Here is a 141,074-nt window from a genome sequence, read left to right on the forward strand (position 1 = left end):
TCAAAAGACCCAATGCAAGGTTCAAAGACTGACTGGCAAAGAGCATTTTTGATAAAACATAATGTAACACTATTACCATCGCAGACCGAGCCACAATTCATAAACATTACTAAATATTCTGGAAAGCTGGCAAGTGTGCATTTAGAAGGAGTTCGGGGCTAATGCACATGAAGTTATACCAAGGTCGATCCAAATAGCTTGCGAAGCTTCGGGCGAAAAGCAGCTCAGAACAAATTTCACCAACATCAGCAAGGGTGGTTATGGGAGGAGCCGCGACTGAAGAGTGACTATGTGAGGAGGAAACAAACACTGGGAAAGAAAAAAACATTTTAAATCAAAACGAGACACAGTTCGATTCATTCAACGAAAATAATATGCCTAATTAATTTTATATACACATGTCAAGAAAAGACAAATCTGTTTTACTTTATTATTATCAATAAATAGGCTTTTTTTCAGCACCCACCATAGAAGGGGGCGATGATGCCGCTATCAACTTGCAATGCAATGCAGCTGTTGAAGTGTGCAGAAAGGAGCACTCGTAAAGTTTACCTGTTACAATAAGCGCCCCCTAACACGTTGCATTGTTTTACTTGTTGACGTTTGTTTAAAATTGGTGGCGTGGGTAGTTTCATTGTTCTTTAACTTGTTCAGTAAAAATAGCGAGTTATAACGGCCAGATAATTGTTTACTTTAGCTATTTTCATGCAGCTGCGCTGGCCGACAGGCTTGGCGTCAGACGATGGGACCAGCACTCTATACCCAAAGCTTTCGTCAGCCTCCAAAGAAAGTATGTTCTGTGCAGGGGTGCGATTTTGACAACCGTATGGCTGACCTTCTGCTGCATCACTTTCAGCGCAGAAAGCTTGAAACGTCCATCAAGTGGAATGGTGGGCATTTGAATATACAGTCATTACTTTTTATTCTGCCGCAAGTGTTCCCTTGTCACACAGATGATGCTAAGCCCCATGAAACGCCGAAGAACTGCCATGTTTTGAACGAATAGGCTTCTATGGAAGCTTCGCTACCAGGTAAATTTACCTTGGTGATACTCTTAATGCCACATCAATCTTGCGGCTAAAAGAATAGCTATGCGAGCTGAATGAACTGCAAATGGCATAAAATATGTAATGTCCATAGGAAATATGCTATTTCAGATATATTCAGAAATTAAAGGCATTACATTTCGATTTTTATATGCTTCCTATTGATTCTTCTGACACTTCTTAGTCCATACCAGACTCAGCACAGCTTCTTGTGCTTCTTGAAAGTTGACCACACTGTCTTCATTTCACTGGGTGAAAGCTCAGCCCTGTTGTACGGACGATTGACGCCATCAGGGCAGCTATAGCTGCACGACCAGTTCCGGGGTTCATGAATGCGCTTTGGTGAAAGCGCAGCCAACCAGATGCCCATGGACACGTCTTCGCCCTGGTAGCTGTACAAGTAGTCCTTATTCCTGGCGAGCCAGAGGACTATGTCTCTCGACAGAGCATACGCAGCTCCACATGCGAAGGCAGGGTACACAGGCGCACTGCAAGGCAAAGTACTAACTAAAACATTATTCAGAGGCAAGGCAGGATTACAATCAAATACACTAACTGGCTGGTTAATACACCTTTCTAACCTAAAGTTTAATTAATGCATTTTATTTGAACCGCTGCACAGATGAGACCTACGACAACTGCTTACAGAAGCCATGTAAATATTCGAAATGACAATGCAATAATGTCATTATTTAACCTAAAATATGGCACAGTGCACAATTAACATTGCTGCATGGCTTACACCATGCTTTACAGCATCACCACTGGCATGTGAAACAGTTCAGAGAGGGCATACATGGCATCATTTCTTGTGTGGCTCACAGTGGCATTGAAGTTGTACTTGAGTGCCAGTGGTTTCGTGTTGCTGCTTGGACATTCACCAGCCATGCAGGTTCTCTCGCAGACAATTTTCTGTGGGAATGAATGGAAAGCTACGTGTGTGCTTTTAGTGCGCTGGAACAGATACTGAATCGGTGCAACTTCCACATTTTGCGTTCGCCCAAATACGGACAAGAAAAGCAGAGAAAGACTGGGCTGCAATCCACGTTGTGAAGGTGGTTGGCCAACAAAGCCGTGGTATCACCTGATCCGATAGACCAATGTGACGTAGCCTTGAATGCTGTTGTTCCCTTTGTCGCTCATTGTATTTGTACTGCTCCTCAGGCGTCCCAACTGTGCATGGCTTGCGTTGGGCAGGGACCACTGCATCCTGTCTAGCCTGAGCACGATGCCATTGTGCATATTGACATTGCTGTTTCCATCGCCGCTCATCGTATTCACGCTGCTCTTCAAGAGTCGCAATTATGCGTGGCCTTTCCACAGCAGTATCACAATACAAGTGAAAGTGCAGTGATGCTACACTCTGCTTCGTATCCTGCAGTGGCCTCTCCCAAGAAACTGCGGCTTATGCAACTGTAATCTTTACCAAGAAATGCATGCGGCGAATGCTAAATGCTTTGTATCGTTCAAATGGGCCTTATCATCTATCGTGTGGCTTTGACACTTGTTTCCTGCTTCTTTTATTGAAATGAATACTGGGGTGTGTCTTGCATGTGTAATTTCAATGGAGATAGGCACTTTTCACTTTAATCAGTGAAATGGTTTTCTGTTGACAAAAAAATCCCAGGATTCAAGTCATACACAGCTTCGCTGTGAAACAAGTCAAATTCAACACTCAGTGGTGATTACTTTGCAGTCGGAGATAAAGTGTTCGTTTTCTCTTCCCCAGCTCAAACTAACATGGCTGAAAATCTGGGACTGGAGCACACTTTTTTGTGAGTGTTTTGCCTCTTCTTCATTGCCATAGAAAGCTGTCCATAAGTACAGATCAGATTTATTACTTTGCTTTATTCAACATTTAAAGTATGTACTTGGTGTATATGTTTGCTTAAAAGCATAAAGAAATGTCACTACCTGCACTCCCCCGCAGGTTATCTGTAAATCTAATATGTACTGTGCACAAGGAGAGAAGCATATGCTTCTGCAAAACGCGTGGCTTCTAACCATACAGATACTCCTGGATATATGTCCCAAGCCCTAAGGCTTCAGCCACGCAGAGCCAAGCTTACCTGTATGTGCTTTCACCCCACTTTCCATAGCGAATGACTGGCCAGTTCTCCCTGAATGTGCTCCACCAAATTTTTTGGTGCTTCCCCTGTGGCACACTGTTTCGTAGACCTTCCAGGTCGACAAGAGAGTCGTCATCAGCCTTGACAAGGAAGTCGAACTCCATTGAGTGCTGCAGCAGGAAGTCAAAGAAATGCAGCAGCTTGTGTGGCAGATTACGGTACACATCTGTGATGGGCATCAGGGCAATGTCTCGATACCTGCAACCAAAGAGACAGCACTTAATTATTGGGACACCTAGGTCCATTGTGTCATCTTAAGATACATTTCCAAGCAAAGACAAATTTTGATGAGCCTAATAAGATTCTTGTTATGGGCAGTTTATTGTTTCACAGTTACTGCAAAAATTGATTACATTTAGGTGGGTGACTGCTATAAATGACACAGCTAACTTTCTTTGATTTGACTCAGGTGGGACATTCAGAACTATCATCAAGTATTTAAAATAACACTACTGCATCAGTACTATTGAGATTATGTTAGTGAGCTGAGAATGACAAAAAGCAAGGGATGACATCAAAAGTACATGCCCCTTAATCATTGCATAAAGTGTTCTCTTAAAAAAGCATGAACTTAACGTGGTTGAATTTAATGAGATTTATTACCTAGTGTCAATGTAATGAAAGTTAATAGTGTTCTATGGAGACTGCACTGTATTATTTCACTTTTGGATATGACAATTTCAGTTAAATGAAAATAGTAGACACAATTCATTACTCAGTGTCAGTATAATGGAGGTTAATATTGTTATGATAAAATCAAACGAGACACAGACCTCAAAAGATGTAGTTAATATTGTATACTTATTATTATGTGGTAAATGCACTGTATTTCACTATCAGATGTTATTAGGCACAATCTGAACTAAATGTAAAACGGGGTACTACAAGTAAACAACATTTACCCGGAAAAACTTGTTTCAAAAGTTAGCGATCAGGGCATGTTAAATGAAAAGGAACATTTATGACCAGACCTGATTTCAGTATAGTTAATTTGTATTGTTGTAGTGCTGGCCAAGGTTGCCCATGACACTCCATGGAGGGAAAGTTGTTATTTATGAGGAAGCTTTAGAAAGGTTGGGTTATCTTCGCCAATTCATTTCTCCACATAAAGGCGCTAAGCTGTTGTTATATCAGTCTGCCCAATTCCAGAATATGCTTATGTGGCTTGGAACCCTTATAAGGGCCTAGAAATGAATATGCTAGAAGACTTACAAGGAAAAGCTTAATTTCATTTCCAGTAGGTACGACCACGACTTTTCACCAACCTGTGCTTTCCACTCCTGCAAATTTAAATTGCTTTCTTGTCACTGTTATGGCAATTAACTTAAGAGTTCATCTACTTGTTAAGATACTTGTCAAAATTAAGAGTTCATCTACTTGTTGTCATGACTTTAATACCACAACTTTATATCCTCACACAAACATCTTGAAATGAAGTTTTTTTTTCCCTCACTCTGTTGACATGTGAAACTCGTTACCTGGAACTTTTTTACCTGTGAACAAGGCTCCTGTGTGGGAGCCAGAACATCATTTTCTATTAACTCTATACTTTGGTCGGCATAGTACCCCGGGTTTTTGCTACTCTTCACGAAGTTTCATTCCAACCAGATGGTTTTCCATCAAACCTTAAATTTCATTCGAAAACTATTGAAAAAGTGTTCGATATATGATTTGCTTTTGGCACTATTCAATTTATGTATACGATTCGGCTTCAAACATTACTATTTGCACATCCCTATCTGTTTGTACTTGAGCTATATTGTTTCATATGTTGCACTCATAAACATTTTTTTAAGTTTGTTTCCAAGCACAGTAACTTTCCCAACATCTGCTTCCCTTCCCAGTACGGCTATGACCCAATAGGTCAAAATTAGTAAATTTAAATGTAATAACAGTGCTAACAATGCCATTTTCTCTTTGCGTGGTTTATCACAGTGTGGGATTAAAATTCCAAGGTGCCCAAGAATGGCATATAGGCACTGTAAGAGTCACATTATTGTGCAATCAGGGGTGTTCTTGCAGGGTTAAAACCTGTTAGAGAACCTAGTTAAGTGACCACTACATGCTCAAGACGCAAGTAACTTCGGACAGGCTAAGGCGTCAGCTGGGATCGGCAAAAATTACGGACTGGAGCGCTTTTCGAGAGGCATGCGATAGGAATCTCGCCGAGAACGGGATCCAATCAATACAAGAGTGGGGGAAAATTCTCATTGAAAAACAGCGCAAGTACACCAAAGAAATCACGCGAACGATGCAGACGCCCGAGGTAGACGCCAGACTGCTCAAGCTGTGGGAAGCTAGACGCGGGCTCACCAAGAGGTGGAAGAAAGAAAAATACAACAGGAAGCTAAAGATAAAGATCGCAGAAGTCACAGCGAAAGCAGAGGAGTACGCAGCGCAATTGGCAAGGCAAAATTGGCAGCAATTCAGCGACTCCCTCAACGGAACTTTGAACACAGCGAGGACGTAGCATATCCTCAAGGCTCTCATAGATCCGACCAAGACCAAGGCAGAAAACAACAAAACCATCTACCGGTTCATCTACCAGTTCGAGGGACCAGATTCGGAGCTCCTGGAGAAGGTACGCGTTAAATGCTTTGGGGACACAAACCCAGCAGCTTACGCAGAGCGCTACCGACGAAGAGAAAACGTTAACCTGGACAGACCCATCACGCGAGAAGAGGTCTACGCAGAGATTCGAAACACAACCAGAAACACGGCCGCGGGTGCACACAAGATAAATAACGCACTCATCCGCAACCTCAGTGAAGAGTTAGTCGCAGAATTAACCGACTTTCTCAACGAACACTGGGAAGCTGAGACCATCCCCGAGGAGTGGAAGCATGCGGAGTTAGTCATGATTCCTAAACCGAGCAAGTAACTGCAAATTGAGAACCTCAGACCGATCTCGCTCACATCGTGCCTGGGAAAACTGTACGAACGAGTGGTGACGCTGAGACTACAACAGTACATGGAGGACAACGAACTGTATCCCCACAACATGTTTGGATTCAGAGCAAAATTATCGACCCAAGACGTACTGCTTCAAATCAAAGACGCAGTACTCGGGAACATCCCCAGGAGCGGGGAGAATATAATAATGGCATTGGATATCAAGGGGGCTTTTGACAATGTAAGCCACGAAGCTATCCTCACGGGCATGAACGACCTGAACTGCGGGAGGAGAGTCTACGGCTACGTAAAAGCCTTCCTTTCAAACAGAACGGCAACGATTGGCCTCGGAGGGCTCTGATCAGAGAAGTTCCTTACTCCAAACAAAGGGATGCCTCAAGGGTCGGCCATCTCCCCCACTCTTTTCAACATAGCAATGATTGGCTTGGCAAAACAGTTAAAAGAAATCGACGGCATACACCATGCCATGTATGCCGACGACATCACCATCTGGGTTAACATAGGCTCGCTCAGACAGAAAGAAGAGAAGTTACAAGAGGCAGGTACCTGCATAGAGCACTACGTCAGAGCAAGAGGGCTAGCCTACTCCACTGAGAAGTCCAAGCTCCTGAGAGTTTGGAGAGGAAAGCAGAACCGCACAGTCCCCACCAGCGACGAGTTAAAGCTCAACGTCTACCTTGAGGGGAAGCCGATACCAGAAAAGACGCTCATCAGAATCTTGGGGATGTGGATACAGTCAAACCAACGCTGCTCCCACACCCTCGCCCTACTCAAGGCATCCACCCTACAAGTGGCCCACATGATCACGCGCATCTCACACAGACGCCACGGCATGCGAGAGGAGGACACACTCAAGCCGGTCAGAAGCTTGGTCGTCAGCCGAGTGGCATACAGCCTCCTATACTACAATCCCATCAAGAGTGAGGTACAACAGGCGGACGCGATTCTACGCAAAGCCTACAAAACCGCACTCCACCTTCCCCACAACACCTCAACCGAAAAGCTCCTAGCCTTAGGACTACACAACACCTTCGACGAATTGAAAGAGGCGCAACTAGTCTCCCATCAACGCAGACTACAGCAGACCCCATCTGGCAGGGAGCTCCTGAAGAAACTAGGCTGCGCCGATCAACTTCAAGAGATACAGAGGACCGAAACAATCCCGGACGAGTATCGCAACACACTAAAGGTAGCACCCATACCCCGGAACGTGGATCCCAACCTACACAAAGCACGCAGAGAAGCGAGGGCTGAATACCTACAAAAGACACTAGCACCCCAAGAAACGACGGTATGTGTGGACGCAGCCACATACGCCAGAGCAGCGGGGCAGAGCACCAGCAACACGGTAGTAATGGTGATTGATTCGAACCTATGCTAGATCACCAGCGCATCACTACAAGGCTGTACGAGGCTGAAGAAGCGGCCGTCGCTCTAGCGGCAGCGGAGGGACATCGTTCTAAACGGTCTCTAACAATCCTTACAGACTCGGAAACAGCGTGCCGCAACTACCTACGCGGCAGAATAGGGCACGGAGGGCTCCACATACTCCGCTCCGGAGACCACATAACACAACGACAAACAAAAGAAGAACCAATTAGGCATACGATAGTATGGACGCCGGGACACACGGGAGTGGCAGGGAACCAAGAGGTGGACAGGATAGCTCGAGGATCCACTTATTACCGAGCATCCAACGTAGGCGACCTCGAGGAGACCAAACCTGTACCCCAAGACTATTTGGCGATACTAAATTACTACAAGGGCTGCAGAAAGCGGTATCCACCATCACACAACTCCCTTAGCAGAGAGGACTCTGTTGCGTGGAAGCAGCTACAAACGAGCTCTTACCCGAACCTAAACGTACTCAGCAAAATTTATCCCACACAATACAATGACAAATGCCCCTGGTGCCACGAAACACCCACACTGTATCACATAACGTGGGCATGCCAGAAGATAGACATGGTACCCATTATACCAAACCCGAGTGCGGAGCAATGGGAGGGAGTGCTCTCCAGCGATCGCCAGGTCAACCAAGAAGGTCTGATTCAGCGAGCACAACTGGCAGCAGCACCCAGCGGAGCCCTGGACTAAGGGCAACCGACCATTGTGCTAGAAGATGGATGATTCCATCTGAAGACCGCAGAAGACCAGTGAATCTAGAGCTGATAAAGTTTTTCAATCACTCACACTCTTGCAGGGTAATGGCTGCAGTGGTGCATTGAGTATGAAGACAAGTTTTCAGATTCTGGTAGGTAGAGATAAAGGCAAAAACATTTATGTCAAAATACAGTCAACAAGGAGTTCATGGTATCCTGTGGTGACAGCTCTGCTGTGTAAATTTGGATACGTGCTGAACTCAGGTGCATTCTATGCCCAATATTCTATTGCCACCATGGCATGACGCGAGGCAGCCACTGTGGCACCGGATGGGGTTAAGCGAGTGCATTGCCACAACTGGCAACCAGATCAGTTCTTGCAATCCTGGTAATTGTGCAATCATACTGAAACATGACAGCATTACAGTCCAAATCAGCACTTCATGCACTCCGTGCATTTAGCAAGTCAATGCAAGTGGTGTTAATCACCTAAACCTTCAATAAAGGGAAAGTGAGACAGCCACCCGAAGGTAGCTAAGTGCTACAAAGGAAACCCATGCGGGTTCCCCGAAAGAAAAGCTTCGCAGTTGAAGAATAATTCGTCCTGGCCTGGGACTCGAACCCGGGACCACCGCCTTTCCGGGATAGCTGCTCTACCATCTGAGCTAACCAGGCGGATAGCAGATGGCAGGTGAAGTCGAGTTGTTATTAATATAGATATATGTTATGAGATAGCACTTTGAAATGCGCAATCTGAATTTTTCTTCTATCCATCGGTCAAGCTGGTGCAGGTCAAAACCAGTATGCACCACGTAGCACAGCCAGACTGAGCACAAGCACATACTCCAGCCGGGCCATGCACAGTTGCATGTAGTTGTGTCTGGCTTTAACGATTGTAACTGTGCACCCCTGCAATCTTGAAAGCCATACTGATGCATAGTGTAGATACCGTTGGCACTGCAGGGTACCAAGACATTTATAAAAAGTTTTGCCAAAGTGAAATTTTGTTGCAGTTGGCCTTTAAGGCAAAGTTCCCTGCCATCCAATGTTTCATTAGCTCCTAGGTAATCCCACTCCTGTACATTGAAGCTCATCTGTCCTCTTTTTCATGGTCACCCACTTCTTGTCTTTTCGGGTCATTAGTTTTCATTTAGTTGTTAACGAATAGTGCACGTGGTGGGGGCATTAGGAATCACGATGAGCTGCACTCGACAACAGTCCTTCAGAGTACAGCAGCAGCTGTCGCAAAAAGATGGGGGACAGAGTCATTGGCTCGAGATACGATGTGCAAGAGACGTGAATGCATCCGTGAATGGAGACTGTTTTTACAAAGATTTGTGCGTTGTGTGCAGTTAACTTCGCAGGTTAAATGGGCGGAGTTTTTCCCCCGTGCTGTTGTACTAATTGGGGGTGCAGGGTATCTTGAAAAAATACAGGATCAGATAATTAGTTAAATTTGTGTTTGCTACATTGAGATTTCAAAGTATGTTTTAACCAAGGAGGTTTAAATTAAATTTCTGGAGTGGAGACAATGTCTCAAGGCGAAGCCAGCTGCCACCATCTTACTAGAGGAATTGAATAAAGTTAGCCCATGGCGGAAAACAGATGGCATTTTCTTCTCACATGCAGCAACTTCGACATGGTCAATTTTGCCGTATAGATGCTTTTCAGTGTGTCTGTTTGCATCACTGGTTTTAGGATAAAACTTGAATGCCTTGGGAACCTCCATGGGGGATCATGATGTCACTACTCACCAATGGCAATATTTTAACATGAAATGTATGGATGACATGACATCAATGACAAGTATTTCATGACATGTCGTGTGTCATGACATAAATGGTAAGAATGACATGGTTCTGTCAGGGTCATTTCTTTCACGCAATATATATCTGGATATGAATTACATGACAAGCGTGCATAGCCCGACATGGATTACATAAATGCCATCACTTGAATGGATTGTGTGTCATGCCATGACATAACATTGAGCTGACATGCATGACCAAGCCATTCAATTTCATTTTCTGCATGCATGTCTCGCCACGCATATCCTGATACACATCCAGTTAAAGAAATGACCATGATGCCATCACCTCATGTCATTCAAGACAATCATGTCATTGACTTGCATATCTTGCCATACATGTGATGCATGTCATTTCATGCAAGTCATGGATATCCTAATATATGATGTGTTAGAAAATAGAAGTGATATGAATGACTCATCATAATCATCATCAGCCTGGTTACGCTCACTGCAGGGCAAAGGCCTCTCCCATACTTCTCCAACTACCCCGGTCATGTACTAATTGTGGCCATGTTGTCCCTGCAAACTTCTTAATCTCATCCGCCCACCTAACTTTCTGCCACCACCTGCTACGCTTCCCTTCCCTTGGAATCCAGTCCGTAACCCTTAATGACCATCGGTTCTCTTCCCTCCTCATTACATGTCCTGCCCATGCCAATTTCTTTTTCTTGATTTCAACTAAGATGTCATTAACCCGCGTTTGTCCCCTCACCCAATCTGCTGTTTTCTTATCCCTTAACGTTACACCCACCATTCTTCTTTCCATAGCTCAATGAATGACTATCATGTCATAAATGAGATGACTACAACTGACTGATTGACATGACATGCATTTCCTTACCTGTCTATATTCTGGATATGTGTGTATGACATGCATGTCATATCATGAGAAGCCAACAAACAAAGACACGAAGGAAAACATAGGGGAAATTACTTGTACTTACTAATTGAATTAAAGATATGATACATTAATGGCAGTGAAAGTGGATGAAAAAGCAACTTGCCAACAAAAGCAACATGATACGATTAATAAAAAATCGGGTCCCTTAGTTAAACGCCTTTTTTCTCATTCTTACATAACGAGGGTCTCGAATCCGGCAACACTGATGCCTTCACGTAGCATCTGTGGGTTCATTGACCAGTTGCCTTCACCAAGAAAGACCACGTACTCGTGACGCCTGCGGCAGAAAGGATGTTCCACATCTGCTGCCAAGGTTTGTGAGTGGTGGCACTGGCTAACACTGCCAAGCTTAGTTCTAATAGTAACACATAAATACCGAAGAAAGTAGATGGGAAAACCATGCCTCGGTAGCTCAATTTATCAGAGCATTGTACGTGTAATGCAAAGATGTGGGATCTTTCCCTACCTGCGGCAAGTTGTTTTTTCGTCCACTTTCATTGCCATTAATTTATCATTTCTTTATTTCAATTAGTAAGTACAAGTAATTTCCTCTATGCTTTCCTTGGTGCCTTTGTTTGTTGGCTTCTCATTACATTATTAATAATTAAATCGGGCCCCTCGGTTAAACCCATTTCTTCTTGTTATGACATGCACGTGTGAGATTAATGACATGTCATGCCATGCATGTCATAAAATTATTGGCAGAAACGTCGTGGTCTGTATGTCAAACCATGAAATGATTCCCATGGATATCATGACATGCATGCCAAGAATGAGATAAATTCATGACATGGATGCATGCATGACATTACCATGACAAGACCAAGTCAACCAAGTTGTCTATTAACTAGGGCAGATGACTATATGCTCCTGTTTGTGATGCCATTATGATCATTGCATCGTCATTCCAGCTTTGTAATCTGTCTCGGCTTCTATTTTTGTGTGCCATTTGCACTCAAGCCAGGTGGCACACGTTAGAAGATACCGGCATCTTGGTAGCAGACCCACCGTGGTGGCATAGTGGCTATGGCGTTGCACTGCTAAGCACGAGGTCATGGAATCAAATCCTGGCCGCAGCATCCATGTTTTGATGAGGGCGAAATGCAAAAACGCCCGTGTCCTGTACTAAAAAAATATCCTACTGATGGCACAAAAGCGAAATGTCATTTTCTTTGCCTTCCAATCATACATCAAGAAAAACTCTGCAGCTCCTACAATCTTTCCTCTTCGAATAATGAAGAACTATGGAAGAAACCTCTGTACAACAGCAGGAAGCACAAGTACACATGGCATCTGTGTAAGCATGCATCTGATTGTGAAAAAAGCAACTGCTTTCTGGACCAGTGGAACCGAACCACTTCACACAATAAGTTTTTTCACTTCCTCTTCCCTGCCAACACTTCTCGCGACAGGAGGCGCACGAGCTGCGGCCAGCTCTGTATTTTCCAGATATCAGTGTACAATACCTGGCAGCTTGGAGGAGGCGAGGGCAAGTTGTCTGTGCACTTCAAAATCACCTCCACAGTCCCCTGTGAACAAAAGTGCGCATCCAGAAAATTTCTGGAATCTTACTTTTCACAATAGCTCCTAGGAAAAAACTCACAACAGCTTATCCTGCTGGTTAGCTGGCATGCACTGGCTAGCTGGCATACACTCATGGTGTACCCTGCACAGGAAGCGAAATGTCTTGAGAATATAGCACTGTTAGTCATTGTAGTGAACACCGTGAGTAGACCTAACAGCCCCTCTTCTTTTCTTCTGCCCATAGTTTACGTTTCCCTGTCCTTCCCCTTTGGCTGCACCCTACATTTAGCAGTTGCTAAGGTGTCAGCTGCGCCGATGGTTCCTTCCTTTCTTTCAGCAGCTACCGTAGGACTTCATTAAGGCATGGTTGCTGACAAGTGTACTTGAAGAAATGCCAGGAAGGCACGGCAACTGGAGTGAGCCAAACATGCAAATTTGGAGAAAGAATCCATCTGCATCTTGCGCACTTTGTAATGTTTAATGGCATATTTGACAAATGCTGGAACTGATGCGAAACAGCTTGATATTTTTTGCACAGATGGCGTCACAGCCCCCCCCCCCTCCCCCCCCCAATAAATACGGCTGAGATTTGTTATTCATGGGAAATATTTCGTGTGAAGCACTGCCTAATGAAAGTTGTGAGTGATAGTAATAACAGGACACTGTATGGCTCCACTATTCAGCAGGATTTGTAGTGGACTAGCATTTACACAAAAACGGCTGTAAATTTGCACAGACCTGACCAGCAGAAAATTTGCTAGGTTTATTGCTCTCATATAGATTGCATAATAATAAAGGTGAGACAATTTTCTTTTTACTGAATTGGAGATAAGGGCTTGCCTGATTGGTTATTGAAAATTTCAGTTTCAGCTTGAATGGTTACTTCAAGCTGAAATGTCCTACTTCTGAATTACATGACCAAGTGAAACCGTAAGCTGCCGTTTTAAAGTGAATAATAACTCGCACTAATTAACAGAACACAAAAGAACTTCACAAACATGATAAGTAGAATGTAGCCTGGAAAATCACCAAAAATTTATCATTTCTAAGCATTTATTGTTCTGGCCATTTTTATCGGAGTCTGCCAAATTTTCTAATTGCTTTCTAATCACTCCATAGGAATGTTGTATGACATTTCATCTAAGGGCATGGCAAACCACGTTTTGTTATGAAGAATAGTTTTTGCTGTCATTGCTGAAGTTCAGAGGCTAGTAAAGCAAGAACGCCGCTTCTTGCTCCTAATGTTTTGATTGCCATGAGGCAATGCTTCATGCTAGGCAATACTATGAGGTGTCATTCAAAAGCACAGAAAGTACACCTTCAAATGCAATATGGCTCGCATCTGCATAGTGCGTGCAGAAATCAAAGTGCGTCTGGGAACATTGCTTAAAATCTAGGAGGTACATATTAGCATGACATGGAAACAAAAACTTAGTAGGAGGGAGTAGGAAAGAACAGAGCGAGCGCTAAACTGTTTATTCGTAGAGCAAATTCACAAGAATACAACTGCACATGCTTGCAGCAGTCACATTACAAAAGTCACAGCATTGTGTCAGACAGTTGGACCTAATTTCCGAAGGGTTAAACTGACATATCCCTAACGCAGTTCGTGTCTCTTTTCTGAATATGGAAAGCCTCCAACAGTTCTTGTGCCAACATACAACTGCTTAAAATGCGGAGCGCATGTTGCTGCAGTAGAACTGCCACCTCAACAGAGTAAGAGCTGTGGAACTGTGACCAGTCTCCAGCTACTGCAGCATACTTTCAAGGGTAAGTATAAGGCAAGCGCTGGCTTCATTTTTACTGGTAAAAACCTGCAAGCACTGCCACCTCAGAAATTTTTTTAAAAGCCTCCTTGGTTTTAACAGTGTTTGGTACTAGAAAAGAAAACAACAAGTTGCATGTATGCTAAGCTAATGAAGACGAGTGCATGGTTTTTGTGAAATATTTCATAAACTGTTGCTTCTTTCTTGACATATGATCAACCATAGCTGGGTAGAACTTTAGAAGGCAGCGGCATTTGCCCCTCAAAGGCGGACGCACAAAAGCCCCCACAAATGGGTGTGAACTAAAGACCGACGTCATGACCTGGACTCTGCCAACGGAGAACATGACAGCCTGCGCTTCGAGCTGGGCTGAGTTGCGCCAGCAGGACTATTTCTTTAGTCGTGGAGGCAATCAGCTGCCGTGCTTCGGTCATCCGGGTGGGGCTTGTCCTGCTTTCTTAAGTTGAACCTGACTATGCAAACATGAGGAAGACACGAGAAGTTGTTGCATTGAGAAACAAGAACCAATAACTTTATTCTTCGTGGCTCAGTCCACTCGCGCTGCCTTGCTGCTCTTTGTCATCATCGGTGCATCGGTGTCACCACAGAACTGTGGTTCCTAGTCTGACAACTGGGTGAACACACTGTATACATGTGACGATGATTTATTGGCACCATCCTTTGAAACGAGGTGACAAATCATCACCTAGCATGCTTGAGTTACTCGGGTATGCTATAGCCGCCTTTCATTCCATCATTTTTGTATACATCGCTTTAGACTTCTTTCTCTTCCTCAAAACTTCTCTATCTACCTTGTTCCGCTACCTATGCCTGTAATGGATCCGGCCGTCTTAATCTATTCCCTGCTTTTTTTCACCAATACTCTAAAGGTCTCTAGTTTATCTCGACTACTGACCACTTGATGCTTCCGTCCACTTTAAATCTAAGCGCTTCTGGAATGTGTATCTGGCCCTTGCACCAATAAAAACCCCACATTCATCCCCTTCTCATTCCATCAGGATGAGCTGAGTGGTTTCTGGATATTTGCTGCAGCGTACACATGCCTCATCTTGTTGCGAATATTTGCTCCAGTATGTTTCCTTCTTTAGAAAACCAGCTTGAGCCTCAAATAACAAGGCATTTCCTTTTGTGTTATCCTACAGATTTTCCTTTCCGATTTCTTTCTTCTCATTCTTGTAAATATTCAGGGTCTTTTTGTTTCCATTCATTGCATCCAATTCACTGTCCATGTTTCTCTCACTTTCTGATGACTCCTGATAGTCTATTTTTACTTTCAGTTATTCTGTACTTGGTTGCCAACTTTCTTGACCTCTTCCTCCATTCTGTGTCTACGCTTTTCAGATAAAGATACTTGGGCACTTTAGCCACCCATTTATCTTGATCCATGTTCCTGATTCTTCAAAACTAAGTTTGCTCTGCGCATCTCTGACTTCAAACAAGGCACAACCCATGTTGCGGTTTTGCCATGGGCTCCCAAAGCCAACTGGCCTACCGATCATTGATTAAGTTCACCCCAACAAGATATTTGATTTTAAGCACAGTATGGCATTTGCAAACATTAGCACTGGAACAATTACTCCTTTCCATACTGCAAGCACCACCTCATACTTATTGTGGCCCCAAAGTGCTCAACGTTTCAATATTGATGAATTCCGCTTCCCATTCATTTTCAGATTATCTTGGTGGGCACTTGAGTAAGTATTTCTTTCGTTTATACATATGCCGAGGTATTTATATTGCTTTCATCTTCCTATAACTTTAACTAAAACATTAACAACATTGGAGACAGAGGACATCCTTGCTTCAGTCCTTGGTGAATTTCCATCACTTCATTACATTTTCTACCTTTCCATACAATTTGTACTCTGTTGTTTCTATATATCTCCTTCAGCAGCTTCATGAAATCATACTTTATGCCTTCGTGCTTGAGAACATCCTATAACAATTCCCTGGCTAGGTTGTCGTAGGCTCCCTTAATATCTAGAAATGCTATCCATAAAGGTCTATCCTGAGCTAGTGAAACATCTGTACTGAGCTGTGAAAATTGTTGCAATTAGTATGGGGCTATAAATACCAGCAGGCCAGTCCTTCCAATTATCTCATACTGTGATGCAATTTGCCTTCTTTCACCAATCACTTTTGGGTTCATTTCTGTAAAAAGTCAAAGGCCAGTGATAAACATCAGGTGCACTTCTTTTGTACTCTCTGTTGCAAGTGTGTGCATGGGTGCATGCTGTGTTTGCGTAGTGCTTACTCACGATTTAATGATCTGTGTAGAACCTTACGCTGTGTTGTGTGGTGCATCTTAATAAGCATTATGATTTGATGATGTATAAGAGAAGTTCTGTAACTGTCTAGCAGAGCATTCAGCTTTCCTTACTTTCTGTCCTGGAAATAACAGCAACATACTGTACCGCACCTTGAACTTAAGCTTATCCAGTGCAACTGGGGAAAGCTTACTTATCTAGTAAACTTTCCCGCAGCCGCCATTGTATAGTAGCAGGGTTTGCTTGCCTTTTCACGTCACCCCGCTCCCCTGTATGGGAACTGCCTCTTCTCCTCCCTCCAGTTCTCTCTATGTCCCCTCTGGACTTGCAGGTTAGTAGAAAGGGAAGTGCTGCAGTTTCTGCAATGCTTCTGAGGGTAGTCACGGATAATTACAGCTGTCCAGAGGCTAATGTAGTGACGGCCAGGGAGCTCCAGAGGGCATTGTGCACATTCGACGCGGTGGGGTGAAAACGAGTTTCTAGCATTGCCTTTCCTCTCTAACTCGCCTCTGTCATGTATACACACGCTCTGAACCACCCCCTCCCCACTCCGACGTGGTGTGCCTGACAGCAGCAGCCACAGCGGCAGTAGCCGCGTTTACATGAATGCGACAGTGTCGCATCGCATCGCATTTCTAGAGCATCACATTCATGTAAACAGCAGTAATGCGCTAGGAAGGCGCATCGCATTAATGCGCCAGGCGAGGGTAGATTTACGGGCGCCAGTCGACTCTCGCGGAGCATGTAAACGCAGGATCGTCGCATTAGGAATGATGGGAAGGAATTAGCCACCAACATGGCGGCGGCTCCGGCTGCCCGCTTCGAATTGAATTTGGCGTTGCTTTTATAAAATGCACTTCGTTCGCAGCAAATGATTGTGTAAACGGCTTTCGCTTAGTCTCAGGCCGCTTCGACGACAGAGTATTATAGATACCCTTGTGGTGTTTTCGAGATTGCTTCTCGTTTCAAACGAGTCGAAGCCTAACGAAAGTAACATTCGAGATGTCAGCGCTACCTATCGCTAGAGTCGGTAAATAGCCGCGACGATGGCATATGGCCTCTGAGATCCGAGGATCTGGCTGGCCAACTAAAGTTGCAAAAAACGTGCGCGGCTTCGCGCCCGCTACACTATAGCGTATAGCGTACGCCGTAAGTTGCGTACGCTAAACTAAAACTGTCTATTTCTCGGCACTCAACCACCAACGTGCACTCGGCCTACTACCGGAAACCAGTCACATCGGAAGTTGGTTGCACTTCCCTTGTACGACACCATGTGGCGCTACGTTCTCGCGAGAGTTAAGGCGCTACATGTAAACGGCGTCGCATCGCCTTTCCCAAATGCGCTCGGAAATGCGATGCGCCACTTTCGCATTCATGTAAACGGGGCTAGTGGGAAAGTCGAAGGAAGAGGCAAAGAAAGCTTCGCTTTAAAAATGATCATGGAGACGAGGACAGAGAAAGGTGGCTGCTGATTTCCTCCGCGTGCGTCAGCCTGGAGGCCAAAGAGGTGTGTTGCCTCTGCCGGGCAACCCCGGCCTATACACAGGCCTTAAGGGCCTGTACTCCTGACATCAGCTCAACCTCCAGGATCCCCCTTTCCCTAGACATGGTTAAGCCACGCACGGCTATATGCGGGAGGGTCCAACCCCCATGTGCTCGTATATGTGGCGCTTGTCGCAACACACCAAATACCTACTCACGCAGACGCCTCTGCAGGAGAGTTGAGAGAAGACCTTTTTTGGAGAATGGTCATGATGTGTGCTGCAGTGCTCTAAAATCCTTCCTGTGCACCCGGCAGACTGCACATCCACCCACTTTCACTGCAATATCCTCGTCAATATCTGGACATCAACTTCATTTTCTCAACCTTGGGGTGACTTTTATGCAGGAGATCTAACAGTACTGTATAGAATGACACAGACACGACCACACGGCTGCCCTGCAGCAAACAGCCCTCAATCATCGTAAGCGCGTACAACCAGTTTGCCTCTGAATCACTCAGCTCTGGGTGACAGATGCCTTCCAGACCACAGCGCACCATGCAACGGGGCCAGTACAGGATCTCTGGCCATTGCAGTCTCAAGCACCTCAGTTGACAATACACCTGGGTAGGCATTCTGAAGCATGAAGGTATATTGCATTTATGGTTCCTCGGGGGGGAGTGATTCGGAGTGGTGATGTACTAAGAGCATCGGGATTACCCGGACTAGCTCCAGACCTGTAGGTCAACCTGTAGTTGTACACACTTAAGGTCAATGCAGCGCATGTTGCGAGCTCTGTGTGGGTATGTGCCGCTTGTGTCCATGCGGCTTGTGGTCCATGAATATTTCAAACTGCCTTCCCCCAGATGAACTGGTGAAACTTAGTTATGCTATACACTCTCTGTCAAAGCTTCCTTGTCCAACTGGCTGTAGTTCGTGGCTGCAGGTAAGTGCCCAGGTGCAAATGCCACAGGCTTTTTCACTCCCTAGTCCATCTGATACGCCAGAACTCCTCCTACATCAAAGGAGATGCATCACAGTGAGGAAATAGAAGTAAACTGTGATCGTAATACTCAAGGACATCTGCAGAAGTTAGCAACCTCTTTAATTTCTGAAATGCGGCTTGTCACTACAATTCCCACTGCCAAAATGTTCCCTTTGTTTAACAATTCGTGCAAAATATGTAGCACACACACACAAAAAAAAAAGCACTTGGAAAGCATTTTTGGTACAAACTGAACAGTCCCAGTATGCATTGCAGCTCACATACAATCTGTGGCTTTGAAAACTGCCTCCACTCGCTCAGGTGACAGACACATACTGTTCTTATCAATCATGTAATGCAGGTACTTTGCACTTTTCGCTATATACTGCAATTTAAGCTTCAAGCGTGCTGACTTATGTCAGAGGTATAGCTTTCAAAACCAAACACCTCCCACCAATTCGCCCAACTTTCATTGATGCATGATACTGGGTATGCTGGGTATTCAGAGACCTGGATTGGGTAGAATTGGGGATAAGAGTTAATGGAGAATACCTTAGTAACTTGCGATTCGCTGATGATATTGCCTTGCTTAGTAACTCAGGGGACCAACTGCAATGCATGCTCACTGACCTGGAGAGGCAAAGCCGAAGGGTGGGTCTAAAAATTAATCTGCAGAAAACTGAAGTAATGTTTAACAGTCTCGGAAGAGAACAGCAGTTTATGATAGGTAGCGAGGCACTGGAAGAGGTAAGGGAATAAATACATCTACTTAGGACAGGTAGGGACCGCGGATCCGGATCATGAGACCGAAATAATCAGAAGAATAAGAATGGGCTGGGGTGCGTCTGGCAGGCATTATCAGATCATGAACAGCAGGTTGCCATTATCCCTCAAGAGAAAAGTATATAATAGCTGTGTCTTACCAGTACTCACCTACGGGGCAGAAACCTGGAGGCTTACGAAAAGAGTTCTACTCAAATTGAGGACGACGCAACGAGCTATGGAAAGAAGAATGATAGGTGTAACGTTAAGGGATAAGAAAAGAGCAGATTGGGTGAGGGAATTAATGTGGGTTAATGACATCTTAGTTGAAATCAAGAAAAAGAAATGGGCATGGGCAGGACGTGTAATGAGGAGGGAAGATAACCGATGGTCATTAAGGGTTACGGACTGGATTCCAAGGGAAGGGAACCGTAGCAGGGGGCGGCAGAAAGTTAGGTGGGCGGATGAGATTAAGAAGTTTGCAGGGACAACAAGGCCATAATTAGTACATGACCGGGGTCGTTGCAGAAGTATGGGAGACGCCTTTGCCCTGCAGTGGGCGTAACCAGGCTGATGATGATGACTGGGTATGCTTCAATGTATGCCAAGTTGTTTGAAGTCCGCTTGAAGCCTCCACAAAGTCAAATCTTCCCATCCCTTTTCAGCACTGGCACTAGTGGTGCTGCCCATTCCAATATCCACATGGGGTTCAAAATGCCTTTCCTTTGAAGACTGAATTTCCTGGTCGTGAAGGAGTACTAGTCCTAGGCCAGAAAAATTGCAGCTATGTGATCTAGGGCACTCTCATCTTGGCCTTGATACCACGCAGTGCTCATCTGAAAGCAATTAGAAAGACCTGCCTACCAAATCTGTTGCTTCATTGAGGCTATGCAGTAGCATACCAAAACCTTTGCTCAATTTCTTCTAAGTAGGGTTCATTCATTCATTCTCGGAACTGCATCTGAGAATGAATGGCACATTGGCCAGCCTTCGCTGGAACTTAGCAAGTACCTCAGCTTTAAAGGGACACTAAAGGCAAATGTTAAGTAAAGCTAAAGTGATAGATTAGTGCTCGAGATTGTCTAAGGTGCCAATATTATCACAAACAGAGCTTTTACTAATCGAGGAAAATGCAGGAAACGGTTCAAGATTCCCCCAGGACATTCAAGTACTGATCTGATGATGAAGGCACTGATCAATATAATTCTGTTGCTAGTACTCCACCACTCGTAATAAAACAATCATTGCATTTCGTTATAAGATGACCGAAAGTGCTACTTCTGCAGTCTTATTTGATTTCTTGAAAGAACACACTGATGTTTCCCTCGACAACGACGCGGGCATCACAAGGTTTTGTTTTGTCCACTCTGTGCCGCCTCCTCTTTTGCATTTCAGTAGTATCATTATTGCGTAGCACTACACTGGTTTTGCTGACTCGCAAATCTGCAAGTAGCACAGAATGCCACGTTCATATGATGTGGAATTCGTGAGCAGTCCACGCCACTTGACCAAGGACAGCTGCAGCGGCGAATCCAACGCTCTGCCTTGGCTCGGTTGCTCCATGGCTGCACATTTGCATCTCGTGCACGAAACCACAGCGCTGTTTCACTGACGTATGCAATGTCACCGCTCCCCACTCAGGGGGTGGGCGATATGCATTGCACTAAAGGCATGTGTACCTTCATGATGCAATTTTATCATAAACTAAGTATTTTATTGACACGAAATAAGCACTGCGAGGTTTCTGGAATTGCTTTTTAACAGTACACGTTGACTTGGTATTTGCCTTTAGTGTCCATTTAACAATGATGGTTAACTGGTGCCCAAAGCATCCCCTTAGCTCAACGTTGTACCCTCACAATTCCGATCTCAGCTCTAGAACCAACAAGCTGTCAATGTCCAGCGGTTCTGTTGCGCCATAAATGCCTTCATCTTGCACTTGGTCCTCGACCAACACAGCGCATTCAGCCTGTGCACTAGGCAGGCGTGCAATAGGCTTACGGAACTTGACACCAGCCCCATGTCATCTGCTTGAACTCTACCTTCTTTCAGGAGCATTATAATTTATTGCTACCTCCCGTGTAGCCGGGAATCTCTCTAGTGTGTGACCTTTCCTTTCCACACAATTCACTGCATTGCCTGCTGCCCTGGTGACAGGGGCCAATAGGCTCCGTACAGTCGAGTTTGCGCCTACTCTGGCACCATCTGCCGCAGCAAGCGACAGTACTGGGAAGGTGGCTCTGTGGCTAGGTCAACTCGACGCGTATTGCTTCAGTCGCACTGCACCTCCTGTTAGCCACGGTTGGGGCCGTTTTGCTTTGTTAATTAGCCCTCCCCGTTTTTTGTTGTTGTTGTTGTTGTTTTACGTTTTGCGATGGTGCAAGGGCATGTGCTTCATGGACAAGCGTTGAAATTATGGAGGTGCGAAAAAGAACAAATGGAACTGGCGATACTGCTGCTTAAAACTCACATCCACAGGATAAATTGGTTCATGTTTCCTGGCAGGCCTTACAAACTAGAATGGCGAAAGAAATTACATAAATTTCATTACACAAATTAAACTAGACCTACCGTTGCCGCTATTAGACATCCGCCGCAACATCGCTCTTCTATGCTTATTCCACAAATATATTTACACTAATAAACGAACCTGGTTACAACTACAAATACCCCACTCTTTTTCATGCAGATTACATAATCAGTTCATTTTCATGCGCATATACTGTAAAACAAATGCATTTAATTCATCTGCACTACCACGTGCCATTCGTCTCTGGAATGACCTCCCTGATAACATAGCTTCCATATCTAATCCCGACACGTTCCGCTCCCAGTTACTCATGCTTTTCCCATTTAATACCGTTCACGAGTGACCAATCTAGTGTATGTTATCGTGCATTTTTGCCATGTTGTATATCATTTTCATAAACGGTATTCCGTTGCTCTGTTAACAGTAACAAGTGTTCGTGTGCCTTCAGATTTTGCTTTGTATTCCTAGTGCCTTCAATATTGTGTAACACCGTAATCTTTTTATAACACTGCTCCTGTTGGAAATTTGTACTTTTATACCTTTACTGTTTAATATGCCCCTCTTACTTTACACCCTGCCATAGGGCCTGTAAGGTTCTTTTGAATAAATAAATAAATAAATGGATCGCAGCTGTGAGGGGAGTTAAGTAAGTCAGCTTCTGTCATGATATTTGTGAAAAGGGCTTGTTTTGTAAATTGTGCAACAAGTGCACGTTTCGCAGCTTGTGCGACGCCAGTGGTCATGGTCAGGTCAGCTGTTCAACATTTAAAATACATTTGTCATGACTGTGCTGATTTGACGACTGCTTAGTGTGGCCTTAGCATGTGGTATAATCAGGACAACACTGGCATGTGTGATGAGGAATATTTTATGCCGAGGAAGCTTATTTTATGCTGGCGAGCGCTAAGTCGTAGATGATACTCATTTTGGCTGCTGACGTCAGAGACGCAGTTTCACATGGTGCGATTTTTCTTGCGACTTTATATTTGTAAAATTGCTTTGCAAACACAAAGCGCATATGCAAACAAACGAATTCACAAGCGAAATCAGACCTTGTGAAAAGGGCGTAATGAACCTCGATCGTTGTACATGATGAAAAACGAACATTTGCATCATATAGATTCTGATCTTGTGGTTAACAAATCTAATTTTTCAGCTGCAGATGGCTCCAAATGGGTGCCAAACAAATCAACTAGGATATACTCTAAACATTTCATCAATGGAGAAAGTCATCCTGAAAACAGCCCGATGCTTTTTCCAGACGTTTACAAAGTGCGGCAAGCTGATGAGAATAATTTGACAAATAAAAATACCTGATAAATAAGGGCTCCTTTATCTCACTAGCCACATGAGGCAACATGTAGTTGCGCCGATTATGTCAACAAGTAGGTACCGGTTCTGTGTTCAGCAGTGAGCCACAACAGACCGCTTACAACTGCTTCAAAACCGCAAATGCTTTAGTTTGGCGCCGTGCCAGACGAGCAAGCACAGAGAACATTAGAGTACTGTAGTGTCACACAGTCACTTTCAATCAATGTTTTGCCCGACTGGATCACGGTTCTCAATTTTGATCAAGCATGATTCCTCCGACATGGTCCAACAATATGAATGGAGTTAGTTAAGCTCACTCAGCATGACGGTGCTGCCAACAGCCTACGATTGCGATCATGACACTCGAACTCGATGCGCAGATCGCACTGACTGAATGTATATCGAGCAAAATCGTGATCCAATGTGCAGCTGTACCTGGTCCAGATCAAGCTGTATGGTGATCTAAAGTAACAGTGTGACATGGGCATCAAATGATAAGCCGCGGTTTACAATGCGCTTACTAATAGTTGACCGTTTACCAATTGGTCAACCTAATAATAGGTTTACCGTTCACAAATCGGTCAACCTATTAGAAGCACAATCTTTTCAAAGTGCCAGCTTAGTGACTTCAATGTTAGTGTCACAGTAGGCTTTACTTGCGTGCAGGATAACCTCATACAGTTGCTTTCGCTGCTGCGAACAGCACTTGGCGTGAATGTCCAGACCGGCCACTTCTTTCGTTGAGAGAACATGTGAAGTAGCATACAGCTTACCTCTGCTGGTTAATGCTGATGTATGAAATTCCTTTAATATGTCTAAATCCGCAAAAAGTATTTCCGACATAGGTGAGGACCACGCTTGCATCTTCACGTACATAACAAACGGCAAATCACGGAAATACGTGTGGCTTTCGGCGACACGTGCATGTAGTTTAAATTTCACACTCTTTACACCTTCCCAGTGTCGCACCGCTCAGCAGCACAGCACCACTGCTACTCAATGGCGCCGCCTGTTCACTAGATGGAGCCTATAGACACTTGGTCTCCTGACAGTCAGTGCATGTCCGCCGCCTATGTGTGGACAGCCAGCTGTTGTGTGCCCTTGGTGGTGGCCTCTACACCGGTAATTATTCTTACAGCCCACTCTAGAGTGGCATTGTTGTTCAAACGTCCAACACTTTTCGCAATCTGCCCTCTCTTTGCACCCAGCAGCAGAACTAGTAGCGCAGAACTGAAGTCTTCAATGTCACGTTGGCCATCCACAGGAGCTCTATAACATCACTCATTTCTTGTGGTCAAAAGTCTGTTGGTGATGAAGTCCAAGTTTTCAACACAATCCATCCTCCCACTCTTAGGCTTCACCAAAACAAGCTTTCAACTTCATGATAGCAAGTCAGCATGGGCAGTTGACAAATACTAAGAAACAAAAAAATTGCTATTGCAATTTGCAATATTGCAATTGCTATTGCAAAAACAGTTATTGCAAGTGTTCCATTTTCATCACCAGTTGTTATGAGTTAGAAGAAACACATTTACTAGCCAAGTCAAACTGTCAGTTTGGTTGGTTGGATGGATGTTATGAGCGTCCCCTTTGGAATGGGCCAATGGGTTGCACCACCAAGCTCTTGTTATTTTATTGCCTAATGTCCCAACTACGTCAATGAAAGAAAAAAAAATGATGAATTCTCATAACCAAACTTTCTGAACCCCTATTGTGAACTTTGCTTTTGCACGTCTCCGTTGTTTCCCTACTTTTCTTCCACCAAACCTCCGATCGCCCCTTAATCCCTATTGCAGACATGTTTACTTTTCCCCTTGCTCTCGCTGAACCCAAGGGCTTCAAGAAGGCCAATGATTCCTAAATTGACCAGGTATCTCCACATTCTAATAAAACATGCTCCATTGTTTCCCTAGCTTTACTGCAGCCAAGCACATGCTTCTTCTTCCTTCTTATATCTCACTTTATAAGTGCGTGTTCTAAAAGATCTCGATCTCGCTTCGAAAAGTAATGAGCTTCCCTTTGAGTTATAACAAATTGTTTCTTTTCTGATTGTGTTTTTTCCTCTTAAGTAGCTACTCATGGCAGGTTTCTTTTCCACTGCCGCCACCCATGAGATTATTTCAGCCTCTCTGACTTTCCGCTTGACATTCTTTGTTGCTGTGTTGTTCACCTTGCAGGCCGCATACTAGCTGGCAAGCTTCCTAGTTGTTTTCCTCCACTGCAAATCAATGTTTTTCCTGCACAGATACATCAACACTGTCCCAGCCCATTTACATTCTTCCATGTTCCTCAGTCGTTCTCCATAATCAATTTTACTGTGAGCTTCCCTCACTTCAAAACTAGTCCAGCCCATATCACCCTGCACAGCTTCATTTGTAGTCTTCCCATGAGCGCCAAATGTGAGGCGTCCCACTGACCTATGGTTCCCATGGAGTCCTGCCTGTACCCCTGATTTAAAGCAAACAATGTCATTTCCACATACCCCAGAGCACCTCATACCTATTGTATCCCCATAGCGCTCTGTGCTTCATTATGGCTGCATTTTCCTTCCCCTTTCCTGTTATTGTTTTTTCCTGTGTTTTCATATATCTAGTGCCTGCAAACGGTATTTTCTAGGTAAATCTCTCTCAAAAGCTTAGGCAATTGTCGCCCAAGCCTTCCCTTTCCAGAATATCTCACAAAATGTTGCGGTCTACATTGTCATACGCTCCTGTAATGTCTAAAAAGGCCACATATAACAGTCTCCTTTCTACTCTTGATATTTCAATACACTGAGTAAGGACAAATAAGTTATCATCCAAACGCCTACCTATTCTGAAGCCATTCTGAAGTTCTCCCAAAATGCCAATATTCTCTGCCCAAGTTTGAAGCTTTAATTTGATTGCCTGCATTGCTAGCCTGTATATTACTGATGTAATGGTCAACAGTCTATACGAGTAAATTCTATCTTTCTCCCCCTTGCCTTTATAAGTTAAATTCATTCTACTTTGTCGCCAACTGTATGGTATTCGTCTGTCTTTTAGGCTTTATTCTACTACTTTCAAAGGAGTTTTCTTACTTTTCGTTCCCAGTTCATTAATCAGCCTAACGGGAACCTCGCCTTGCCCTCTGGCTGCCCATTTCGGAATTTTCGGCTTTCTTCCAGTTGAAATTTGTCAGCACCAGCTCCTCTGCCATCTGGTTCTCTTCCATGCCCTTTCTTTCCTCAGCTTTAACCTCGTCACTGCCTTGGAAAGATTCAGCTGTCACTTTTCAGATGTAATTTAATGCCGCGTCCCCTTCCAGTTTGTTTCCATCTTCGTCTAGGTTATGTTGTATTGTTCCAGACTTCCTGCCTAATAATTCTATGTGGTTCAAAAATATTCTAGATGCAGCCTTCTCTTTCTCACATATTTCTGACAACCAATGTTCACTTTCACCTTTTATTTTTGCTTGCACCAGTATTTGAAAGATTTATTCTCCTTGGATATTTTCCATTTTCTGGCTACTTCATCCTGTAGCAACTGCGCTTTCTTTGCCTGCCTGTGCTCTCAGGATGCTCTCTGTCATTCGGTGATGGCTTCTTGTATCTCCCTGTTCCACCAGCTTTTTGGTTTCTTTTTTTCTTTTCAACGATATGTTGTTTCTCTTTCCGTATTTATGTCGTTATTGCACTTATAAGCTCACTATATTCCTACTCTTTATTTGGCCACTTGCGAAGTTCTTCCTCGACTTTAGTGACTATATTTGTTATTTGTTCAGCGTTCAAATTTGGACTGGCCATTTTGCTCTCCTTGCTCTCTTTCCCAACTACATATCCCATTTTCAAAATGATGCATTCATGGTCACTCCCTATGCTGCTATACCCTTCCTCATCAATGACCATTTCTCTCAACTTATTATGAATTACTTCTGTCATCAGACAGTAATCAATGGTTGATTGCTGGTTTCCCACTTACCACGTGATCTGCCTTTCACACTTAGGCCCTGTATTCACGATAACGAGGTTATGTTGCACAAAGGTCTAGCATTGACTTTCCGTTGTTGTCAGTGTAGCCATCTAGATCTCATATTCATATCACCCAATAGGATAATTTCGGCATCATTCCCGAAACCCTTAATATCAGCGCTTAGGCATTCCACTAACTCTTGATTCTTCTCTGTGCAATTATTTCTGGTCCACAAATATGTTACGCCCAGCAAAGTTTTCTTTACATTCACAGTATCTGATAACCAAAGATGCTCTTGACATTTTGAATTTACTCTTTCGCATTTGGCTCCCTGATGGATGGGCATTCTGACTCCCCTTCCCTTTTTTTCCCGATTTAGTTCTGTTGCACCCTTTCCAAACATAATTCTCAATCACTGGCAGCGCTTTAGAGTCTCTAAGGTGCGTTTCTTTAACCGCATTCACCCCTATTTGTTCTCTATTTAAGTGTTCCTCAATCTCTACCCACTTTTCCTTTCTTCTGCCGCCCTGCATGTTTATGTAGCTTATTGCTTGGCAGGCTCTCTTTCTTGTTTTCCTCCTTCTTCAGTTAGTGATGGTGATGCTGTTCCGAGATTCCCCTAGGGGACCTCCTTCATTACTACCTAGACTGGCCTTCTGAGAGCCTGTGGGCTGCCTAAAGAGCAACCGCGCGACCAGCAAGTCGCCAGTCCACTTCTTGTCCAAGCCTGTAATTGAAGTGGATCCCGTATCGCTCAAAACCACCACACCTTCTTACTTTCCTGTTTACTTCGACAACCTTGATACCTTTCTCTTGGCTCGTTATCCCTATAGGCCCATTAGCAGCCACTACAGCTCTTTGTACGTTACTGTCACGTACAGGCACTTCCGGCACCGTCCACACTATGATCTGCACCTGAGGGGACAGCTCAAGCAAGTCGTCTATCCCCTTTGCCAAGCACTGGGCTGGTCCTGTCCCTTTTTTGTTTAGGATGTTATTTAGCCCACTTGCTACTACGACAAGGTTGCGTCCATGGGCATTCAGCCGCACACCCCCTGATGGCACTGGAGGTGCAGTTTCATCTATGATCACAACACCCAGTGGCAGAAAAGAACCAGAAAATTGGGCAGTAAGTATGCTGGCCAAATGTAGGCAGTGAGGTAAAAAAACGGTATCATTTATCGTAATCTACCATGCTAACCATATAGCTCTAGTGGGACGTTTGGAAAACACGAATAATATTGGGGCATATATTTAACAAGTGATTTCTTGTATTTGTAGTGTCGCTACTGGAATAATTGATACCTTCAATTCACTGAGTGATGAAAGGCAGAGAGGATGACCGAGTTTCTTGATAGGAATTAGCAGACTGCTGTTTTAGCGCAATAATCCTAGCAAGCAAATAGCAGTTACCTTCGAGCCTCAGCGTCAAGCTTGCGTTGTTCTTCCTCCACAAGCTCGTCCCACACGGCTTGGCGCATTTCGGCATCGTCCATATGATCCAAGAGGCTGGGCAGTGCGTCTGACACAACAAAGTGGATACCCACACCAGACACTGCCGCGGATGTCCAGACCACGCTGTTCCTGTCCTCGTGGTCCACATAAAGCCTTTCATACGTCAGCAGGTTCGAGCCGTTGTTCCAAGTCAACGGTGTTGAACACGTCTCGCTCACGATTTCGCCGGAGAGGCTGACTACCCCTTCAAAGTACCTGTAAAAAAAAAGTGCCTTCAGTCTGAAGACGACCTAAAGCGACGCGAGGAATTTCGAAGCCTCACGGGAGGTAAACGCACTTGCCGAGGATGACCCGGTCAATGCTGCGGTAATAGTAGCCGCCGTCTTCGGTGCCCGTCTCGGTGCTGATGACTGCCTTGCGCAGTATCTCCCGCGTGTGCGCGTCGATGAGCGCGACCGTGACGCCGGTGCTGCCGCTCAGAATGTCCCCGAGTACGCCCAGTCGTGACACCGACAGCGGGTGGTGCACCTCGAAGCTGAAGCCCGTGTACAGCGGTCGCTTGCGGGGAAAACAGTCGCGCGTCTTGGCCGTGGTGGCGTAGAACTCAAGGTTCTCGTTGATCTCCGTAATGTTCGGCTCCCAGCGCTGGCAGACATAAGGATCGACGCGGTCTTCGGGCGGAACTCTGCACGCGTCGCGGCCGATGATGAAGAAGGACTTGACGCGAGACGCGCCGCTCAGCCACGTCTCGCGCGCTGCTGCGCGCCGATCGAAGTTCTCCCGAGCCGAGAGGACACCGACGAGAAGTATGGTGCGCCGCGTGAAGTACAAGTACAGCAACGCCTGAACGACGAGAGCGAGGCATACCCAGCCGACCGTGCGCGGATTCATGGGCATCGGCCCGGCATACCTTCAGAGCATCGCGTAACCACACAGCAGACTATCTACCACGACTGAAATGGCCGCCATAAGAAAAGCTGCACCGCAGAAATAAAACTAATGCAATAAACAAAGGTTATATTAACAAAACAATGATTTTGCGGAAAATTATTTAATTAAAATTTATTTGATAAATAGTTTACCTATTAATTATATCTTAACAAATATTAGGTCCGCAGCACAAAAAGATGGCCGCCCTAAGGATTTGTCTGCTAACGAGACTTCCAAGTAATATTTTTAGGAAATGCTTCGTTACTTCGCATATGCTCATAATGGCAGTCAGTTTGTTTAATTACTCATCACAGTGCTGCAGAGAGCTGTGCTGAGCTCATTTTTGTTTTCATTTTTAGAGTTGCTAAAATTTTGCGCCGATGTTATTGGCAGCGTCTTTGCTTCATTTCTAGTCAGCCTCAAGTCCTGTAGAAATTAGCTTTTAATTTGCACACATTAGTACCTTTTATTATTGCCGTGATCATATTAGTTGAACTATTTTAACGTTGATCAGTGCTTGAACATGGCTGTGTCTGTACGTTGCTACGATTATCAGAGCTCCCGGCTCGGGACGACCTTCCAAAGGGCACAGTTATGTCATAACCCGGACATCGTATATTTGCGATGGAATAGTTAGTCGTTCACGCGTGAAGAAAACTTTTGGACAAGTAACAAGATGTTAGCTCTCCCCGCACACCCCTGAGAGCGTTCAGTTCGCCGGTCATACCTATACTGTGTGCTGAATCCGCGTTCGCCGGGATGTCGTTGTCACTGTATTGCGTAAAAACTTGTTTGCTCTCTCTATGTGTCCTGACTTGCAGCTTTACTTATAGAATTGTGCCTCTCCGTCACAAGAACACATTTCACCGTTGAAGTTGCTGCGAATGCACGCACCTTTTAGAATGCCGTTATGTTCGCTCGCAGAGCAAGTCTTGTCCAGGAGGCAATGTTCAAGCAAGCCAGCCATCGGTGGCACAGGCACAAAGCTTGCGTCGCTCAAGCGAGGCACTGGGGGAAGAAGCTCGTTCAGCGGAGTCGTGTGCACCGTCTTTGGAGCGTCGGGATGCCTGGGTCGTTTCCTGGTCAACAAGCTGGGTAAGCTGTTAGATACGATTTCGAGGGCTGCTTGCCTTGCATCTACTACAGACGTGTGTCTATAGTAATCGCCGTGTCACCCTGAGCCCCCATACTATTAAGGCATAGTAATAAAGACACAAGCAGTCAGAGTCTTGACCCCCTTACTGTGCCGCAGATGGGACCAAAGCTCAGTCACTTTTGAAATCATTGGGTCATGCAATGACCTAAGGATTAAACTTTTCCGTATAACAAGATCACAGAAACAGGGCTCCATAAAAGTACTTTCATTGAAATAATCTCTAACCCCTTCAGAAATGCCTTGGTCATGTATTCCACAAAGGTAAGTGGTTGAATGACAAATCAGTCTTCCACATTGTCAACTGTAAACGCTACAGACATCGCTCCAAAGGTCTGACCTGTGTAATGGCTCCACTATTCGATCTCTGGACAAACTAGCTGGGCTGACCAACCACAATGAATAGATCTCATAAAAGGAACATACAAAGAAGACATTGTGACTACTGTGAGGCATCTGCAGACCTGAGGAGGTGCATGTTCTTGAAAAATCTAACATGTTGCTTTAATGGCATATAAACACTTTAACACAATAAGAAAATATGCCTTATTTGTAGACAACGCTGCTGTGAGCATGCAAGCCAAATATTAATATACTGCATACTGCAGGGAAACCTTAAGGGGCCCTGAACCACCCTTCCGGCTTGGTGAAAAAATGCATTCCACGAATAGCATACTCTTTTATGAACATCTCAGGCACATTTTGCTCTCATGCATGGCACATGAGGCTCACGAGCAAATTGCAGTCACCTTTTTCTCAAACACTCTTTCTTGGACAGAGGCCTTCTCAGCTGTTTCGGGGCTTCTGGTGGCTGCCCCTTGACGTCAGTGGGCACATTCGCATAAAACACTATCATTGTTAATAGCTGTCATCAGTCAAGCGAAAATGTACATGTTGAAATTTGATAAAAAATTAGGTATTTTCAGGAGAAGCCGACTTTCATCTGTGTGGCCGCCTGCATAGAAATGAAGCGTTGCCTGCACTGCTTATCCAATGTCATAGCCTTTTATTATCTTTGAACCCCGCAAAACTTAAAGTGAGACCATACATACGCTTGCCAGAGCATGCTCACTCCTGCCTAGATGCCTTGGCAGAAAACATTTCATATTGAGCGTATGGTAGCCATTAAAAATGTGCAATTTGGATGTGGCTACTATCTGTCGGTCAAGCTGGTGCAGGACAAAGCCAGTCTTCACCACGTAGCAGAGCCAGACTGAAGCCCATGTATAGCACATGAGCCTGAGCGCACACTCCGGCCCTGTCGTGCTCATGTAGCTGCAGCTGCTGCGTAGTGTAAATACTGCATCCATCGCGGGGTACCACGACAAGGTCATTGAGGATAACCGCATGCTCCGATTAATCTCTTTGAATCATGTGGCTCCAGGTGCTCGGCGAGCTATCCCGAGCGCTAAAATATCACTGGAACAGGTTGCCTGCTTGCGGAGTTACACACCTTTGAGGTGTGTCGCCATCATGATCGAAGCTCATAACGTTAGGAATCCTTTGAATGTGAGTCTGCAGTGCAACATCCATCGCTTAGACGATGTGTGCTCTGCTGACCTACTCACACGAGCAAACATTAAGAGAATGCTTTGGTCGACTCTCGGAAATTGTACAATTCCCATAGAGATAAGTGTAAAAAGACATGTGCTACTCATTCTACTTGTTGCAAGAAAACAGGCTGCATGTAGTGATCTAGTACACTGTAGTTCAGCAAAGGGATTAGACATCCTTGGAGACGCTGTGAATTCAACTGTAAGTTGAGGGATAGTCTACGAGTTTGGAGTGTTGTAGGCACCAAAATCGGAGGTAGTGGTGTCTACGTGAACATCCATGAACATCAGTGGCATTCAGTAGGTGGGGCGTTTCGGGCACTGCCCCACTCTGCCATATCCTTTGCTGTGCAAGGCCTTAAAGAAGGAGTGGAAGCACTGCAATGGGAATCAGAGGCAATCTTCGACTGCCGATAGCTCTTCTTCTGTTGCATGCATTAAAGTACTTTTTGCTTGTAAGTATTTCCAAAATAGTGTACACTTGAATCTCGTTATAACAAAACAGGATATAACGAAATAGTGGATGTAATGAAGCAAATGAAATCCCTATAGAGGGCCCAGTTTTTATTAGTCATATAAGAAACCAACAAACAAAAGTGCCAACGACAGCATAGGAGAAATTGCATTTACCTATTATTTGAATTAAAGAGATGCTAAATTATAGAAATGAAAATGGAGGAAAAGACAACTGGCTGCAAGGTGGGGCATGAGCCCGTCTTCGCATTACATGTGCAATGCTCTTACCTATTGAGCTACTGTGGTGCTGTTTTAAGCATGAAATGCTTTTAGCTCCTGTTGTTGGCAACCTTTGAGTGACCTGGAACCAAAAACAAGAGCCATTATCCAGGCACTCGTACAAGAACATCAGGGCAGCCAGTCAATACGTGCAGTCTCTGGACCCCAACCCTTTGTACAGGACTGCATTACATAAGCTAGTTACAGCCCAAACAAGTTGCAGAATATATTGCGAAATCTTTGTTCGCAATAACACTCAAGCTGTAACTTCTAGTTTGGTGAAGTTTTATTTGTCATTTCTAATTGAGACGTTCAAAAGTTGGATACAAGGCACTTCATTGTCAACTTATGGCGTTGAGCGGTGACTGCCAGCGGTCTGCGAGTTCCGTGGCGCAGCTTTTGTGTCGCCTCAAGAGATGGCGCCACACTGTGTGGTGCCTCTTTCAGGCTTTTCTACCCACCATGGTGGCTTAGCGGTTATGGTGTTGCACTGCTAAGCACGAGGTCATGGGATCAAATCCCAACCGCTGTGACCGCATTTCGATGCCCATGTCCTGTGCATTGGGGGCATGTTAAAGATCCCCTGGTGGTCAAAATTAATTTGTAGTTCCCCCACTACGGCACGCCTCATAATCAAATCGTGGCTTTGGCATTTAAAACACGCGAATTCCTATCATTCTTCTAGCTGGGCGGTGTGCTCTGTCTCCCTGGCATCTTTCGCTGCCTGTCATGCGGCCTTCAGCTGGTTTTCTTCTTCTAGCTGGGCAGCATCTATATGGAAAAGTGCACAGTATGGCATGGTGCAGTGTGGTGTGGTGTGTTGGGGTGTGCCGTTGCAAACATGCATTACACCCATTTTAAGATTGTGGCTAGTATCATCTCCTACCATTCTGCTTTGCCGGTTGCCATTTCATGCTTACATCTACTCTTCATTGTGGGAGAGCCAGCAATCTTTTCCATCCACCTTCTTGGGTATTTATGTTTATCTATTAGAACTAAACCTAGGAGTGTTAACCAGTGCCACACCTCACGGCCTTGACGGCTGATGCGGAACATCCTTTTTTTGTCACAAGTGTCACGTGTACATGATCTTTTTGGGTGAAGACAACTGGTTAATAAACCCACACATGCTACGTGAAGGCATCAGGGCCGCCAGATTCGCGGCTTTGCTATGTAATGAACGAGAAGAAAGGCAAACGAGGGCCCGATTTTTATGAGTCTTATCATAAGAAACCAACAAAGATACCAACGACAGCATAGGGGAAATTACAAGTACTTATTTATTATATTTATTGAAAGAAATGATAAATAATGGAAATGAAAGGGAATGAAAAAACAACTGGCCGCAGGTGGGGCACGAACCCTCGTCTTCACGTTATGTGTATGATGCTCTTACCAATTGAGCTATCGCAGTGCCGTTTTTAAATTCACTTTTTGGGGGTATTTATGTTTATCTATTAAAACTGAACCTGGGAGTGTTAACCACTTTTTTACCATAGAGATCCACATATTTAAAGCCTCGTTTTAACGATGTGAAATAGTCCTGCCAATGGATATAAGTCATAATCATCATCATCAGCCTCGCTATGCCCACTGCAAGGCAAAGGCCTCTCCCATACTTCTTCAACTACCCCGGTCATTTACTAATTGTGGCCATGTTGTCCCTGCAAACTTCTTAATCTAATCCATCCACCTAACTTTCTGCCACCCCCTGCTCTGCTTCCCTTCTCTTGGAATCCAGTCCGTAACCCTTAATGACCATCAGTTATCTTCCCTCCTCATTACATGCCCTCACCATGCCCATTTCTCTTTCTTGATTTCAACTACGTCCCGTTTGTTCCCTCACCCAATCTGCTCTCTTCTTATCCCTTAACGTTACACCCATCATTCTTCTTTCCATAGCTCGTTTGGTCGTCCTCAATTTAGGTAGAACCCTTTTCGTAAGCCTCCAGGTTTCTGCCCCGTAGGTGAGTACCTCCTATTTCACATCACTGCCACTCTTCATGGAATTCAACCCACTGGCCCTACCTCCCATCCCACCGCTCGCCTCATGCTGCTTCTTGCTTCCCACCACAAATGCAACCAGTGAATCCTGGCGACACTTCTCTGCCCACCCGTTCTAGCCGTTCTCCTTCGCCACATCGCCGCTTCTCCCGATTGCCCCCATATCGTTGATCACCATCCCCTAGCTCCTTCTGGCGCACACTTTTGGAAAACTAATAGGTGCAGCACCTGTATATGTTGCTGCCAAAACGGCCTGATGCCAAAATCCTCTTCTGAACATGCCCACACATTGGAACCTCATCAAAGTGAACATGGATGGTGTACCTGTTATGGCTCTGATTGACACTGGTGCGCACATATCTTGCGATGAATGCTAAGCCTCAGAATCGCCTCAAAAAGTCGTCGCTCCTGCCCTGTTGCCTGTGGTCCGAATCGCTGACGGTGAACACCAGCTGTTATTGGTATGTGTCCAGCTCATGTGAGTGTCACTAGACATCATACTTCTGTTTGATGTTCTAGAACACTCCCCTCACGACCTAATCCTGGGACTTGACTTTCTGTCGGCACACTCCGTCTTAATAGACTGTTCTGCTGATGTGCAACTCGCTCTACCTGTTGCTATTGACCCTCCCGATAGTGCTCCAATAGGGCTATGTTCCACAGAGCACATTCGCCCCCTCTCACATTGCTGTTTCCTACATAAGTGTTTCACCCTTCCCACCTGTACCAGATGGTGACTACATCATATCCCACAATCCGGATGTCCTGCTCTCGCATAACGTTGCATTTCCTGACACCTTCATTACCGTTACGGACGGGAAGTTTGTGAAGCTTGTCAAATTTTGATGTTGTACGCAAGTTCTCCCACGTGGCATATCGGTGGCCCGAATCACGCCAGCTTGACACTACCACATTTCGGCTTTAACTTGTGACAGCTCCTCATGTGCAACTCTTGCTTCACCTCCTGCCTTTCAGACTTTAGTGCCCTAACGAAAATGATTGCTGCTAACCTTCCGCCCCAGTGTGCTCATAAACTACGTTGCCTCCTTGCCTTGTACTGGAACATATCCAACCGTGGAAACCACCCTCTAGGACAAAAATCTGTTGTCCAGCATTAAAACAGGTGATGTGAGCCCGATCCATCGGCGACCCTACTGCGTCTCGCCTACTGAGCAACACATCATCCAACATGAGGTTGACAAGATGCTTTCTCATTACATCATTGAACCTTCTTGCAGCCCATGGGCATCCCCTGTTGTACTAGTTAAAAAGAAGTACAATAGTTGTTGATTTTGCGTGGTTATCGGCACCTCAACAAAGTAACAAAGAGGGATGCCTATCCACTATCATGCATTGACGATGCCCTGGACTGCCTGTATGGAGCACAATATTTTTCGTCAATAGACCTTCGCTGTGGCTACTGTCAGATTGCCGTCGATGTCATGGACTGTGTGAACACAGCTTTTATTACTCCCGATGGCCTTTATCAGTTCAAAGTGATGCCTTTCAGTTTATGTAATGCCCCAGCCACATTTGAACGAATGATGGACGCTTTCGTCACGGTTTCAGGTGGTCCATCTGCCTCTGCTTCCTGGACGACGTGATCGTTTTTATTGCAAAAGTAATACTGCTCGAGGTTTCCGCTTTTGGCCGTTGCCCGGAGAATCCACCATTGACATTTAGCGTGACCTATGTGTGATGTCATACCAGCTGTGGAAAAGCGGTGCCCCAACTTGGCTCGTCGCGATCGTCCCAGTGAATCCTCCATGCTGCAGCTGCGCGCCGCTGCCACGAGGGGCGCTCGCTGTACGTGACGTCATGCCAGCTGTGTAAAAGCGCTTCTCTTATTGCTATACCATATATAACGATATATTGGTTGTATTGATGAGCTGACCTAAGAGCATCGACTTATACATTAAGGCTAGGAGAAAAAAACTCATATATAAGGATACATTATTCACCGCATATTGGATATAATCAAAATTTTGCCTTCTGGATGGCATTTTCCATGCTGAATGATTGGTAAATTTGCATTCCTACGTGATTTCTTATGTGAGCTTGTATCTGCCGCTATTAGCCACACAGCGCATCCCACCCACGCGCCTATTGCGAAAGCCACGTAGAGCATCGCTAGTTGGCACAGCGCGCACAAAATGGCGCGAGCTGCCTCACGTCGCCTAAAGTCCCTAGATTGGCTTTTGCTGATCTAGGGACCTTAGGGCTTTAGGAACTTTAGGCTTTTACAGATCCTTATGAGCTTTTAAAGCTCATAAAGGGACTTTAGCGTAGCCCACGATTGAGATATGCATGACGAGAGGGGAAAATAATGAGAGAAGCGAAACAGCGCCCGCACTTTGCCCCCTTCACGGCAAGCATGGAAATGCTCCGTGGAAGCAGCCGCGAACAGCTCGGTTGTTAAAAGACGACACCGACAAAGCGCAATGTTGTTTTGCTTGAGATGAAGCTGCAAATTTTGCAAGGCTTAAAGAAGTACAAGCTTGTGCAGGGGAGCCGTGATCATGATGGCTGCAACCAAGGGCCATGCCAATCAACGGAAAAGGCGGGCTTTGTGCGCCAGAATGAAGCCACCCCATAATAGCGAAACCAATACTGTGGAATGTGTGGGGATGCGCGACCCTCGCGCCTCCCCTGATGTTTTTCCCGCATAGCGCGTCTCCTGTGGTCCCGCTTCGCCGCGTAGCCTGCGTGACGTCAGCGCGGTCGATGTGGTTGAAGCGCAGTCCGAGAGATGGCGCGAGCGTCGCGCCGCTGCGCGGTTACTTGGGTTCGGGAAAGACAAGGCGCGCTCTCTTGGGTTCGAGGCAGCCAGCGGGACAGACGTGCTGCACGTGCAGCAACCCTCTTCCCCGGTGGGTCGCCGAACAGCACGGACATTCCGCGCGCGCGGCGACCGATGCATCTGCGAGACCGCCTCGCGTGGCCGCCTTCGAACGCGCCACGATTCGCGTGACTATACACGCGAACGACCAGGCGTTGGGGTCCAGCATGGAGCGAACATATTCGCTCGCGAGGACGCGGTGAGTCAGACTTCTAGATTTGTCGCGCGCCCATCGGCATGTTTTGTGGATAGCAACTCGGCTAGCGGGCATTGATCTATGAAAGGTGCAATAAATGCCCTTGTGATTGTTTGCACTACTGTGTTGTCGTTCCTTTGTCCCAAGAGTACGGTGTGAGATATCCCACATTAGACCCCACATCTGGCTGCCCAACGTGGGACTCTTGGGGCATCGGACGATAATTTTAAGTGTTGCTTCGTTCGAGACCTTTGTTTGAACCGCAGCGTAGGCCTAGCGTGAATTTTGATCGCTAGCGTCGGCGGCATGCTTTCTTGAGCGAGGTGACGGTGGCTGTAGCGTGTTTGAAGATGTCAACATGCTAAGCCTTTTCGCAAGTGTTTTTTTTAATGACATTCGTCGGGACGAGAGCCACGTGGTCTGCATCCTGGGAGAGCGAGGCACAGCGCCCGCGGAGCAGTGGCAAGCCTGAAGCGAGTGAGTACGGAAGCCTCGTGGGTGGTCCGAATTTCTTATGTAAATAGCTTCTCCCATCTCTTTGACTGATGAAGTCGCGGCTCTGGGAGCCGGGTGGCCGCGGGCCACGGGTGCCACTACGGGCTGACTGGTATTGTGGCCTGGCACCGGGCGCTCCGACACCGTCTGGGACGGTGGGCGCCGTCAACTCGGATGCTGTGTGCACCGAGCGGAGTAGGACCACCTCACAGAGCTGACGACTCCTCGCGGCTGCCTGTTTTGCGCTCATTTTGGGTGTTTTTGGATGCCGGTTGTTGTCAGGGTAGCGACGCTTCAGGCCTAAGGCTTTACGAAGCTGCCTGTCGCACGTGGAGGGACACAACCTGGTGGACCGTGGCGTTGAGGTGTTGCAAGTTGCTTCCCTCATTCTGTTTAGCCTCGCACGAATTGAAATTACTCGTTCAACTCAAGAAAGCGAGCTTCGTTCACGTGAACTTAGCATCTGAGTAGCTGCCCGATCTTTTGCTAGCCGAGTTGAACATCGTACCACGTGGGCGATGCGCATGCAGACTTCCTCTCCCTTGCACTACTTTAGTGTTTGCCAAGTGTGTTGAGTTTACGCAGTGTGATTGGAGTCACCCCTGGTTTGCCGTCACCTGCACATCGTCTGCGCTGCTGCCCCGGACTACGATCGAGCCACCCCGGGCGATGGTGATGCTGTGGCCAGTTCGGCGCGGCGACTTCGGCGGCCTCCTGTATCCAGCTCACAACCCTCGGCGGCGGACAAAAGAGCCGGCGGTCACCGACAGCTACTGCAGGTCCCGCCCGCAGGGCGAGTCGGCGCGAGCGACGCTTGCTCGTACCGACTACTGCGTCGTCGTCTCCGGAGTCCTGGCCTGGGATCGTGCCGTCGAGGCTGCAAAGCCGCTGCTGTGACCGGCGGACGCCAGCGGTGTTCCCAAGGACAATGTCGGCTCGCATGCTATGGACAGCGTGTGGACATTTCCTCAGCGCGACCACTGTTGCATGTACCACCCTGTTCGTGAAGCACGGGACAATGTTAGACCGTGTCACATGTTTCGCCGGAATAAGAAGCGATTTAAGGTTGGGGGGATGTGGGGATGCGCGACCCTCGCGCCTCCCCTGATGTTTTTCCCGCATAGCGCGTCTCCTGTGGTCCCGCTTCGCCGCGTGGCCTGCGTGACGTCAGCGCGGTCGATGTGGTTGAAGCGCAGTCCAAAAGATGGCGCAAGCGTCGCGCCGCTGCGCGGTTACTTGGGTTCGGGAAAGACAAGGCGCGCTTCTCTTGGGTTCGAGGCAGCCAGCGGGACAGACGTGCTGCACGTGCAGCAACCCTCTTCCCCGGCAGGTCGCCGAACAGCGCGGACATTCCGCGCGCGCGGCGACTGATGCATCTGCGAGACCGCCTCGCGTGGCCGCCTTCGAACGCGCCACGATTCGCGTGACTATACACACGAACGACCAGGCGTTGGGATCCAGCATGGAGCGAACATATTCGCTCGCGAGGACGCGGTGAGTCGGACTTCTAGATTTGTCGCGCGCCCATCGGCATGTTTTGTGGATAGCAACTCGGCTAGCGGGCATTGATCTATGAAAGGTGCAATAAATGCCCTTGTGATTGTTTGCACTACTGTGTTGTCATTCCTTTGTCCCAAGAGTACGGTGTGAGATATCCCACATTAGACCCCACAAATGTGAAGAGATCTCCGACGTCACGATCATTGTCGCAAGAGGCGGCAACATTGTGCAGCGAGAGCGATGAGATTGACAATCACCCGTCTTTGTCACCGATCCTGATGTTCATGCGAAGTGCTAGTGTCTAGTGTTTGTACTAGTGTTTGTACAAAATCTGGGCACAGCAGTTCTGAACCTGAAACTCCCGTGAAAGCAAGTCTGGATTTCTGACTGTCATCGTGCCTAACACTTGATACGTTGTTTAGAGGTGTTAAATAAACATTTCATTTTTCAAAGTCTTTTTTGTAGAATGCCTATTTTAGTGTAAATGGCAAATTTGGTGTTGGTGCTACAAGGGTATATGTTCGGCAGCTTTTTTTTTACGCCAGTCCAGATATAGTGATGATCACTTATAACAATCGGATTTTTCATTCTTCTTGATATTGTTGTAAGTGGACTAACTTACTTACTTTCTCGAGTTGTTAATGACACTCTACACTCGTGCGCGACCAAACACAAACTTGCTGCTGCTTACCATCCACAAATGAACGGTCGAACTGAGCGTCTCTACCTAACCCTTACTGACATGCTGTCCATGTATGTCTCTGCTGAACATCGCAACTGGGACGTTGCATTTTCGTTCATTACTTTCGCCTATAATTTTTGCCATGATAACGCAGGCTTCAACGCAGGCCTCTCTCCATTCTTCCTCTTGTTTGGCTGTGATCCTACACTACCTTTCGACACTCTTCTGCCTGCTAGTCTGCATTTCACATCCAAGTACACCCGTGAAGCCATACTCAAACCACAAGAAGCTCGCCATATTGCCCTACATCGACTTGTGGAGTTCCAGGAAAATCAGCGGCGCTTATATGACGTCCGCCATCATGACATCCATTACACACCGGGCGCCCTGGTTCTCCTTTGGTCACCGTCGCAACGCGTTGGCCTCTCGGAGAAGTTACTTTTACGCTACTCTGGTCCTTACCATGTCTTGTGTCAAGTAAATGACATCACGTACGAAATTGCCCCTCTTGACCCAATCGTGGCCATTGGCAACGCCTCGACATAGTTCGCATTGAGCGTCTTAAGTTGTATCATTCGACTGCCTCCTAACCAACACCAGGTCAGTGCTTCAGCCGCTGGGGGTCATGTTAAAGGTTGACGAAGAAGACGGCACTCTTAAAATTGCGGGCTGTCTGCCATCTTGTCAGCTGGTACAGTTATTATAAATATCCTGTAAATATATTTCTGGCTTATTTTACCCCCATAACACTATCTTTGGTCACCAATTCTCAAATTCAGCAAAATGAAATTTTTGTTTGGCATTAAAATTCGTTTTTTTTTTTCGATTGCCCAATAACCCAGAAATTTTTTTGGCCCCTTCTCTGTACCGACCTTTCATAAAAATAAGTACATTTACTGACCAAGAATAATTGTTCAGTGACTGTACTTCATTTCATAAAAGGTCGAATTTCAAAATCACGAAATTTTGATATAATGAAGTAAAGTGCCAATTTTACCGATTTTGTTATATCGAGGTTCAAATATACAGCAGGGGTTTCTGCATGCTAACATGCAGTTTCCTGTTTAAGATGATGTCTTGTAATCTTGATGAAAGCATAGATACGCCCTTTGCAAAGATCCTGCATCTCAGCATAAATAAAAAAAGATGTGACTGTTTTATTTTGAATAAAACACATCCATAAATACCACTAGCTAATAAATACCAAGTGCCACGTTTGAGCGAGTGAGTTTTTCTAAGCAAAGTGGCACATTGTACCATGTAATATCGCCTGTTTACGGCTGCCAGGATTCCATTTTTACTTCTTTTATGTGTGAGTGTATACAAGTATTAAAAAAATATTCTGATTTGTAAAATGTGACTATGTATTTGATTCCAGGACCAAATTGAACAGAATCTAATGTTGTCTTATTCAAGGGCCAAATCAAGAAAGATAGTATCTGATTAATTATTTGAAAGCTTCAAATATTCACACACCTCGTAAAAATTGGGGCTCAGAGCAAAGAACTGCTTCAGTGAACATTTAAAGGTTTACTGCAAATAAATTTTGGCCACGTAAAAATTCAGTTTTCTCGTAATTTAGATATGCAGTAGCCTATGTGCAAAATTTCATGTGTGATATACTGGGCCTCTTTGATTTTCACTTTTGGCTCCCCGAGGGCTGCCAGAGCCAGCCAGAGTGCCTTTGTTTTTCTCGAGTTGGTCCACTGACTGTGCCATGCACTTCTGCCAGGCATTCGTTTTACCTGGGCTGGACAGTTCTGGCTGCCCGCAGGCTGCCAGAACCAGCAAAGATGATTTTGGTCTAGCTGCTCTCTGGAAATTCTCTGGCTAGCAGATGACTAAAGGAGGCGGTTTGCACTCACCACCATCTTTGTGGGGGCTTGATGGATTGCAACGCAGGCGCCTGAGGACTTTATTTCGTTCAGCCAACTTTGGCTATGGTCATCTTCGGATTTCCTTACTTCTCGCGTTCTCTTTTTAGATTCTATGCACCATGACAGCACAGCACCCCTTAGGAAACTCCCATAGACGGTGGCGCCAGATTTTCCTCTAGGCGTTATAGTGAGAAACTCTATGGTTGACGGAGTGCGTGTCTTGTGCCGAGTCGTGCAAAATCTCACGAAAGTGATCGTATCTTTGAATGAAACTATAGATCTTTACAAGCTGACTACGGATAAATGGGCCAACTACGCTGAACGCACACTGGCCTTGCCGGGCGCTGCCATGCTGGTAACATATTTATCCCATCATGTTCATATCAGTAGCATATTTATCCGTTCGATTTTGCAAACTTCGGGCACCTTTGGATCCCAGCCCACGTGACTTCCTATCAATACTGGAACTAGCTGGCTACCAGAACTCCAAAAATCGAAGAGCCCACTAGTGGATGTGTCAAAAAACGCTAGAAAAAAATGGGTTTTTCATACCAAAACTGAAAAAAAAAATTCCACCATTGCCACTCACCAGAGGAGACATATGACTTAGATCATAGAGAACCAGTGCCCATGTCATTTTCCTCCCTTCCTTGTACCATTCCCGTGTATTGGCAGAAAAGTCCTGCACATCTGCTAGCTATTGCTAGCAGCTTCGTGTGCTGTGCCGACACTGTTGTGTGCCGTGATGTTCCTTTTAAGGCGAAGCATTCTTCTCTGAGTCAAGCTGGTTTTCTGTATCATGTTGTATACGTTCAATGAGCAGAGCCTCGATACGTTCCGTCTCTACTCGGAGACGAGGAGCACATTGAGGTGACTAAGTTGAGGGACCCTACCGCTATCCGTAGCCAAGGCTCAGTGCAAAGTGCACCGCTCGTTAAGTTTCACTCGTTTTGCTCTGGCAATATCACATTCCCACATCATTTGGTAAGCAGATCTTGCAGGGGTAAGTGATTGTGCTCGCAAAATGTAGCCTTTGCAGCCTCATAAGTGCAGTTTACATGCTTTGTGTGCATTGGCTAGTCTGCGTTGCACTTGCCTGTTATGGTGTGGTGCATGCTTGAGCCCTGAAAGCTGGGACAGGAAAAATGCGTTTGGCCTTCCTCTATGTAGCATTATATGCTAGACAGCCATAGCTCGTGTTTGAGTACATACTTGGGCACCGGACAACCATGCAACGTGTCGGCATTCTTGCAACAGCTCAAACCACATGCACAGAAATGAGAAAGCACGCCATGAGAGGCAGCCATCAACCAGTAAACGTTGAGCGAGCGGTGCGCCCGTGCGCAACTGAGAGATCAGCAGGCCGTTCTGAGACCATATCTGCACCACTACCGCTCACCACCAGGTAGTCGCGACATCTGCCTAGACGCTGTTTAAAGGGTGCTAATAAGAAAACTAGGCAATCCCATAATGCCGCACAGGTGCGCGATGCACTGTGGGGAAACTGTAGGTCGAGCAAGCAGGCTTGCCCAGGCACCCGCCATTTGTTGCCGCATTGGCACTGTGGGAGTACGGAAAAAAAAAAGGAAGTAGGAAAAGAGAAATTTCACTTATATATTCCTGTCTTTTTCATGGGAAAGCTTTGTATTAGGATTGAATATATGGCCAGGGCCCTCTCAATATTGTGTTTGTGTGCTGCAGTCCACCGAAAGCAGGTAGTAGCTCGCAATACTGTTTTCATTTGAGCGCATTGGTCACACATTAAGAAGGAAGCTGCTTTGTGGTGACAATCTCTTCGACAGCCATTCTAATCAGCTGCACTACATAAGAAGCTAGTAGGCCCTTTTCCTTATGTTTTTTGGGCACATGCTCTATGCAGCATGGTTCAGACATTAAACCACCAATCGCAGCTAAGCGATATGCTTCATTAGAGCTCAACAATGTGGAGCACATAAATACATTTTTACATTACTGCACAACAAACAAAGCTAAATCGTCATTATTAAGCTTGAAAAAAATTCTGCGAGAAACTGAAGTGAACTTCTCTCCCTCCATCTCACATCACTTGTAAAAACCTGTGAATTGTGCAAACGAGGCAGACTACAGACCAAGTCTGCCTGACAGTTACCGCTGCAGGTGTAGTACATGCTGCTGCTGTGTTTAGTTTTCAACATACCTGCCAACTTTTGTGATTTTATCGTAATATGCCCGATTTTTAGAACTCTTTCATGACTTCATATTGGCACTAATAAATTTAAAATTTTTCATTTGTGTCTAGTTTAGGTTAAAGCTTATTTTAAACAAAACAAAACAGTCCCCGGCCAATTTCTCAGCCCGATTTTTCAGACCTAGTTGTGCCAGCAACATCCAGTGTGGGGATGCGCGACTCTCGCGCGTCCCCTGATGTTTTTCCCGCATAGCGCGTCTCCTGTGATCCGGCTTCGCCGCGTGGCCTGCGTGATGCCCGTGGCGGTCGATGTGGTTGAAGTCCAGTGCGGGAGAGGGCGCGAGTGTTGCGCTGCTAACGCCGCCGACAGGCGGGGTTACTTGGGCGCCTGGAGACAAGGCGCTGGCCTTTTGGTTCGGGACAGCAAGCAGTGTGGACGTCCCGCGTGCGCGCCGACCCATGCTTCTGCGAGACCACTTTGCGTGGCCGGCTTCGAACGCGCCACCGTTGGCGTAACCGTACGCGCGAACGACCAGGCGTTGGGATCTAGCGCGGTGAGTCGGACTTGTAGATTTGTAGCGGGCCCATCGGCATGTTTTGTGGATAGCAACTCGGCTAGCAGGCATTGATCTATGAAAGGTGCAATAAATGCCCTTGTGATTGTTTGCCCTACTGTGGTGTCGTTCCTTTGTCCCAAGAGTACGGGAGAATCCTACATTAGAAACCCACACCAGTTACTGATATATTGTGGGAACCAAGATATTGTCATGTGGTAGTGACGATTGAGGACATAGCGATAAAACTGAATGGCGAAAATAAGCTTATTGGGTGAACCTGTGCCCAGAAAAAACAGGTTCACTCAATGCTCAACAAAAGCAGTGAACACAGTTGGCGATCCTCGAAAATCTGATCAGTGGGTCAAGCGTGTCGGCTTTTATACATCAGTCGTCGAATGTTCCAGTGTAATCACTGGGACCCATGTGTCTTCCACAAAGTTCTACACTATTCGCGTCGTGCATACATTTAATCAGATTACACAAGGTTTGGTGACAGACATCGGATGGAACCATCGATAACATTCCAGAAACTTACGATACATGCAGGCGCGTCCTGAGCTGTGCGATAACATTTGTTAGGTGGTGAAACGTGTCGCCCGATAAAGACAAACAACTACACATGTCAATATCATCCACTGTTACGTGAATGCTTTATAAACATGCAAACATTTCCGTTCGTCTGTGGGGCAGATAGTGCTTGCCACAACTATATGGAGCAGAGTGCTTGTTCACAGCTTCTTTACAGAACACACTTTCAGAATTTCTTAAATAGACAGTCTATATCTTGAGTACTAGAACAATTTTAATATTTTTCACTAAATATGAGTATTTTCTGACTTGGACTGTACGATTGTTAACTGCTAATGTTGGCAGGTCTGGTTCAATGTACACATTGTTTATTATGCCTAATATTCAGTTTTCACAGGATAATTCAGAGTCTAAGGATATGTGCACTAAATAGATGAAGATTCCCAGCTCAGCTGAAAAACAAGGACAAAGCAGTGGCACACGAGAACAATAGGTGAGCTGGCATTGCAGCTAAACAACAAACAAGATGTTCGCCTTTGAATTGTGCTTTGAATATGTGCCACCTTGCCACATGTGCCTGTATGGCACAGGAAGAAAGTGTGGCACCCACCTCTGCAACATACCATAAAAGTGCACAGCCATTGGTGACGCCTGTGTCCCAGAAAAGGTTTATTACCAGCCCTGTGGCTTTGCCAAGATTACCTTGATAATATGTGCTAGTATAGTATGTGGATAGTATAGCCAATTTAGCCCAAGTGAACTTTCGTTGCAGTTGGCCTTTAATATAAGAATGCTGATATTACTATGTTATGTTATTACTACATTATATTATCTAAAGATAGGTTTTGTTGGATGGTTGATGTTGCTCATTTCCCCTATGGTGTGACGTGAAAGTGGCTTTTACTCTATTTTAAGCTGTCTTTCTTCGCATCACGAGAAATGTGTCTTATGATCTACGGCATGTGCACTTTCTTGTGGTAAAGATGTCTAGTGTTGCAGACATTTTCTTTCTGAGAATTGCTCTTACTGTGTGGATGTATGATGTAATAGTTCTGCGGAAGCCCACAAGGTGGAGAGAAGTAATTAATAAAAAGAAAATCAGACATCCATCCATTCGTAGCAATTGCTACAAAGGAAACCCATATGGGTTCCTCGAAAGAAAAGCCTCACAGTTGAAGAAAAATTTGTCCTGGTCCGGGACTCGAACCCGGGACCACCGCCTTTCCGCGGCAGCCCTACCATCTAAGCTAACCAGGCAGCCAGCAGATGGTAGGGCGAAGTCGAATTTGTCACCTACTCGAAGCACAGGCAAGAGCTTTGACGTAATAGTTCTGCAGAAACCCGCAAGGTGGAGAGAAGTAATTAATAAAGAGAAAATCATACATACACCCGTTTGCAGCAATTGCTACAAAGGAAACCTATACGGGTTCCTTAATAGAAAAGCCTCACAGTTGAAGAATTTGTCAACAACTCGAAGCACAGGCAAGAGTTTTGACGTAATAGTTCTGCGGAAACCCGCAAGGTGCAGAGAAGTAATTAATAAAGAGAAAATCAGACATCCACCCGTTCGTAGCAATTGCTACAAAGGAAACCCATACGGGTTCCTCGAAAGAAAAGCCTCGCAGTTGAAGAAAAATTCGTCCTGGTCCGGGACTCGAACCCGGGACCACCGCCTTTTCGGGACAGCCGCTCTACCATCTGAGCTAACCAGGTGGCCACCAAATGGTAGGGCGAAGTCGAATTTGTCAACAACTCGAAGCACAGGCGCATTACGTTTTGACGTAATAGTTCTCAGGCAACTCGCAAGGTGGAGGGGTAATCTGAAACAAGTTTGTATTTGCTGATGCATTTGAGTATTGTGATGGTTTGTGTAATTTATGCTGGCCGTTATTGAAGGGATAGGCAAAAGGATTGTCAGGCATTACATCAGGCATTGCATGTTTTTTGTTGCAGGCAAGATTGGCACCCAGCTTGTCTTACCATCGAGGTCGCACCTTTACTATATGCAACGATTGAAGCTTTGTGGCGACCTAGGCCAGGTCCTCTTTACGGTGAGCATGCAGGGCCTGCCATACAAGCTCATTTTACTCCTTTTATTTAGTACCATCTCATTTTATGAGACTTTGCAAGGCAAACTCACTTCGCTGTGTTGAAGTTTGCAGCCTTGATAGCAGTGCTTCAAGAATATATAAATAAATGTTCACAGCAGAGTTGGCACTAATTCTAAAACCAGTTTTTCCTGATTTCAGATGTTATGAGTGTCTTTGTGACAGTGCAGACAAAACAAGCTTGAAACGTTCATTTTCAGCAGATTCCGTTATTTTGACTCTGTGGATATTGGATGTGTTGCTTACTTGTATTGGCCTAAAACAAATAGATATGTAATGGGATTAGGGTATTTTTATTTTTGATGGCGAAGTTACTTTTAAATGACCATTTTTTTCTTAATAAGACAGTAACCCTTTCTAAAACTCAAAATGCTGAGAATCATATCAACCCCTATGGCTTCATGGATCGTCATTGTCATCAATGCCAAATGATACCTAATTTTGCCGTCTAGCATCACACGACCGAAGTTACATTTAATGAGACGAAGTGCACTCGATCGAAGTGTCACTAAATTTGCTCATCTGACTGGGGCATTGTCTTGTTGAATTCATTGAGAGATAGTTTATGACAGGCCTTTGAGCGGACTATCTCGATGTGTCTGTGTCATAATAGGCTAGGTGCATGCTGAGGCACCTGAATTCATTAGTGCACTCCAGGTTTTGTTCATGGTATCTGTAAGGTAAGGTTCCTGTTTGTTTCTAGAATCAAGCTTATGTGTATTTTTTTAGTTTTATCTGCAAGATATCGCTCTGTTTACGAAACCTTGTAAATACATTAAGTAGTAGCTGATCCTGGGGTATGTTATAATCACTGCCGTAAAGCGCACAATCAGCATACAAACTTAGCTTCACTGGAGTGTCCTCGATAACTTTAGCAGCATCATTAATATGGACACTAGTATAAGTATGGTCCCAAAACTGGGCGCTGGGGTAAACCAGATGTTGCCTCTGCTAAGGATGACTGCTTGTTACCAAACTAAACAAATTGGGACTTCAATCGTTTATATAGTAAACTTTTCTTAATTCAGTTTCAACTAATTACATTTTTTTTGGTTAATGACAGAAGGTCTTGACTAGTGTCCATATATTTCTGGGGGCCAAAATTTACTTTGATCATGAAATTGGTACTCATTAGTTAATTTGAACATGACTGGTCAGCACTGATGCGCCTGACCAAAATGGAGACCCCAGTGGTGATTGCAATGGCTGCTACGTACAGCTTGGCAATGCCATATAGACATGTTGCCTCCTCCTGACAACACCTATTTTCACCCTGCCCTAGGAAGATCAAGCAAAATGACAGCTGACAATGAATGTTTGTCGTGTTCACAACATTTATTGTCAAAACCAGCGTCATCACGACTGCCATCGCAATATGGTGATAGAACAAATTCTTGCATAGGATGGTGAGGGCGGCATGCTGCTTTCAGTCTTTGATTACAAAAGCTAATTCAAGAGATATGTCTTTTATATGTCAAGCTACGGCTCATGCAAGGTGGTGCATTTTTGTGTGTTCTCCACACATTCAAACATAAGAAATGTCGAGTCACAAATGCTCAGATGCAATTATGTCTTTTGGTTTCACCTGTGAAGTGTTACGAACTTTGTACCGCTGCACCACGATTACGGCTTTGTGGTCCCGTAGCGCTCGTCACCCGTTTCGTGACAGAGCGTTGGTAGCGAAGACTCCGAGCCTGGCGTCGATGAGAATAACAAAAGGGACTTTATACATTATATACAGGTTATCATACAGGACATGAACGGGTCGGCACTGGGGCCGAGTGCTCACAACAAACGCGACTGTTCTCGCACGACGACGTCCGGCGAAAACGCGTGACACATCTCACCCCAGTCGGGAGCGACACTGTCTCCCGGTGGGTCGGCGGATCCTGTTTTCGAGGCGGCCTCCTCGCCGCTTTATAATCCCCGAGAACCATTGTCACTCAAACGGCCCAATACAAAGTCAGCACACGACGGTCGTCCGAGGGGTCCAACCAGTGACCGCGCTGGCCACCCGGTTCAAAGTTCGCGCGCGCGGAGACCTCCAGGCAAAGGGAGGTGCGGCGCCGGGCTGTCTGGCACACGCGGACACGTCCGAACACGCTGCTCGCCGAGGCTTCTCCTGCAGGACACCACTGCCTGACGGCTCAGCATCTTGCCTTTTCAAGGGAGAATTTGGGCGCTCGCAGGATAGATTCTGCATCTTGCAGATTCGGAATCCGGGCTTGTGGTAATGGCACAACAGCATCCCCGCCCTCAGATAAGGCGCCGGGAAGACGAGCTGCCTCCACGTGGCTCGGATGCCGGGCGCGCACGTTCGTCAGGCTCGTCCAAGTTCACGTTCAGTGTCGGGACGCCAGGTAACTTCACGTGCCCAGGTCCGACTCGCCAGGACAGGAGCTCTGCTCACCGCGTCGTCGCCAAGGCACCTTGACCAGCTCCGCTCGGGTCGTTCCTAAGACCTTGCTTCTCGCCACTGGTCCCGCTTGGTCGTTCTGCAGCTTGCAAAACCGACCGGCAAAAGGCAACACCCAACACGAACAAGTGCCCTCTGTCTCCCGTCAAACACCAGACAAGGCCATAATCCAAATCAACCTAACTAAATAGCTATCCCCCTTTTGCTCCCGCTGCAACAGGAGGCAGGTGTACGATCCAGTACACAAGGCTCAAACAACCAGTTTTCAAATTAACAACGCAACAAAATAGAAACAATTATTAATCAGCAATAATAATTACAAATAGAATGGTCCCCTTGAAATCGCTTTGGACCAAAAACATACTTCTGAGGAAGCAAATGAGGTCATTCATTTTTCCCGGCGATATTTTCGCGGAATCCGAAGCTGCTTATATTTGTGACCCTGCTTATCCGTGTAGCGGCGGTACAATAAGCCAGATTCCTTGCCAAATGAAACCCCTTTTTTTTTCACTCCCCGTTTGATGCTCTTCCTCAGATCGGCTAGTGAACAATCTTCCTGTTGCTCGCGAATCAGACTTTCTCTTTCAACTGCAGCCTGCTCCTGCCGGCTGGCGGAAACCGGAGCGAGTGTGGAGCCCGCGTCGCCTAATTGCGGCGTCGCGTCTCTATCGCGGCTAGCACTGCACGCGTCACTCCCACTCACCTCCAGGACCCGCTCGCCTAGGCCAGCCTCCGAGCTCTGCCTCTCCCGTGACTGCTCGCCACTCAAGTTACCCTGATCGGTCCCTATACCGCACAGCTGTTCGCTCACCGACGCTAAGTCAAGTTCCCTCGACAGCGGGCGCGCTTTGGATCGCGTGGGGGCCATGTACGCCACGTCGGCAAAGAATGATTTGCCGTGATCCCTCAGCAGCTGCTCCGAGTTATTTGAGAAGAGGTAGGAAAATTGCTCCGGGAGGGCGGCTGACACAGCGGCTTCGGTGTTAAGTTTCCCAAACTCTCCTTCAATGATAACCGTTGCGATCGGTAAACAGACACTCTCCTTCTCGGCCACTTGCCGTATCCTAACGCACTCTCCCGTAAAATCACTCGAGGAGACGAAAGACGGGTGAACAACGTCCATAGTTGCTGCAGAGTCCCGCAGTGCTCGGCACTTCTTGCCGTTTACCTTAATTTCCTGCACATAGGGCTCCAATAGACGTATGTTTTTGTGAGTTTCCTGTATCGTTGCAAAAGCAATTCTCTCTGGGCAGCTTGCAGCGATGTGCCCTTGCTTTTTGCAATTGTAGCAGGTTAACGGTTTCCGTTTTTCAAAAGAACGCGTCATTTCGTTTCGCTGTTTCGGACCATCGTCATCATTCTGAGATGCATTCTGTCCTTCCCTTACAGTTTCTTTGGTAAGGGATTCGTCGTCCCGAAACTCGCGACGCGTGATTTCCTTCCGTTCGTCGGGCTTCCCGTAAAACCCATCTCTTCTATCTGCTTTTTCTACACGCACTGCCTTGCTGTGTAAGCTGCGGCGGGTGTAATACTCTTCCGCTAACTCTGCTGCCTTTTTAGCTTAACCTCCTTTAGCCTATCTTGCAGCCAGAGCCGGACATCCTCATCAATGCAACGGTAGAACTGCTCCAACGCGATGCATTCGACAATTTTGTCGCGGTCGTCGTAAACCTCTTCGCCCTTCAGCCATTCCACCAGGTCGGCTTTTAGACGAAACGCGAAGTCAACATTCGACTCCTTACCCTTTTTTGCATACCGGAACCTCTGCCGGAAAGCTTCGGGCGACAATTTGTACTTCCGCAGTAGCGCTTCCTTCACATCACTGTAGCTCTCAAACGCCTCTTTCGATAAGCAAGTTATTACGTCTGATGCCTCCCCAGGAAGCAACGCTAACAGATTCTGTGCCCAAAGGGATCGCTCAATGCTATTCCGTTCACACACGTGCTCAAATTTCACGAGGTATTTGGCCATATCCTCTCCGACGACAAAGGGTGGAAGTTGATCGCGTATTCTTGGAACATTAGAAGTGAGACTAGGCGCTGGCGAGTTATTTCGGATCTCTAACTCTTTCATTTTAAGCTCGTGCTCACGAATCTCTCTCCTTTCCTCCTTTTCCTCCTCGCGACGTTGCTGTTCTCTCCTTTCCTCCTTTTCCTCTTCGCGACGTTCCTGTTCTCTCCTTTCCTCCTCGCGACGTTGCTGTTCTCTCCTTTCCTCCTTTTCCTCTTCGCGACGTTCCTGTTCTCTCCTTTCCTGCTCGCAACGTTCCTTCTCCCTTTCCTCCCTTTCCCGACGTTCATTGATACCCGCCAAGGCCTCTGCGGCTTCCTCAGCCGTTACGTCCCCAGTCCTCATGACCTCAAGGATCGCATTCTTTCTTTTGGTTGAGCCCAACTCAATGCCCAACTCCTCACAAATTTCGAGAAGTTCCTTCACCTTGTACTTCTCCATCGTTCACACTGTCCTCCTGCTGTTTACCCTTTTTGAATATACCTGCCGTACGCTACTATAACACTACTAGTAAGACATATGCAAGTATTTCACACGCTGCCCTGTCTACCCCCTCAGCATCCCCTGGTTTTCAAAACACTCTTACTAGGCTTGAAACACACAAGGTTATCACAATGCAACACCAAATCCTTCCCTAAGCTACTATAACCTGTGTCAGAGAAAGTCTGGTGTTTGAGGTAAACTTCAGGCACTCACCGCGCCGAGGTAGCTAATGCCGGTCAATCCCGTAGCTGCCATCCAGTGTTACGGACTTGCACCGCTGCACCACGATTACGGCTTTGTGGTCCCGTAGCGCTCGTCACCCGTTTCGTGACAGAGCGTTGGTAGCGAAGACTCCGAGCCTGGCGTCGATGAGAATAACAAAAGGGACTTTATACATTATATACAGGTTATCATACAGGACATGAACGGGTCGGCACTGGGGCCGAGTGCTCACAACAAACGCGACTGTTCTCGCACGACGACGTCCGGCGAAAACGCGTGACACATCTCACCCCAGTCGGGAGCGACACTGTCTCCCGGTGGGTCGGCGGATCCTGTTTTCGAGGCGGCCTCCTCGCCGCTTTATAATCCCCGAGAACCATTGTCACTCAAACGGCCCAATACAAAGTCAGCACACGACGGTCGTCCGAGGGGTCCAACCAGCGACCGCGCTGGCCACCCGGTTCAAAGTTCGCGCGCGCGGAGACCTCCAGGCAAAGGGAGGTGCGGCGCCGGGCTGTCTGGCACACGCGGACACGTCCGAACACGCTGCTCGCCGAGGCTTCTCCCGCAGGACACCACTGCCTGACGGCTCAGCATCTTGCCTTTTCAAGGGAGAATTTGGGCGCTCGCAGGATAGATTCTGCATCTTGCAGATTCGGAATCCGGGCTTGTGGTAATGGCACAACAGAAGCCACCAGCCTGAACAGTGCACCAAACCACTGTGGTGCACAACATTCAAAATGCCAGGCCAGCTAGTTAAAGTTTTTATCATAGGTCAACGAAACTTTAGGCCTTGGCCTCCTGGCTTATCTTCGCCCTCCAATCACAGTGGGTTGCGGTGACTCTGAAACTGTGAATGTCTCATCCAGTGACAGGTTCGTTGTTACTGGTGGCTCCTGCCTTTCAGTTATGGGCTCGCTTACTTAGCCTTCAAGAGAGCTCTGTTTTGGTCCATAGTGATTTGCATCGGCGAATGCTGGTTGGTACTGCATCTTGGTTAGAAGCAGGCACTGCCTGTTACTGTGCAGCTGGTTCAATATTATTGTGTAAGACCTCCATGCTGCCTGCTGCTGGACTTGTGCCTTGATTTCCCACCAACTATCATCATGAACTTGTACCACATCGTTTTTTGTTAAGCCAGGGAGTGGATTTTCTCGCATTGGCTGCTTTCACTTCCATGTGGCTTGACGGCCCACTGCCGCGAAGTCCGGCAGCCGAAGTGTGTAAGCTCACTCGGGCACCTTCCATTCTCCAGCAGTGGTGCTCTGTAGTTTAGAAGGGCCACCCAAAAGTTTCTCTAGCACTACAGGTCCTTCGCAGTAGACAGTTTCTCTGAATTCTGTTTCCTGCTTTCATGCCTCGACACAGGGCATTAAACGCGGCTTAGCCTCAATACGTAGTGTACGTTTCTCTTGCGAATTTGTTGTCATCGTCTATTTATGCAAAACCTCCAGCCATAGTGCTTGAGTGCACAACGAGAAGGTAGTTTGCGTGAAACTGTAGAGAAATTCTTCTTTGCAGGGACGTAGTGTTGTGACAAAAATGAAACCAAGCCGCATTTAAATACCCTATATACTAGGTCGGCCTTGCCTCCAAAGTGCTCACTAAAGCTCTTCAGTAGCGGGTCTGCTCACTGATGTTCAGTGAATTCGTCTGCACTTGTTGTTCCCGGAAGGCGTCATCGTCCTGTTTGTCTTGCAGCAGCAGGCACTTGGCATCAGAGTGCTTCCATCCGGACTTGTAGATCATGGTGATGTTGAATTCCTGGAGCCTGAGACTCCACCATGCAAGGCAGCCTCAAGGGTCTTTTAAAGGGACACTAAAGGCAAACACTAAGTCAATGTGCACTGTTTAAATACCATTCCAGAAACCTCGCAATGCTTGTTTCGTGCCAAGAACAGACTTAGTTTATGAGAAAATTGCATCTGAAGGGTCTGAGTACCTTTTTAGAAATTCAAATCCCCACCACCCAACCAGGGGAGTGGTGACATTGTACACGTCATCACCACCCTTTGCTGCCATTGGTCAGTAAAACGGCACCCGACAGGCAGCTATACCGAGCCAAGACAGAACGATGGATTTGCCGCTGCAGCTGGTTTTTGGTCAAGTGGCGCAGACCGTTCAGACATCTCACGACATCACATGGAAGTTGAATTCTCTGCTACTTGCAGTCTGTGCCAGTTTCGCGAGCGAGCAAAACCAGCACAGCACTACGTGATAACGAAGCTACTGAAACTCGAATGCCTGGGCGGCGCAGAGTCGAGCAAAAATGAAACCTTTCAACTGCCCATGTTATTGTCAAGGGTTATTTCAATTAGTTTGTTTTTCTAAAATGAAATAGACCTTGACAAGTAGCATTTTATTTCATCTTTTAATACTGTAGATGGATGTTTTTGCAACGGGTGGGTGAGTACTAGTGACAGAATTTAACTGAGGAGTGCTTTCATCATCGAACAACTACTTCAATGTCCCGGGGAGTCTCTAATCATGTCCTGCATTTACCTCAATTTCTCGATTAATAAGGTTCTGTTTGCAATAATATTGGCACTTTAGAGATTCTCGAGCACTAACCTATCACTTTAGCTTTACTAAATATTTGCCTTTAGTGTCCCTTTAACATGTTCATAGTATAATGGGTTGCAGGTGGGTCATGGCAGTTATTCCCCCTGTGTGGTTGTACAGATCTTTTTCTACAGCGCACAAGAGACATCTTTTCTAGAAATCAACTGAGAGGAAACATTCTTGTTTGCTTCTGATCTGACATGTCGTGGTACCACCTCTATGCACCTTGAAGAAGCTTCAAAGAAGCGCAGCTTTCTGCTAGGTCAGCAGTGGGTCACAATGCGCAGGAATTGAAACTTAAAGAAGTGCTGCCCCAGTGAATGTCATAAATTTGCCAGCTAACACGCGGTGTGTTGGTTATTTAAGACTTTTAAAGGCTTGTCATATCGGTGAAAGCATGCACAGAGTGAATTGTCTTTGTTTTGTCCAAAGACTGATTGCTTTCTATGCCCCATCAGAAATACTTAAAAAATAAGAGTGATCCAAGTCCAGCATTAAGAGGATGGACACCCACACAGCTTTATCTATTGATGGTCTTGGTTGCTGTTAAACTAACTTTTAAATCTGTGATGTTTTGCATTGGGTAGTAGCAAACAGCAGTTTCAGTGAGACAAAACTGGCTGGACTTGGGAGGCTGTATTTAGCAGAGCATTCTCTGCAGCATCCAACGGTATTACATGCTGTGGTCAGTGATTATCTACAGAAACTTCTAGTATAGTCTGCTACCGGGGTTTGAGGACAGTTGCACGATGTGTTTGCGACCAAAATCTGTGGTGCAAGGTGAAAGGCAAGGCTACTTGGCATCTCTTATGTTGCACTGTTTCATCTTGCTGGCCTTCACTAACTATGTTTGTTTTTTACATTGCAGCCATTCAACCTCAAAGATGAACTGAGCATTGCCAAGGCAATGAAGTACTCCAACGTAGTCATCAACTTGATTGGGAAAGATGTAGAGACTAGGTCTGTAAGCAAATTTTTGTACTTGGGTGGATTGCAGAAAGGATTGCATCATTGCAGAAAGCTCTTTCAGCATTGGCTTTGTTTTTCTCGAAAATGTGCACAGCCTCTTGGAGCATCAGTTGGCATAATTAAAAAAATTAAAAGTGCTAAAAACACTACTTGAGCTGCACTACACTTGTGGTGAAATGGGCTTGTTTGTACATCTTGAATGGCAACAGTTGAGCGCTTAGCAAAGACGAGGGTGTCTCCTTTTTTTTGTGTCCTCGTCTTTGCTAAGCGCTCAACCACTGCTATTACACTCCCTTTTCGTAAGTTGCAGTGCTCTGCTATAAAAAACCTAAATTAAATTTCAATTGGGGATGCATGTCATGCACACCATATGTAGAATGTAATGCCATGGCGGTTTCGTTGAGGCACCGAGTGCAGTAGAACCTCATTGATACGATCCTGTTTCATGTTGTAACGTAGATTGAAGACGGAGTCTTACAAAATATATGCTTCTCTTTAATGGCGGGCCAGAAGAAGAGCGTGCAGCTTACAGGCTTCATCAATCTCATGGCGCCGGCCTTCGCGCGCGCCGTCCTGTGGTGTGGGAGCCCCACATCATTGTGTCAACTGCCCCCCTTGCGAAAAGCGACTGTCTTGGTCGCACGAAAAAGTTCTTTCAGTGACGACAAGAAATGGAGCTCCTCAGGTGCATCTCGGCGTTCACGTACGCGCATAGTATGGTTTCATGCGCACTACACGAACAACTTCAGCGCGAGGACGACGACGGGGCGAACCGGGGTCAGAACTGCAGGGGACGACTTTGTAGGTCACGTCACTGAGGCGGCATGTAACCCTGTAGGGACCAAAATACCGGCAGAGCAACTTTTCCAAGAGTCCATGGCGACGGATGGGCGTCCAGACCCACACGAAGGCGCCGGTATTGTAATGGACGTCGCATTGACCCTGATTGTATCGAAGGGTGTCGGTATGCTGTTGACTCTGGATACGATGCTGAGCAAGCTGGCATGCTTCTTCGGCTCTTTGTAGGAACTGTTCTACGTGTTTGCTGGTCGGGCTATTATCAGGCAGAGGTAGCATGGCGTCAAGTGTGGACGTGACGTGGCGCCCGTATACAAGTTCGAACGGCGTAAACTGTGTCGTCTCCTGTACAGCAGTGTTATACGCAAAGGTCACATAGGGTAAAATCTCATCCCACGTCTTGTGCTCTACGTTGACATACATGGAGAGCATGAAGTAGTAAAGGCACGGCGCAGAAGACCAGGACTCAGGAAGAAGAACACAAACGACAGGACCGGCATCATTTGTGTTCTTCTTCCTGAGTCCTGGTCTTCTGCGCCTTGCCTTTACTACTTCAAGCATGAACCAACTAGCCCAAGCAAGAGTTTTAATGGAGAGCATATCAGCCAGCGTTCTGTTCAGACGTTCTGTTAATCCATTGGTTTGAGGGTGATACGCAATGCTCTTGCGGTGAGAGCAATGCGTCAGCTGGAGAACGTCCTGTTTAAGTTCGGCTGTAAATGCTGTACCGCGGTCTGTGATGACAACGGACAGTGCACCATGTCGTAGGACGATGTGGCGTACAAAGAACTTGGCCAATTCATGAGTTTGCTTGCGGAATAGCTTCGGTTTCAGCGTACCGGATTAAGTAGTCGGTAGCGACGACTATCCATTTGTTGTGCGAAGAGGTCACTGGGAATGGCCCAAGTAGATCCATTCCTATTTGTTGGAACGGTGCTTGAGGAGGGTCCACAGGGTGGAGAAAGCCAGCCGGTTTAACTGGTGGTTTCTTGCGGCGCTGACAATCGCGGCAGGTCTTCACATATCGTTGCACAGAAGAATAAAGCCGGGGCCAGTAATACTTCTGTAGTATCCTTGCTAATGTCTTAGCGAATCCCAGGTGTCCCGCTCATGGCTCATCATGGCAGGCTTGCAAAATGTCTTGGCGCATCGCCAACGGCACGACAAGGAGGTACGTATTGGGACTGCTCTGCAGTTTTTCCTGTAAAGGACGTTGTGCAAGTGGTACGATGATAAGCCGCGCATGGGCGGGCAGGGTAAAACACCTTCAACTCTTTGAAGGTGCTCAATCAGTGGCAGCAGCTCAGGGTCAGTGCACTGGTGCTCAGCCATCTTTTTGGCATCGATAACGCCGACAAATGGCAAGTCATGGTCAGGGTCCGATGACCTCGTAGGGACTGGCGCACGTGACAAACAGTCAGCTTCGCTGTGCTTCCTCCCAGATCGGTAGACAACTGTTATGTCGTACTCTTGTAAGCGCAGGCTCCAACGGGCTAGTCTGCCTTAAGGATTCTTGAAGTTGGCAAGCCAGCACAGGGTGTGGTTGATTGCTGACAGCCTTAAAGGGTCTACCGTACAAGTAGGGTCGAAATTTACCAATTGCCCACACAACCGCTAAGCATTCTTTTTCAGTGGTTGAGTAGTTTTTCTCAGCCTTGGTGAGACTGTGGCTTGCATAAGCGATGGGGCGTTCCACACCAGCTTGCCACTGCACAAGAACTGCACCGAGACCCGTATTGCTGTCGTCAGTATGGATTTCAGTGTCAGCATCTTTGTCGAAATGAGCAAGTATTGGGGCTGCTTGCAAACGCTTACGCAATTCATTGAATGACTGCTGTTGCTCGTCCGCCCAAATGAAAGGCACATCGTCGCATGTAAGCCGTGTCAGAGGCTCAGCAATTCTCGAGAATCCCTTGACGAAGCACCTATAATATGTGCACAAACCAAGGAAGCGTTGGACAGCCTTCTTGTCTGTGGGTGGCGAAAACTCAGTGATGGCAGTTAACTTGCCGGGGTCTGGTCGGACGCCTTTAGGACCAACGACATGGCCAAGAAATTTGAGCTCTTAAAACCTGAAGTAGCATTTTTCGGGCTTAACGGTGAGGTTGGCGGTACGAATCGCAATAAAGACACTCTCGAGTCGTACGAGATGTTCGTCAAACGTGCTCAAGAACATGACGACGTCGTCCAAGTATACGAGGCAGGTTTGCCATTTGAGTTCAGCAAGCACAGTATCCATCATCCTCTGAAAGGTGGCAGGTACGGAACAGAAACCGAAGGGGAGAACTTTGAACTTGTAAAGCCCGTCAGGTGTCACTAGCACTGTTTTTTCACGATCCTGTTCATCAACTTGGATTTGCCAATACCCTGATTTAAGATCAAACGAAGAAAAAACTTGGCATGTTGTAGACGATCCAATGCGTCATCGATGCGTGGCAATGGATAAACTTCGTGCTTTGTGACACGGTTCAACTTTTTGTCATCTTCACAGAACCATAGTGTGTTGTCTTTCTTTCTGACTAACACTACAGGGGATGCCCACGGGCTTGTGGATGGCTGGATCATGTCGTCTTGGAGCATTTCTTTCACCTGATGCTTGATCGCTTCCTTTTCCACTGGAGACGCTCAGTAAGGATGCTGACGAACAGGACGTGAAGACTCATCCGTGATAATGCTGTGCTTTGTGATGGACATGCGCCGTACTTTGGACGACGTTGAAAAACAGTCCACAAATTCGTTCACGAGACTCAGTAGACGATCTCACTGATGGTCTGGCAGAGCAACGTTAACGTGAATCTGTTCTTTTAGGCTCGGTAACTCAGATTGCTGAGACAATGCGATTTCTAATGTGGCAATGTCAGTAACATCAATTATTTCGCGAAGAAATGCGATTGTCGTTGCTCGCGGGACATGCCAATACTCGTCGCTAAAGTTTGTTAGCAAAACGACTGAACATTTGTTGCGCACACGAAGAAGCCCTCTGGCTATGCAAATGTGGCGCTCAAGAAGCAGGGGGATGCTTGCCTCAGCAATTCCTTCGGTGTCGTCCTCCATGTCACATTGGACAAGGGTAAGCACACTGCTCTTGGGTGGCAATGTGACGTGATCATCAGCTACGCGAAGTGCAATGTCACGGTCATTGTCATTACTGTTTGCTATGGCTTGCGTAGTAGCGAAGCTGACTCTAGACTTGCAGTTCGATGATGGCACCGTTCGCCTGAAGGAAATCTATGCCGAGCATAAGGTCCTTTGAACATTCAGAAAGAATGACGAAGTCGCCGATGTACGTGAAGCCCCGAATGTTGACTCGTGCCGTGCACTGGCCCATTGAGTTATGAGGTGCCCTCCTGCAGTATGAATCTGAGTCCTGGTCCATTGCGTCGAAACTTTGTTCAGTATACGCGCGAGATTATGGCTCATAAGAGACGTGTCCACACCCGTGTCGATTAATGCCGTGACTTCGTGGTCATATATGGTAACTGGTACGTCGCAAGATACTGACACCGAACTACACTGCTTTCTCTGCGTCTCAATTACGTCATATCGCGGTCTGCGTAGTGGAGGATCTTCAGCGTTCGCAACGTCAGTGACCTCACCTCTGCAGGTCGCTGGACTCAGTTTTCCCGGGAGGCAGGGCTGGGTAAGCGACGCCTTGTTGCACTCGGCATGAAGACGGGACTGGAAGACCTGTATCGGGCAGGTGATGGTGACCGGAGGTTGCGGAATCGTGGGCCAAACAAGCTCCTGGCATTCGCAAAATAGGCTTCAATCTCCAGGGGGCGTTCACCATTGCGCGGGCACGGCGAATTCAGTGAAAATCCATGGAGCCCAGCTCGGCGGTAAGGACACGCCCTGTAGAGGTGATCGGCTTCACTGCAATGAGAACACAAGGGCCTTCGGTCTGCAGTGCGGCTTACGTTGCTCTTGCGGAGTGGTCGTGTTTCAGCCATGAATGGCGTGCGGTGAGTCCTGAAGTCACCAGTTGCTTGTTCAATGGCGCGCACACCATGAAAGTCCGGGACGTCGTGCGCATCGTGAAATGTCGGAGACAATGAACTTCACGCAGCTTCCGCATACAACATGCGAGGCTGTGGCTGCCGTACCTCATGCTGTAGTGTCTCGCTTCGCTCCGGGACTTGTACTGCCTGCCTGATTTCTTCCCGGATGACCTCAGCCAGAGCGAGTCGCAGTACTGATACCGGAGCCACCTGAAGCTTTTGAAGCTCTTCTCGAACAACAAGCCTAATGAGCTCCTGCAAGGCGTCGGTATTGTCCAGGGGTATAGCAAGAGGGTCCTGCGATAGGGTCAACACGTCGCGGTTGTACTGCCTTGTTCGCTGCTGCAATGCCTTTTCCATTGATATGGCCTCCGCGAGAAACTCTGCAAAGGTCTTTGGTGGGTTGTGTATTAGGCCACCGAATAACTCTTGCTTGACATCGCGCATCAAGTTCCTGACCTTCTTTTCTTCCAGCATGGATGGATCCGCACGTCGGAAAAGTCGGCACATATCTTCGACAAATGTTGCGACGCTTTCGTTCGGCCTCTGTACTCTTGCCTGAATTGCAGATTCAGCTCGCTCCTGACGATCGAGGCTGGCGTATGTGCCGATTAGCTGCCGTCGGAATTCGTCCCACGTGGATAGGGCCGTCTTACGGTTCTCAAACCGTGTCCGCGCATAATTCTCGAGGGCAAAGTAGGCATTGCATAGCTTGCGCTCTGGAGGCCAGCCGTTGAATTCTGCGACACGCTCAAAGTGATCGAGCCAGTCCTCTACATCCTCGAAGGTGTCCCCCTGGAAGGACGTGGGGATTCGCGGCTGGTTGAGGATGACCTCTGTCGGCACCCGCCGTGGTTGCTCAGTGGCTATGGTGTTGGGCTGCTGAGCACGAGGTCGCGGGATCGAATCCTGGCCACGGCGGCCGCATTTCGATGGGGGCGAAATACGAAAACACCCGTGTGCTTAGATTTAGGTGCACGTTAAAGAACCCCAGGTGGTCAAAATTTCCGGAGTCCTCCACTACGGCGTGCCTCATAATCGGGAAGTGGTTTTGGCACGTGAAATCCCAAATATTATTATTGACCTCTGCGGCGCAGTTGAGGAAGAAGACGGAACTGATGTACTCATCCTTCTGACTCTATTGGGTAGAGGCTCGTGCTCAGGTGGCAGTCCTTGAAGTTGATGGCTTGTCCGTACGTGAGCAGGAGTCAGCTCGACCGGACTTCGTACTGGGCTCGTAGACGGCGTTCAATCTGGGATTGGTAGCATGTACCCAGCACCTCCACCAGAAAAATGTAACGTAGATTGAAGACGGAGTCTTACAAAATATACGCTTCTCTTTAATGGCGAGCCAGAAGAAGAGCGTGCAGCTTACGTGCTTTGTCGTTTGTCATGGCGCCAGCCTTTGCGCGCCCCGTCCCGCAGTACGGTAGCCCCACATCATTGTGTCAATATGATCTCCCAGCACAAACATTCGTGATTGAGAACACAAAAAATTACCCAATTCATTCACGCTTCTTTTTCACCTGTTGATTGCTTCCCAGAAAATGTGATCTTTCAACACCTACATTGAGCACATCACTAAACTGCAGTCGTATGATATGTTTTCCAGTTGCTAGTACCCTCGTGAAGAAGAAAAGGCGCTTGGCAACACGCGATATAGTGCAGTAGGAGCCTGCCACAGCAGCTTTCCTGTACCACTCATCCGACCGTGTCGCTTGAAAATGCCGACGTGCACTCACTTTCCTCTTCCCGTATCAGCAAATCTCCTCGTGGGTAGGCACACGTCGCATTCACAGTTGTCGCTGCCAACCCTAGTGTGATAAGCACCATCGCCTATCTGTTTGTCAATGCGTGGGGCATAGTGCCATCGGAAGTGTACTGCACGCTTTTAATAGGCAATAATCCAGCATGCTACCGTTTCCTGCCGCAAGTGGCATGAAGTGAGCATTATATTTTGCTCTGGTAGCATGATATTCCAGCATCGCCCACCAGCTTGGTTTCGTTTCTATTCCCCCTCACCGTCTTAAAACACTCGATAGGAACACTACAAAGCACTTCTTGGGCCACTCAGGGCCCCACTTGCTCAACACACTTTGGCATCTCCTGCCGCAGTTGGTCTTGCTGAATGGGCACGTCAGAACTTCCCACTAAATTCCCACCTGAAGGAGCTATCAACTGGGCTGAGTTCGAGGAGCGCAAACGTATGCTTGCAGAAGCTGTAAGAACGACAGTGCACCTCCACGGCCACTCGGGCCCTACCAGTGTGGTGCCGTCAGCATCTCGTGCTGCAACAATTTGCGCAACGCTTTGCATTATGTAGACACCAGCTACAGTTGAGCCTACCAAATTTTTGAGGGACAGGCGTGTACATTTTCCCAGTTATCACATTTTTTCTTGTGTTTTTTATACATAAGCATTTTTATGCTTACCCAACGAGAAAGCCGTCTGTCCCTCTGACAGTCCATCCCGTAAGACAACCTCTTTTGAAATAGCACCCGCAGCAGCGAGCGAATTCACCTTTGTGCTGCCTCTCTCTTCAACGCCAATGAAGCGGGAAGAACACAGTGCTCACGGACCTCTCAGCATACGCCCTACTCTGCCATTGCTGCATATTGCTTTCAAGATATGGGCCCACGTGTCTCTCTTCAACTCTAAGTAAGTGGTGAGAACACAGCGCGCAAAGCTATCAGCAGTCGGTATTGTCGGTACTGTCTCTGTCAGTATTGCAGATCGCTTTCAAGGTGCGGCCCTCGTGGCAGTGCCATACGAAGCTGCCGCCTGAGTACGTTTGGTCACAGTTCATAATGGTTTGACGTGGATGGATAAGGGGCTGAAGAGTGATAACGGCTTATGATGATCGGAATGTCATCAGCACACCTCGCACCACCACCTGCACTACCTTGCTTGCATCATTAATGCTTCTTGTGCCACCGTCCGTGCCAGTTCATGTTGCCACAGCATTGTCATTTGTACTGGCCTGATCAAGTTTCATAACACTGACAATGACACCAGCCTGCATGGAGAGGAGCAGCTGGCACAATGATTACACATACTTAGATAACTTCCGGAGCAATTTCTGCATGCCTTCTTTTTTCCCAAGAAATATGAACGAGGTTCTACTGTATATACAGTCGCTGTCTGATTTTTCGGACTCCAAAAATTCGGGCATGCTTGATTATTCGGTCTGCTTCGCTGCACCGCCATTCTCCTTATAGACCATAATGTATAACAACTTCTGAAAGTTCGGACACCTTGCAACCTCTCGTCTGATTTTTCGGACACTCCTTGAGCCAACTTGGATTGAAAGCACCATGCACCGACTCTGACCGGTGCATGGTTCGACTTGCTGAACGCCATTCTTGTTTTGAACGAAGCCTCCTTGCTGTCCCACAAAGTGGCGCTACTGCAAATCCACGCTCATCATCATCGTTTCTGCCTGGTTCATGGCTGCAGCAGTTCCAGTCTCAGCTTAGTAAGCCAAGTCAAGACAATCCAGCAGCTGATTTGTTTGTTTATTCGTGCACGACGCTGTGAGTAGGCCACGTTTCTCGTTTGTGCGACTGGTATCGGCGTGCTGGTGTGGTGATGTTTGCTTTGTGTGCTGTGTCGAGGTTGTGGTGATGCAACGTGGCATACGGAAACATAGCGTCGAGTGTCTAATGGCACTGACAGTGCCCGCTCAGACTGCGCTTGGGAATGCCGGCAAGTGGGTGCCGGGAGCCTAGGATTTGTCGCCTTGTGATGTGCACCCTACTGACGCCGCAAGTGTTCTGCCGAGACCTGTGCAGTGGTTCCGGACACCGTCTCATTTGACAGTTTCACAGGTGCTTATGCTACTGTACTGACATGCGCAGAACTCAATGATGGCGAGATCATTCGTCAGGTTTCTGCTGCACTGCCGGCCGATGACTTCGATTCGGAAGATGACGCACCATGTGCTATGCTGCCGTCGTATGCGGAGCATGCACAAGCAGTGACTGTGCTTTCAGCTGTCTATAGTGACCGTACGACCTTCTCCGAGATTCAGGCTTATCTGATTACGCGTAAACGGAACAGCGTGCAACGGCGCATTCACGATTTCTTCAAGCCTACTGCTGAGCCCGAATAAGTGCGTGAAAATAAAGGATTTCTTTTTTTTTCTTAATCTGCTTTTTCGGACACCTGTTTATTCGGACATTTCCGCAGTCCCCGTGAGGTCCGAATAACCGGTCGGCGACTGTATACGTATATTATGAGTTGAATAGTTGAAAAACTGTCCATGGTGGATGCTGTCCCTTTACATCTCTTCTTTTCTGTCTTGTATTTGCTGTGACGGCATGCACGTTTGATTCTTTTCTTAACTGTTGCTCTTGTAAGAAAAAATACGTTCAACACCACGGTTACCACTGCACCATACCTGCTGGGCTTAAAATAAAAGAGCATAGAAAATTATTGTGTGACCACTATACATGTACATAATGTTTGTGTTGTTGATTGAGCCCCTCATGTTTTTCGTGAGGTTACAATGAGTTGTCTTTAATCCCTAAAAGCTCATTGTGCTTTTGCAAACACTTTTTTAGCCCATAAACACAATTAAAAACCACGAACTGCATACACCTATATGCAGCAAGAAATACATAGCTATGGCAATGTTCTTTCCTGTGGGCATTTAGCATGAACACACTTCTGCTGAAACATGGAGAGAGAGAAATCTCTCATAAAATGACAGGGGTCGTTTATAGCATCTCCTCAGTCCTGGCTTAATGAAGTGTGCCAGATGGTAACTTGAGTTGGCAGTCCAGCGTTTGTGGTTACAGTGAGGTTTGGGAGGGTGGTGAGCGACAGTGTGTGGCATGTCCACAGTATGTGCTTGGGGTTTCACTGGTACAGCCGCATATCAGGTGGAGGCGAGCCTGTGTTGGTGAAACGTTTCTCTAAGAAATGAACGTTATCTTCAGTTTAACTTGTTACTGATCTTGGCAAATATCCTTCTATCCTCTTGATAAGTGCATAAGTGAAGTCTCATAGGCTCAAAGGTTGCTTGGGCTTGGCCAGGAATGTTGGGTGCCTGGTGCAGTGTTGTGTGGGCGAGCAGGTTAGCTGCTTTCCTTTTCTAATAAGCCGTCATGCCCTGGTATCCAGGCCATGTCTGTTGGTATCCGGAAAAGTATGTTTATGAGTTCGTAAATAAAAATGCACAGATGGCTTGTTCAATCATTCGAACGATTGCTGTGATGTACCCTGTGTGGAGGCCGTGTACAACAGCTATTGTCAAGGCCCTATCATTGGTGCTGGCATCTGTGTTGTTCTGCGTGTGGGTGTTTTGTTTGTAGGTATCAAGGTGCCTTCCTGCGTTTCATCCCCCAGCTTGATCTCTGAACTGCCGCCCTTTTAGTAACATGGCGGACACTGCTAGCATGCCAGAGTTGCTTCATCTTCGCATGTTATGTGTGTTTCTGGTACTATTACAGCACCCTATTTCTACAGTGCCTGACATGTTTGTGTGGGTTCATTTGTTTAGCAATTGGCTAAATGTTTACAAGTGCAACTGCCTTTGGCAGTATAGTGCACAGTTCTGGTTGCAGTGCTGCCATGGATACTAAACCCAGGACATAAAGGATTTCTCTGCCCGGGTGTGTTACTAAGATACTGCACGCTGATGTTCTTTTCTGATGTGGTGTAACTTCCTGTTTGTGTGAGCAGTTGTGTGCTTGCATTGATAGGTACCTCCACGGCTAACTTTGCGGCCTGGCATATAAGTGTGTCCAGCTGATGTTTATCCTTTCAGTTATGCTTGATATATGGAACATGATGTTTGAGCCTAGACGTCAGTAATGCGTTCTGTAATTGCAGCATGTCTTCTTCATGAAGGCCTCCAGATCTATTGGATAAGCACCTCATTGTGTGGAGCACTTGTTCTCCTTGTCCTTGTTCTGGAAAGTACTAAGTGGTGACTGCTTCTTTTGTGTGCCAATCTGCAAGCACGCTCATTTGCTCAGTTTGCTCAGGGCTGCTTCATCTGTGGGTATTCTGTCTCTCTTCTCCAGAAACTTTCTTTTAAGTCATTTGATGGTTGTTTCTGGAGACACATGGTGATGTTTAGAATCACGATTCCAAGTTACTGGCCTATTCCTGTATTAGTGTGTGCCGGGCGATGTTGCTGACTGGGCTTATTGGCAAGGTTATCTTCATGCATGGTCACTAGAAACATAAAGCTACTGCTTTGGATACCAGTGACGTAAAGACAGCAGCAGGAGATCTCCCAATCTTTGATAGCGTCAAGCAGCATGCACACAGTGACTGTAGAAGTGGAACTTTTGTCCATCATTCTAATGTGTGCATAGTTAAGTCAGGTCATTCCAGCAGGTAAACACAAGTCTCCTACACATTCATTGTGAGAGAGCATTGTAGCGCCACTGCTTTTGTGATCTCGAGGCTATCGATGGCACATTTGAAACCTTAGATGGCACCATTATCCAAGCGCATTTGAAGATAGCAAAAGGATTGGGGAGTTATTCTCTGCATGAACACTGTGCCATGTGCACCACTGCATCTTGTGCTCAGTACATTTTGGCCAGGCAAAGCCACTAGCTGAGCCAGAGGAATTTCAGGATTCCAGTACCTTAAGCTGTAATAGATATTACCATTCTCACAACTGCCAGCTGCCTTCAATGCGTGGAATACAAATGGCAGTTTGTATTTACAAATGTACGCATTTTTCGAGAGCACTCATTCTGCTATTTGGAGCCAGATGTGTGTTTAGGGGCCTGCTTGTGTACCAGAAGAGATTGTCTTGTGTGCTCTGACAACCCCCATCCCTCCTTTTCATGTATAGCAACTTCCCATTCAGCGAAGTCCATGTCAAAGGTGCAGAAAGGATTGCTCGCATCGCTAGAGAGAGTGGTGTACAAAAGCTAATCCACTTCTCTGCTCTTAATGCCACGGAGAATCCCAAGGCCATCATCAAGTTTGGAGGGTCAAAGTTCTACGCCAGCAAGGTAAGAGCCCTCTTGCACAAACGATCCTTTGTGTGAAAATGCCCCAATTTCTGACAACAGGCCCAAGATAGAATTGATAATGCATGCAAGAGACAGACAAGCTATATACATAGCCATTTAGAGCACTACAAAGTAGGATTGTATAAGTATGCAAAGCCTTCTAAGCGAAGAATATAATAAATTGAAGCTTTGCAACCAAATTTAGATATTTGGAAATGTTAAAGGTTTTAAAATTATTTTGCAGTTTGGTAATCCCTCCCCAAAAATTTAACCAATTGTAGAATGAGAGGTCGTGGAGATTACGGTGTACACAAATTTCATTAAAATTACTTGCAGGGTCCCACAGTTATTATAAACCAGTCCATGGCAGACTTTTTCACTTTGTCTTTATCTTCTGTCTGCCACATTGGCACACGTATCATTGCTCCTTTTCCTTCTTTATTCTGGTTGTTAGAGGGAGAACAAATATTCTACACCATTACTCATTGAAAATTAAAGAAACACACAGCGCAGTGTGCATTACAGTTCATCCCGGCCCCGGTGGCCACATTTCGATAGGGGAGAAATGCAAGAATGCCCTTGTCCTGTGCATTGGGGGCACGTTAAAGATCCCCTGGTGGTCAAAATTAATCCAGAATCCTCCAGTACAGCGTGCTTCATAATCAAATCATGGTTTTGGCACATAAAACCCTAGAATAAATTGATTTCATTACAGTTCAGCCAATATTTCGAGCATGTAAGGACTGTGAATAATTAGGAATAATAGCATGTGAATAATTAGGGATTTGAAAAATAGGAACTTAAAGGGGCCCTGTACCACTAGGGTTTAGGATTGGGCGTGTTGGTATTACATTCTAAAACTGGTACAGTGCAACATAGAAAGGAAGAAACAAGCCGAACCGGCCAGATGAAAAAACAGAGCGCTGACTTCCACCTGGTTTATTGGCAAGTTGCACGAAATATATAGCTACAAGAAAGCATCAGGACATGTTCTCACAACACTTCACGAAATGTCACACCGATAAAAGGCTACACCATCATGAGTCACAGAATTGTGCGTTCTGTTGTGACGACATGTCCTGATGCTTTTTTGTAGCTATATATTTCGTGCAACTTGCCACCAGTTGGAAGTCAGCGCTCTGTTCCTTCATCTGGCCGGCTCAGCTTGTTTCTTCCTTTCTATGTTGCGCTGTACCAGTTAGAGTCCTATACTACCCACCGACCTTGATGAGAAGCAGTCTACAGATTGCATACAATGCTGTGAATTTTGCAGTTGTGCTTGGCACAGAGAGCTCAGAAGTGGAGCACGAAGTCAATGTTTTTTCAAACACTCTCTTTTCAAATGAAGCTTTGTCCTCACCCTTTTCGAAGCTACCGGCAGGTGCCATATTTTGTCATTTAGCAGATTCCCATACATGGCTGCTATTGACTGATAGCTGACATCAACCAAGAAGGAGGTTTGGATCAGTGGGCTTCTTCCTACTGCTAGTCTGTATATTTATCGACGCAGTTTACTAAATGGGATAAAGTAAGTGAAAATCAGCAATTAGAATTTCAATGAGAATTACATACTTCCGAAGGAAGCCAACTATCCTTTGCTCACTCGGCCACTGCTGCCCACGTAGGGACTAAACTTTTGGCCACACTGCTATCCGTGTCATAACAGTCAAATCTCACTAATTTCGATTAGTTTTGAACACTGAACCAGCCCTGAATAATGCCAAGCTTAAGTCAAATCATGCATACGCTTGCCAGAGCATGCTTACTGCTGGCCGCTCTTGGCTATGCACAATTTGCACGTGGCTACTGTTTGTCGGTCAAGCAGGACAAAGCCGGTATGCACCACGTAACACGACCAGACTAAAGCATATGAGTGTGAGTGCGCACTCAAGCCCTACCCTGCACGCAGTAAACATGCTATACTTGGTATATGCACTACATTTGCATGTACCTGAGGCTACTACGTATTTATTTATTTTTATTTATTTATTCTACCTTCAATGCCCGAAGGCGTTACAGAAGGGAGTAGAATGAAATACAGAGCATGTGCAGATAACAGGGTATAATAATAAAAAAATTATAAAATGCGGATTAACAAAAGTATTCTTCAATAGTAGTTCTAAAAGCAGATGCATCGGTTATGTTAACAATTGAGGCCGGCAGACGATTCCATTCATAGGTAGCTTTAGGAATAAATGAATAAAAATATAGGTTCGTGCGCAGTGTGGAACGCTCAATTTATGGCCATGGTCAGTACGAAATGATATGTGTGCTGGTTTGGACAAAAGTTCACTTTTTAATTCCGGATTGTAATAATAAATTTTGTGCAGCAGTGATAAGCGTGCTGACTTCTTACGGGATGAGAGGAGAGGAAGGTTTAAAGTAGCCTTCATAGATGTTAGACTTGATGTCCGAGAATGGTTAGTAAGAATAAAATGTGCGCTGCGATTTTGTGTAGATTCTATTGCATTTGTTAAGTAATCCAAGCCAGGGTCCTATACAGAAGAGGACCCGCCGCGGTTGCTCAGTGGCTACGGTGTTAGGCTGCTGAGCACGAGGTCGCGGGATCGGATCCCGGCCACGGCGGCCGTATTTCGATGGGGGCGAAATGCGAAAACACCCGTGTACTTAGATTTAGGTGCACGTTAAAGAACCCCGGGTGGTCGAAATTTCCGGAGTCCTCCACTGCGGCGTGCCTCATAATCGGAAAGTGGTTTTGGCACGTAAAACCCCATAATCGAATTTTTTTTTTTTTATACAGAAGAGGCATATTCAAGCTTAGGATGTATTAACGTTTTGTATAGAAGTAGCTTTAAGCTTTAAGAAGTTAGTGGGTGCCATAGAGAAATTGCGACGGAAGTAACCAAGCGTACGGTTAGCATTGTTAGTGATGTGGTTTATGTGTCTTTGCCAGGAAAAATTAGATGTTATGTGGATGCCTAAGTATTTATAGAAACTTACTTCTTCGAGTACAGGGTTCTTCAAGTGATAGTTGGATAGGTTAGATGAAGCAGTATTGCGGGAAATCCTCATTAGTTTGCACTTTTGGCTGTTAAGTCGCATTTTCCAAGTGTCGCACCAGTTAGTTACCTTGTCTATATCACATTGTAGTTTTAAAGTGTCAGAATTTGATGATATTACTCTGTAAATGACACAATTGTCTGCAAATAACCTTATGGAAGACGCTGCACAGTTAGGCAAATCATTAATATAAATGAGAAAAGCGAGGGTCCGAGAACAGAACCTTGCGGCACCCCTGAACTGACAGGACAAAGCGAAGAGTCAAAGTTGTTAGCTGAGACAAATTGTGTTCTATTGGATAAGAAGTGTTCAATCCATGAGATAATATTACGGTCAATGTTGAGTGTATTTAATTTTAGACAAAATAATTGGCGAGAAACGAGATCAAATGCTTTAGAAAAGTCTAAGAAGATGGTGTCAATGTGAAATCCATTATCTAACGTGGCGCAGATTTCATGTGTAAATGAAATAAGTTGAGCATCACAGGAAAACGATTTACAGAACCCATGCTGACGAGATGAAAAAAATGAATTTGTTTCTAGGAAGTTGATGAGATTAGAGTAAATTATATGCTCTAGAATTTTGCATGGCACACTTGTTAGAGAAATCGGCCTGTAATTTAAAGGTGAATGCACGTCGCCAGACTTAAATAATGGAACCACCTTGCCGACTTTAAAATCCTTTGGTAATGAGCACGACAAAATAGATTGCGAAAAGATGTTGCACAAAATTATGGATGAGTACACTTCGGTATTTTTCAAAAACTTAGAATTAATATCGTCTATTCCTGACGATGACAAAATCTTTAACTTACGAATTAAGTTCACAACACCATCGTAATCAATTAACAAGGGCTCCACCTGAGGAAAATTCATCTTAACAACTTCAGGTAGAGAAGCACAGGGCAACATGTTATTCAAAAGTGATTTAGAAAACACTTCATTAAGTACAGAACAACATTCTTCTTGTGGAACAACAGCACCATCTACATTAGTTAACGATATTGTGTTACATTCGGAACCCTTGACAGTTTTCCTAAATTTTTTAGTATTTTCAGTCAGCAGAGATGGAAGTGTATTGTAAAAGAAAATGCGTTTAGCTTCTTTGACTGCGTTTTTAAACAGTGAAGCAACCTGTTGATACGCATGCCAGCTATCAGTTGTGTTCCATTTTTTAGTTTGGTGAAACGGCCGCTTCTTCCTGTTCAAGATATGTTTTAGGGATGCATTAAACCACGCTGCGCGATCGTTACACCAGACAACTCGGAGGGGTATGTATTTCTGTACTAATTGATTAACTTTATTTTTAAAAAGCGACCAGTTCTGTTCAACGGTCCAAGTGTAATAGTCCGGCATAAAGTCTTCTACAAAAGCTTCAAGTTGTGTGTTTATTGATGCATAGCCAGCTTTACTGTAGTCTCGAATGTATTTTTGTTTGCTGTTGGGACGGTTGACGTTTTTTTTAAGCTGAAAATGAATAAAACAATGATCGCTAAGCCCTGGCAACATACTCAAAGAATTGACAAGATCGGGTGCGGTAGTCAAAACTAAGTCAAGGATGTTAGTACTGGTTGCTGTAGTTCGAGTTGGTTGAGTAATCAGCTGAGTAAGATGGAAATCAAAACACAAATCGAGAAATGCCTTGCTATCACTGGATGAGTCGGATAAAGTTGGCACAGGATAGGACCAGTTTATGTTGGGGTAATTGAAATTCCCCATTAGGAAAATGGGTGAGTGTGGAAACCTTGTTACGATGGCATTAAGCAGGTCGTGAAGTTCACTGCAAAACGTAGAGGAAGCGCTCGGTGGCCTATAACATGCGCAAAAAATAACATTGCGGTGGTTGATTCTAATTCCTGCACAGACTGCTTCTAAACCGGAAGAAAGAGGAATGTGAAACGAATTGAGCCTGTCAGCCACTGCGATAAGCACACCACCTAATCTAGTACCATGGTCACACCGATAGATGCAATATTGTTGTTGGCATTCGAATACTTCTTTGTTGGATATTTTTGATGATGGCCAGGTCTCTGTTAAAGTGACAATGTCGGCAGTGCATGCATCAATTAGGGAAGATATGTCATCATGTTTATTTACAACACTACGTATGTTAGAAAAGAGCAGATTAATATCAGGTGCAAGGCGGTGTGTGTCCGAGTTTAGCTGTGCAGGAGGTGGGTCATGCGCAGAAGATGGAACGGCGGCTTGAGAAGGATGCAAGGATGATTCATCAGACTCGATTCCAGACTCAATCTCACAAACACTGTTAGTAGATGTGTGGTACATATAAGCCTTCTTTTTGATTATCAATTTATTGTGTCGTTCTGAAAATTGTTCATCGCTAGCTTTTCATACTCGATTAGTTTTTTTGCGGGTTGTGCGGGTGGAAATGCAAAAATCTTCCCTTACAGTGATGCCTGTTGTTTTCATTTGGGATTTTGAGGAAAATATTTCGCTTTTTTGTTTTAAAACTAGTGAACTTAGTTATTATCGGACAGCATTTATTTGGCGAAAACTTAAAACTTTCCCAGTCTGTGGGCACGAGATGTGGCCTCATTCGACAGTTTCATGTTCAGTGCTGAAGAAATTATGTCCCGCACTTTTTCTGTCCGGTCATCAACAACGCCATAAAATATCAGGTTATCGCGCCTTGGCCGATCTTCAAGCTCATCAAACGACTGTAAATGCAGGCCGTCTCCCTACCCACAGCCTCAGTTACTGCTCGGGCAACTTCTACCTCGGCACAGTTTTCAGTTGCTTCTAATTTTTCTTCAACAGCTGTCAACCTGTCATTTAGATCAGTCATTTGCTTTTCCAGATTCATCTGAATTTCCTTTACTGTATAAAGTTCTGAGAGTACTTCTTTATGATTTTTGTCTATTTTAGCATTAAGTGTCTTAAAAAAGTTAAGTTCATTCATTAAGTTCATCAAAGTGTGGTTATGTAGCATAAATTCTGCTGCTGCCGCGAGATGCTGCAACGAGCTCATTGGCTGAACTCGGTGCAGCTTGCTGAGGCATGGTCTGTAGTTAAAAGCACAGCACTGGATTATTTTCACAAGGCAACTTTGAGTTCCACCTGCGCATCAAACATTTCTAGAGTTGTGGGGTTCTCACCCGTACTCTTGAAACAAAGGAATGACAACACGGTAGTGCAAACAATCACAAGGGCATTTATTGCACCTTTCATAGATCAATGCCTGCTAGCCGAGTTGCTGTCCACAAAACATGCCGATGGGCACGCGACAAATCGCGGAAGTACGGCTCACCGCGACTGGATAACGAGTGGATATATTCGCCCCATGCTGGACACCAACGCCTGGTCATTTGTGCGTATGGTCACGCCAACGGTGGCGCGATCAAACGATCATATTCGTCCATTCCGCGAGACGATCTTGCAGAAGCATGGATCGGCGTACACGCAGAATGTCCACGCTGCTTGCTGACCCCGGAACCAAAGAGGAAGAGCCTTCTCCTTTTTGCACCCAAGTAACCCCGCCGTTAGGTGGCGTTAGCAAAGCCACATTTTTGCCATCTCTCGTACTACCCTGCAAGCATACCGACCGCCACCGTCACGCGGCGAAGCCGGAGAACAGAAGAGAGGAGCTATGCAGGAAAACAACATATCAGGGGAAGCATGAGTTGCGCATCCCCACACAATCTAGAACGTTCCGCTTGTAAAAAACAATGCATATGAGATACTGGGCAACAAATTCATACAAGACTCAATGGCCATCACACAGATGTGAAACACAGTTTACCTAAAGCAGTAGCCAGCCATTTCAATGAACATGGCCATATATTCAATAAAGCAAGGCTCTACACAGGCCTTGGCGAAAAAATATCTAAAAAGTCTATTTTTCAGTTTTGTTATTTTTGCAATCTAGACATCATCATGTGCATGTTGGCAAAAAATTGACGCGAAGCAACGCGTCTTTGTGCAAAAGAATGCCGTAATTATCACCCGATGCGCTCATTTTCAGACACCCCGAAAATGCCCCATTTGCGTCCACAGTTTTTAAACTGATCAACTGAACACCACAATTTTGGTCTCATTCTAAAGTGTGTCCTTCCTGCTCGGTTTTTTGCCAAGAATGAACCTTCAGGGTTGCTTCAGGAGGGACCAACCTAGAAAGAACAAGAGATACAGTCCCGGTGTCCTGTTGTTCCGTGACTGTCACATGACTAAATAACACTTTCTGAATTGGATTGCAGGGTCGCTGTGCATCAGCGATGCCTTTTTGCCTAAACCATCGCTCAGCGTGGTCATGACCTCTCGTGATACCAAATTGTGGACAGAAATTTCGTACAGTGCATAAATTTGGCAAGTTTCGATGAAAATGTGCGGTGCAGTTAGAAGATACATCGCAACTGCCAGTAGCAATGACCTTGTCAAACTGGCGGACTTACAGACATTGCGGCACAGCGCTGCAACCAAGAAGTTGTGTGCAACATCATGGGAAGAGGCGATCATGATGGCTGCCACTGCAGTGGTCCCGAAAGCGGCCGATGGCGTTGGTGCTCAGCCTGAGTGATGGAAAACATTGGTGCCACTACCAATGTCAACAGCGTGCTGTGGCTATACAGCAGACACACCAGTAATAGAATGTGGGGCGGCAATCATTACGGGCATATATGCCATGAAGATTCGCACTCGGCTGGACGCGTGAGGATCGACAGGGCATATCTCACGGCTGCTGACCAAGATACCATCGAGCAGCAAGCATGTGAAAAAGCAGCGTAACTCTCCTCAGTTTCAGCAACAGAGCACAAGGTGAAGTGCCTAACTAGTGAACCCTGTGAACAAGTGAACTGCTTCATCTTAAAGCTTTTTGTGCGCAAACAAACAGGGACGAAGAATAGGGGCAACACAAGGACGAGCGCTTTCTAACAACTGGTTTTATTTTTGAAGAACTACCTGCTTAAGTACCCACAGATCTGCGCAATCTAGTCAACAGAGCAAGCCTATAGCGCATATGATACCCGCAGATCTGCGCGATAAAGTCAAAAAGAGCATGTCAATATTACATATAACACTTGTGATAAAAAGACGTGGACAAAAGCCACCCAGTCAAACTAAAAACAGCAAGGTGCATAAAACAACCACTTACAATAAAATGCGTTAAAGATGTGATGATAGAAGCGAATTTTCATTTTCTAACAATGAAACAGAAGAATGGCTGATGCATTTTTCTTTTTGTTTTTCAATCCAGTGTGCTTCCACGATTTCCCTAGCGGTTTGATTCCTATGCCTATACAAAATGTCTGTGCTAGTAAGACAAGGGGAGCAATCATGTTCTTGGCAATACATTGCCAAATGCGTACTTGGGCGACCTTTCAGACTAGACAAGTGCTCCCTTAACCTCGTGTTAATGCATCTCGCAGTCTGCCCTACGTACACATGACGACACGTCATAGGAATCTGATACACAACGTTCTTTGCGCAATCAAAAAATTGGTTCTTGCGCGGATGTTTAACACTACATTCTTTCTTTACATCATCCCTACTTTCGAACTTCTTTTTAACCTTAGAACACACACTACCTATTTTGTTTTTTGCCGAAAATACCACCTTTACTGCATAACTACCAGCTACCTTTTAAGTCTGTGTGAAAGGCCGTGCACATACAGAATCACTGAAACCTTGGAAGCTACATCCTTCTGCCTTTGATTCTGTGTGCATTGTCCTTTATCCTTTTTAAGTTCTTTCATTAGTCTGGCGTACGACGCCAGCATCACCGCGAGCGGGTACCCAGCCTTTCTCAACCTATCAACTTGCTCAAAAAATGCAATCTTTACAGTGTGGTGACATGACTTCAACAACGCTGACCGGAAACACGAAATGACTATCCCATTCTTCACAAGCCTGGAATGGTTTGAGGCATAGTTCATTAGCAGTTTTCCAGCTCGGGGTGAGAATGACCAACACACATGTTCCTGTAGGAATTTTAACTTGACATCAAGAAACTGTAGCTTATTGTCTACCGGTACTTCCGAAGTAAATGTTAAGCCCTTGCCCAGAGAATTGAAGGCTTCTACAACCCTATTCCTGAAAGCACCCTTGTCTACAGGACAGCCAAAAATCAAGTAGTCATCGACATATCTGTATAATACCTTACTTACTACGCCTTCTAAATCTTTGGCCAACTCTCTGTCTATGCTTCCCAAAAAGATGCTACTTAGAATGGGAGCTACCTTTGACCCGATGCACACACCCCTTGCCTGTATATACGTTTCACCACAGAATCCTACATGTGTATTCTCTAAATAAAAATGCAGAAGTTCAAGAAAGGATTCAACGGCCATGCCGCACGTATTGCGGAATGACACCTCGTCATTCTCATTTGTTATGCACATTAGGGGCCCATGCAGTAAGGAATAGTAAAGATCTTGAACATCTATGCTGAATCCCCAGCTGCAGCTTGTACTGTCTGATGCCAGACAATCCACAAGGCCTTCAGAGTTTTTCAATAAGTACGGATCCTGCACTTCTAAGGAATTCAACATTTTTTGCAGGAACTCCGCGACCAGAACTTGCCAACACCCTTGCTCAGACACAACTGGCCTAAACGGAAGTTCTTGCTTGTGGGTTTTTGCCGTAAAAAATTGGTATTTAAGCAGGTAGTTCTTCAAAAATAAAACCAGTTGTTAGAAAGCACTTGTCCTTCTGTTGCCCCTATTTTTCGTCCCTGTTTGCTTGCGCACAAAAAGTTTTAAGATGAATCCGTTCCAACTAGGCAGACTCGCAGTTATGCTTAAGTGAACTGCGTGAGCTGCACATGCAGCAAACTTGCATAGGCAGTAGGAGAGCAACTGAGAAAGACAGCCATCGTGTGGTTAACGCAGACAGAAAGTGCACATCATCGGTTCTCTATCTCAAGCAGAGATAGACAACCCTGCCTCGGACTACTCTCCGGGAGCTTTCCGATTCATTGTAGTGGTGAATTCCATGATTTTGTGACATAAAAAGTATTTCTTACATTACTAAATGTCTTTTGCGTTTTTCACATATCATTATTTTCACACAGAAAAAAAAATGGGGATGATTTCTATGATGCTTAACTGGTACACTTGCCACGAAATGAAGAAGGGCATGGTTACTCAGACTTAGAAGATGGTCAACAGAACTACAGATATCAGGTGTCATAGTAAGCACATGCTCTAGTACACTCGAAGTCGATGACGTCTACTGGGTTGATTGGCTAACAGTTTGTTTGGAGTTGAAGTAGGATGTTCTGACGGGCTAGTTGGCTCATAGCTTTAGACGTTTCTTACAACTGCATGAAAAAATGAGGGCACAAGAAAGAGACACACACCACACCATGAGCACAGACTGCCAACTGTTTATTTTTGGAAAGCAAGCAACATACATATATTTCATTCGGGAACCTGTGCACGTGTCCGCATTGTCACTCTCACATGTGCCGATAAACATAAAAACGTAAAAGATTATCTGCTGGGTAACAGTGTATCCAAGATTGCGACAAAGAATGGGTGTGCTGAAATTGCTGTTGTAGTGCTCAGTTTAATTGTATCAAGGTAGGACTGCACGCTGCCTGAAATGGTCTACAGCAGTTCCTGAAATACAGCAGTTCCTTTACCCGTCACAGGATGCAGCAAGTTTATCAATTTACTGTTTGGGTTTTTGATGCAGTGGCTTGGAGAGCAGGTGGTCAGGGAGGCATTTCCTGGAGCCATAATTTTTCGTCCTGCAGACATGTACTCGCATGGGGACCACTTCCTGCAATACTATGTGTCCAACCGTAAGTAAATTTTAGTAAGTAAGTATGTAAACTAAGGAAGTAAACAAAAGAATTCATTAATTTGCATGCAGTTACGTTGCAATTCTTTTTTCTTTGTGTGTATTTATGTTCCATGCGCAGCGTGAAATAAAAGTTGAAGTTGTGGGAGTCTCGTATCTCACAGGTGTTCTGACCACCATGGGTTCAGGCGTAGTGAGCCACAGGGCCGCTGCAGCCGTTGCCTTGCATAATTTAGGGCACGCACAGTGGCGAGCTCAGGCCGCAAAAGGGGGCACTGGGTGCTGTGCAGGTAAAAAAACACAATTGCCCTAAGTTCTCGGAAACAGTTTATTTGTCTCTGGCGACACCCAACACTGCACAAACGCCCGGTCTCGGGCTAGCGCTGGAAAGGGGCTCCCACGCTGAGGTCAACAAGTACAGAAAAGGGCGCTGCTGGCACGTCGCTGCAGGAGGATGGCTCTGTGCAGACATGCCACTAGCAAAAGTCTCCCGCAGCTGTGCTGCCTACTCTCGCAATAACGACTGGGCCCACTTGTGAGAGCTTGGGCTATCTTCGTCGGTTTGGGCCTTTGATAAGTGCGGCTCGGCGCAGTATGACCACATGTGAGCACCAGGCACTGCTCTTTGGTTTGGCATTCAGAAAAAGGAGCAACATCAGCTATGCACTTGCCATAGGTGTAAAGGCACCATAGACGAGCTCAAGTCTGAGGCCCTAAGAAAGGGGCCGACAGACAAAAGGAAAACATGTACATACAGAGTGCTGTCCGGGAAACGTAACTCGTGCCAGCTCTGCCATAGCACCATGGTTGGCAGTGCACAATCCATCGCCCGTGGCAAATGCCACCCAGGACAACCGTCATGAGTGGAACGGAATAGGCGTAGGGACGACAGAACAGATGAATACCTGCACCAAGACGCTCGGGCGCACTTCCATCTCCACAAAGGTCAGCACTTCACCATTTGTGTTCTTACTTGTCCTGTCCTTCGTGCTGTTTAGACTTCGATGTGTAATTGCTAGCCTGTGTCAATGCTCTTGTCCACAAAGGAAAGCATATGTAACATGTGCCACTACGGCTAAGTGCTGAGCAAGCAGGCGGCTATAGATAAGCCTACATTTTAGAACACAGCTCTTAGGTGGCTGTTCCTGCGGCGAGCATCGGCATCAGCATTGTCCCTCATAACTGAGCGAACAAGCACAGCGAAGGATGAAAGTGAATGCAGAGTGCAACGGGAGGTTAGAGATGATGATAGTGAAGAGAGAGCGAGGAGGAAAACGGAGCAAGAGGGTGCAGCGTGTGGGGGTTCCACTCTGCGTGCGGCTAGGGCTGAAGGCGAGCTCCGGATCTAGCCCCACGCAGTCGCTCCGTGGTACTCCCAACCCGTAGCGCGGGAATCGCGGCTACGCCGGGTTCGGACGAATAAGGCAAACAGCGGTGTCAACGGTAACAACGTTTATTGCTACTGGCAATAAAGAACACTGGCAGAGGGATGTCCTCTCTGTAATAGTAATAAATAGGCTGGCCTCGTTGCCCGGGATAGTCAGGCAACGTGGTCACTCACGGGTTGCAGCAGGTACTCCAGTCCGGCAGGTTAGGGGTCCGGCCTCAGAGAGAGCGTCTCCCTCGGTCGCGCTGTTTTGTACCTTTTTACCTGGGCGAGAGGAATGTCCTCCTCGCCCGTCAGCTACCTGCCCGTGAGTCGCGGAGGAAGGGCGCGCGCGCGTCGCGAGAGCGAGGGAGAATCGGGAGAGGGCATAGTGCGCCTCTCCCCTGTCTATGCCGGCTCTCGACGAGACGGCGCGGGGGAAGATGGGCGCGTGTGCTCCCCACATCCTCCTCCCCTTAAGACGCCCCCCGTACGTTGATGCTGGCACCTAGGTACGCTCGAGGGGTTCGGGCGCCCGTTTGCTGAAGTTCCCGCCAAGGTTCGCGATCAAGGCAGCGTTGCACACGCCGGCCTTGAGCGTCGGGCTTGCGTTGCTGTAGCCCTCAGTTGGCAGATACTTGATGCCGACTCGAAGGTGCCCAGTCAGCGGCACTGCTCGAGCTTGCGAGGCGGCTCCCCGTGCCGCGCCCCAGGTGTCGGCTGCACAAGCCGGGAGGTCGCTTGATGGGCGCCGGGTAGTGGTTCGTGCGGCTGCAAGGCCAGCGTAGCGCCGTCAGCGCCGCCGGTGCGTCAGTTGTACCAGCGAGTACTGCATGCAGTTCGCACGGCCGTGTCTTGTTACCTGCTTCAGAAAATTGGATTAGTCCACTGCACAGTCCGAAATTGTGATAAGCAGCATGATTGGCCGGATCCGGGAACACCGTCAACGCCCGTTACGACGGGAAAGGTCGTCCGCACCATCGACGATTCCCAGCACAGGATAATCGCCGCACTGGCCCTTGAAAGTATTTGGTCACTGCACACCGCATGCAAACACGTTGAATTGTTCACGACACATTCCCGTCGTGGTCTGTGTGGTTGCTTGAAGACTGGAACGACGACTCGAATACTCGGCGCTCTGCTGTCGCTAGACGTTCGCTCCCCGGCAGGAACTAACAAGGTGCCAGCACGGCCCGGACTTACGAATAGTCCTCGCAGTCATCGGGCTACGCAAATATAGCAGTCGGATCACTTCCGCCTGCTACGCAAGTTGTAGCGCGGCTGCGGGCTCGCCGTTCGATTCTGGCTGCTCTCACTCACCGACCGCGGTTGAGGGAGGGTCTGATCTTCATCCCACTGCTCATCACGCGGCACGTAGCGTTTCAGGTCGCATACGTGTACCGGCCCGCCGATCGGCTTCCCTTTCATGCTCTCGAGCTGGTAAACAAGCGAGGAAACCTTCTCTCGCACTTGATACGGCCCGGTCCACTTCGGCGCCAGCGAGGCAGCGAACTGTTTGCTAGAATCGCTGAGAACGTGCTGGCGTCGAAGCACCAGATCGCCCACTTCGTAGCGGACGTTCCGATGCGAGCGGTCGTACTGCGCCTTCTGTTGCGCCCTAGCAGTGCGAAGATTACGGCGTGCTTTGCGTAAAGCTTCCGTCATCTTGTCACGTAGGTGCGTCGCGTATTCAGCTCGTGCTGCCGGCGCGACCGACATTCCGCTGCGATCCGCGAGAACTCTATCCATCGGATTCGGCAGCTCTCTCCCCAGGTTGAGAGAAGAAGGCGCATACCCAGTCGAGCGGTTCACTGTCGATCGCAATGCAAACCCGATCTCTGGAAGGTAGGTATCCCAGTCCTTATGTCTTTCAGAGAACGCGACAAGCATGTGCTTAATGTTGCGATTGACCCGTTCAGTGGGGTTCGACTGAGCATGGTAAGTTGTCGTTTTCTTGTGCTTAATGCCAAGTGCAGCGCACGAGTCGACGAAAACCTTCGCAGTGAAGTAGGACGCATTGTCCGTTATCAACTGCTCCGGATAGCCAAATCTGGTGAAAACCTCGATCAACTTATCCATGATCACTCGTGCCGTCAGTTTTCGCAAGGGGAAAAGTTCGACCCATTTACTGAAGTGATCTGTGACTACGAGCAAGAATTTGTTCCTGCTCGGTGTGGTGGGATACGGTCCCATGACGTCACACGCCGCGATTTGCCAGGGAGTCTGGCTGTCGATAGGCTGCATGAGGCCGGGCGGTCGTCCACCTCGGGGCTTCACGCTTTGGCACACATGACATGAGCGGGCGTAGCGCATCACGTCCCGTTTCATGCCTGGCCAGGTAGCGAGGCGACACAACTTAATGTAAGTCTTGGGGCCGCTCGCGTGCCCAGCGATACATGAGTCGTGAAAGTAGCGTAGCAGTGCTCCTCGCAGCACGCGCGGTATCACCACCTTAAACGCCTCACTTGTGTCGTCCTCGGTGGGGATATACCTCAGCAGGAGGCCGTCGGAATTCAGCAGATAAGAATCCAGCGCACTCACAGCATTACCAACTGATCCCGAGCGCTTAGCACCGACAGCAATACCAGCTGCCTCCATGTGCGCGGCGGCCGCGCCACCCTGCTCCCGGAGCTCGTCGAGCACTTTTCGACAAAACGGGTCCTTCTGCTGAGCCTCGAACAGCTCCTCTCTGCTGAAGACGACTCCTGCGGAACCGACAACATCTACGTGGTTCACGCTCTCGCCCAGGATCGACGGTTGTTCCGCGTCCCTTACTTGGGCCTCTCCATCGCCTCGGACTGGCGCTCGCGAAAGTGCGTCAGCTGCGGCATTGCTTTTTCCTTTGCGGTAGCGCACGGTGAAGTCGTAACGCTGCAGCAGCAGTGCCCAACGCGCCAGGCGGCCACTCGGCTCGCTCAGGCGCCTCAACCAAGTGAGAGCCATGTGGTCAGTCTCAATCTTGAATGCCACTCCATCGACGTAATAGTCGAACTTTCGCAGAGCGAAAACTATCGCGAGGCACTCCTTCTCTGTCACCGAGTAGTTCCTTTCGGCCGGCGTCAACGAACGACTCGCGAACGCGACCGGTCGGAGAGTGCCTCCGTACTCCTGAAGCAAAATTGCACCTAAACCTAGGTCGCTTGCGTCTGTTTGAATCACAAACTCCCTATTCAAATCGGGCAGCTGCAATTCGGCCGTGTCAGCGAGCACCTTCGTGAGGCCCCGCAGTGCCGCCTCCTGCTCTTGTCCCCAAGTCCACCGTTCGTCTTTCCTCAAGAGCTTCGTCAAAGGCGCTTGCACTGCCGCGCAGTCTGGAATGAATTGGCGATAAAAGTTCACCAATCCCAGAAAGCGCCTTAGTTCGCCGATATCTTTCGGCGACGGGTACTTCAGTATAGCCTCGAGCTTATCCTTACTCGGCAGGATGCGGCCGTTGTCCAGCGTGAATCCCAACAGCGCTATTCTGCTCGCAGCTATCTGGGCTTTGTTCGGGTTCAGCGTGATACCCGCGGACCTCAGCCTGTCTAGGACGTCTCTCAAGTGGCGCAAGTGCTCCTCGAATGTTTTCGAATAAACCACTATGTCGTCCAGATATGCGAGGGCATGTTGCCACTTCGCGTCTCCTAGCACTCGGTCCATCAACCTTTGGTAAGTAGCGGGAGCTCCGACCAAACCAAAAGACATTCTCTTAAATTGAAAGAGCCCCCGGTGACAAGTGAATGCCGTTTTCTCTTTGTCACGCTCGTCCATTTCGACCTGAAAGTATCCACGGCTGGCATCGAGCGTCGTAAAGTACTTCGCCCCGCCTAGGTTAGACACTAAAGAGGAAATGGAGGGTAGAGGGTACGCATCCTTCTTCGTAACCTCATTCAGCCTGCGGTAGTCTACACAAAGGCGATAGGTATCGTCCTTCTTCGGGACTAGAACTACCGGGAAGCCCCATGGGCTGTTCGACCTTTCCACCACGCCTGTGTCGATGAGTTCGTCTAAGGCGCTATCCAGTGCTTTCCGCTTAGTCAAGCTGATCGGCCGAGGATTACATTTCCATGGCGCAGCGTCACCCGTGTATATCCTGTGCCTGACTAGCGTAGTGCGGCCCGGACGGTCAGTGAAAATCGCGTCGTATTCGTACAACAGCGACGACAGTCGTATCCGTTCTCTCTCCGGCATATTGACATCTGACAAAAGCGGGTGCGTTACTCCTCGCAGAACAGTGGCGCACTGTTGTGCTACCGTGTCTCTCTCCTCGCCTGCGCCGATTACGGTTCGCTCGCTTGGCTGTGGCCGGGTGTGGCCCACTCGCGCTGCGCCCGGAGACTGTCGTGTCTCCGCTGCCACGGGCGCTTTTGCGAAAAGCTTTAAAGCACCCGTTCCGTTCTCTCGGTAACCTCCGTTGCCGATGTCTATTACGATGGCCGACTTGACGAGAAAGTCTCGACCCAAAATAACAGGCACTGATAAACCCGGGAGGTGTACGAGGCGTTGTCGCCTGACGCGTTTCTCCCAGCGGATCACTAACCGAGCTGCACCGCTGGATTGTGCTGTGCCGGAAGCAAGTCGGAAGGTGGTGCCATTATCTCTCAAGCGGATGTTGTTCTCGCGGAGATGATGCAAACCCGCCGCGGTTGCTCAGTGGCTATGGTGTTAGGCTGCTGAGCACGAGGTCGCGGGATCGAATCCCGGCCACGGCGGCCGCATTTCGATGGGGGCGAAATGCGAAAACACCCGTGTACTTAGATTTAGGTGCACGTTAAAGAACCCCAGGTGGTCGAAATTTCCGGAGTCCTCCACTACGGCGTGCCTCATAATCAGAAAGTGGTTTTGGCACGTAAAACCCCATAATTTAGAGATGATGCAATACCTCGTCACCAAATAATGAAGCGCTTGCTCCGGTATCCAATAATGCAGCGAATTTCTTTCGGGCTATCGTTAGCTCGATGAACGGCGCCTGCGAGTCCGCAACACCTCCTACGCGACAAGCCGAAGGCGCAAGTAATTCGATACCGCCGGCTATGTTTGACATCGCCGCACGGGACCCAAGGTGGATCACCGGCGGCCTCGCCCGTTTCCCGAGTCGCGCGCTCGGCCTCGGCCCGGCGTGCGGCCGCAGTCTCGGGCGATGTGCCCTGGCCGGCCGCATTGGTAGCAGCGGCCGCTGAAGCCTCGGTGGCCGTCGCTCCACTCCGGCCCGCCGTAGCCTCCTTGAACTGCGGTCGGCGTGTGCCGCTCCTCCAGTCTCGCATCGGCCTCTCGTTCCTGTCGCGGCGCGCTGAGTGCGGCATTAGTCGGTGCCGTTCTCAGCGCGTAGGCGTACGGGTCCAAAGCGCGGTCTGATAACTCCCAACTACGCTGGACCTGCTGTTCCGCGAACGATGCCGACGCGTCGACTCTAGACGAGTGGGAAGTGATTGCGCCGCCGTTCCACGCGCAGCGAGGCTCGAGTGACAGCGCCGCGGGTGGAGGCGGGCGGTATGCTCGCGCCGCGAGGATGTCCCCCTGGATGCGCTTCGCCTCGGCGGCGAGTTCGTCTAGGTCTGTAAACCTACATCCTCTGAAGTAGGCCGCGAAAGTGGGGTGTGCCTGCCGTGTGACACGCTCAACTTTCTCTGCATCGGTGGCGTGAGGGTTCGCGGGACGATAAAGTTCGTCCATCGCTCGAACATATTCCAGCAGGGACTCGTCTGGATGCTGGGTACGAAGCTCCAACTCTCTCCTCAAACGCCACTCGTAATTGGCCGGAAGAAATTCTTCGCGGAAGTTCGCGCGGAACTCTTCTACTGTGCGGCATCGGTGTCCGGTCAGTCGGAACCATCGAGCCGCCTGGTCGGTCAGTGAAACCGGGATCACGCGCGCGACAAGTTCGGCGTCTGAAAGCCCGGTTGCCTGCTGGTAATACAGCAGACGCTCGAGGTACTCACTCGCACTCGTGCGATCGTGGTACCCACTGTAGGTAGGCATGTCTACCTTAATCCGTGGTCGCTCACTCTGCGACGAGGCCTGCATTGTGCCTTGCAGGGCGCCGGCTAAGCTCTGCATGATTCGCAACGCATTTTGCAGCATTGCCTCACTAGACGGCAAACTCTCGCCCAAAGGGCCGGATGCCTCCGCCGTCGGGGTTGAGTTATTTAGTGGCATGTGTGCCTCTGTGTCCGCGTCGCGATGCGGCGAGGCGCCCGACGGGGTACGCCTCGTATTGGGGTTAATCTCTGCCCACGTGGCATTCGCGCTAGCCTGACTGTTCCGCGTGAAACACTCAAAACCAAAGCTGCTGGTATGTTCAGCAGCTGCCGCCGCATTAGCAATAGGCTGCTGACTTTGCGTCGCTACATTCGACAACATGAACAAATCTGAGAGGTCAGACAAGCCAGCCGCCATTGTTCGCTGAAACGTGGGTAGTCCTAGCGCGAACACACACCAGAAGACGCGCCGTGTTGCCGAATTCGATCCACGTTGGTAGCGCCAAATGTGGGGGTTCCACTCTGCGTGCGGCTAGGGCTGAAGGCGAGCTCCGGATCTAGCCCCACGCAGTGGCTCCGTGGTACTCCCAACCCGTAGCGCGGGAATCGCGGCTACGCCGGGTTCGGACGAATAAGGCAAACAGCGGTGTCAACGGTAACAACGTTTATTGCTACTGGCAATAAAGAACACTGGCAGAGGGATGTCCTCTCTGTAATAGTAATAAATAGGCTGGCCTCGTTGCCCGGGATAGTCAGGCAACGTGGTCACTCACGGGTTGCAGCAGGTACTCCAGTCCGGCAGGTTAGGGGTCCGGCCTCAGAGAGAGAGCGTCTCCCTCGGTCGCGCTGTTTTGTACCTTTTTACCTGGGCGAGAGGAATGTCCTCCTCGCCCGTCAGCTACCTGCCCGTGAGTCGCGGAGGAAGGGCGCGCGTCGCGAGAGCGAGGGAGAATCGGGAGAGGGCATAGTGCGCCTCTCCCCTGTCTATGCCGGCTCTCGACGAGACGGCGCGGGGGAAGATGGGCGCGTGTGCTCCCCACAAGCGGAACCATGAGGCAGAAACTGGAGGATGAGAGTATGGCGAAAACATGAGAAGAAAAGCGCACGGTCGCACAAGACGAACTATGGCGATGATGGCTACGAGATGGTGCCAGAGTAGCAAGCATCATCTGTATGGAAACAAAGTGCTGCATGAGTGGAGGTCTGTCTGCAGCAGCTGCTGTGAATCGCGGCTACGTGTCACTCATGCGCTGCCTCTCGTGATCACTCTATTAGTGAGGCAGTCACATTTTTTGACCACACAATTGTATTCATCACCTGGCCACTTGCCTGACATCTGGCCAGCGGCAGCACATCCCAATATTGTACTCCCTGTCATCTGTGAAAGTAACAAGAGTTTCTGCATATAATCAGATCTCGATGTAACAAAGTATTTAACTTTGCATAACCTCATGTTCATAGAACACAATGTATTTTTAACCTCAATATAATGAAATGTGTTTATTTGCAATTTCAATATTATAAAATTGAACTGCTGCTACAGATCAAGTCTGAGGCAATAAATGGAAACTACTGTGGGCACAGGTGACAGAATGGTTTGATTGAATGAGGGTATTTATGAATCTGCCTTTTAAGTAATGTACCGCATGGCAAAAGCGGCTAGTGTAGCGGTTTGCTGAACAGCTGGCCATGGCCTCAGCGATGGTAGCGCACACTAGATGATGACCTCTGAGGCCACAATCTGCCGAGCAGAGCAGGCACTAGGGAACATGCACATTGTAGCGCACAGGCGACACAAGTCACACATTCATACTGGCTCATTCTGTGCCGCATAATCCTGTATTCCGCTCTTGCTTTGATGTCAGTGCCCAATGCAGTGTTTGTGTAGTGGCTAATGTTCCCCACTTGTTGCGTTCCAGCCTCTTGAGGCTAAACATTGGCAAGGTGAGTAGCAGGCACTAAAGGCGAGTCCCTGTTACTTTTTGGAGGCTGATATCCTGCAAGCAGTCACAATTTGTGAGATGTAAAAGGGGGTCACCACTCATTTTGGAATACCGCAGAAATAACTCTCCGCAATCTTCAAGTCAAAAGACACCATCGTTGACTCCATGAAAAAAGGGACAAATTCTTGGGGAAGCTGATTGGAATATTGAATTAACGAGGCTTCATGTACCGTAAATAAAAGGGTTTTAGTTAAGTGCACTGCACCTGCAACAATTTTCTTATATAAGTGGCTGACCAATTTTCTGGTGCTGTTTGATTATGCGCAGTATCACCCCATAGAAGAGACCTTCAGCTGTTCTGTAAAAAGAGTAGTACATACCAGCAACTTAAATTTTGGACACCTTTCGAAAGTTCTGCCAGGTCTTACTCAGGCTTCAGGGCAAACTGCAACAAAGTTTCACTTTGACTAAATTTTTTATAATTGTGTAGTATATTATGCTGAGTCAATCTTGGCAAAGCAGAAGAGCTGGCAATTGTATGGTTTTTGATAAACCGTCCTTAAACAGCGCCTAAGCAGACGATGCATGCATCTGGTGGTGTTGCTATGACTTAAGTCACAGCACGCTGCAAGCGGCCTGAAAGTGCCGAGTGCTCGGGCTGGTTTGCGTTGCAATGCCTGGAGAAACAGAGACCAATCTGAGCACACAGTAGTCCAAGCGTCCACTACGGTGAGAAGGCTCATTGCAGTATCTACGTTACACAGCAGGGTGGCTCTCAAGACTGCACGGGTGTGCTGTCGCAAGCTTGAAGGTCGTGCCGAGAAGCGATGCATTACATCATGAGTAACTTCCAGGGAGCCGTAATGGCAGTGGTTTCTTTTTTCTTTTCAGCTTCATTGTCAGAAGCGGTTATTTTTACGAGCTTTTCGTAACCCTTCCGCTTATATTTAAATTGATAAATCTTGCATGGAGGCTGCTCTATGCAGTGAAACCTTGTTACTACAAACACCACATTAACAAAATTTTCAGATTATCAAACTTTTCAGAAATCTCCTGCTGGCTGCTTAATAAGTTTCAATGTAAAAATGTTTCAGTTGAACTTCAGAATACCAAACTTTTCAGTATAATGATTGTTATTCAGTTTCCATGTCATCCTAACAACACCTGAGTACTACGAATTGATGTTATGCAATTTGGGGATTCTTAAGATTTTCGTGTTTCCTTCATGGCGTTTGGAACAGTGGGCTAGCAGAAGACAAGCCGCAGAAAGCGGAGGCTGCAGCTTATGGGATTGGAAAACCTGGGACAGCCCTGGAGGAGAAAAACTTGGAAGGGGACATTTCATTTTCATTTTTTGTATCGTGGAGGCGACAATGCATCAGGATTTGCGAGTGCATGCTCTGCCCAGATAAGTGTCACCTAGCAACGGAGCCAGGTCTCTTCAATGTTTCTTGGTTCAGGACCATTTTTTTTTTACAGCAAAGCACTTTTAGGCTTCTTAAATCATGTTGTCTTACATTTTACCACCCCACAAATTCACAGCACAACCTCTTACCAGCGGGTGCTGCTACTATGTTATCGTTTTGCATAGCATTTGTCTCCAGACGCTTTCGTTGAAGGGCAGTGGTTCTTCTTGGAAAGTTGCAAACTTCTTGCAAACCTTTATTCTTAAGAAAGAATGGCACAAACACACAGGCACGAAAAAGAAAAACACGAACGAGCGCTTGTTCATTTTTTCATTTCTCATCCCTGTGTATTCCTGACATTCTTTCTTGAGCATGGAATACCAACATGCCTGGCATTCAGTACTTCTAAACGTTTATCACTGGCACATTTTAGTCCAATATTATATCCTCCCTTTGTAATGTATTTTCTTGTTCCTAGTACACCTCATTAGTCACTGCCATTATTTTATTCATATACATTTTACTGACTTTACTACGACTGTTTTTAGGCCCCTTTACAGCCACATCACATCTACTATATGTAATTCATTGCTTCATTGCCAACTCATTAACACTGGCCTGTCGCTCTTTGGTCATACTTGGCCCTTGCACCACAAAGCACCAAATTCATCATTGTCATCATCATTGACATTTTTAAAGAATGTAAAAAGCAAGCACGGCACAAAAGGGAGGCTAGCTGTGGCGGTGAATATGGCACCTAATTTCACACAAAGTGGATGAACATTTAAAGTTTAACTCGCATGTCTAACTGCTTATGCAAAAAGCAGCATATGCCATTAGAATATTAATAAAAGTTTGTCCTTTCTTTTTTTTTTGTAATATTGTGGACGCTTTATTACACTTTCTTTCACAGCAATATTGCTACATGCTACTTGAAGAAGATGATGTCGACCTTTGGATTTAGTGGGATGTACCCATAAGCAGCCACTGGCTAATCTGAGGACGACGACAGGCCTTGCTGGATGTTGGCTGGCTTCCATGTTGGCCAGTGCTTGTATATCACCTTGTAGTTTCCCTACTTTGCTTCCACATTATTTGGTGGAGGTGCTGGGTATTTATTCTGACGACAGAGCTTTGCTGTGGATGCCACCTCGAATCTATCGCCATGCTGTCAGGTGATGACACGTCGCCGCCAGCTATGCCTGCGACCACTACCCTGTTTATTGCCATCTCATAGCCCCGTGATCCTTGGCCCTTTTTCGAGGCAAACAGCATTGATTTGAATAAGTGGCTCAGCATGCACGAGCATGTCAGAAAGCAGAATGGCTGGGATCGAACTATAATACTGGCCAATGTCATATTTTACCTCAGAGGAACCCCTCACATCTGGTTTCGGACCCATGAGGATGGTCTCAATAGCTGGGACATGTTCAAGCAGCAGCTCCGTGACGTTTTCAGCAACCCGTTTGTGGTAGACAGTTTGCTGCCAAGAAACAACTGGTGGTGCATACCCAGACCTCAACTGAGCCTTACTTTTCGTACATACAGGATGTGCTGGCCTTGTGTCTACAAGCTGACCAGAAGATGTCCGAGGCTGACTCCCCCCATTTTGAAAGGTATTGCTGACAACGTGCTCAATCTGCTCGTCTTGACCAGTGTGACCACTGTTGATAGCATGATCAAAAAGTGCCATCGTCTAGAGCAAGCGATATGCCGATGCATCTCGCCGCTGTCTGAGCGTCTACTGAATACCGCGACGTCGTCGTCCTCCTTCTCAAGCATCCACATCAGATGACACGACGCACATTGTCCGCCGAGAACTTGAGGCCGCATAGCCAGCTTCTTATAAACCCACGGTACCTGAGACCTCGACGCTGGCTGTTTCATTTATCCAGGCCATTGTTCATCAGGAATTTGCAAACCTTGGCGTCTTCCCTACTGTCTGCGCCATGAACACTCCTGACACCACCCTAGTCTCAGCGGACCGGCCTTGTCGCAGACCATACGCACTTTGATCCATTAACACGTCAGAATGGAGAACAGCCAATGATAAGCCTATCTGTTTCCACTACAGCCAAGCTGGACACATTGCTCGTTATTGCTGCAGCCAGTGGCCCTCCTAGTCCTCTAGACTATTTCCCACTTACTCTGGTCCCTTCCGTACTGCAAGCTGCTACCACCCTGCACCTAATCTTCTGCACCCAGTGTCGCTGAGGAAGGTACCTGCTACACCCAGCTGTCTCCGCCGCATCCTCGTCCGTCTCGTTCACCGACTCGCCGCCGCTCTCCTCTGTCCTTTAGCCATCACTCTACACCGGGAAACTAGACTGCGGAGCTTCTGAAGGTGAAGCTGCATTGCCGACCTTGACCCAAAATCCTCTGTTGCCCTTATGTGCCCATTAGAACACTCTTGAAATGCACGTCGATGGCATACCTGTCGAAGCTTTGGTTGATACTGGGGTGCGCGTCTTTGTCATGAGTGCCAGTTTTCGTCGTCGTATGGAAAAGATCCCATGACCATGACCTCCCATGACCAGAGTCGTACGTGTCGCTGACGTTGCGATGGTCGCCGTTGTTGAGGTCTACAGAGCTCGGGTTACCATTGGTGGTCACCAGATGGTTGTTATTATGGTCCTTGCACAGTGCCCTCACGACCTCATCCTTGTACTTTATTGTCTTTCTGCCAATTCCATTCTAATTGATTGCTCCACCAGTGTCCTCCGCCTTGAACTGCCTCGCCTCTGTGAACCCAGTGACTGACCTCCTCCGTATCACTTACATTGCAGTGACTTTGTTCGCCTACCATCTAAAACCGTGACGTAGGTCGAAGTGTCACGTTCGCCAGCTGTTCCAGATAGTGACTACTATGTGACGCCTCTTACCAACGTCCTGCTCACTCATGGTATCGCTGCACCCTATACGTTCCTGAGCATTATGGTTAACAGAATTTGCCTTCCACTTGTGAATTTTGGCTTCATCAAGCAGGTACTTCCACAGGGGCTTTCAGTAGCTCACCTCTGCCCCCTGCAATACTTTCAGCTAGAAGCTTTTGCGTTGGATGCTGCATGTCTTCATAAGGGCACTCCGACGCCGACAACTTGTGGCAGCCACGAAATTCGCAGCATGATCGCCAATGACCTGTGCATACTTTGCCCTTAGATGTATTCCTAAATCATACTGAGGTATGTTTGTTTTCAGTAATCAGCCTTTGGGCCAGGCGTCCTTTATCACGCATCGCATGCACACAGGCCATGCGAGCCCTGTTCACCGATGCCCCTGTCGAGTGTCTGCATCATCCAGCAGGAAGTTAAGAAGATGCTTGTGAAGGACATTATTGAGCCATCATCCAGTTCCTGGGCTTCCCCTGTTGTTTTAGTTAAAAAGAAGGATAAATCATGGCACTTTTATGTGGACTATCTCACCACCTCAAAAACCACGAAGAAAGGCACTTACCCATTACTGCAAATTGATGATGCCCTCGGTTGTCTGTGTGGTGCTGCTTACTTTCCTTCTATCGACCTTCAATCTGGATATTGTCAGATTGCTGTGGGCCCAATGGACCAAGAGAAAACTGCTTTGGTAACTCCTGATAGGCTTTACCAGTTCAAGGTCATGCCTTTAAGTCCATGTAATTCCCCAGCTACATTCTAGCAAATGATAGACTCTCTGCTTCATGGGTTTAAGTGGTATACATACTTGTGTTATTTAAACAATGTAATGTTTAATACACACCTTGAATGCCTCTCAGCACTTCTCGACGTGTTCCACCGTGCCAGACTACAATTGAATTCATTCAAGTGCCGTTTTGGCTGTCGCCGCATTACGATCCTTGGCCATATTGTGGATGCTGCCAGCATAAAGCCTGAACCAGAGGAAATTTGAGCTATGAAAGGCTTTCATGTGCCCAAGTCTGCCAAAGATGTTTGCAGCTTTGTGGGGCTCTGCTCCTACTTTCGCCGGTTTGCGCAAAATTTTGCAGTGATTGTGCTCACAGATTGCTCACAGTGATTGCTCACAGATCTTCTTAAACAAGACGCCCCTTTTACTAGCCCCTTTTACAAGCCGCAGCTTTCTCCAAGACCACATTCCTCACAGCGCCTCCCTGTTTGGCCCACTCCGACCCATCAGCCCAAACCGAAGTCCGCACTGACGCGAGTGGTTACGGAGTAGGTGCCGTCTTGGCCCAACGTCAACGAGGAGCGAACTGCATCATAACTTATGCCAGCAGGCTGCTGTCCGCATCGGTGCAAAATTACTCAATTACAGAACCTGAGTGCCTCACTCTTGTGTGGGCAGTTGCAAAATTTCACCCTCATTTATTTGGCCGACCGTTTACAGTAGTTTCCAACCACCATGCCCTTTGCTGGCCGGCCTCTTTGAAAGATCCTACAGGCAGACTCACACAATGGGCACTGTGCCTGCCAGAGCACACCTACACGGTTGTATACAAGACAATGAGCCTATATAACGGTGCGAATTGTTCGTCTCGCTACCCCGTTGCTTTCTGTGACTCTTTGCGCACTGAATCCGTTGATTGTGTCTTTTCTGTGACCCAGTTCTTTAACATCGCCAACGAACAGCGTCAGAGAGCCTCCAAAGAGATATACATTATGCAAAAAAGAGGTGAGGCGTGCAGACAGGACACAAGAGTAGAGAAGTGGACAACACGAACGCCGTGTAGAGAAGTGGACAACACGGCGTTCGTGTTGTCCACTTCTCTACTCTTGTGTCCTGTCTGCACGCCTCACCTCTTTTTTGCATAATGAATCCTTACCAACTAGCTCAGGTTTCTGTTGTTCTAAGAAAAAAAGAGAGATAATCGAGTGCCTGTAATCTTCTCCCAGCAATGTCTCCATGGGCATGTTCACCTGAAGCATGGTACCTTATATTGACGTAATGTGTACCCTGACGATCCTGATCTTCTCCTAGTTATACCATCACACCTGCGCACTGCAGTTCATGAGCTTCGCGATGCCCAATCCGCTGGCCACCTTGGTTTCACTCACACGTCTCTGTGGCGGTGTCGTTTCTGGTGGCCTGGCTTAGCCTGCTCAGTGTAGCATTATGTTAGTGCCCGCGAGCTCTCTCAATGCCATAAGAAACCGTGTTCATTTCCTGCTGGGTATCTTCAGCCTATTGATGTTCAACTTGAGCCCATCTACTGTATCGGTTTGGACCTTCTCAGACCCTTTCCTACGTCTGCTTTGGGAAACAAATGGGTTGCCATTGCTACCGATTACACAACGTGCTACACAATGACACGAGCGCTGGTGACCAGCTGTGCTACAGACATGGTGGACTTTCTCCTCCGTGACATAATATTAGTACATGGTGCCCCACGTCAATTGCTGACTGACTGAGGCCATACATTCCTGTCTAAAGTCATCCACGATATCCTGCGCTGCTGCTCCCCGCAGCACAAAACAACCATGTCATACTATCCCCAGACGAATGGGCTCACCGAGTGCTTGAATTAGACCTTAACAGACGTGCTTTCAAAGTACACGTCAGCTGACTGCCGTGATCGGGACCTTGCACTGCAATACGTGACTTTGACTTATAATTCCTCCCGCAACAACACTGCGGGATACTCTCCCTTGTACCTTTGTTCAGACTGGAACCAATTTTAACGTTGGGCACATTTCCTCCTTCCCCTGCAACTTAGACTAGTGAATATGCAAGTGATGCCATTGCACGAGCTGATTATGCACGGCAGATAGCCCATAGTAGACTTACTGCTTCCCAAGACAATCATAAGCACATTTACAACCAGTGACACTGCGGCGAACATTTTTCCCCAGATGCCCTTGTGCTACCTTGGGCCCCCTCCTGACGTGTGGGCCTTTCTGAAGAGCTCCTTCCTCACTACACAGGCCCACACCGCGTTCTTTGACAAGTGACTGACATCACGTACGAGGTTGTGTCCGCCAGTCCCACTACATCTTTTGTTCCATTCTCCAGCGACATCGTCCATGTTTTGAGACTTAAGCATTACCGCCTGTCTTTTGCCGTGGGTCCCTAGTGGCGCCAGGCCGGCGCTTCTGCTGCCAGAGGTCATGCAACCTGCTACTCAAATAATGTGATGTCAAGCTTTGGATTTGGTAGGACGTGCCTACAAGCGGCCACTGACTGATCTAAGGACGACAACATGCCTTGCTGGATGTTGGCTGGCTTCCATGTTGGCCAGTGCTTGCTACCCCTCGTACATACACTTTGTAAATAGTTTCCCTACTGTGCTTCCACGTAGCAGTATTGTCTGTTGCATCTCATAGGTGAAACACTTATATTACCCACTTATCAACCATTCAGCATCTCCAGAATCAAGCAATAAGAATAATAACCTTCAGCTGCTTCATGTCCAATGCATCCTCCTTACTCTGCTCACCTGGCATTTTGTCAGTTCAAAAACTAAACAGATACTTTCTTGGCATTCTTATATAGAAATATGTGAATGGAAAGCTTCTGATTCCTTTACTACACACTAATCAGTTTCTTCGTGTATCATCAATTCACTTTGCAAAATTAAATAACTTTCTTTTACCTAAACCCAGTCTACTGCAAACTTCTCATCAGTATCATTTGGAATTCCTTTCCTGTAGTTAGAAAGAAGGGATCCTTTGAAATATTTAAAAAGGCTTTGTGCTCATACCTGTTAAGCTCATAAACACTTCTTAATATTCTTAGTAAGTGCTCTTACATTTACATATATATTTTATATCTGGCTTAGCGGAACGCTTTCTACAACTCAATTTTCTGCATTTACCACTCTTCACTGAAATGTTGCTGTCTGATGTATGGTTTTATAGGACGTCTCACTCTCAGTCTTGCGACTTTGACATCTCGCTCTGTATTTGTAGTATGTCACATGCAATGTATTACATGTTCTTGGATAATAAAAATCCTGCAATGCAGTGCGCAGGAACTGGAAATACATGCCCGTATGGAAGAGGGGCCAAGGCATCATCAAGCAGCCCGTCTACACAGGGAATGTGGCCGAAGGTGTTGTCAATGCCATCTTTGAGGACGGCAATGAAGGCGAGACCTACCAGGCTGTTGGGTGAGCACTCCTTCTAGAGTGAGCAGCTTGTGTTTTAGTGTCCACTCAGGGGCTGGCAAGTTCACGATTGTGTTACTGCTATAAGTATTCTGGTGGTGTATGACAGTGCTTTTGGTTTCTTAGAACAGATACTGAATTACCGTAGCTTCCACATGCGACAGTTTCACATTCGCCAGAATGCACTAGAGAAATGAAAAAAAAAAAAGTCATATTTAACATTCGGCAGTGTATTTTGTAAATAAGATGTTAATGCTTGCTCTTCTCCAGCCTAAACTAATGCTCATGAGAATGTGGGACTTATTTCAGGAGCACTCTTACTTGTGCACACTTTGCTTCCATAGCATTCTCTTCAGCGCCACTGAAAATTGTCCATGAGTATAGGTCCACATTTGAGTGACTGTAATGTAAGAGAATCATCATGAGGGCCCTGCATTAAATTTTGAGTGATATTGTGCACTGGCATCAGAATCGGCCTGCCTGAATTGACACGCCAAACTCCAGGGTGGCGACACACTGAGTCTGATGGCAGCACTTAAATTTAGCTTGCTAGAAACATGCTCTTCTGGTGGAGGTATGCCTTGCTATAAAACAAAGCTATATTATAGGTTGTTGTAAGTTTTTATTTTTGGTGGTTCATTGCACAGCTGGATGATTCCACAGCAAATCAAACATGCATGTCTGCTTGACATTTTTGTTTTGTCTGCTTTTTTATATGTCATGTAGGAATATTCGAACTGCACGGAACTGAAAATTTTATTCCTGAAAAGCGTTCCCAACAAGCCAAAAAAATATTTGAAGGTGGTGGCGCGAGCGTCTACCTATTGCTTACCACAATATTTTTAGATTTTACAACTATGTGGCCAAATTCAATGCAAACTAAAAACATTGTGACGACAAATTTTTCTGCTCATTTTAATATGCTTCACAGTAAATTAGTTCCATTCATTTTTTATGCTGTCCATAAACTTAAAAAATGTTTAAAAATTCCAAGCTTGGCCGAAATCAGAAAAATTTTGCAACTTTGAGGCATCTTGGCACGTTTTCTATTTCACACAGAAATTTGAAAAATGTGTCAAGCATAGAATGTTCTCTTTGCAACATTTATGCAAAATATTATCTTCCCGCATGAAACATGAGAGAAGAAAAATATAGTAAAATAAACAAGTACATTTTAAAAAACTCACTTTGAAAAAATAAAATAAAAAAACTCCGGTCGCATTAAAAAAAAAAAAAATTTGGGTGGGAGTTCGCTTGTGTCGGGCAAAAATTTGGTACTATAGTAGTATGGTTCCTCATTGGCTTTATTCACAAAATACAGTAAAAGCTCGTTAATTTGAACCGCAAGGAGAAGCCGCTTGAGTTCGAGTTAACGAAAGTTCGAACTAACGAAAGTGAAGGAAAGCAACAGTACACTGCGATTTGGAAGCAGTAGGGCATGTCAAAAAGTGATGGCGTTTGCTGCGGGCACACGCCATCTTCAAGTCGAAGCTCTGGGTCCGACTGTGCCCCACCACCGATGTCCACCGAAACGAACGTTAGCCGAGGCTTAACACTATCACAATGAATCGCGATGGCCGATACCTCCTAATCTGAAAACAGAGGTGCACAACCGGTGAAGACTGCCGAGACAAAGACGCTGAACATGTGAAGGTGGCGAAGGCCCCGATTCGTTGGTGCTTGATTGCAAGCGCAGCTGCGACGTACTTGATTCGCTGTGTTTTGGCGCTTGCCGTGCCATCTCCGTACAACATTAGCAGCTGTACAAGATTTGTAAAGCCTCCGAGATTCGCAACGGGCAAGAAGTCTCGGAGGTTACGTAGAACGGAGAGGCGGCAGCCGCCGCTGGCTTCTGGCTGACCCCGCGCAGGTTAGATTTTTTTCCGATTTTGCCTTCTCTCGCCGTTCTCTCCGTTTCGGAGGCAATACAGCCTTGTGTGTAGGCAGTAGGCGTGTTTCTCTGGCCGTGTGCCAGGCGAGCGTAGTTCGAATTATCCGTGAGGGAACCTTCTCGCGTTCGAATTAACGGACTTTTTTATACATAGACTTCTGTGGAGCTTGGCCGGACCAAATCGTACAGTTCGAATTATCCATAAATTCGAACTATTGAAGTTCGAATTAACGAGCTTTCACTGTATAACGGGCCAAAGTCTCCCATGTTGAGTGTGCTGGCTTCAGTACTTTTGCTGGTTGTCTATCAGTTTACATTGTACACAAGTCTAGTTCTAATTTCGTTGCTGCTTCAAAACTTCGCTCTGGCAGTTTGTTTTCAACAAAAATGTGTTGTCAGTTTTTATTTGTGTCTAGCGTGTATGGAAAGTGCTAAAACATACTGAGTTTGCAGCCTACAACCTCTGTGGGCATCGCACTTACACCTCGAATATTCGCTTGTGAACAGCATGCAAGACACCGCGAGTGCATGCTGTGGCTGGCTTTGCCGAAACCCGCCTGGTGCGCACAGTAAATCACTTGTAAGCGGCACCAAGGCAGGCTAATCCGGAAGCGACGAAGCACTTCCATAATCATCAGGTGCACCATTATGGAGCTGCTACTTCACTGCCTGCTCTCCATCCCCCACGTGCAGTGGATACGGGAGCCTTCGTCGGTACCACCATGTGCAATTCACACTGTGCCTTTCTAAAAACTTATCTGAGCCATTTCCCGGGCCATTTACTTTGTTTTCCAATACCACATGCTTTCCGCGTCCCTCACAGATAACATCTTCCTGTCTTACCTCGACCTTCCCCTTTGCGTTTCAGCTGTCCAAAAAGGCGCAGTGTGGCATGACTGAGCCAAGGGCTGCCAAAGTTGCCCAATTTATTATGTTTTGTCAGCACCTTGCTGGTGCGCTTTTCCACACTGAGAACAGTAGAGGTGAGTGGTGGCGCCAGGTGGACACTGTCCTTTGATAACAAACGTGGCCCACACATTTTCACAGTGAAAAGCTTTAGACGGCCTTGTTCATAGAACATGAAACCATGAGACATTCTGGAGGTTCAGACATGACAGCACCACTGGAAAAGTGACAGAAAGAGTGCTGTGCTGTTCAGCATGAACGTTTCAACTTGGTGTAGCTTATCACCATATGTGATGCATATGCGGCTCATAGCTCTGTCCGAGTATTTTGCACCGATTATTTATGCATTCACAAGAAGCCGATGGCTAAGAAAAAATAATTTTTGTTGCATAAACGTTTTGGATGTTGCCTCCTTGTGCAAGCTACTGCCAGAGGCTGAGGATATTCATGACACCGACGAGGTCTACCAGCACTGCTTTACGCTCCTCAAGGAAATCCTGTCTTCATCTAGTGACATCCACGATGAAGCACATGAGGCAGTCCTTCAGTAAGAAGAAGTGATTGACGACTTAAACAGGCACATCCACCTTTGTTTCACCATTGTAGCCACCATCTTCTGTTCACAAATGCAGCAGATGGTCTTACGGAAAGAGAAAACAGGCCGAGATTCAAAGCGTTATGGAGACGAAGATAGGTTCAACTTTAAGTGCTGCATACGGAAGCATTGGTACACCTGAACTGTCTGTGACAGAATTTTGTGCATGCACTTAGTGGTTAAATAGCTTTGAAGCAAACGTACAAGGCTTCAAAGTCCTATCTAGAGCACCTCTGTCTCTCAACCATCGTGCCACCAGAAGTTGAAAACAAACGCGTTCAAGAGGCAATCCCAGCTGTGACAACGTACATGCTCAGAATGGCCTGAAATTGGCACGAGAAGCATGGAATGTCCCTGATTTGGATTCGTACACAAGGTCAAGTTTAAGCCCATCGGATGTACATGCTGCGCTCGACTGCTTCCCCAAGGACGAACTTAGGTGCTCTCGGCAGAGCCCGAACAAGAAGGACATTGTGTCAGTCATCACGAACTGCCAGAGAGGGTATGTCTCAAAGCGATTTTGTGACATGTTCTATCCGCGAGACGTTCCAGATGTTCAAAGCAGCTCACCCCGAAAGTGCCATCGCCCTGTCAAAGTTTGTGAGGATGCGGGACTCTCACGCGTCCCCTGACATGTTGTTTTCCTGCATAGCTCCCGTCTCTTGTAATCCGGCTTCGCCACGTGGCTTGGTGCCCGCGGCAGTCGGTGTGGTTGAAGTGCATCGCGAGAGGTGGCACGAGTGTGGCTCTGCTAACACCACCTAACAGCAGGGTTACTTGGGCGCGGAGAGGAGAAGGCTCTTCCTCTTTGGCTCGGAGTCAGCAAGTGGCGTGGACGTTCCGCGCCTGTGCCGATCCATGCTTCTGCAAGACCGTCTCATGAGGCCTCGTTCGAATGCACCACCATTCGCGTGACTGTACGCACGAACGACCAGGAGTTGGTGTCCAGCATTGGGCGAACATATTCACTCATTATCCGGTCGCGGTGAGTCGGACTTTCGTGATTTGTCGCGCGCCCATCGGCATGTTTTGTGAATTGCAACTCGGCTAGCAGGCATTGATCGATGAAAGGTGCAATAAATGCCCTTGCGATTGTTTGCCCTACTGTGTTGTCATTCCTTTGTCCCAAGAGCATGGGTGAGAACCCCACAAATTTTACAGCCTGCGTCCAAAATGGATGCTGCTCGCACCACAACAAGAGGTTTGTGTTTATTGCGCTAATGCCAGTCGTTGTGTCTCCGCATTTGAGAACTTAACTGGCACGGAAATTTCATTAGAAGGCATGAAAGCATTGTGCCTTTGCGGTCCCCCAACCACAGATTGTATGTTAGGTGAATGCGAGCACTGCCCATGGAGTGAAGGCCCCACTCTGGCCAGTGTGGAAATGGTCGCCGAGGACAAGGTCATATTTGCTGTTTGTGAAAGCGGCGACTTGATTAAGAAGATATCTCGAACTCTTTTTGTAAAAGAGCGTTGCAAATGGATAACAAAATGAATTCCTCACGAGTACATGTGCCTCACTCAAGCTGCGGCTATTCATGAGGCAATGAAGTGCAGGCAGCACGGAAACAATGCTCTGCATTTTGATTTTGTGGAAAACCGGACTGTCCTCTCAAATGAAATACAATCATACCATTGGCACAAGAAACAAATCTCCGTTTTCACCTGTGTCGCCACAACAAGAAAACCGACACACAGCTTTGCTGTCATAAGCGACGACATGCATCACAATGCAGTGCACGCCTGCTATGCCCTAGGCAGAGTGCACAATATGTTGGATGAAAAGCACCCATCTACTGTCACATAACATATGTCAGTGATGGTCCAACGAACCATAGCTGACTTTTGCATTTTCTTTTTTTAAAAGAGAGTAAATATTAACAAACCGGAACGAGTCATTGTGGCACTAAAACCAGCACGCTCAATATGGGCCACTTTGGCCCATTATATTTTGTGAATAAAGCAAAAGAGGAAGCATATTGTTGCAACGTCAAAACAGCGGTTGTAAAGCAGGAGGCACAGCAGCAGGTCGCCGTTTTAATTATGAGCGCAACCGCGACCAACCGCAACAGGAAGGACTTATACATTGAGGAATGAATGGGAAAGGAAGCGTGCCGCCGCTTCTTTGAAGGAGCTTGAGTTCAAAAAACAGTGTTGGCTGAAGCCAAGATGCAGGTTTCCCTCTATCCAATCTAAAATAAACTATTTAAAGCAGTGAAACGCAACACTGAGGCATTGTGTACGGCCTGAGAGTATGTCAGGGCACATTGTTCTCTTCGTAACAGCACGAAGGGACACGGACAAAAGGAAGAAACACGACAACACGGGCAGGAAGAAACATGACAACATGGGCGCCCGTGTTGTTGTGTTTCTTCCTTTTCTCTGTGTCCCCTTTGCGCTGTTACCAAGAGTATGATGAATCCTACCTAACCAACTCGCCCACCTTGCTATCTTGCGTCAGCATGTCAGGACAGTTGAGGTTGACGTACCAGCTGTTGAGAGAGAATCTTTATTGTGGCAAAGTTTGGCCTTCTGCCAGTGAGCTTGCTATTAGTTAGAAATAGCTCATGTTCAAAAATATTGGTTTCTGAGTGCCTATCTATTTTATTCGTATTTGAGAATGTTGGACTTGATTTGCAATGGGTTTTACCACTTTTTTCTCAGATATTTTATTCACTGTGCATTTTACTAACCCCTTCCTTCTGTTTTCCTTTTGAATAAAATAAACACTACTCCTTATTATTCAAACTGGACTAAGTCATTTTTTTTATTTTTTAATGTGCTTACTAGAGAGTGAAAGCATTGGGCGACATGGTGTCAGCCCGTCTTGGCATAAAACAAGGTTCTGTGTCCCTCGGGAAATATTGCAACGGCACCCAGGGAAAACCTGGAAGACTCAGGGAATTTTGAGATGTCAACTTGGTAGACACCCTGTTTCTTTTACTTTCACAACATGTAATTTCTGCAGCAAAAGATGATGCTCGCCTCGCGGTTGGATAGAAATGCTCTTAAGTAATTGTATGTGTGCTCACCACAACCTGCGAGTTCGAGTTCCTCCAATATTGTATCGTGAGAGACGTTGTCGAAGGCTCCTTTGAGGTCTAGTGCTAGGACTAGTCTCTCATCGCCGTGTGGTATATTAGTTAGAATTTCGTCTCTAAGTAGGAGGAACGCGTCCTGGCAAGATAAACCCATGCGAAATCCTATCATGGAGTCCGGAAACCAGCTCCGCTCTTCCAGGTATCGCTGCAATCTGCTATGGATAACCCTTTCATAGAGCTTACCCAGGAAGGATGTGAGCGACACCGGCCGTAGTGTATCAATTGAGGGATTCTTTTTTGGTTTTGGGGATCATGATTATTTTAGCCAATTTCCACTCTTGGGGCAAGTCTCCCTTGGCCCAGCATTCGCTATTGAATATCTTTGTTATTTTCGCTAGGGCTACCGAATCCATGTTTTGAATCATTGCATTTGTGATTGAGTCTGGGCCCAGTGCCAAGTTTTTAACTGCAGATTGTGCTGCCTCATACACTTCCGTGTACGTTATTTTTTCGTCTAATTTGGGGTTCACCTCCCCCGCGTATTGTCTCCTTGTGTACGACGATCCCGTGACAGGTGAGGGTCCTGTGTACTTCTTCTGAAGAGCATGGACTAGATCTTGGTCTGTACCCTCGAAGTTGTCTGCTATAATTTGGAGCCTCTTGTTATCCTCAGTACGCGTGCTCATCGTGTTTAGCATGCTTCGTAGTATTCGCCACGTATTGGTCGTTCCCAGAGTTCCTGATAGGGTTCCACAGAATGTTGCCCACTGATTTTTAGCGAGCTCGTTGGCGTGGCCTTGGGCTTGCTCTGCCAAGAGAGCGATGCATTGTCCCAGGTGTTTGTTTAAACGTTGTCTTTTCCACCTCTTGGCCAGTTTCCGCCTCTCTTCCCATAGGCTGACCAGGTGAGAGTCTATCACCAGCACCTCCGCTGTACGTTCAGTGGCTTTAGTGGTGTCTCCGTGTGCTCATTGAAGGAATTCAGTCCATTCTCGCATGTTGGTCGGGGCTGTATCGACTCCTCCAGCTCTCTCTGGAGTTCTCTATAACAAGGCCAGTCAGTTAATTTAGTCATTCCTATGTTCTTCGTATGTTGGGCATGGAGAGCACTACTCGGATTATGTCGTGATCGCTTCCCAGGTTTTCGTCAAAGGAAACCCATTGTGCGTCTCTGATGTTAATTGTAAAGGCACGGTCGGGCGCTGTGTCTCTGCTGATGCTGTTATCCGTGCGCATCGGTTTGCCGATCTGATCGATTGCCCGTAAGCCCAAGGCTGTTGCGGTGCGCTCGAGTAGGAACCCTTTGGGCAATGTTTTCGCTTATCCCATAGTATGTGGGGTGCATTAATGTCCCCGACTATCACCGCCTTATCCCTGGTGCCCGCTAAATCTTTTGTTGCTGAGAGAATGTGGGGTAGGTCATCCCCTTTACTTTTGGGAGGGCTGTACAGATTTGTGATTAGTGTGTGTACTTTACTTCGTTTCTTTGGCATCACACTGATAACTATGGAATTAGTCTCTCCCTCAGTTTGCGGAAGTGTTAATAATTGAGCGTTTATTGACTTGCTCACCAGCGTGGCGACCTTCGAATTTTGAGGATCGCTCAGAGTGTAGTATCCGTGCAGTTTGGCCGGCTTGGCCCTGACCTCCTGCAGACGTATCACGTCAGGAGCGATTCCGGAGTTCTTGATAAACTGGTGGAATACTGCCGCTTTCCTGGTGAAGGAGCGGCAGTTCCATTGCCATATCTCTAATTGTTCTGAATTTTGTATTCATTGTGATTTCTTAGCATGATTAGCCATATTGCCCACTCTTATTTTAAGCCCGTGACGTTTCTGTGTCCGAGGTGTCGGATTCTGTTATGCAGTGGCACAGTAAAATAGAAGATTTCATTTTTTGAAGCGAGGAAGAGGCTTTCACTCTAACCTCAAGTAAGCTATGCCAATGTGGTGTGGCAGGGGGCGAAACCACATCGGTCTCAGGAGTATACAGGGGTCACCGTCAGTGGTCCCGTAGCAACTCCATCCACCCCCTTGGTGGTAGCAGCCAGTATTGCTCCACCATCATCCAAGATGGCCCTGCAGTCAGCTGTTCCACAGGTCTCAAGTCTAAACTGAACGCCAAGGCCCAAGACGAGTGTCCCGACACCTGGCTCTCGATCATCCAGCACCTCATTGAAGGCGACGGAGGTCGACCCCAAAACCGTGGCGTCATAGACACAAAAGGAATGGCGTTCTTTTGAGTGCTCTAAGAAGGACAAGTTTCTTGTAACTGCGGTGAAAAAGTGGCAGGTAGCCTGAATGGTTACCATCCATCAAACGGGTATTGTTCCCTAATGCATGTCACCTTTAATTTTTAAGTTCGCACATGTCAGTGCATTTTTCATTTTATAACCATGACTTTCATTGTACCCTGGTATTGTAGAGGTCTCGTACACAATATAGGTGACATCAGACATCAACATCTTTTCACCAGTTGGTGTGGCTTCAAGAAATGAATCTCCACCCAAAAAATAGTCAAATTCTCAAAGGTTTCACCATTTTCCAAAGGGCAACATAACAGACTGGTGGGCTAGTTGGTATTGCATGTTAATAGTTTTTAGCGCAAATAAACACAAGACACGAGAGAAGGCACACAGGACACCGCACTACTAACAACTGAGTAGTTAGTAGCGCTGTGTCTATGTGCCTTCTCTCGTGTCGTGAATTTCTTTGCTATAAAAACTATTAACATCTCTGACGGGACTGCAAATATTCCAGCCGCTTGTCAGGAAAAGTCGCTACAATCGTGCAGGGAGGCACTCCTACCTGAAATGTCCAATTGAATACATCTTTCGAGGCCGTAGCCGTCGGCATTCTGTTTCACAAAACCACCACCATTTGTTCACTGTATATTCCATCCCATACCCATTTTACTACTAAACACTTAGAATATTTAACAGATCAATTCCCAGAGCCATTTTTTTTAGTAGGAGATTTTAATGCTCATTGTACTCTCTGGGGCAGTGTCAGAACTGACCAAAGAGGGCAGCTCATTGAAGCTATTATTCTGTCCAATGATATCTGCCTTCTAAAGTCAGGTACACCGACCTACTTTTCAACGACTTCCAGCATTTTTAGTTGTTTAGATTAAGCTTTTTGCTCACCATCTCTTTCTAATGATTTTAAATGGGAAGCCCTCGGGACATCATATGGTAGTGACCAACCTTAGGCACTAGGCCAGGCCGGTGGAAATCACAGCTCGCTGACTGGCCAGTTTTTATGAAGAACACGAAATTGGAAGTTGTCTTTTTGCCAGAACTAAGCATTCACAAAATTTTAAAAAAATTCACTGAGGTCATAATCTGAGCGGAAAAAAAGGCTATACCCCAGTCCTCCGGTATTGTGAGCAAAAATCTAAATCCCTTGTCAAGTATGTTCTTTATTTCGGGAAATCTTTGGTGCATGCACGCAGTCTGCATTCCATCCCGCTGCACCGCACGCAGCTTGCTCCGCCAATTTCTTCACTCTTTCATATTGTTGTCGCGTGCTTCCCGAATGCTGACCATGCGACGTGCCCCTTCGGTCGACTTGTTAGATACGAAGATGGCTTTATTAGATGGCTAAGATTTGGATGAGGTGGCGCCACTGTGCATGGGTTAAATAGGTGGTTGTTTCCTGAAAATCAAGTTGAAGTTAGCGCATTGTGGTGTCGTCTCCCTTCTGTCCTTTTTCTCTGGTGCTACATATGCTTTCCATCTGTGTGGCAAAAAAGTGCTTGCATGTGGTTCCCTGTTTTTTTTTTTGTCTTTTTTCCGTGTTTACCGAGGTTTTATACGTGTTGTATGACATTGGTGTGTATATAGCGATGAGAACTGGAAATAAATCTATTGTTGAAAGTTAGCACTGTGTGTGTCAGATGTGCCCTTCTGTTGACCTTCAGCTTGCGCTACAACAAAATAAGATATGCAAAAGAAATTGCTTTCTCATTCAAATTTGCTTTTTTTATTGTCCGATAATTCGGAAAAATCGATCGGCAACTGTACTTACTTGTGTAAAAGGTCGAATTTCAGTACAACGAAATCTCGATAAAATGAAGGAAATTGCCCATTTTACTGACCTCATTGTAGTGAGGTTTAACTGTATATGTTCCATTTATTTAACAGAAAACTGGCAGTTATGTATTAGTGAGAATGTTCTTGCAATCACAAAATCATTCAGTAATTGTTGGGGAGTCCAGCTGCTTGCAGTGACACTGCATGACAACATTGTGGAAGCGAAAGGAAGTGATTTTTTCGCTGTTGTCGACACGAGATTGTAAATTTGCAGCTACATGCAGTGCAATAATATTTGGCTCGCAACTTTACAGAAGCCTCTTCTACAGATCAGCAACGTTTTTTTCACTCTGCTCAAAAAGTGTTTTAGGGCCCCTTCAGGTTTACTTAGCCAAGCATGTAATATCTTTCGTTTATAGGTAATGCATTGCTTTTTAGATGTGAACAGTAAGGGAAGTCTCAACTTGCCTGCTATCTATGAAATGAAGTATAGTAATTCGTGGGTAAGACTCTTGCTGTTGCAAAGCTCATGTAAGCTAAGCAGCCATTTCAAGTAACCTGTAATATATTTGTCTACTCTCGAAGGTGCACTTTTTGTAATTTCCCTATGTGTTGTGAAGCTGGTGTTTAAAATTTTACAAATTTTCAGCAGATAAGTACAAAAAATGCTAAAGCCCTATATGGGAATCAATCACTCCCTTAAACTTTTCATTCAGAAAATGTTTCACACAGTAAGGACCAAGTGATCATATGAATGTACTGCTCTTAAAAGGGCAATCAGGGTAGTAGCCATAGCGAATGCTATGTGCACAAAGGAGCCCAAATGTTAAGCCCATGACATTTTCAACTTGCCTCTGCACACACTTGCAGGCCTCGTCGTTATGAGCTGGGCGAGCTGATCGACTACATGTTCAGAGTTATGCGAAGAGAAAAAGAAGCTGGATACATTCGATACGACATGCGCTTTGACCCATTTTTCTTGTAAGTATTAGTATCTTTGCCCAGCATAGCATGAGTGAATTCTTAAGTTAGTACTTACCATGAATCAGTGTTTATCTTGTGCAGCTAGGCTGTGGTCTGGTAAAGCACTTGTTATGACCTGCCTTCTTATTCGTGTTCTCCTAGGTTGCGTGTGCATTTTCTTCAAATGGCTGGCTTGAAGTCTCCACTCCTGTCATGGGAAAGGTTGGAAAGGGTATGCTTTGTTTGTTTCATGCCTGAAGACATGCATGCTCAGTAGCTGTATAAGAACATTGCTGTGTATAAAGCATGAAATTTCTAGAAGGTTGAGTCTTCATGATGGAAGCAGGCCTTCACTTGTTTCGTCACACTTCGATATATGAGTTCTTGAGCACAAAAATCTGTATGTCTTGTTTAATTTTATGCAGTTGTAGTAGTTACAAATGATTCCTCTATGCTGGAAGTTTCTACATTAACTTCTAAGACACCTTTAATATCACTGTTGACTCCTTCATTTGCTCATATTTTTGCGTGCAATATCATATGCACACACTTCTGTCTGACAAATATGTGTGTGTTACATAATCCAGGAGTTGTGTGCAAAAGGCATTGTGCATTGTCTGTGTTAATTGCGCCAGATAGCTGAACGCAGTGCATATTTCTGAGCTACTAATTGGTTCCTATGAAGGGTGCAAAATCAGGTACTTTGTACATGCCTTGGAGCAAGATGCCGACACTTGAGCTCTCACTCAAAAGCAGTCAGAAACTATTGGCCGACAGAGGTCACAACTATAATCGGTACTCGCGGACAACTTTTCTTGGCTATGAAGCGAAGGCTACGAAAACTAAGCGCGCCTCTTTCACCGCTGCTGGAAGTAGTCCCACAGTTTTGCTCGCGTTTTCTTACGTGGAAAATAGGGAACAATACTTGCTTTTTTACAGCACCTAATTTGAAACAATACGTAACATTCACCAGTCAGATATTGGTATTTTATTGTACTTTTAGTTTGCTCTTTCGAGTTTTTGCACACCCGAAACCGTAGCACGTTCTGCACATTCATCAAATGCAAAATGACGCCCGTGTCTTCTGGTAAGTGTGCGTTGCTTGCTGTCCCGCCAATAAACTCCCCTGAGAGGCTGTTTACTAACTTTAGCAACTAAAGACTGTTGAACCACACAAAAAAAGTTTTTCCAGCGTCTGTGCGGAAACCAAGCTAGCCCATCTGGAAATCGCATCCATCGGCACGTACAAACGAGTGAGCGAGCTGATGCTGCGCCGGCTCTACCGACGACAGCATCAGTGGCGCGTCGCCATATGGCTGCTTTGGAGCTCCGACGCAGGCTGCGATGCTGGCTGTTCAACACTTGGTGCATGTCTTATGTGAATAAGCATTGATTCACGCCGAATTATTGTATCTGCCTTGACTTGAGAAGTTGTGAGAGGTTGGCAAAACCGAAACAGGTGCCGAGCGCGCCTGGACTACATTGTGCATTGCATACGAATGCAGTCATGTGCAGAAACTCTGCCCCCATAGCTTTAATTTCATAGCCAAAAAATGTCTGTGAGTATGGCGCTCCTGCTTTGCCCAGGGGGCACTGCGAAAATGGTGCTAAAAAGCGCCCTCTGTCCTGAACTGGGTAGTGCCAAGCACGGTTTTCTGCTTCGGAAAGCATGTTTACAATACAAACCTGCCACTTTCAGTTGTGTTGTACCATGGCTTGCCGCGAATATCGGGCGCCGAAGATATTTTCAGGGGTGGCATGCTGCTTAAAGGCAAGAAATTTATTAACGCCGAATACGTGTATGCCGTTCAAGAAATAAGCAGTGAGGTTTAGCGCGGTGTCAATTGCAAGTGAAGCGAGTTGCGCAAGAAGTTGAACTTCAGGTAAGGTTTGCACGCTGCTAGATTCAGGCGCACAAGCGCGAGGAAATGCTTGCTATAAATGAATTCACAGCAGCAATAAGCAGACATCATGTGTGCGGAACTGTTCGAGTGCACGACGGTATGTACCGCTATGGCAGCGATCTTTCAGCATGCCGCGATGTACGAACTGCTCGAGCGCACGATCATGCGCGCCGCGACGGCAGCAGTCTTTCTACAGGCCGCGAAATGGCGAGCCTCCTACAATCTTTGTTGACTGCATGCCGCTAGACAAGTAGTTATGTCTGCACTGTAGTAGTGGCCGTCTGTCCCTTTAGCAACTGATAAATAACTGATACAATGCATATGAGCTCGCAGTAACGTATGTGTGAATCGCGCTGCAGCGCGAGATCGTGCGCTGCTCGCTTGATGTAGCTTTTTATGACAGCACTCGAACATTGATGTGCTGTAATCAATACTATCTTGCTGAGCTGCCTCAACGTGCTGGCTTGAGGTCAAGGATGAGCACATTTAACTCTCTAACCTGTGCTACTCATAGTGGGGTAGTGAACTGTCACCGAATCAGCCGGAATATTTGTGGTCATTTGCACACACCTGGTCACTTCACCACTTCGCACCGGTCGAATTGTTAATTGTCGCTGTGGCTGGGTCTTGAATCGTGAGTCACCAGCCATGCCTGCTGCTATGTCGGTCTGCCATTTAATAGTGATTATCTTAAGTGAGATGTTGGACATGACCTGTAAATTATATACTGCATCTCTCAATTTTGCTACTTGCTCTGTTGTGCATTCCCTAGACATGGTCTGTAAATTATGCTATGCATCTCTCTTTTCACTGCTTGTTGTGTTGCGCATTCCCTTCACAGCAGCACAGGAACTCAGCTTCAGGTCCCTTTTCTGCCCCCTAAACGTTTGGAAAAACCAGAAAAAAAATTCCATTGAAGTTCTAAAATGTGACGCCTAACCGCAGCAGACGAAAAACAGGAATCACTGAGAAGCATAGCACCGAAAGTTGTACAGAGCACAACGGCAGCAGCAGCCAATAATCCCATCCACATGTTAATAAAAAATGGCCCACTTACCTTTGAAAACTTTAATTTTTCTATATTCGGACGCGAGAGATCCCACAAAAGGGGGGGGGCGGCGTACTGATATGCGCACACGAAAGTCTTCAGTGCGCTGAAATGACAGTAACAACGCCCTTAGAAATTGTCTTTGTGATAAGCAACACGTCTTGCCCAGCCGTTGTTATCGGTACATGCTATCGTCCACCCAACGCAAACAGCTCTTTCGTAGCTGACTTCCATGAGGTGCTTCACTCAGTAACAGTGCTTTATCCCCAATCACCTATCATACTGTTTGGCAATTTCAACTTCCCTGCAATCAATTGGTCCAATATAGCTGAAACGACGTCAAAAAACAATGTCGAAAGTAATTTTCTTAATACATGTCAGTAACCTTAACACAATACACTGCAAACTCATTACCACGGACATGGCGCTCTTTGGCCATACTTGGCCCTTGTGCCATTAAAAATCAAACATTCATTCATTCATACATCATGCAAGGGCGATAGTATCACCGAAGTGATCGTTGCAGAATACGTCACCAGCATGACATAGTATTCTTGACAGAAAAGTAATGAGCGTAAAGTTTTCAAGAAAGGAAGCGCAAGAAAGGCAGATGACAATTATTGTTGTGGGACAAGCTCCAAAGGGTGCAAACTGTTGTAAGAGTGTAGCATGTGCTCCAACACAAATGTACGGTTGCTTGGACAAGAAAGGATGTGACCGGCAACGTTGGAATCTGTCTACAAGGGGAGAAATCGGTGCTGGTATCGCTGGTGGAAACATGAGGGAGCCTTATCTATAGATGCGTACCTGTCCAGTGCTGACGCACGTGAAAGTGAATGCAAATATATATTTCTGGCGGTATTTTGTAAATACTTTTTATGTGGTCTATGTACAGCTAGCGGGCTTCAGTTTTTGTAATTTTGTTTATTTTGAAACTTAGCTTATCTCGAAATTTTTTCCGGTCTTTACAGCTTCAAGTTAATGAGACTTTACTGTATATATGCCTGCGAGTGATTTCGCTTGTTAATAAAATAAAGCTTTTGTGTCCAAAAGAAGGCCTTGGACTGTGTTATTCGTTTGTGAAAGTTGGCAGAAAAATACTGAACTTTGGGCTATCAGAAAAAAAAAACCTTGATTTCTCACCAGTTTTCTTCTGTAAACATAACACTCAATTTTAACGTCTCCAATATTGAAAAATATGAAACCAGGAACTGAAGGACCCCATTTACTATAAAACCCTGCTTTAGTGTGACAGCTAGTATTCTTGATAATTTTGGGTGGGGCGCCATAGAACGTGACATCAGCTCAAGACAAGCCCCATCTCAGTGGCATCATCTGCTATTTCAGTGCTGCCTGCAGCTTTGTCATGATCACAGAGACTATCAAAATTCTGTTGCATGGAAAATATTTTAGTTTGCGAGGAGATTGCAAGAACACAAGAAAAAAGCCATAGATAACTGCCTAGTGCTGCAGAAACGCATGCAGTCGCATTGTATGCAAAGTAGCCCACAAAGACACCAAGGACAATACAGGGGAAATTACTTGTACTTACTAATTGAAATAAAGAAATTATAAGTTAATGGGATTGAAAGTGGATGAAAAAACAACTTGCTGCAGATGGGGAACGATTCCACGTCTTCGCACTACGCATGCGATGTCTGGTAGAGCACCGCACGCATAGTGTGAAGACGTGGAATCGTTCCCCATCTGTGGCAAGTTGTTTTTTCATCCACTTTCAATCCCATTAACTTATAATTTCTTTATATTAATTAGTAAGTATTGTCCTTGGTGTCTTTATTGGCTTCTTATGATATGATTAATAAAAATCGGGCCCCTTCGTTAACCCCTTTCTTCTCGTTCGTTATAGGTAAAGGTCATTCTGAAAGTCTGTTGGTATGCCAGTTTGAAAAGTTGTTTAATTAAGCATATTTATGCTTCAAACACACCTTGAAAAGGCACACAGATGGTCAGATCATCCATGGAAGCTCTGCAAAATATTGTGTAGAAAAAGAAAACTAACTTATTTTTACAGAACTTCAATCCACCGGTTTTCAACAGGCTTAGAGAAGTGTTGTAATCTTGCTGCCGCCGTAGTACCACTGTTTGTTCGTCTTTTTTGGTGTGCCATGCCTGAAACAAGGCATGACAAAGGAGCAAACACGATTGGTTACCATATGCTGCTCTTCATAGCAAAATGCATTTTATTTGCAGGTGGTGTTCGTCTGTCTTATAGTATGCCAATTATTTATTTATTATTATTATTTTAATATATTTACAGTGTGCTTGTAAACAAGCAATAGAAATGGCAATGCATTACGATAATTGTGCCATTTACGTAGACTGCTCCAAAGGCATCATGTGCCTGCAAGGTGACTAAGGGGTGGATTGTCAGCAGCCTCATTGTCTACTATGATTGCTGCAGAACATTACGAGAACAGTGGATGCTCAAATCAATTTTTTGTGCTGAAAACCTGTATTTTTGCTTTCCATTTGCTTTTGTATTTCATGCAGCTTCACAATTTGTATTTACTGAGGAGCATGAAGGAAGGAAATAAACTAGAAGGAGCCTCACGTGACACTCTTGACGCCATCATATAAAATATAAAGGAGAAGTAGGCCCTCATCATGTGATAGGCAAGAAGTAGTTTCTAGTCGCCTACCATTAGATGTGAAGAGTTTTGGCGTCATCTATCGCACCAGCAAACATTCGTAACATGTAGCCTCTGAGATGTGGCAGCGCACCTTGCTTGCCACAGGCACTGTAGAACCTTGGAGGCCATGACCAGCTATTACAGGTGCTCTTGTTAAGCCTGATGGGCCAAGAAACCAAGCACAGATCTAGAAAACAGCATTCACTCGTAACTACCTAATACTTTGCTGTTGAAACATTGTGACTCTGTTGGGAACGATAGGACAAAACAGTGCAGGACGATGGCATAATAGATCTGAAGTAGGTGGCTGTTGCCCCGTAAAAGTTACCATGATCCAAGCAATATTTTGAATGCTCCGGCAACCTTTTGGGCCTATTCGTTCCCAAGAGCCACCGTGCAGATGGGCCCCAGACGAGAGGTACAGCGTCGGAGGAAGTTGGCTTGCCGAAGCTAGCTGAGTGACGTCGTACTCCCTCCTAGTTTTTTTTTTTTTCCTTCCTCCATGCCTGGGAGCCTTGAATTCTCCAGTAGCAAAATCCATGATCTTCGAAATGGTTGTGACGAACGAGTGAAAAAGGTGTGCTAGGTGCCCCCATGCCTAGTTTTACCACCAGTATCTTGAGGAGCTTCAAAGCAAAGTTTCATGTGCAAACCGTCCTGTATTTTCCTGATCATGGACGGGTGCTGCCGTCTTGCTGAGTGGCACTGGGTGCTCTAACTATAATAGCACATCTATCGTGCCAACCAACTCCTTGAGACATAGCATGGGTGTGCCCATGCACGTATGGCAGTTTTGTGTTCTCCAATACGCAAGTTTAAAATGAGCAAACTTATAGTGTTTCATTAACCACTTCGCAAAGGTATTACTTCACATAGATTCCAAGATGCACGATGGATCTGCATAATTTTTTTATATTTTTGAAGCTTGTTAAATCCCTCTCCTAAAAATGAAGCACAGAGCAGTATAGTTGACCATGGCAATAGTGTGTAAGTGCCCCTTTCACTGAATATCAAAGTTTCAGCAAATTGTTGACACCTCTCGCTGTCTGAGTAGGCGTCACGCTAGGTATACTGTGCTGCCGTGTGTAGAAGATCATATAATCACATGAAGTGCTCTCAAGGCTGTTGGCTTTCTAGGCTGTTGTGGTGCAAATAATGAGCAGTCCTGTGCTTTCTTCCTCTCCTAGGAGCACACGTCGGACATTGTGTTTTACGAGTACCCAACTCTGGATGACCTCAAGGTATCGCTCACCTACGTCGAGGACAGATTCCCATTCGAGCTCAAGTACTACCGTGAAGCTGCATACTACGACCCTGATATTGCCCAGTTTGAGAAAGTCAGGCCTCCACCCGTTATTCTTGATTGAAATCCATGTGACTGGCTGTCAGCTCAGCTGTAGAAATTACATGCAAATAAAGAGGGCTTTTGCTAATGCGGCATCAGCAGTTCCTTAACCAAAAGACAGTGCCGTTGTATGTTGACATATTGAGTGATCTGTTTTAATGGAAACAGTTTATAAGAAATAGGATTTAACTGATGCGATGCTATGTTCGCTGTGTAGTCATTCTTTCAGCACAGCGAACACTAGATGGTCGAGCAGCCGTCGTAGTCTGATCACTATTTAAGTAAAATGGACTAAGTTTTTGAAGCCATTGTTGTAGTGGTAGTATTGGAGGCAGACACCGCAGGAAGCAAGAGCAATTCACACGATTTTAAAAACGACATCCTCTGTTAAAGGAAAACATGGGGAAGGCAGGAGATGGAAATTCAAGATGAGGAGCAAGACGTGACCAAGGTAAATACGGGAGCCAACGTTTCGACAAGTGGACTTGTCAGTGCCCAGGCCTTGATTTATACATAAAGCTAATCTCAAAGGAAATTCTAGGGTTAATGCGGCATTGCCGCAAGCACAAAAATTTGTCCCCCACTCGGCACCAAATTCTTAAAGAACTTGCGGAAAGAAATTATATTGTAATAAAACCAGCGGACAAAAACAGCAGTATCGTAATCTGGCCTACAGAAAAGTACAAAAATTAGGCTTCAAAACAAGTGAGCAATCACACCCATTACGGAAAACTCGACTCTAACCCAACTTCAGACTACAGCAATCTTGTGCAAAGCACTATAGTGGAGCTCCTGTCCAGGGAACTAATCACGCAATCTGAATATCGCTTCATGATGCCCAAAAACAAAGAAGCAGGCCTTCTTTATCTTCTTCCTAAAATACATAAGGTTTTCATGGAAGAAATATTTACAGCGGAAATCCCAGGTCGGGCTATAGTGTCTAATAGCAACATACCTACCGTGTCACTATCTAAATTCTTAGATCACCACCTGTTAAACAACCCCACCTCCCTCCCATCTTTTGTTCAAGACACACCCCATTTCCTTCGAATTATCAGCAGTATCAATGTCAACCAAATCCTCTCTGACCACGCTATTCTAGTCACTTGACATGTTTCTGCCCTTTAAACTAATACACCCGTCAGTGAAGAAATTGAATTCCTTCGCAGTCAATCCCCAAGCGCACACTCCTGAAGTTTACTTGTCACTCCTTAAGTTTGTTCTCACACTCAACTATTTCGAATTCTATTCTATTCACCACCTGCAAACTTTTGGCACTAGCATGAGAACACCATTCGCTCCCATGTATGCAAACATTTTCATGGGACTGCTTGAAGCAAACCTGATAAAATCATACCCTTTAAAACCCTACACCTATCTGCATTACATTGACGACATATTTATAATATTGGAACATGGCTCAAGCGCATTAACTGACCTAATTAGCCTTTCAACCTCTTTCACCCGAGTATTAAATTTACTGCTCGACACTCTCCCAGTCAAATCAAATTCCTCGACACGACAGTCTACATAGAAAATGGAAAACTGAGAACGACACTTTAACGGAAGCCTATGGATAGATAGCAATATTTAGACTACCACACTCATCACCAGCAACACTGCAAGCAAGGAATTTTTGTTGCACAAGCGAAACAAATAAGAAAAATCTGCAGCGGAGACAAGGATTATATCCACCACCTAAATGACCTTAAAGCAACGCTAGCAGAAAGAAACTATCCACATGTTCCTATCGACAGAGCTTATGGCGTCACGTCAAGATTGTAGAGGCAGTCCACCAGCCTTTATAACAAAATATTCTAGTGCCCTCCCAAACATAAGCAACATCCTACAAAAATGCCATCCAATATTGTCAAGTAATGAGCATCTGAGAAAAGCATTCCTGGTGGTACCAAGGGTGACCTATCGCCTCAACAGAAGCTTTAAAGACATGTTAGCGCATGCAAAAGTCAGCCAACATCATTCATCGTAATAAAAGCATATTGTCGCCCCAGGTGCAAAGAAACCTTCAAAGTGACATTAAAATTAAAAACACCGCAAATAGTTATACACATTAAGTGAAAACTAGCTTTAATTGCACTAGTTATTATGTGATTTATATGCTTAAATGTTCCTTCTGTAAGACACAATATATCGGTGCAACGGTACACTCAATGAATGTCAGGTTAAATAGACATCACACAGACAGCTAAAAAGCTTCCCAAAGCTGTCGCCGAGCATTTCAACCAACCAGGTCGTAACTTTGACGAACTTAAATTCTACATCTTACAGTCAAATTTCTGTTCTGAACGAGAAAGAAAATACAGAGAATCATACCTTATCCATAAGTTCAAGACATTGCAACCAATAGGCATAAATGTTTCAAAGGTAGCTTTAGAATCTATTGGCTATGCTAAATTTGAAGCTATAGGCAACAGCACTTAGTTATTTTTCATTGGGTTGCTTAGCGTTTTGTTTGTATTTTTCTTTCCCTTTTTTTTGTTCCTTTATTTGTATAATTACTCCATTTTATATTTTTTACACGAGCATCATTTTCTGCCACTTCTTTTATTCTCTCTTGCAGAGAGACAATAGCTCACTGACCTCCAGTGGAGCAGATTATTCCCCCTCCCCCCCTGCATCGTCCAGCCCTTTCCACAAAATAAAGGAACCTAAAGTGACAAGTCAACCAGCTGACACATGGTGCTACTTCAGATTTCTCCAACGATGTTGAATAGCACACCTTTCTTTCAATTCTACGCCCTCGCCGCTAACACACCCTCGGTCGTTGCCTCGCCCACCCGACTTACCCCCTTCTCCCCTTTAGAAAAACCATACCTATATATACTGTGCCGAAGAAAGCATATGTAGCCTTGAAATAGACAAGACCAGTTGTTGAAGCATTGGCTCCCACTTTTACCTTGTTATCGTTTTGCTTATCCTCTGTTAGGGTATCTATGAACGAAAATTCTCCTTTTCTCACTTCAATGCCGAAACTGGGCAAAGAGTGCGGGAAGAACTGCCCATGTGTTGCTTATCGCCTTGTTTGGTTTCTTTACATGAATGGGTTGACGATTTTATCATTTTATTTCCTGAAGATTATGCCTCAGCGACCTGCTGTCACTTGCGGTACAAACATGCGACAACAGACTAGGTGCCTCAGCAGGTCACCACAGCGAGCTGCTCTCTGTCACTCACAGGACGAGTTTAATCAGCAGAACTGAAAAAAGCAAAGGACTAAGGGAGAAAGACAAGGACATCGCTGGTTTTTCAGTTCAGCTGTTCAAACTCGTAGTTATGAACCAACTAGCTCAGTTAAATGCTATTCTGACATTCCAGAGCTGTCCCAATAACAGAGTGAAAAAAGGTGAATTTTTGTCAACGTATATTTCTACAACGGATGGCATTTTAAAAATGCCAACCGAGCATAGTGTAACAGCAAGCGTAGCAGCAATGGATCGGGTAATTTTGATTGAGTTAAGATGGCGACAGGGAGTCTGGGGTGCAATGGACGGGGTAGCTGGAAGGCAGCGGCTTGGTCTTTCAAGGGAACTTGGCCTCAGTAGCTCAACGTAAGCGTCGTCACGGCGGTATACAGAAGCGGCGATGCCCTGTGTGGCTGAGGAGCCAAAATAGGTATCCTGGCGTCTGGGACTTCGGAATGTGTTGGTGAAGGTGTTCCAAATGAAAAAGGAAAAAATTTCGCTGCGGCCTAGCTCAGCTAACCCTGAATATACAAAGTGAAAGCTTGGTTTAACTTGGCTAAGTCTTGGTTTCACATGATTAACCTTTGATTTAGCTGTAATTATTAACTTAGGTATACAATCATCGTTAAGCCAGGTATGATGGCTGTGCCTAGGTCAGTGGTTAGACGTGACTGTGATTAGGCTTGGGTAGACATGCATTGTTTGACGGTGCGACGCCTGTTGTGGCACAGGAAAAGCACAAGTGCTAGACATGCAAAGAAATGCCGTGAAGATGCCGCGTCAAAGCACAAACGAACAGGGCGTAAACGTGGTCGCTACATTGATCTCGATGGTGCGACGCCTGTTGCATTCCAGACCCTCTCCGGTGAAGGAGTTTGTAGGGCGATATGTGCAGGTTGGTCAGACGCCGCTTGGCGACGACGGTTCAAAGCCTCCCGCTCCTGTGCAACGCTCAGAGAAGACGGCCCAGTCTCGCTCTCATCCATGGCCAAACTCGCACAGACTAGGCGAGCGCAGTGAGTCACGTGGTCAGGTAGCTATCCAGCCGTGGAGAGTGCATGCGCCAAGCCAGCGGTTGCGGTGCAGCTCGGCGCAGTGAGTCACGTGATGTGCTGCCAAGGCTACGGCGCAGCTGCAGTCAAATGAAGGCCAGATTGCTGGTGACGGTGAAACTCGGCTTGATGCAGCTAGTGAAGTGTTCACTTCAAAGATAAAAGAGGACAAGAAAGGGGGGTGGAACCACAACCGGAATAATAAATAGGAGGGTGACATGAGTAAAAGCGGGAGGGGCAGGTGTATATGAGAAAAGGTAGTACAGTTGATATATTGTCACGACTAAAGGATAGCAAAGAAAGAGAAGAAAACTAATTGAGGCACACGAGCAGCAACCATGGTCCTTTTTGGAAAGAAGACGAAGTTGGCGCGTTAGCTCTGGTGGTCTTTGAAAAAAGAGCTGGTTTTGTTTCTCGCATCCTCGTCCTGCGCCCAGTGTTTTTGACGTTGCGACACTAGTAGAGGTGCTGGACTTCATCTCATGCTCGGGACTCTTCTGTGAAACGGCACTTCCACTCCGAACCCACAACCAGTTCTGGCCGTGGATACTCCTGTCCACCGCTACAGTTGCCAACAGCAAGGTCTCAGCACCAAGATAATTTCCCTTGGAACTACCCCAGCCAAGGAGTCTTCCGTCTGAAGGAATAGCAACGGCAGGCGCTTCACAGGTGACTTTTGAGCATCCTCGGATTCCCGAGACCTTCCACAGCGATGTTTTTGAGGATGTCGAAAATTGGCTCGAACAATATGATAGCGTTACCAAGGTGAATCGTTGGACCTCGGAACAGAAACTCTCGCACATGTACTTCGCCCTCGCAGAGAGCACTCGTACATGGTATGAGAACCGGGAAAGCCTAATGTCTTCCTGGGATGAATTTTGGCAGCAACTTTCGGATACCCCTACTTGGTCGCAAAGGCATCAATCGACCACTTGTTCACAAGACGGACTTGTGGCGCTCCGTCGACCGACGTTCACTTTGCTTCCATTGCGGTGAAGCCGGCCTTATTTACTGTTTTTGCCCGTATCGTGACCCGGGATAGCAGACTTTTCCAACCGCCTTCCGTCATGCTCAATGGGACAACCGACGCATCACCAGCGTATCCATGCCAGCACAGCCATTGCTCCACCGTATCGTCGATCCCACTCTCCGTCACCTGCACCGAGCATGCAGTTCACTGCACCGTCGCAGTTATGCTGATGTAGTCCGGTGCAGGTCCTGTAGTCCTTGTCAGGAAACCTCTGAGGGTAAGGTTGCCGCCCGTCGAGATGCTCCAACACCCTCAACGTCATCAGTACAACCAGATGATACATCACCGACTCCACTGGAAAGTGTTGGCGCCAACCTTGCCGTTTACCTAGATGGACGCTGTGGGGATCGCACGCGCATCCCGATATCTCCGGAGCGGCCACGCGGTTATCACGCGATAATCACGTGCTCGCTCGCGGAGGGTAGCGGGGAGAGGGCACCCCCGCCGCTCCCGCTACACTTCGCGCCTGGCCGCGACGCTGCAGCCAAGGCACCCCGTTCCCTCCTTTCCCTTTCTTGGAACTGGGGAGACTCCTCTCCGCCGCTCGGGCAGAAGCGCGATTCCCCCGACGCATCTTTGTCTCACGGTAGAAGAGCTTGCGAACGGCCGCATCTCAAATCAGCCGCTGAGACCGCCGCACGCCGTCCCCCTGTGTTGCGCCCGGCCTTTGTGTGCGACTCACCGCCCCAGGGCCCGAGCGCGGATCCACTTTTGGGTGAGCTGAACTCTTATCAGCCTCTTTTGTGGTTCCCACATTGTGCGGTTTGTTTCGCCCCAGACGTGCGGAATGCTCCGCCGCTGAGGTTTTGTGTTGTGTTGTGTTTGTGTACGTGTGTTGTGGCTGTTGTTGTCTGTTGGAATCATTGTACACTAAGGTGAATAAACACCTTAGGTCGAGACTCACCCTGTCCCCACTGGCCTGAACCCGCCGTGGTCGCAACTCACTGCGAACCGCGGGTTAGGGGTCACAGCTCTGACTGCTAGGGCTGCTGCGAAAGTGCTAGGGAGCGACTGCCGCTCCGCCGGCGCTGTGCGATCCAGAGAAGGGTCAGGTGCGCACGCGCGAGCCTGAGTAATACCCCTATATTTGGCGCCCAACGTGGGGCCAGAGGTGTGGCAGGTTGAGTCTGTTTGTGTGAGTGACTGCCACTGCACGAACGAACCATGGCAGCATACGGGGCTGATTTACAGCCGTTGTATACGCTGTCGCAGGTTGCTACCAACAGGCAACAATTCGAAGCGGCGGTAACTGCTACCGCTCAGTCATGCCCTGCGGCGAACACTAGCCCTGGGAATTTGATAAGCTTCGAAGAGGGTAGCGCGACACATGAGGCGCTCTCTCCGGCAGGATGTACCCTTGAAGGCGTGAGGCACATTACGCCGAACCCTTCACCAGTGTTTGCGGAGAGCATGGAGCCACTGCGGCATACTTGCTCGACGCGTTCTGCTCCTGTGCCAGGCATTACTGGCCAGAGCGAGCCTCAACAGGCGCTGTTGCAGGATGCGATGCGCTTGATTGAGAGGTTGACAGGTGCCGTGCAGAACACTCTGCTGACATCTGCCGCCGCTGCTAGACCGAGAGTGAGGGTGGACTTACCCACCTACAGCGGGTATCATGATTCAGTTAGCGTCAACGAATACATCGATCGCGTGCTGACTTACCAGCGCGCAACGGGGCTGTCCGATGGCGAGATACTGGAACGCGTCGTACCAGTGTCGTTAACTGATCACGCTGCCCGCTGGTTCCGGCTTACTGGCTACCGGTCTAGCACGCTGGCTGAGTTCCGAGCGGGATTACGCGAGGAATTCCTGCCCGCAGATTACGAGCGTCGTCTGCGGCGCGAGTTGGAGCTACGTACTCAGCATCCGGACGAATCCTTGCTCGAGTACGTCAGGGCGATGGACGAACTTTATCGTACCGCTGACCCTACCGCTCCGAACTGCGATAAGGTGGAGAGAGTCACACGACAAGCTCATCCCACCTTCGCAGCGTACCTAAGAGGCAGCAAGTTCAGGGATTTGGATGAGCTGGCCTCGGAGGCAAAGCGCATACAGGCGGACATACTCGCCTTGCGCTCATACCGACCTCCACCCCCAGCGTCGAGGGCACTTGAGCCGCGATGCGCGTGGAACGGGGACACTTTTCGCACTCGTTCCGGTGGAGATGGTGTGGTTGCGTGCAGCATGCGCTGCCGATGGCCGAGGTATGCAGAATCGTGGTCGATATGCCGGCTCGATGATGCGAGAGCAGAGCGTGCCTGCAAGGGAGCAGTCGATACAGAGAACAATGGTCAAACGGCGCGAGGCACTGGACGCCAAGCCCGGCAAAGGCCGGCTCTCCTCTGTTATCGGTGCAACCAGCCAGGGCACTTCGCCCGGGATTGCAGACAGCCTGCGAACCGAGAGCACGCGCTTTCGGGAAACGAGCGGGGCCGCCGGTGAGCAATGCTGCATGGCCGGCGGCGGTTACAGCGGTGCGAAGTGAGACACACGAACTCCTTGCCCCGCTGGCTTGTCGTTTTGGATTGCCCAGCGACACGCCAGTCCCGCTCATAGAGGTTACAGTCGCCCGGCGCAGGTTTTTTGCGCTGTTAGACACAGGAGCAAGCGCTTCACTATTTGGCGACGAGGTGTGTGAACATCTCGGTCGGAACGCTATCCGACTGAGAGAGAGTGTGACCTTCCGACTGGCTAGCGGCACGGCACACGCGAGCTGTGCTGCTAGGCTTGTGGTGCGGTGGGAGAAACGGGTGAGGCGACAGCGCCCTAGCTCACCTTCCCGGCCTGTCGGTTCCTATAATTCTTGGTAGAGACTTCCTCGCCAAGACGGGCATTGTTATTGACGTCTGCAACGGAGGATATAGGGAGCGAGCATGTGGCACCCTGAAACCTTTCGTTTCATTTCAAAAAGCGTCAGAGACAACTTCGTTCGATGATGCTTCGCGCGCAGACCGACCAAACGATTGCCCGAAAAGGTCCCTCAGAACGGTTGCGGCCGGGTCGAAATGCCGTCCGGCCAACCGCGCTGAGAAAAGAGGCGCGGAGGGGAACTGCTCCCCTCCCGCAAAGCCCATAACCCCCGCTGCGGTGGCAGACTGTGCCGCAGTGAGGGGCGAACGATACCACCCGCTGCTGGACGACTCAAGCAGTTTGTCGGGGGAAGAAAAGGCTCGCCTCTCAGCGCTTCTGACTGAATATGATGCCGTATTCACGGAGCGGCCTGGTTGCACTACGCTATACAGGCACAAAATTGAGACAGGCGACGCCTCTCCGTGGAAGTGTAATCCTCGGCCGGTGAGTTTGGCTAAGAGGAAAGCACTAGACAGCGCTCTGGACGAACTGCTCGATACAGGCGTTGTTGAAAGGTCGGACAGCCCATGGGGTTTTCCTGTGGTGTTGGTTCCTAAAAAGGATGGGACGCCCCGCCTTTGTGTTGACTATCGCCGCCTGAACGAGGTGACACGCAAGGACGCATATCCGCTTCCTAGCATTCCCTCGATCGTATCCAACGTTGGCGGAGCGAAGTACTTCACTACGCTCGATGCAAGCAGAGGATACTTTCAGGTGGAGGTAGATCCCTGTGACCGAGAGAAGACTGCCTTCACGTGTCACAGGGGACTTTTCCAGTTTACCCGTATGCCATTCGGACTTGTCGGTGCGCCTGCGACTTACCAGCGCCTGATGGACCGTGTCTTGGGTGACGCAAGGTGGCACCACGCTCTTGCTTACCTGGACGATGTTGTGGTATACTCGCGTACCTTTGATGGGCACTTACGCCATCTCAGGGACGTGTTGGAGCGTCTGAGGTCTGCGGGGATAACGCTAAACCCGACCAAGACCCAGATTGCGGCAACCCGAGTAACGCTACTGGGGTTTAAACTGGATAACGGACGCCTTCTACCGTGTGATGACAAGGTTCAGGCATTATTGAACTACCCGTCACCGGAAGACATAGGCGGACTGAGACGCTTTTTGGGGCTGGCGAATTTCTATCGACAGTTCATCCCAAACTGCGCTGCACTGCAAGCCCCCTTGACAATGCTGTTGAGGAAAGGTGAGCAGTGGAGGTGGGGTCCCGAGCAAGAGGAGGCACTGCGCAACCTCGTAAACGCGCTCGTGGAAACCACCGAGTTAAGGCTACCTGATTTGAACAAAGAATTTGTCATTCATACGGACGCCAGCGACCTTGGCCTATAGGAGCGGTTTTGCTCCAACAGCACGAAGGTAACTTGCGCCCGGTAGCTTTTGCCAGCCGCTCTTTGACTCCCGCAGAGAAAAATTACTCCGTGACAGAAAAGGAATGTCTGGCGATCATTTTCGCTCTCAAAAAGTTTGACTACTATATTGATGGAGTCCCATTCATAATTGAGACCGATCATATGGCACTAACTTGGCTTAGGCGCTTAGGAGAGCCGAGCGGCCGGCTCGCGCGATGGGCACTTCTCCTGCAGCGATACGATTTTACCGTGCGCTACAGGAGAGGAAAGAACAACGTTGTGGCGGACGCACTTTCGCGCGCGCCCGTTGACTGTGAGAAGAGTGATATTACTACTCAACTCACCTCGCCCGAAACTGAGCTTGAGAGCGGACTAACCGCTGCGACGATTGAGGTTGTCAGGAGGGGTAATATTAATACCCATCGTGACCCCTCAGTGACTCAGCCGAAGAGCAGAGTAACTGCTACAATGCTCGACGGCGCTGGTCCCGAAGGAAGGGCGGATGAACCCCCTTCTCAGGACGAAAGCGTGAACCACTTGGACTGGGTCAGTTCAGTGGGGAGCGTGTTCGGCAGAAAGGAGCTGTTAGAGGCACAGCGGGAGGATCCGTTTTGTGAGAAAGTGTTTGAGGGGCTCCGGGAGCCCGGCGGCGCGGCCGCGGCGCACATGGACGCAGCTGGTATTGCTGTGGGTGCGCGGCGCTCCGAAACAGCTGGTAATGCTGTGAGCGCGTTGGATTCCTACCTGCTAGACTCTGAGGGCGTCCTGCTGAGATACATTCCCGCGGAGAAGGATACACACGAGTCCTTCAAAGCGGTGATTCCACGCACGCTGAGAGGAGCACTTTTACGCTACTTTCACGATACGTGCCTGGCCGGGCATGCAAGTGGCCCTAAGACTTATCTAAAGTTGTGCCGCTTTGCTACCTGGCCTGGAATGAAGCGGGAGGTGATGCGCTACGCCCGCTCGTGCAACGTGTGCCAACGCGTGAAGCCGCGTGGTGGACGCCCACCCGGGCTCATGCAGCCGATCAATAGCCGAACACCGTGGCAAATTGCGGCATGTGACGTCATGGGGCCTTACCCCAGGACACCGAGCGGGAACCGATTCCTTCTCGTAGTCACAGACCATTTCAGCAAGTGGGTGGAACTGTTCCCCCTACGGAAGCTGACGGCACGCGTAATCATGGGAAAGCTGATCGAGGTGTTTACACGATTCGGCTATCCTGAGCAGCTGATAACGGACAATGCGTCCTACTTCACTGCCAAACTCTTCGTGGACTCTTGTGCAGCTCTCGGCATTAAGCACAGGAGAACAACCACGTACCATGCCCAGGCGAATCCCACTGAGCGTGTGAACCGCAACATCAAGCACATGCTAGTTGCATTTGCGGGGACGCACAATGAGTGGGACGCTTGTCTTCCTGAAATTGGATTTGCTATCAGGTCGACAGTGAATCGATCGACTGGGTATACACCCGCCACCCTCAACCTTGGGAGGGAGCTGTTGAATCCGGTAGAACTTACTCTACAGGAACGAAGCAGCACGGAACTGGTTGTTTCGTCGGCACGCGCCGATTATGCGACTGGGCTGCGCGCGAAGGTAACGGAGGCTTTACGAAAAGCGCGACGGAACCTGAGCACTGCACGTGCCGAGCAGAAAGCGCAGTACGACCGCTCTCATCGGGAAGTTCACTACAAAGTGGGCGACCTGGTGTTGAGACGGAATCACGTCCTGAGCGACGCCGGTAAGAAATTCTCAGCTTCTCTGGCGCCGAAATGGACAGGACCGTACCGGGTGCGAGAGACTGTCTCTTCGCTCGTGTACAGGCTGGCGGACTTGAAGCTAAGACCGATCAGCCGACCGGTGCATGTCTGCGATCTCAAACCCTACTATGACAGAGGGAACGAGTGGCCTGAGGAGAATGCTCTCCCGCGCCCGCAGGCAGCGACATCGGGTGGCACGGCTCGACGTTCGAGCCCGGTGCGGCATTATAACTTGCGATCTCGGCAGAACTAACTCTGTCCGGTTCGCGGAGGCTATTTTATTGTGCGTGATATCGGACGGAATGCTCCTCCGATGTCTAGCATGCAGGCTTCCAGAGCGAGCACGCGCTTTCTCTTTGGAAGAAGCGAGAGGGGCTAACAGAATTGTCGCAGCAGCAGACCGCCCGTCGGGAGCCGTGAAACAACCACCAAGCAAAAAGGAAAGACCATCTCCACTCCTGGTGGGGACGAGCAGGCCGCAAGCAGTCAGCAGCGCAGTGCGGGCAACAGGCGGCGAGAAAACATCCTCCGGCGGCTAACAGCGAGGTGAGAGGTGCAGCGGACGACTTCCGGTCCGGAATGGTCGCAGCGGCGCAGAATTCGCCGAACCGCACCGCACAGCTCCGCGACCGAGTTGCAAGCCCCGCAACCAAGCATCCAGCCTCAAGGCCGAGCGTACACTCCTCCCGCAAGGACAGAGTGGACCCCTGCTGCGCAGCTAGGTGCAAGCCATCGTCGGGGCGGGTCGGCGCGCCTTTGCCGATCTTGCGTGCCGACACCCGCGAGGGGGCGAGCTGTGTCGGAACGAACCGGAAGAAACGCGTTCGACCATACCAGAGGGCATCGACCTCCGAGAACATCAAAAGAGCTGTCCTGCGCCATCTCGAGGCTGGTTCGGGGATCGCGTCAGCGTAATCGAGGCAGCCAAGAAAAATCCTGGGACCCTTTCGCCACCACGGACCCGGCACGTCCGACTGGGCAGGTGACGCCGCCGAGACGCAAGGTGACCTGGACCCAGCGCCCCTCTTGCCTCCCACTGCATCCCGCTGCTGTCAAGCTGCTCCGTACCATCCTTCAACGTTCCGGCCTGGCTCGCGACCACCTACACGGCGACAACGACGGTCTGCAGCTAGAGCTGCTCCCTCACCAACATGGATGGACTCAAACCGTGTTGCTGTCGGAGTAGCATGTCCCTCTCGCAGGAAAGCCTCAGGTGACGGCGGCCTCTTAGCGGCTAAAGGGTTATTTTAAGGAGGGGGGGATGTGGGATCGATCGCACGCGCATCCCGATATCTCCGGAGTGGCCACGCGGTTATCACGCGATAATCACGTGCTCGCTCGCGGAGGGTAGCGGGGAGAGGGCACCCCCGCCGCTCCCGCTACACTTCGCGCCTGGCCGCGACGCTGCAGCCAAGGCACCCCGTTCCCTCCTTTCCCTTTCTTGGAACTGGGGAGACTCCTCTCCGCCGCTCGGGCAGAAGCGCGATTCCCCCGACGCATCTTTGTCTCACGGTAGAAGAGCTTGCGAACGGCCGCATCTCAAATCAGCCGCTGAGACCGCCGCACGCCGTCCCCCTGTGTTGCGCCCGGCCTTTGTGTGCGACTCACCGCCCCAGGGCCCGAGCGCGGATCCACTTTTGGGTGAGCTGAACTCTTATCAGCCTCTTTTGTGGTTCCCACATTGTGCGGTTTGTTTCGCCCCAGACGTGCGGAATGCTCCGCCGCTGAGGTTTTGTGTTGTGTTGTGTTTGTGTACGTGTGTTGTGGCTGTTGTTGTCTGTTGGAATCATTGTACACTAAGGTGAATAAACACCTTAGGTCGAGACTCACCCTGTCCCCACTGGCCTGAACACGCCGTGGTCGCAACTCACTGCGAACCGCGGGTTAGGGGTCACAGCTCTGACTGCTAGGGCTGCTGCGAAAGTGCTAGGGAGCTACTGCCGCTCCGCCGGCGCTGTGCGATCCAGAGAAGGGTCAGGTGCGCACGCGCGAGCCTGAGTAATACCCCTATATTTGGACGCCTAGTGACAGCACTAGTAGATACTGGCGCAGACTTCTCTATAATAAGCCAAAAACTCACCGATTGCCTTAAGAAGGTCAAGACTTCATGGACGGGTCCCCACATAAGAACTGCAGAAGGCCAGTTGATGACACCCACAGGCAAAGTAACGGCTAGAATTAATATTGTTGCATCGGCCTTCATTGCTACTGTTGTTGTTTTGCCAGAGTGCTGCGACGACCTGATCTTGGGTATGGATTTTCTGCATGAATACAGCGCCATATAACATTCCAGACAGGTCGGTCACATTTAGCATGGGCCCAGGTTCAGTTGTACTCTGTACAGAGCAACGATGTAGACCTTTACGCACCGCGCTCATGCTCCCTTCTGTTGGTGACATGGGACATACCAAGCAACTCCACGCTGTTGCCGAACAAATTCCGATGCTGCTATCCAGCCATGACATATCGATTGCAAGAGGCCTCATCAATATTAGCTGTGGACACACAGAAATTCTTGTAACAAACTTTAGCCATGAGCACCGGCATCTTCCAAGAGGTATGGCAGTCGCGTACGTCGAAGAGTTCACTCAGGTCACCGACTGTTTCACTGTAGAGCAAGGGGGCTTCCACCAGCCTGCCACCCATGCTTTGAGATCTACCCATCGATGTTGGCCCAAGCTTACTCCCTTCGCAGAAATCAAGCCTCCTGGAGCTGGTACATCAGTTTCAGGACTGCTTCTCGTCCACGTCAAGGGGTGGTCAAATCATCATCATCATCAGTCTGGTTACGCCCACTGCAGGGCAATGGCCTCTCCCATACTTCTCCAACTACCCCGGTCATGTACTAATTGTGGCCATGTTGTCCCTGCAAACTTCTTGATCTCATCCGCCAACCTAGCTTTCTGCCGCTCCCTGCTACGCTACCCTTCCCCGTAGAATCCAGTCCGTAACCCTTAATGACCATAGGTTATCTTCCCTCCTCATTACATGCCCTGCCCATGCCCATTTCTTTTTCTTGATTTCAACTAAGATGTCATTAATGCACATTTGTTCCCTCACCCAATCTGCTCTTTTACTACCCCTTAACGTTGCACCCATCATTCTTCTTTCCAAAGCTCGTTGCGTCGTCCTCAGCTTAACCCTTTGACGGTTTTCCGTACATGTACGGCGGCGGTTTTCTGTCCCGCAAGGTCTTTGCCGTACGGGTACGGTTTCGACCCTCCGTTTGAAATTTCGCGCCATAATGACGATGCACGCTTACTGAGAGGTGCTGCCACCTCTTAGGTCATACAAGAAGCGTTTGAAATTTGTGCTACTTTCTTGGGGAGATAAACAGAACAGACTTCAAGCTTCAGCGCGTCGCGCAGACTGCGGCCACACCCCTTTTGCGGTTTCGGTTTCGCCGCGTGATCGCAACGGAGGCGCGCGAAACGTCATTTTTCTCTTTGTCGGCACTCTCTTGCAAATGCTGTGGAAGTTGATTTCTATCTTGATTGGCGCTGCTCTTAGCTTGTTTATAACCGCCGCTCGCGAGGTATTCTCGCTCTCAGCGGCAACGCGCTTTCGGTTCCGCCGCAACGGAGGCGCGCGAAACGTGATTTTTATCTTTGTCGGCACGCTATCGCAGGGGCGGCGGAAGTTGATTTCTATCTTGATTGGCACGGCTCTTAGCTCGTTTATCACCGCCGCTCATGAGGTATTCTCGCTCTCTGCGGCTGCGCGGAGACTCGTGTTTCAAGGAGTACCACACTCTAAAATACTATTGAACATATTGCAGTTCTGAGCGATGCCGACACCAAAATACTGTTCCCTAATTTTTTTTACTATTTATTCCCGACTTTATACATCTTGTACATTCAATATCCGCAATAAAATAATTTGACCACCCGGGAAAGTTTTCTTCAAAATAATTCGACCCTCAAAGGGTTAAGTAGAACCCTTTTCGTAAGCCTCCAGGTCCTGCCCTAAGTAGATGTATTCCTTTACCACTTCCAGTGCCTCGCTACCTATCGTAAGCTGCTGTTCTCTTCCGAGAAACATTAGTTTTCTGCAGGCTAATTTTTAGACCCACCTTTCTGCTTTGCCTCTCCAGGTCAGTGAGCATGCATTTCAGTTGGTCCCCTGAGTTACTCAGCAAGGCAATATCATCAGCGAATTGAAAGTTACTAAGGTATTCTCCATGAACTCCTATCCCCAATTCTTCCCAATCCAGGTCTCTGAATACCTCCTGTAAACACACGCTGTGAATAGCATTGGGGAGATCGTATCTCCCTGCCTGACGCCTTTCTTTATTGGAATTTTGTTGCTTTCTTTATGGAGGACTATGGTGGCTGTGGAGCCGCTATAGATATCTTTCAGTATTTTTACATACGGCTCGTCTACACCCTGATTCCGTAATGCCTCCATGACTGCTGAGGTTTCGACTGAATCAAACGCTTTCTCATAACAGTTGGTTATATTCCACACATTTCTCTATCACCTGACTGATAGTGTGAATATGGTCTTGTTGAGTAGCCCTTACGAAATCCCGCCTGGCCCTTTAGTTGACAGAAGTCTAAGATGTTCCTGATTCTATTTGCGATTACCTTAGTAAATGCTTTGTAGACAACGGACAGTAAGCTGATCGGTCTATAATTTTTCAAGTCCGCGTCCCCTTTCTTATGGATTAGGATTATGTTAGCGTTCTTCCAAGATTCCGGTACGCTCGAGGTCATAAGGCATTGCGTATACAGGGTGGCCAGTTTTTCTAGAACAATCTGCCCACCATCCTTCAACAAATCTGCTGTTACCTGATCCTCCCCAGCTGCCTTCCCCTTTGCATAGCTCCCAAGGCTTTCTTTACTTCTTCCGGCGTTACTTGTGGGATTTCAAATTTCTCTAGACTATTCTCTCTTCTATTATCGTCGTGGGTGCCTCTGGTACTGTATAAATCTCTATAGAACTCCTCAGCCACTTGAACTAGCTCATCTATATTTGTAATGATATTGCTGGCTTTGTCTCTTAATGCATACTTCTGGCCAAATGCCATTGACCAAACATTGAATTATCACTGATGACGCAGCCATAGAAAGTCAGGTCAAAAGAATGCTGGAAGACGATTCAGCCGTCGAAGTCGTCCTTGGGTGTCACCAGTGGTACTATTAGTTAAAAAAAGGATGGCAGCTTGTGTTTCTGCATTGATTACCGCAAGCTCAATCAGATCACAAAGAAAGATGTTTACTCACTACCTCATATAGACTATTCCCTCGAAAGACTGCGAAATACCCGTAATTTCTCATAGATAGACTTAAGGAGCAGGTACTGGCAAATTGAAGTTGACAAGAGAGACTGAGAAAAACTGCATTCATGACACCTGACGGGCTTTATGAATTTAAGGTACTTCCATTCGGCTTGCATTCCGCGCCGGCTACCTATCAGCGGCTAATGGACACAGTACTCTCAGGCCTCAAGTGGCAAATGTGTTTAGTAAACTTGGATGTGATTGTATTTTCTGCATTTTTTTACGCGCACCTGAGGCGACCACATGCGGTTTTTCAAGCCATCCAATTTGCCGGTCTCACGTGTGGGATTCTCACCCGTGCTCTTGAGACAAAGGAACGACAGCACAGTAGTGCAAACAATCTCAAGGGCATTTATTGAACTTTTCTTAGACTAATGCCTGCTAGCCAAGTTGCTATCCACAAAACATGCCGATGGGCGCGCGACAAATCTAGGAAGTGCGACTCGCTGCGACCGAATAACGAGCGAATATGTTCGCCCCATGCTGGACACCAAGGCCTGGTCGTTCGTGCATACGGTCACGCGAACGATGGCGTGTTTGAACGAAGCCTCGCGAAACGGTCTCGCAGAAGCATGGATCGACGCACGCGCAGAACGTCCGCACAGCTTGCTGATCCCGAACCAAAGAGGAAGAGTCTTCTCCTCTTGGCGCCCAAGCAACCCTGCTGTTAGGTGGCGTTAGCAGAGCCACACTCGCGCACATCTCTCGCAATACCCTTCAACCACACCGACTGCCGCGGGCACCAAGTCACGCGGCGAAGCCGGATTACAGGAGACGGGAGTTATGCGGGAAAACAACATATCAGGCGACGCGTGAGAGTCGCGCATCCCCACAACCTTAAATCACTACATATTCCGGCAGAACATGTCGCACGGTCTAAGATCAACGCGTGCTTCACGAACAAGATAGTACATGTAACAGTGGCCGCGTCGAGGAAATGTCCACACGCTGTCCACAACCTGCGAGCTGCTGACATTGTCTTTGGGTACGTACACCGCTAGCGTCGGCTGGCCACAGCAGCAGTTTTGCAGACTCGACGGCACGATTCCAGGCCAGGACTCCGGAAACGGCGACACAGTAGTCGGTACGAGCAAGCATCGCTCGCGCCGATGCGCCCTGCTGGCGAGAGCTAGCCGCAGTAGCTGTTGGTGATCGCCGGCTTTTTTCACTGCCGCCGAAGTCGCTGCGCCGAACTGGCCACAGCATATCACTATTGCCCGGGGTGGCTAGATCGTAGTCCGAGGCAGCAGCGCAGACGATGTGCAGGTGACAACAAACCAGGGGCGACTCCACTCACGCTGCGTACACTCGGCATGACACTAAAGTAGTGCAAGGGAGAGGAATTCTGCATGCGCATCGCCCACGTGGTACGATGTTCAACTCGGCTAGCAAAAGATCGGGCGGCTGCTCAAACGCTAAGTTCACGTGAACGAAGCTCGCTTCCTTGAGTCGAACGAATAATCTCAATTCGTCCGAGGCCAATTATGATGAGGGAAGCAAAGTGCAACACCTCAACGCCACGGTCCGCCAGGTTGTGTCCCTCCACACGCGACAGGCAGCTTTGTAAAGCCTTAGGCCTAAAGCATCGCTACCCTGACAACAGCCGGCATCCAAAAAACAACACCCGGCGCAAAACGGGCAGCCGCGAGGAGAGGTCAGCTCTGTTAGGTGGTCCTACCCCGCTCGGTGCACACAGCATCCGAGTTGACAGCGCCTACCGTCCCAGACGGTGTCGGAGCGCCCGGTGCCAGGCCACAATTAATACCAGTCAGCCCGTAGCGGGACCCGTGGCCCGCGGCCACCCGGCTCCCTGAGCCACGACTTCATCGAGTCAAAGAGATAGAAGAAGCTATATATTTACATAAGAAATTCGGACTACCCACGAGGCTTCCGTACTCATTCGCTTCAGGCTTGCCAAAGCTCCGCGGGCGATAAGCCTCGCTCTCACAGGATATCGACCATGTGGCTCTCGTACCGACGAATGCCATTAAAAAAATCATTTGCGAAAAGGCTTAGCATGTTGAAAAGTTGAAATACACTACAGCCACCGTCGCCTAGCTCACTCAAGAAAGCACGCCGCCGATGCTAGCGATCAAAATCGCTAGTCCTACGCTTCTGTTCAAACAAAGATCTCGAACGATGCAAAACTGTTAAAACTATCGTCCGATGCGCCAAGAGTCCCACGTTGGGCGCCAGATGTGGGATTCTCACCCGGACAAAGGAACGACGACACAGTAGCGCAAACAATCGCAAGGGCATTTATTGCACCTTTCATAGATCAATGCTGCCCGCCGAGTTGCTATTCACAAAACATGCCGATGGGCGCGCGACAAATCGCCGAAGTCTGACTCACCGCGACCGGATAACGAGCGAATATGTTCGCCCCATGCCGGACATCAACGCCTGGTCGTTCACGCGTACGGTCACGCGAACGGTGGCGCGTTCGAACGAGGCCACGCGAGCAGTCTCGCAGAAGCATGGATCGACGCACGCGCTGAACGTCCGCGCAGCTTGCTGATCCCGAACCAAAGAGGAAGAGCACGGAGGAAGGAAATTAAGGAGAGGCCCTGGCGTCACTCTTTGTGAAGCTAAAGTGAAGCCGGAAGTTGGCGTTGCTCCGCCTATCGGGCCAGCTCTCCTCTCTTGTTTACATTTGTCGCGAAACCACACCGCGCTGCGCGCAACCGTGCTGCTCGGACCCGCGCGCTCCGCAGCAATACTAAGCAATCGTTAGCACGTTAGCATGATTCCGCGAAAAAGGGCAAAATTTCCCACGGATATTCCTTCGTCCATAGCCATTGCCGCGGCGCGGTACATTGCGTACAGCGTTGCATGCACGTTCATTTCACGAATTTTTGTTCCTTCTGCCCTACCTGGCCACGGCAACATCCGGGAGAGCACGGTCCAGATAACGCAGCGCAACAAAACGCGAAGACCAACGCAAACCTGCCCGCACGGTCGCTGGCCACGGTACGACACCTACGGAGCAACACGTGTGAGCGCACAGAACCAAACCAAAGCCGCCATTGTGGCCCGAAAGGCGTGGCCGCTATGGCAAAGAATTAAAAAAATCAGCAATAAAGAGGAGAACGTACTACGTCACTTCCTCCACACTTTTCTTCTAGCGCACGAAGAAGGTAGGGCCTCTCCTAGGAAGAGCCTTCTCCTTTTGGCGCCCAAGCAATGCCTCCTTTACTAGATGCCTGCCGCGTCGCTAGTCTTCCCATTGGAGCAGAGGTTCCCGTAGTTCAGGGTATCCCAAGTAACCCCGCTTTTAGGTGGCATTAGCAGATATTAGCAGAGCCACACTCGCGCCTTCAACCACACCAACTGCCGCGGGTATACACGCGGCGAAGCCGAAATACAGGATACTTGAGCAATGCGGGAAAATAACATAACAGGCGACGCGTGAGAGTCGCGCATATCCACACACGCTAAAGCCGAAAAAATGCCACTTTGGCTTTGAAGTGCTTCTCTTCCTTGGTCATGTGGTCAGCAGTGAAGGTGTACGGCCTGATCCCGACAAAATAGCTGCCGTCGCAAGTTTTCCAGCGCCGTCTGACAAGAAAGGCAGTTAGACGATTTTTAGGACTGTGCGCCTATTACCAACGCTTCATTCGGAACTTTTCATGAACTGCGTCACCATTGACACACCTCACCAGGGACAATGTCGCATTCGTATGGGGTGAAAAACAGCAACAAGCGTTCAACGAGCTGCGGCAACGCCTCCAAAAGCCCCAGTCTTCGGACACTTTGATGAAGATGCCCTGACAGCGAGTCATACCGACGCCAGCAATGTCGGCTTAGGAGCAGTACTCGTGCAGTGGCAAGACGGCGCTGAATGAGTAATAGCTTATGCAAGCAGAACCCTTTCCTGTACGGAAGCGAATTATTTCACATCGGAAAAAGAGTGCCTTGCAATGGTGTGGGTGGGCGGTAATGAAGTTTTTCCCATATTTGTACGGCCGCTCCTTTAATGTTGTCAGTGACCACCACTGTCTTTGTTGGCTGATGAATTTAAAGGATCCATCAGGACAATTGGCGCGCTGGAGCCTTAAGCTTCAAGAATTCGACATGGTTATTGTCTATAAATCGGGAAAGCGGCATGCGGATGCCGATTGCCTTTCTCGTGCCCCATTCGAATCTGCTAATGTGAAAGATCACAACGACGCAGCCTTTGTTGGGGTTGTCAACACAGCTACAATCGTATAGCAGCAACGTGACGACCCGGAATTGCAACCCGTTATAAGTTTCTTGGAGGGTCATACTTCCATTGTCCCGAGGCTTTTTGCAAGAAGACTTCCATCATTTTGCTTGCGGAACAATGTCCTGTATAAGGCCAACTTCTCCCCGAACAGAAACACCTATTTACTCGTTTTCCCAACCCTTCTCGGTAGTGAAGTATTACAGGCATGCCATGATGAAGCAATAGCTGGTCATTTGGGCTACACATGAACGCTGTGTAGGGTGAGGCAAAAATATTATTGGCCAAGACACACGGCGACCGTTCAACATTACGTCCGGCAAGCCTTGAATGCCAGCGGTGAAAAGTGCCAGCAGTCAGACCAGCAGGCTTCCTGCACCCTGTTGAAGTGCCGGAAACTCCATTCGCTCAAGTCGGAATGGGTATTCTAGGCCCATTCTCAATTTCAGCTGCAGGTCACAGATGGATTATTGTAGCCATAGACTACCTTACTCGCTACGCCGAAACCGAAGCTCCGGAGTGTAGCACAGCAACTGAAGCAGCCCGATTTTTTATAGAGAATGTTGTACTGAGATATTTAACTGACCGGGGAAGTGCATTTACAGTCGAGCTATTGGACACAATATTAAGACTTAGTGGAACGGCTCACCGGCAAACGGTGTACCATTTGCAAACAAACAGACTGACAGAACACCTGAATAAGATGCTCGCGAATATGCTCTCCATGTGCGTAGATGTGGAGCACAAGAACTGGGATGAAATCTTGCCGTATGTCACCTTCGCATACAACATGGCTCAGCAAGAGACAACACGAATGCCACTGTTCCTACATGGTCGTAAAGTCACAACTATGTTAGATTAGATATAATACTGCCACAAGTATGCGATGACATTGAAACGGATGCTGAATACTTCACTTAGCGTGCTGAAGAAGCGCGACAACTTGCTCACATACGCATTCATAGGCAGCAGGGTTACTACTCTAGACGCTATAACCGAGTACTCTCCTGCAAACTCGGAGAGAGAGTTTGGGTTTGGACTCCCATTCACTGTCGTGGCCTTTCGGAGAAACTGTTAAAGCACTACTTCGGGCCATATAATGTTCTTCGGTGGCTGGCTGATGTCAACTATGAGGTTGCTCCCGATAGTCTGCATTGCTCAAGGCGTCGACGGCACCTACCGGAGGTGGTACACATGGTCTGGATGAAGCCCTATTTGTCAGAGTGAATTCACCGCACCGCAAGCATGTCCCGGTCCTGTTGTCTTGACAATAAAGCATCGGGACGATGCTTTCTAGGGAGAGAGGCTAATGTCACGACTAAAGGATAGCAAAGAAAGAGAAGAAAATGAATTGAGGCACACGAGCAGGCAACCACGCTCCTTTTTGGAAAGAAGAAGTTGGCGCGTTAGCTCTGGTGGTCCTTGAATACAGAGCTGGTTTTGTTTCTCGCATCCTCGTCCTGTGTTTTTTATGTCACGACAATATGCGTAAAAACATGGAGCAGTATTTTAAATTGAGCGGTAGGGGAGAGGCAGGGAAAAATTGGAAATGTAGGAATAGGTGAGGTTAAGATTAAGGTTAGCTGGTGGCATAATGTGTTTAGTGCCTTGGTTGGGGATATGAGGATTTCAGGTTTAAGTTACAGCTTTTAGCGATTCTATGTTGCCACGTGCCCAATTATTCCCATCGGATATAGGCATTTAAACTTCTGCATGAGTTATGATTCCATATACCGTATTTTCGCGATTCTAAGCACCCCCCCTCTATTTTTGCAAAAAAGTTAGGAAAAAAGTTTGCATGCGAATCTAACCACCCCCCTATTTGTTAGGAAGAGCGCATAGCCAAGGCCGCCAAACGCGCTTGCTCACTCTGGAATCATTGCTCGGTGGACCTGCAGGCACGAGGTCGATGCTTCTGTTGGATGCGTTTCGCGGCTGTCTGACCCTGGAGGTAAAGACAAAGCTTCGGAACATCAATAGCGATGTGGTTGTGATTCCGGGTGGCATGACACCAGGACTGCAACCCTTCGACATTTCAGTCAACAAGCCCTTCAAAGCCTATCTCCGGCAGTACGAAGAGTGGGTGCGAAACCCTGACTGGAAGAAGGTGCTGACAGGAAAGCTGCAGAAAGCGTCCCCATCAACCATCGCAAAGTGGATTTCGGATGCGTGGAAGAGGGTCCAAGTGGATGTTGTGGTCAAATCATTTAAGAAGTGGTTGATCACAAACAACTTCGACAGAACGGAAGATGACCTGCTGTGGGATACCGAGTGCAGAGGTTCAAGCGGTGCGATGAACTCGGGTGGCAGTGATAGTGACTGAGCATCCTACACAAGCGGTGGGTTCACTGTCTGCACCAATTTTTCTTTTGAATGTTTGCAAAATAAAATGTTATTTCTCGCACCCATCTCGTCGTGATGTCGCAGCGAAAAGACGGAGGGGGGGTCATTTTAGATTTTTCAAATCTAAGCACTCCCTCACTTTGGGCATCGCGATTGTGAAAAAAAGGGGGTGCTTAGAATCGAGTAAATACGGCACTTTCTTTCACAAGGTGAACAGAAATTTGTTTATAGTATATAGAGACTTGCTTTGTCGAATATATGACGATGTTCATTGAAGTGGCTGGCAGCTAAATTGTGTTTTGCATCTGCGTGATGACCATTGAGTCTTGTATGATTTTGTTGTCCAGTCTCGCCTATTTATTGTTTGATATAAGCGACACATTCTAGACAGTAGACTATGTGGCTTGATGTGCAGGTGAAACTCAGCCACATTGTGTGAGTAATTCGGTGCCATACTTTTTTGTGCAATAGTAAATTCGATGTGGTTATGTGTTAGAACCAATTCAAGAAGATACAAGTAGACGTTAATGGAGTGCTGTGCATTGTGTTTAGACCGTTTCTTTTATTAAAAATAAACCATCAGAGGTTGCCGTGACGTCCAGTGTTTTGGGGTAGTGTTCCTTTAGTATTAACGTCCTGTATAATTCTCAGTAGGTGGGGCATATTTTGTACAAATGATGGTAATGTTTAAGAAATGTGGAGATGCTCTCTGTTGGGGTGTTGTATGATACTATCGGCTGCCCTGGGATATTAGCGGTGTATAGTTCAGTGGGTGGAATTTTTTGAATTTTTAGAACGAGGTAGAAGCGCCCAGCTGTCATCGCAAGTTAATAACAGCCATCGCAAGTTAATAACTCTTCTCTGTCATGAAGCACCAAATTCCTACAGGCTAGAAAACTTTATATAAAATATGCAAGCTACACTTCCCATCTGAAAACGTACACAGTCTGCACGGAGAACAACATAATCCCTAACGAACTAACACTGCAGGCTATACCAGCTCTAGGAACACTCGATCGCACCACACCATCATGCAAACTGGCAAACAACTTTATTAAACAATGCCTCACTCTCACTTTTGAATATCCTCAAGGTACACTGCGAAGAACAAATGGAAAGTTTTAGCCACAGACTTCAGCAGCTCTGACACCGAATGAGAAGAAAGATTTAGAGCATTACCATGAAAAACAGTCTAGAAAATTGGTTCAAAAACAAAGGAAGAAAGCAAACTTTAATCAAAAAACAACCTTCCAGCAAACAGCTACCTCATGCCAAGAGGTACCTCAAATCTAGAAATACCGGACGTGGCATAAGCCTCCACAAAATTAAACCAGTCAATGTTATAGGCATTTCAAAAACATTAAGAAATAGGCATGCTCAGCAAGGGCCTCATATTTTGTCCCACGAACATCACAATAAATTAATTTGAGCTTCACAAAGATCTTTCAGAATTTTCCCGACGAATGCATATCAGGCATTTTTTCGTAAACAACAATCCACCAGACACTGTGACGACACCACTTAGAGACTAATCCACTCGGACTCCCAAGTCAGAACAAGTCTTAGAACTTGATCTATGTTTTAAAACTGTCAGTAAAGCAACTATAAGCCAATCCAAGACATCTAAGCAACCAAAAAACATAACTGCGTCAGAGAGTCCTATCATTTCAAATCTTAGTTGCTGGAACACCTTTGTTACTAAGGAAGCAGATAAGCATGGAAGCATAGTTATTTGGTCAGCAGAAAAGTACTAGCACAATACTTACAGACAGCTAAGCAACCCAGAGCAATATCGTAAGCTGGATAACAATCCGACATGATGCTACACACTGACAATTACCAACAGGCTTAAATCACTTTTGGCTGATGAATTGATAACACCGTCAGAATACAAATTTCTTAAATGAAGCAACAAAACTGCCAGGTGCTTTTACCTCCTTCCAAAAATTAATAAATTCTACCCGCTGAACTATACACCGCTAATATCCAAGGACGGCCGATACTATCAAACAACAACACCCCGACAGAGAGCATCTCCACATTTCTTAAACACTACTGTCATTTGCACAAGACATGCCCAACCTACTGAGAATTATGGAGGACATTAATACTAAAGGTGCACTACCCCAAAACATAATTATTGTAACACTAGATGTCGCGGCCCTGTACATCAACATTCCTATCCCTGATGGTTTATCTTCAATAAAAGAAACACTGTCTAAACACAATGCACAACACTTTATTGAAGTATACTTGTATCGTCTTGAATTAGTTCTAGCACATCACTTCGAATTTGAGGGGAATTACAACTTACAAATACATGGGACAAGTGTGGAAGCACCTTTTGCATCAACCTACGCGAACATATTTATGGGGACTCTAGAAACAGATTTCTTATCG

At 47.2% G+C, this 141,074-nt stretch overlaps 2 protein-coding genes and 1 non-coding gene across 4 annotated transcripts; 1 reads left to right on the forward strand and 2 right to left on the reverse strand.

The window, feature by feature from the left end:
* Positions 1-1,036: 1,036 nt before the first annotated feature.
* On the reverse strand, positions 1,037-29,903 carry LOC139057148 (UDP-GalNAc:beta-1,3-N-acetylgalactosaminyltransferase 2-like). Its single transcript, XM_070534932.1, has 4 exons — positions 29,270-29,903; positions 28,891-29,187; positions 3,116-3,373; positions 1,037-1,534 (listed from the first exon to the last, which is right to left on the reverse strand). The coding sequence occupies exons 1-4, from the start codon at positions 29,827-29,829 to the stop codon at positions 1,243-1,245; spliced, it is 1,407 nt and encodes a 468-aa protein (XP_070391033.1). The 5' UTR covers positions 29,830-29,903; the 3' UTR covers positions 1,037-1,242.
* A 147-nt stretch (positions 29,904-30,050) lies between these two features.
* On the forward strand, positions 30,051-115,666 carry ND-39 (NADH:ubiquinone oxidoreductase subunit 39). 2 transcript variants are annotated; one of them, XM_070534933.1, is made up of 10 exons: positions 30,051-30,099; positions 30,787-30,957; positions 48,102-48,199; positions 56,818-56,909; positions 68,532-68,694; positions 79,368-79,476; positions 97,060-97,204; positions 108,538-108,648; positions 108,793-108,862; positions 115,421-115,666. In XM_070534933.1, the coding sequence occupies exons 1-10, from the start codon at positions 30,060-30,062 to the stop codon at positions 115,598-115,600; spliced, it is 1,179 nt and encodes a 392-aa protein (XP_070391034.1). In that variant the 5' UTR covers positions 30,051-30,059; the 3' UTR covers positions 115,601-115,666. The 2 variants fall into 2 exon arrangements, with proteins under 2 accessions (XP_070391034.1, XP_070391035.1); XM_070534934.1 differs by having other exon boundaries at positions 30,089-30,149.
* On the reverse strand, positions 47,788-47,861 carry TRNAF-GAA (transfer RNA phenylalanine (anticodon GAA)). The gene has a single exon. It is a non-coding gene; the product is annotated as a tRNA-Phe (tRNA).
* Positions 115,667-141,074: the final 25,408 nt, after the last annotated feature.

Source organism: Dermacentor albipictus, chromosome 3 (genome assembly GCF_038994185.2).
Source record: "Dermacentor albipictus isolate Rhodes 1998 colony chromosome 3, USDA_Dalb.pri_finalv2, whole genome shotgun sequence".
Classification (NCBI taxonomy): Eukaryota; Metazoa; Arthropoda; class Arachnida; order Ixodida; family Ixodidae; genus Dermacentor; species Dermacentor albipictus.

Coding starts and splice junctions, on each gene's coding strand:
- LOC139057148 (XM_070534932.1), bottom strand. CDS start 29,829: ATGCCCATGAATCCGCGCACGGTCGGCTGGGTATGCCTCGCTCTCGTC. Junction 3,374..28,890: donor CTTGACGCTGAGGCTCGAAG/GTAACTGCTATT, acceptor CTTTGGTTGCAG/GTATCGAGACATTGCCCTGA. Junction 1,535..3,115: donor TGGGGTGAAAGCACATACAG/GTAAGCTTGGCT, acceptor TTTGCCTTGCAG/TGCGCCTGTGTACCCTGCCT.
- ND-39 (XM_070534933.1), top strand. CDS start 30,060: ATGGCCGCCCTAAGGATTTGTCTGCTAACGAGACTTCCAA. Junction 68,695..79,367: donor CAAAGTTCTACGCCAGCAAG/GTAAGAGCCCTC, acceptor TTTTTGATGCAG/TGGCTTGGAGAGCAGGTGGT. Junction 97,205..108,537: donor GAGACCTACCAGGCTGTTGG/GTGAGCACTCCT, acceptor ACACACTTGCAG/GCCTCGTCGTTATGAGCTGG.